Source organism: Leuciscus leuciscus, assembly GCF_965113295.1.
Source record: "Leuciscus leuciscus genome assembly, chromosome: 9".
Taxonomy (NCBI): Eukaryota; Metazoa; Chordata; class Actinopteri; order Cypriniformes; family Leuciscidae; genus Leuciscus; species Leuciscus leuciscus.
Window position 1 is genome coordinate 30,031,021 of NC_138733.1, and position 144,179 is coordinate 30,175,199.

At 37.3% G+C, this 144,179-nt stretch overlaps 6 protein-coding genes and 1 long non-coding RNA gene across 19 annotated transcripts in view; 4 read left to right on the plus strand and 3 right to left on the minus strand.

Annotated features, from left to right (window-relative positions):
• Positions 1-7,366: 7,366 nt before the first annotated feature.
• On the minus strand, positions 7,367-14,733 carry chrna10a (cholinergic receptor, nicotinic, alpha 10a; the record flags this gene model as incomplete). The annotated part of the gene is made up of 4 exons (XM_082180979.1): positions 7,367-8,463; positions 10,309-10,841; positions 13,887-14,041; positions 14,563-14,733. Coding segments are annotated over 4 exons (1,590 nt in total), but the record flags the coding sequence as incomplete, so codon positions are not given.
• A 5,256-nt stretch (positions 14,734-19,989) lies between these two features.
• rhoga (ras homolog family member Ga) lies at positions 19,990-34,047 on the minus strand. 2 transcript variants are annotated; one of them, XM_082179672.1, is made up of 2 exons: positions 30,881-34,047; positions 19,990-21,064 (listed from the first exon to the last, which is right to left on the minus strand). In XM_082179672.1, the coding sequence occupies exon 2, from the start codon at positions 21,035-21,037 to the stop codon at positions 20,462-20,464; it is 576 nt and encodes a 191-aa protein (XP_082035798.1). In that variant the 5' UTR covers positions 21,038-21,064; positions 30,881-34,047; the 3' UTR covers positions 19,990-20,461. The 2 variants fall into 2 exon arrangements, with proteins under 2 accessions (XP_082035798.1, XP_082035797.1); XM_082179671.1 differs by lacking the exon at positions 30,881-34,047 and adding an exon at positions 24,317-24,474.
• On the plus strand, positions 27,535-83,161 carry stim1a (stromal interaction molecule 1a). Of its 4 annotated transcripts, none has more exons than XM_082179667.1 (14): positions 27,535-27,811; positions 29,700-29,830; positions 43,800-43,930; positions 52,039-52,153; positions 56,334-56,445; positions 59,358-59,473; positions 64,753-64,930; positions 74,257-74,434; positions 76,472-76,639; positions 77,033-77,133; positions 77,252-77,481; positions 78,299-78,379; positions 79,339-79,723; positions 80,690-83,161. In XM_082179667.1, the coding sequence occupies exons 2-14, from the start codon at positions 29,710-29,712 to the stop codon at positions 81,204-81,206; spliced, it is 2,433 nt and encodes an 810-aa protein (XP_082035793.1). In that variant the 5' UTR covers positions 27,535-27,811; positions 29,700-29,709; the 3' UTR covers positions 81,207-83,161. The 4 variants fall into 4 exon arrangements, with proteins under 4 accessions (XP_082035793.1, XP_082035795.1, XP_082035794.1 ...); XM_082179669.1 differs by having other exon boundaries at positions 27,536-27,811; positions 79,339-79,402; XM_082179668.1 differs by lacking the exon at positions 78,299-78,379 and having other exon boundaries at positions 27,536-27,811.
• On the plus strand, positions 68,979-73,226 carry LOC309506101. The gene is made up of 2 exons (XR_014208635.1): positions 68,979-70,776; positions 71,051-73,226. It is a non-coding gene; the product is annotated as an uncharacterized lncRNA (long non-coding RNA).
• An 844-nt stretch (positions 83,162-84,005) lies between the features above and the next one.
• On the plus strand, positions 84,006-101,538 carry LOC309506870 (protein sel-1 homolog 3). 2 transcript variants are annotated; one of them, XR_014208955.1, is made up of 24 exons: positions 84,006-84,672; positions 84,769-85,264; positions 85,533-85,659; positions 85,758-85,879; positions 85,964-86,079; positions 86,300-86,364; positions 86,449-86,581; positions 86,787-86,916; positions 87,009-87,152; positions 90,060-90,259; positions 90,412-90,591; positions 92,733-92,852; positions 92,930-93,070; positions 93,273-93,335; positions 94,162-94,335; positions 94,438-94,565; positions 94,889-94,972; positions 95,139-95,229; positions 95,315-95,399; positions 96,305-96,414; positions 97,165-97,292; positions 97,678-97,780; positions 98,377-99,395; positions 101,430-101,538. XR_014208955.1 is itself a non-coding variant. In XM_082180826.1 (23 exons), exons 1-23 carry the CDS (start codon positions 84,622-84,624, stop codon positions 98,509-98,511), a joined length of 3,126 nt encoding a protein of 1,041 aa, XP_082036952.1. In that variant the 5' UTR covers positions 84,006-84,621; the 3' UTR covers positions 98,512-100,959. The 2 variants fall into 2 exon arrangements, 1 of the variants encoding a protein (XP_082036952.1); XM_082180826.1 differs by lacking the exon at positions 101,430-101,538 and having other exon boundaries at positions 98,377-100,959.
• On the minus strand, positions 101,497-112,184 carry trpc2a (transient receptor potential cation channel subfamily C member 2a; the record flags this gene model as incomplete). The annotated part of the gene is made up of 13 exons (XM_082180827.1): positions 101,497-101,855; positions 104,103-104,235; positions 104,325-104,394; positions 104,524-104,651; positions 105,182-105,374; positions 105,461-105,553; positions 105,648-105,810; positions 106,946-107,146; positions 107,302-107,476; positions 107,605-107,769; positions 109,922-110,131; positions 110,625-111,317; positions 112,170-112,184. The coding sequence occupies 13 exons, from the start codon at positions 112,182-112,184 to the stop codon at positions 101,497-101,499; spliced, it is 2,598 nt and encodes an 865-aa protein (XP_082036953.1).
• Positions 112,185-116,731: 4,547 nt separating this feature from the next.
• The window catches only part of robo2 (roundabout, axon guidance receptor, homolog 2), a 436,957-nt gene continuing 409,509 nt past the window's right edge, over positions 116,732-144,179 (plus strand). For all 8 annotated transcript variants that reach the window (XM_082180883.1, XM_082180885.1, XM_082180894.1 and 5 more), the window contains exons 1-2: positions 116,732-116,885; positions 126,471-126,602. In XM_082180883.1, coding sequence (XP_082037009.1) covers positions 126,485-126,602 — 118 coding nt within the window. In that variant the 5' untranslated portion in view covers positions 116,732-116,885; positions 126,471-126,484. The remainder of the gene's footprint in view (positions 116,886-126,470; positions 126,603-144,179) is intronic.

Sequence of the window (144,179 nt, forward strand, 5' to 3'; positions counted from 1 at the left end):
CTCATTTATGTAGGTGAATTTTACAGATACTGATGAATTTCATGTGTTCACCTTGATAATAAAACGTTAAGCATGATGTGTGTGTGTAACTATTTCTTTAGACAAGGACAGAAGATCAGACCAGCTTAAAAAAAGTTGGAAACCATCACAGAAATACTAATGGTTTCTATTAAAATACCAATAGGAACCATTGGCTTTTACCATTTAAACCACTACAGAATTCTTTTTTGTAGTGTGTTTGGGACATATTCCATTAGGATTTAATGCCCCCACCAGTAGAACCCAACACATATCAGTAGAGACACACAGAGACCACTATAATTCCCATTACAACCAATACATTTCTCATGAAAACCATTAAATCCAATAGAATTTCGGTAATGGTTTCTATAGTTTTTTTTTTTTTTTTTAGCAGGGCAGTATCATGTGTGAAAGCTTTATCTTGTTTAGCTGTGGGAAGCAGAACTCTTAACTTGTTAACTGGTGGGACTGATATTTGTGTATGTTGAAAAGGATGTGCTTGTGTAACTGGTTGTACTTGTATAATGTAGCCAGAGGGTTTTTGAAGTTTCTGTCTTTGATGCATATTTTTATGCAACAATGTTCATATGTTCTCTAATTAATAATAAAAAAAATGTGGCAGAGGGTGTGCTTTGGGTACATGCAGAAGGCTTAGACAAAGTGTTCATTAAATGGTATGGTTTTTATTCAGAAATATTATTTTATTTGTCTTTGGTGAAAGGTGATATCTTTTTTTTTTTAAACAATTTCACCAGCTTTAGAGACACCGCGACTACTGCAACCCACAGTGTTGCCATGGTTTGGCTTCACTTTTATAAGAAATACAGCCGCCAGGTTTCAAACCTGTCAACACTGGATTGGGCTGTCAAAGCAGTCAGGTGGTGTGTTTGCTTCAGAAGTCATTTTCACGTGACTAGTGACGTAATGATACAAGCTCCGAAGCAGTGGTTCATTGCAAGGACCGTTCGAGTTTGAAGCAAGCTTCGGAGCGTCGGTGTCAGACGTAACATCACTAGTTGTGGACCTAGAAATCGCAAAGATGTTAAAACAATACAAGGAATATGGTGTGATAAATGATCTGGTAAAACAATATCTAGGTATCAACTATAATAATAGTATTCAAATATTTACAGACGGATCAAAAGACCCAAGTACAGGAAAGACGGGAGCAGCAGTATATATACCACATTTTCAGAAATCAATTTTAAAAAGAACTTCAGATCATTTAGCAGTGTACACTGTGGAACTTTTAGCTATTTTACTAGCAGCATGGATAGAGGAGGTTGGGCCTAATCAATATATTATATGTTCAGACTCAATAGCATCATTAATAAGTATTGCAAACTGCAAATCTGTTTGTAGGCCTGACTTGGTTTATGAAATCTTTCATAGTTTATATAGATTAAAAAATCTTAATATTATAGTGTGTTTTATGTGGGTCCCATCTCACGTTGAAATAGAGGGTAATGAAGAAGCTGATCGTTTGGCTAAAAAGACTCTTAAGTCAGACATACAATGGACAGTTCCATTGAGTAAAATGGAAATTAAATGTATCATTAAAACAAGAATCAATAGGTTATGGCAAGAACAATGGGAAAAGGAGACAAAAGGTAGTTTTTTATATAAAATACAGAAACAAGTGAAAACAAGGAGGCAGGGTGGTTGGAAACGAAGGGGGGAATCTGTTATCACAAGGCTAAGAATTGGACACACAGGTCTTAATCATAATCTCAGTCGTTTAGGGAAACACGCAACAGGATTATGCATTAATTGTGACAGGAGAGAAACGGTAGAGCATATATTAATAGAATGTGAAGCATACAGAACAGAACGAATCATACTGTTAGAACAAGTTAAAGAATTAGGTTACACACATTTATCAGTAGAGGGTTTACTTTCCTTTTCTACATCAAAACCATCAGCATGGCCAGCTATCATGAGATACCTTAAAGAAACAGACCTATTTAATCGAATTTAAGAATAACCAAGAATATATATATATATATATATATATATATATATATATATATATATATAATATATATTTTATTTTTATTTTTATTATTATTATTTATTATTACATGTTAGTAGGAATCCGCATTGAAGCTCCACACCCCAAACAGTTGGTGGCGGTAATGCACCAAATTGGTATGCCAACCGCCAATAAAAGAAAAGAAGAAGAAGAAGAAGAAGGAGGAGAAGGAGGAGACGGGAGAGGGGAGGCACCCTTCTTATACTGTCTATGGGAGGCACCCTATGGGAGGCACCCAGCACGTGAGCGGCCGCGGATGCGGAGGGAGGCCGCGAGAGAGAGAGAGACAGAAAGAGAGAGAGAGACAGAGAAGACTTCGGCTGGATTGCGGGTGTAAGCCTTGGTTGCACCGTGAGTCTGTTGAATTGCAGTTTTATTGTGGAAATGAGCACGAGTGAAACCTTACAGTGTGTGGTGAATATACAAGTGTGGGAATTGTGTTTCTGCCGTTCACTCGCAGTCACAGCTGTCCATTAACCTCTTCTCTGCCTGAGCCCTGTGAGTGTACAGCTGCGCTGGTGAAATACTATTAACCTCTTCTCTGCCTGAGCCCTGTGAGTGTACAGCTGCGCTGGTGAAATACTATTAACCTCTCCTCTGCCTGAGCCCTGTGAGTGTACAGCTGCGCTGGTGAAATACTATTAACCTCTTCTCTGCTCGAGCCCTGTCGAAAGAGAACGCTGAAGAAGAGAACGCGGAAGCAGTGAATTATGTTCATTCCTCTCTCTGTCTGAAGGTGCTGAGATACGCGAAGAGAACGCTGAAGAAGAGAACGCGGAAGCTGTGAATTATGTTCATTCCTATCTCTGTCCGAAGGTGTTGAGATACACGAAGAGAACGCTGAAGAAGAGAACGCGGAAGCTGTGAATTCTGTTCATTCCTCTCTCTATCTGAAAGTGCTGAGATACGCGAAGAGCTCACTGAAGAAGAGAACGCGGAAGCTGTGAATTATGTTCATTCCTCTCTCTGTCTGAAGGTGCTGAGATACGCGAAGAGCTCGCTGAAGAAGAGAACGCGGAAGCTGTGAATTATGTTCATTCCTCTCTCTGTCCGAAGGTGTTGAGATACACGAAGAGAACGCTGAAGAAGAGAACGTGGAAGCTGTGAATTATGTTCATTCCTCTCTCTGTCTGAAGGTGCTGAGATACGCGAAGAGCTCGCTGAAGAAGAGAACGCGGAAGCTGTGAATTATGTTCATTCCTCTCTCTGTCTGAAGGTGTTGAGATACGCGAAGAGAACGCTGAAGAAGAGAATGCGGAAGCTGTGAATTATGTTCATTCCTCTCTCTGTCTGAAGGTGCTGAGATACGCGAAGAGCTCGCTGAAGAAGAGAACGCGGAAGCTGTGAATTATGTTCATTCCTCTCTCTGTCCGAAGGTGTTGAGATACACGAAGAGAACGCTGAAGAAGAGAACGTGGAAGCTGTGAATTATGTTCATTCCTCTCTCTGTCTGAAGGTGCTGAGATACGCGAAGAGCTCGCTGAAGAAGAGAACGCGGAAGCTGTGAATTATGTTCATTCCTCTCTCTGTCTGAAGGTGTTGAGATACGCGAAGAGAACGCTGAAGAAGAGAACGCGGAAGCTGTGAATTATGTTCATTCCTATCTCTGTCCGAAGGTGTTGAGATACACGAAGAGAACGCTGAAGAAGAGAACGCGGAAGCTGTGAATTCTGTTCATTCCTCTCTCTATCTGAAAGTGCTGAGATACGCGAAGAGCTCACTGAAGAAGAGAACGCGGAAGCTGTGAATTATGTTCATTCCTCTCTCTGTCTGAAGGTGCTGAGATACGCGAAGAGCTCGCTGAAGAAGAGAACGCGGAAGCTGTGAATTATGTTCATTCCTCTCTCTGTCCGAAGGTGTTGAGATACACGAAGAGAACGCTGAAGAAGAGAACGTGGAAGCTGTGAATTATGTTCATTCCTCTCTCTGTCTGAAGGTGCTGAGATACGCGAAGAGCTCGCTGAAGAAGAGAACGTGGAAGCTGTGAATTATGTTCATTCCTCTCTCTGTCCGAAGGTGTTGAGATACACGAAGAGAACGCTGAAGAAGAGAACGCGGAAGCTGTGAATTCTGTTCATTCCTCTCTCTATCTGAAAGTGCTGAGATACATGAAGAGAACGCTGAAGAAGAGACTTTTTAAGATTTGTTTTTTATTATTTAATAAAGAGTATATTTATTTTGAATTCTGTGTCCGCCTTTCCCTTCGTGTCCACGGTCAGCTCCTCAGGGGCGGCACGCAAGCGAGGGGTGGGCGGCCCGCTGGCGCTCCACCCCGACCTGTGACACAATTAAGGACAAATTAACTTTATTCAGTTGTGTAGGCACTAAAACAGTCCAATACATTATCAAATTATTTTTTATGATAAAATAATTAAGATTTCTGTGCCACCCCAGACTGGTTGCTGGCCCTTGCCTGGCCACCCCTATGAAAAAATCCTGGCTCCGCCACTGGGCCTTACTCGTAGCCCAGCCTCCCTCATAGTCATACCATAAACTGACTTGCACAAATGGGGGATTGTTGTGCATGACAAGCATAAATATGGAAATAATTAGCATAATTCAGTAAAACAAATAAATTAACCAAATTAATTTGATTCAATTTTTTAATTCAAATGCAATATTAGCCAAAAATGCAAAATTAGTTTTTAGATTTGAAAGCGATAAAGGGGAAAGAATTGGGGAAAAAAATTCACACACGAAAAAATACTTGCATAGTATTTTTTTTTTTTTCTACTATGGAAATCATTGGGGTCCATCAACTGTTTGGTTACCGACATTTTTCAAAAGATCTTCTTTTGTGTTCAGCAGAAAAAAGACATTCATACAGGTTTGAAACAACTTGAGGTTGAGTAAATGATGACAGAATTTTCATTTTTGGGTGAACTATCCTTTAAGGTCTATTGGAAATTTAACAAGTTAAATGTGCATTGGAAATTCTCTGCTTTGCAAAAATGTGTAAATTGTCACATATCTTGTTTTGTTGAGTTCTGTTCAAGGACTCTCACACTGCGTCTGAAATCGAAGACTTCCCTACATAGTATACGAAAAACAGCTTGCCAATAGAGTAGTAGCCTATGTCTGAATTCATTCTATCTTTTTGAAAAATAGTTCGCGAAAAGTACCCAGATTACCTACAAATTCCGGCAAGTGTGCATTTGATGGACACTTTACTATTCCATGAGGCCACAGGAGAGTTTTTGTGAATGGCATGCCAGTAAAGCGACGCAACTAATGCTGGAAGGTCACGTGACAATAGCAACATGGCGGATATAGTACGTCCAAAATGCATTCATACTACCCACATTCATACTATATAGAACATACTTTTTTAATAGTTGCGAAGTAAGTTCAAATTCAAATGTACCTACTCAGTATAAGTTTTCACACGCATCATTATTTTGACTTTCATTTCATTCCATGGTTCATGTGCTTTTAGTTCCTGCTTCCTTGGTTGTCATGGTCTCTAAGTATGTTCTCATTTGTTTCATTGGTTACTGATTATGTTCCTCACCTGTGTCTAGTTTTGTTTATCATTATCCTATGCATTTATACTCCTATGTGTGTTCTGTTCACTGTCAGTTACTGTCCATGTTGCGTTTCTGGTTTCTGGCACCTTTAGAATGATCTTGTTTGTTAAATTAAAACTTCTGCATAAGGATCCTCATCTCTACTCTTCCCTGCTAAAATGTAACATCCCGAGTGCTTAATTCTTAAAACGAAGGACATGCACAGGCCCAAAAATAGATCCACTGCTTGTTCTGTAGTGGTTAAGTTCAAAGTAGTGTTGTGTGCAAAGGATAAAAGGAAGATTAAGTTCTGGGAGATATGTAAAAAAAATAAAAAAAAATACAACAATCAACAAAGCTCCACAACATCTGTCATAATTTTTTAATGCTTTTGTTTCAGGCATGTTGATCAGAAAAGAGGACAGGATTTGCTTAGTTTTTAGTGATGAATAATCCATTGAACTTAAACATGAACTCATCGTTTATGCCTGTAAACATCTAAAAAAAAAATATTTAAAAGAAGAAAAAAACCCGAATAATTGTTAGCCAATCACAAATCATTTAGGCTAATATGCTTTATCATAAATAATGTAAATTAACCCTTGTGCATCAATTTTAAAAAGTTACTCTGAGGTCCTTAGAGGACAAAAATGTCCATGTCAAAAAAACTGTCATAAAGATTTGACTTAAAGGGATAGTTCACCCAAAAATGAAAATTAGCCCATCATTTACTCACCCTCAAGCCATCTTATGTGAATATGACATTCTTCTTTCAGACGAATAAAATATGAGTTATATTAAAACATGTCCTGGCCCTTCCAAGCTTTATAATGGGAGTCAATGGGTATATTTTTTGGAATCCTTGGGGGGTTAATAAAGGCCTAGTTATTTTAGTCGATAACATTTTAAATGTGGATATTTTTCTTACACGAACGCATCGCTTCACTTCAGAGGGCCTTTATTTTTTTATATAACTCTTTTTGTATTCATCTGAAAGAAGAATGTCATTTACACCTAGGATGGCTTCAGGGTGAGTAAATCATGGGCTAATTTTCATGCATTTTTGGGTGAACTATCCCTTTAAGACACTTTTTTGTAGCAATTTTTGTTGAAGTAAAAAACAAAAGTTGAAAATGATTTATGAACATTGTTGTAAATAATAAAACATGTTGAACTCAAAAACTGCTAGAAAACCAAAGCCATAAATCTAACAAGTTGTGTTCCAAATTTGAGGATGATATCTCAATAAATTAGCTTTCACTACGATTTTGCCCATTTTGACCAAATGTTTCCCATTAGATGCCACCAAAGCTCCAGTGGTATACACAGTGATTGGATTTGTGATTTGCAGTTTTTTCTCTCTCAAATATAACACACACACAATTTATTTTATTACATGCATACAAACCACACTCTGACATCCATACCAACACAACCACACATATACAGCATAGCTGCATATTTTATCCAGTTTGGAATATAATACGCATAAGCAGAAAACAGGAAAAAAAGTGAATATTTGCTTTAGGCCAAACCTGAGAAATGGCACCATCTGGTAAACAATAGTAAAAAAAAAAAAAAAAAAAAAATCATTTTGAAGCCTTGCTAACAGAATGAAAGCCTATTAACAAAGATTGCCAAAGTTTAGTTAAATGTAAAATCTAAATGTAAATGTAAAAGTTGGATGCTGTGGTCATGGTCATCGTGGCTATAGTACTTTCCTGTAGAATGTAAGAGAAGGTACAGAAACTTTTAGTGTCAGTTTTCAATATATGAATAAATTAGATTGACAAGTTAAGAAAGACATTTTACCAATTATGTTGAATTATATGTAGGCTCTGTTATATGTAATTAGAGTTTAATTTATTTGTCCTTAAGGTCCTATAAGTGTAATGTTTTGTTCTGATTGGTCAAATGCAGTAGGCCTACCCTCAAGTATTTTCCGTATTGACTTCTACACTGCATAATTTACTGTTGACCCTGGCAACAACTTTCCTACATTGCCGTGCTAGTTTCATGTTTTGTGTCACTCAATGGTCTCTTCTTTCTCACAGAATAAAATAACAAAAAAACCTGATATGAAATATATTCATAATATTTTCATTTTGATCATTCTGTCTGGGTTTGTTTTGCGATAAGTTGTGTCCTCATTTCAGTCACTAACACTTCCATGTCATATGGCTTTCCCCATTATGAGCAGGCTCATGAAGAAAACCATAATGAAAAACAGCCACATGAAGAATCGATCCAGAACCTTGGCAACCTTTTTCCACTCCCCCGTTCTTCTCGCCGTAGCTCTCTGATCGCGGTAACAGTTTGCGACATACTCAATATTCCTCATGAGATGCTGCTGCTCACACTTGCACTGCAGTTTGAGCCCACCATCATGTTCTCTGCATCCATCCCCTCTTTCCCCTCCTTCCCCTCCTTCCCCTCCTCTTCCTGGGGCTTTCCCCACCTCTGCCGCCCCATCGCCGCAATCCATGCTCATGAACATTCCCTCCTTCCACATGCCGTAGCGACAGGTGGGCTGTTTTCCCAGTGAGCACGCAGGGCTCATGATCTGAGACATGTCTTCGGTGTCCTCTGTGAGTTTTGGAAATGTGGCATCTTGACCTTGTTCAAATTTGAAAACAAAGTCATCCTTCCCAGCTTGCCCATTCATGTTGCAGTTGGAGTCAGGCGGTTTCTGCAGTTGAGGCTCTGGTTTCTCTGGTTGCGGCGTCATGCAGTTCTCACCGACTTCGTAGACGAAGCAAATCCTAGCCAGATACTGCAGGATGAATTTCTTGGCCCAGTCTGGGACTGGTTTGGCCTCGGGGCCACAGTGATGTATGTTCATAATAAAGATAGTGAGGGCGGTGGATGCAGTGATCATGGTCATCGTGGCTATGTAGTACTTTCCTGTAGAATGTAAGAGAAGGTACAGAAACTTTTAGTGTTCGTTTTTTTTAATCAATACATGATTAAATTAGATTGACAAGTTAAGATTGACATTTTACCAATTCTGTTGAATTATATGTAGGCTCTGTTATATGTAAGAGTTTAATGAGTCTGGTTCCTTAACTGTTCCATTAATGATTGTTTAGGTAATTTTAGGTACGTTGGCAAAAAAATTATAAAGGTTCAAAAAAGTGGGACGCGAGCAGCGGAATAGCCCATCTTCTTCATTTGTGTCTCACGGCTTTAAGCACATTACAGGGAGAAACCATTCTGTACTAGAGTTTATAAGAAGTGGGAAAGCGAGAAGCGATACTGCCCATTTTCCTTATAGACAGTATTTAAAATGAACGTCATACTCCACCAGCGTTGCTGAGTGGAAATTAGACAAATCCCGTCACCTGCAGAGCCTCATGGCCAGACCTGCTACCACACATGCCTTGCCATAAATTGCTAACTTTTAGCAGTTAGGACACCACATACTGTGGTACAGGGTGAGAAGCGAAAAAACATTCGTCTACGCTGCTCTCAGCCGATTGAAACCCTTGGGGGGTTTCAGCCAACGACCCAGAGTCAGTCTGGACAGGCCTGTTGGAGAATCAACAAATGGCTGAGGATCTGAATGTGTTTTAGTGCAGGTTTGAAAAGCCCAGACTCACACCCCACACCCGCTCTGATCTACTTCACATATTCACCAACACCTCCTGCAATCCCCCTCCTGCCATCCAACCTGTGGAGGACATGAGCTAGGTCTTCAAAAAAAACAGAATACTAGGAAAGCTTCAGGCCCAGATCATGTTTCAACTGCTTGTTTAAAAGTCTGCGCTGACCAACTTGCCCAAATCTTCACACAGATCTTCAACAGATCATTGGAGCAATGTGAAGTTCACTGCTGTTTCAAATGCTCCACTATCATTCCGGTCCCCAAAAAACCCAAATCACTGGACTTAATGACTACATACCTGTCGCTCTCACATCTGTGGTCATAAAGTCACTTGAGAGACTGGTGTTGGCCTACCTGAAGAACATCACTAGACCCCTGCTGGATCCTCCTCAGACCCCTCAGTCAAGCTCCTGAAGTTTGCAGATGACACAACAGTCATCGGCCTTATACAAAAAGGTGATGAGTTTGCTTACAGACTGGAGATTGAACAGCTGGCTGTCTGGTACAGTCATAACAACCTTGAGCTGTACACACTCAAAACAGTGGAGATGATAGTGGACTTCAGGAGAAACACCCCAGCACTCCCTCCCTCATCATAAACAGCACTGTGGAAGCAGTGTAGTCATTTATGTTCCTGGGCACCACCATCTCTCAGGACCTGAAGTGGGACACTCATATATACTCCATAGTGAAAAAGGCCCAGCAGAGGTTGTACTTCCTTTGTCAGATGAGGAAGTTCAACCTCCCACAGGAGCTACTGAAACAGTTCAACTCTGCAGTCATTGAGTCTGTCCTCTGCTCATCTATAACTGGCGGTTTTGGTTCAGCTACCAAATATAGACATCAAGAGACTACAATGTACAGTCAGGACGGCTGAGAGGATTATTGGTTCCCCTTGCACACCCTCCAAGATCTTTACACTTCCAGAGTGAGAAAAAGGGCTAAGAAAATCACTTTTGACCCCACACACCCAAACCCACTCTCTCTTTGAACTGTTGCCCTCTCTCCGGCGCTACAGAACACTGAGCATCAGAACAGCCATACTGTTTTACATTGGCTTTGCCTTTTTATTAATTTCGCATTCAAACGTTGTATTTACACAAACTCTAACCATTTCTATAACTTGTCAAGCAGGTGTGATTCACCTATAAGAGGTACATTCTCCGAGGGAGGCATGATCTCAGCCACCAGCAGCTGAAACACGGTGAGCGCCAGCATCACAGTAACCCCCAATGACACTTTCTCCCCAGAGTCTGCAGGCAGATAGAAGCCCAGCGGAGCCAAGAATGAGATCATCACGCAGGGAATGAGCAAGTTGAAGACGTAAAATGAGGCTCTTCTCTTCAGTTCCAGAGTGTATGTCACGTCCGGATAAGGATCTGCACAGCACCCATACAGAATGACGCTTCTCTTGGCCGGCATTCCCAGCACCTCCCATTCCACATTGTCGACCAGGTCGGCGAGATCCGCGCTCTCCATTGCGTTCAAAATGTCAAGCTGGTTGCCATTGTAAGTCCAAGACCCGTAGGTCAGTCGGCACTGCTGGGCGTCAAAGGGGAAGAACGAGACATCCACTTTACAGGAGCTTTTGGTAATGGCTGGAGCATCCCACATGATCTGGCCGTCATGGCGTATCACCACATTGGTGTCCATAGTGCTGGTGAAGTGATCATCAGCGCTACAAGAAACAGAATATGCTATTAGTGTAAACCAGAGGTCTTCAATCCTGCTCCTGGAGGGCCACTGTCCTGCAAAGTTTAGTTCCAACCCTAATCAAACACACCTGAATCAGCTCATCAAGCTCTTCAGAATCATAGACATGTATAGAAAGGCTAGATGGCTCAAGACGGAGTCAGCTGTGTCGTCACTTGGCGGCCATCTTAGGTCAGGAGACTGCGCTGCTGCTCCCTGCTGCTGTGGACGGAAGGTGAGTGACATACGCCAACTAAAATGCTCGTAACTTGCTGAATTCTTGACGGATTTACAAACGGTTTGGTTTATTACAAACCTTATTAACGTGGCTATGATTTGTGCTGATGCCGTTTGTGGCTATAATTTTTCACAAGTATGCAGTTAAATAGCCGCATCCCTGACGTTTATGACACACCAAGCCGTTTGAAAATCGGTTGAAAATTGAGCAAAATATAGTTATTTCAGCACTACATGCACAATAGACTTTAATGTTATAACTGGACGAGCGGTCCTGTCCTAAGATGGCCGCCGTGTGACGTCGTCGGGTCCCATTGGCTCTCAGCGCCGGTAAGCTATCTAGCCTTTCTATACATGTCTATGTTCAGAATCGCTTGAATATTCAAAGGCAGGTGTGCTGAAGCAGGTTGGAACTAAACTCTGCAGGACAGTGGCCCTCCAGGAGCAGGATTGAAGACCTCTGGTGTAAACAGTCAAGTAATTGGGGTCATTATAAAAAAGGGCTTTTCACACTTGAAATAGTTAACCCTGCCTGGGTCATACTAAACTCTGAGTAATCCTGGGTTATCTTGCTAATTTAGCCAGGGTTAACAATTAATCCTGGGTATTTATAAACTGACGTTTCACACTGCACTTTCCTAAACCCTGGGTTAACGTTCTTATTTGCATATGTGCAGAGTCAGTGTCCCTGGATGAATGCAGCACGTGACCTGTTTACATCTAACATTTCCATCCTCATATTCTACATCTCCGACTATTATCAAGTTTATCCTGAATGAAGGTAAGAATGAAACGGTTTCTTCACACCGGTTATAGCGCTTTCTGTCACCATTTAACATTTTCCCACTCAACCGCTGAAACAACTGTTTAGCCTAAACAACGCGCTGTGTTTGCGTGACGGTCCAATGCACATAAATATGAGGAACAGGATTGGCTGTCTGGCCGTAACATTCTAACAATGTTGTTTTTACGCTAGACATGTTTGGCATTCGCAATGCGGGATTAACACACTGCAAAAGCGAAACATTCAGGGTTAAAAGCGGTGCTGGAATGAGGATAACCCGGGTTTAAGCGCAGTTTGAAAAGCCCTAATGTCCACACACCCCTGTAAAAAATGTCTGATCTTTTTCCACTTTTAATGCAATATTAAAACCAATAAAATTCTAATAACAATCTATAAAACAATAACAAAAACTAATATACATATATATATATATATATATATATATATATATATATATATATGTATGTATATGTATAGCCTGGTTGCACAAGTGCACGAGTACTTGGTTGAAACATATTTTGCTTTTAATACATTCTTTTTTAATAGTATATCAACAACTTCCAATCTTAATTTGTCCATTTTTCCAAGTCCTTTTTTATTATTTGTTTTTGGATTGGATTTAAGACTGGGCCATTTTAAAACCTTCTCCTTTGTTGATTTAGATTTGTGTTTGAGGTTCTTATCATGAAGAAATATTTTTATTAATAATACACTGTAAAAAAAAATTACATCCCCAAGTGAAAAATTTCAAGTGACCGATAACATCTACATTTTTCAATTAGTCTGACGTATTATTTCTCATTGAGCCAATGTTAACAGACTATTGTAACAAGAATTTCACTTGGGCCAATTGAAAAATTTAGATGTTATCGGTCACTTGAAATTTTTCACTTGGGAGGGTTAGAAATTTTTTACAGTGTAATAATAATAAACATCCTACTCATCTTCAGATTTTAATGGTTATTTCCAAAGAACATCTATGAATATACTTTACATCAAAAAAGCTGCCGTCTTAACAGGGGTGTGTGGAGTTTTTATAGCCACTGTAGAGTCGTTAGGTTTCCCTAAAATGGCAAATAAAAGTGGTCAAGAAAGAATCTGAAGGCACAAGAATTGTTTCTGTGTTTTATGTTTTTTTTTTGTGTGTTTTTTTTATATAACACATTAACCTTAAAGAAACTTTCTGTCAATATGTATTCATCCTCATGTTGTTCCAGACCGGTTTGACTTTCTCTCTTCCATGAAAAACAAAATAAACTATTTCATACAATTACTATGAATATAGTTAAGATTTAAAGCTTTACAAAGAATGCAAAAGCATCATAATAGCAGTTCATACAACTCATGCACTACAGGCTAAGTCATCTGGAGCCATGCGTTAGCTTTGTGTGAAGAATTTCCTGAAAATTCATGTGGAAATAAAAAAAGTTGCAGTGTTTATGAACAAATCCGTCTTTCGAGTTAGATATTTTCAATGAATCAGTTGATTTTGTTCACCAAACTGATTTGATTAAAGAATGAATCATTCAGACCAGTTTGGTGACCAGAATTAATTGATTCATCGAAAATGGTCAACTGGTCAATGGTCAAATGGTCAACAATGGTTAAATGTAAGCCTGTTTGTGGGTTAATTCATTTTTGGGTGAACTGTTCTTTTGATGGGTTTCTTTCGGTTTGTTCATGGGTGAGTATCTTTGAAATAGATGCCACAGAAAAGAACAACCATTGGGAAAAAAATGGTGCGGTAGTCTATAGGCTAAGACTATACTGCAATATTGAGAGGTGCTCCAAATTCACAAATTCACTAAATTCACAAATACACTATTTTTTTTAATTGGGAATAAATTGTTTGCCTATCAATATACCATAGAGCCATAAAAAACAGAAACAGACGATTTCCTAAACACTTAACCATAAATGCATTTATTAAGTGTTCAGCTTGTGCCTCCATGTGGAGAAAGAAGAAAGAGTAAATTAAAAAAACTCAAACCCGATACCAATCCGACCTACTTGTTATATAGGACTATATCAGGTCTCCATACATAACTACTAGGTATACGGATGGTATCAAGTCCGTCATAGTTATCTTTATTCCAGGTGAGATACTTGTCAACCCACACCTGCCGTATCCACAAATACGCCGTCAGAATCTGGTTACGCTCGTCCTGGAACAGAAGCGTATCAATCATGTAGTGATTTTAGTCCAGTGAAACATTAAAAATCATTCAAAACGCTATTTATTGCCTTAGAGAAAAATAAAACATCATAATTGAATAATGTGTTTCAAAGTCAATTTATGGGCAAATAAAATTCCCTAAAGCTTTTGTTTGGCCAGTTTACAATCTAAATTCAATGGCATGCATCCTATACAGCATAGATTTTATTTAAAATCTTCACTTCACCAGTTGATTTAATAAACTTGGCATCCCTAACTCAACAAATGAGTTACTAAACTACTAAACTTAAAAAAATTAAATTAAATAAAAAAAAGATTGGAATATATTCATAATTCCAAATATCATATCAAATATACAGTATTTTGGCATTATTTTGGAAATTATAATTCCTTTATTTCCTCGCTGAATAACTTATTGCTCAGCATTCATGATGCTTATTTGTGTTTGGCAACATGTTCTCTACAGTGTCCTCATGTTCTGTCAGGCTGTGGATTTATGGGGCAGATTACCATGTCAATGATTTGAGAGAGGGTGATCTGAAGCGTGACATTAAGGATGTTTTCTGTGTCCTCCACTGGCCTCAGCGCACTTGTGTAGTTGCTGAATAAATCACTGAGCAGTTTCTGGGCGTATATCCCACTGGCACTCCAGCAAACTGGAATGAAAGAAAGACATTCGTTTTACAGATTCAGTGATGACATACAACCAGTCAAAAGTTAGGAATCATTACGATTTTTTTAATGTTTTTTGAAAGAAATCTCTTATGATCGGTAAGGCTGCATTTATTTGACCAAAAATACAGTAAAAGCAGTAATATTGTGAAATATTTTTACAATTTGAAAAACTATTCAAATATATTTTTAAAATGTAATTTATGTGATAGCAAAGCTGAATACATTTGTTCAACAAGGATGCATTAAATTGATCAAACATAACATTTATAATGTGTTACTAAAGATATATATTTTTCAAATAAATGCTGTTCTTTTGAACTCTTTTGATTAATCAAAAAATCATGAATATTAAGCAGTACAACTGTTTTCAACAATGATGATAATAAATGTTTCTTGAGCATCAAATCATCATATTAGAATGATTTCTGAAGGATCATGTGACACTGAAAAAATATATAAAATATATAAAAATAGAAAGCAGTTATTTTAAATTGCAAAAAAAAATATTTTACAATATTACTTATTTTTATAATTTATTTTTACTGTATTTTATGGTAAAATAAATGCAGCCTTAGCAGTGTTGGGAAAAGTTATTTTTAAAAGTAATGCATTACAATATTGCGTTATTCCCTAAAAAAGTATAACTTTTGCATTACTTTTTTCTCATCTGGGCTGGACTTGCTTGTTTTTTTTTTATTAACAAAATATTTATATTTCACGCTTATACAGTAGAGATCGCAGCTCAAACAACTTCAACTCTCTTTAGATTATACATAAAGTATATTTGTGTAATTTAACATATTTAATAATTGCAGGTTGGCGTAATATTCTGAGTTTGCATATGACTGTTTTTCATATGACTGTTTTACTAACACTGAATGTGTTTTTGTGCAAGTGATATATATAAAAGTATACGTGATAACACAATGATAAACAAGTAAAAATAACAATCGCAATAACATGTGGTTTTACTGAATAATTAAGTAAATATAATTTAATATAAAATATAATATAATATAGAGAAACCTCATTGCTTGACTTGCTACTCTCTGCTGACTCAGACGACGACATCTTCCGATCCTACGTCGGCCACCGTAGCTTCTCATTCGAGTTTGCAATTTGAAGGAAAGGCCGCGAGTTATTGACCGGTTGCAATTCGCAAATCTCACCACTAGATGCCGCTAAAAATCACACACTGCACCTTTAACTCAGATATTTTGTTGTAAATTTAAAAGTAATTTTTCACTTTACTAGTTACTTGGAAAAAGTAATCTGAATATGTCACTCATGTTACTTGTAATGTAACTGAAAATGTCAAACTTTTGACCGGTAATGCATAATTCTAAATCAAGTCTAAATGTTATATAGCAAGTTTATTTACACTGCATTTATTCATTTATGCGTTGAATACTTACAAAGGAGAAGACAAAACGATTAATTGTAAGGTAAACCAAATCATAATCAGTTTTATCACATATTTGACATGGTTTTGTTGGACATGAATAAATCAGAGCCACATGACAGCAGTTGTGTGACGGATAACACACGTCCACATGACAGATGGCTTAATCAGAGGAGTGAAGCGAAGAGATCTCCCGCTAGATTACCCATCTGAAACTATACAACATCAGAAGAGATTGAGTAAATCTGCCATTAAGCAGTTGGTCTATATACTATTGAATATTTACGCCGTTATTTGCCAGAAAGAAATAAGTATATAGTTCATGAAACAGACTTTAACCCTCTGTGACAACATGCCCCAGAAGCATATAACATGGTCTCTCACTATATGGATGGGGTAAAGTGCACATAATGCAGTGTTAAATTCCTTAAAGAGTTAGTGAAATCATGAGAACATTAGACACACACAGATATGGACTTTGCCAGATGTTTGCAACTGCTTTGTCATTTCAATAAAGCTCTAAAAGAGATTTACAGAAAGGATTATCATGTTGGACTGACAATGAGTTGACAACACACAGAAATAGATATATAAAAATCATTAGGTGTTGGGAAGCAATACATACAGTAAATGGAAAATGATGCATTTTACTTTTGACCAAACATCAGACACATAGGCCTATTTGATATAAAAAATTAATTTGCTTATAATTTTAAGAAGATTTAAGTCCTAATGGCTAAAAATGCCACAACAGATGTGAACAGAATTCGACAACAGGAAAAAGGACAGATCAATATGTAAGAATGTATTACCTGGTGTGAGCATCAAGCAGAAGACAAACAAGGCAAAACATTGAACATTCTTGACAGTCATCTTCATTGGCTATCGGCCATAAAATGAGAGGTGAAGAGATATCTGATTCATTGAAGATCTAGTCCTGTCAACTTCAGAGGACAGCTGTTGTATGAAAGTCTAAAACACGGACACTAAACCGTTTAATCCTCCAAACAGAGCACATGTGTAATCCAGGCTCTATGCATCTCTGTATTTGATACCGTATTATATACAGTATAGAGTAAATGCCCACTTTTTGCTTAAATTGTTATATATAAATACATACATACTGTATACTGAATATATATATATATATATATATATATATATATATATATATATATATATATATATATATATATATATATATATATATATGCAGAAGACAATAGTGTATAATATAATATATTCAGCTAAAATAACCACATATATTATTCAGCTAAAATAACCATAGCTTCACAACCCTAACTATAGATAAATAAAATATTTCTAACTTTTTTAATGCACAAAATGATGGCCGTCAGATGGTCTCACAACAGCTCACTAATTTCACGGTTTATTTTGATTGTAGATTTGTGAGGGCCAGACTTGAATAAAACCAGCTGTTATATATCAAGCAGTTTAAGCAGATTTAGGCTGCATGAGGTGTTTTTCCAAATATATCCACGGGATGGCAGTATTTGCTCATATTTAAACTGGATCAACCTTGTAACAAACTGAAGCTTTTTAATCATCGTGTCGTGTTTATGTTCGAAGAAAGAAAGCATATTTTACCTGATCACATATATTTGAACAAACGTATTTGTAAATGGTCGAATTGGAAATTGTATCTGTATTACTAAAAAAAAATAAAAATAAAAAAAAAGTCACAGCACAATGTCCAAACAAAGACAGGCGTGTTTTTTGTGTTTGCCGGAGGCAATAACACTGCTTTCACTTTCAAATTCACTGGCTTGTGGTCAGGATTTGAGTGAATGAAGAGCAGTGTTTGCTTGAGAGTAAAACTGTAGCAGTCTCGTACGAGTCTGGTTCATTTTACTTTCAAATCACACTGAGGCAAATGCAATACCATGTAGCTCTGGGAGATGGAGGATCAGAGCTGCTCCTCTCTCTCTCTCATATATATATACAGTACATAATACATATGAAGAGTTCAGATGCAAAAGCTTCTAAGTGCCATCTGAAATTTTTTTCTAGAATGATCATTTTTATAAAGCTTGTATATTTAAGTTAAGTTATTTCACTTAAATGACAATTAATAGGTCATTTGCATTGCCATTTAAGTGAAATGAGCTTGATAAAAATGATCATTCTAGAAGAAAATTTCAGATGGCACTTGGAGGCTTTTGCATCTGAACTCTTCATATAGCCTATAAATATAAATATAAATATATATATATTTATATGTATATATATATATATATACATATATATATATATATATATATATATATATATATAGGCCTATATATATATATATATATATACACACACACACACACACACACACATATATATATATATATATATATATATATATATATATATATAAGTTTTTGTTGTTGTTTCTGATCTGCAAACCTTAGATTTTATTTTATTTTATTTATTGTTTTATTTATTTTACTTTATTTTATTCATTTTTATTCTTTCTTTTTTCTTTAGTTTTCTTTTATTATTGTTTTTTTCAGCTAGAAAGTTTCTGATCTGACCTAAGATTTAATTGTATTTCTTTCATTTTCTTTCATTTCATTTTCTTTATGTTCTTTTATTTTATTATTTTATTTTGCTTTGCTTTATTTTTTAAATGTATTTATTTTATTTTTTTTTTATTTTTTTATTTTTTATTTTTTTTTTTATTTTTTTTTTACAGCTAGAAAGTTTCTGGTCTGCAACCCTGAGATTTCATTTAATTCTATTTTCATTATTTTCGCCGTTTCGTTCTCCTGTTAAGATGTCTCTCCAGTCCAGACATTTAGCCTAACAACATCGAAACTGCTGCAAACTGTGCCTGAAATAGCTGAGGATTTACAGGAGGGAAGTGAACATTTCTCGTTTCTTCTGCTCTCACTAACAAAAGAATCAAAAATCAGCACAAAAGAAAGTATATGGAAAGAATGAAAATCGCTTCATAAGCAGCCACAAACTCATCTCCCAAACGTGCAAAAAGACAAGAAAAGAAAAAAAAGAACCTGAAACTAATGAGTTTCATGTTTTGTAATCGTGAGGTAAGTGTATAAAGCACAGGTTTGCATAAACGGTTCCTCATTTTATTAATGTGTGCCGAAAAGTACCACAGTCAGCATTTTATGGAAAACCTTTAATATTGTGGCAGTGTAGGCCTATGTGAAATTGATCTGAAGTGGCACAGACTGTCTTTCTTGTGTTTAACTTCAACAGTAGGCCTATATGATTTAAACACTAAATTCTGCAGTGCGGTTGCGACTGCAGGCAAGTTAAATATGCAAATTAACATCAAAATAAAAAGCAGGCTTTGTTGGACTGAACAGTCTAAGATATTTATATGTGTCATGCTGTGCTTTCTTGATCCAGAATATTTGGATTGTTTATCATGAATTGACTGATTCACAAACTGATTAATCAATATTGTTTGAATCTTAAATTTGTTTGAATCTTAAATTTGTTGGTTATTTTTACCTTTGAGTAACAAAGAAAAAACAATTAAAGTCCCCTTGTATCAGTCATTTTAACACTTAAAACTCATCTTTGATCACCAACATTACACATTTAAACGTATTCTATGAATATGCAAATTAGCCCCGCCTCCACTCACTCACACAAGCTCAGAGATCCACTCATTGACGATCACGCATTGACGTGATTGGTTATAAGGTAGCTTGTGACGTCAGAAACACCAGCGATTTCAAACCGTGTTTTTGAGACTGTCTTTGGTTCACTGCAGTTTTAAGGAGAAAATACTCAGCAATGGTGTTGGCTTATGAATTTGCACATGGTTAGTCTTAAGCATATTAAAAACACCATATAGACATATAAACAACATTAAAAGCTTGATTTTCACCACAGGGGGACTTTAAATAAGTAAGAACAATTAAAGATAGAGACACAGAAAGCGATTTGAAACTGAAAGCATGTCAACATGACCCATTTTACATTGAACACTGAATCAAATATTTACATTTATTGTAACAAATTTATTTTAAAAAAGGTAATTATGTAGTTATGTAGGCCTAACAAAATATAAAACTAACATGAAAATGAAAAATGAAAATAAAAACAATAATTAAGAAAAAATGCTTGCACTTGTTCCAGTAGGTTTTACACTCAGAATGTGTCCAAATACTGTACTTATTAATCTCATTATTTTTGCATAGTAGTTTTTATTGTTTTATTATTTGAAACCTAACTTTGTTTTCATATGAATATTTTTCAATATTCATTTTGAAAGTGTGAATTTCATTTACAGTACATGTTATAAAGCAAGTACCCCATGAAACAATATATGTTTAGGTCCCATCAGATTTATAGCAGCACGCATGATTTCTTGGAGCCCTGTGGCTTGGGGTGGAGGAAGGCGCGAACCGCTTCTGTAAAAACCTCCTTCACCCCGTCCTGGTTGAGCGCTGAGCACTCCATGTATTTACTGGCCTGGATTTGTTTGGCCAGCGCCGCCCCCTGCTGCTGGGACACCGCGGACAGGTTCTTCTCTTTCAGCTTCATCAGCACCTCTGCATCATCTCTCAGATCTTTCTTAGTCCCCACCAGCAGGATGGGCACATGAGGACAGTGTTCTGACACCTCGGGGTACCACTTTAGCTTGACGTTCTCGTAGGACGAGGGGCTGGTGACGCAAAAGCAGATGACGAAGACGTTGGTCTGTGGGTAAGAGAGGGTCCGGAGACGGTCGTACTCCTCCTGTCCCGCGGTGTCCCACAGGTTCAGACTGATGACTTTAGAGTCTACCGCCAGCTGTGCGCTGTAGTTGTCAAATACAGTGGGAATGTATTCTTTGGGAAAGGCGTTGGTGGTGAAGGATATCAGGAGGCAGGTTTTCCCAACGGCACCGTCTCCCACCACGACACACTTGACGTTCTGCATTGTTGTTCTGCCTTCAGCTTCCAATAACTGAAATGTACACAAGGACTAGTTTTACCATTTGCCACATTGTTCCAAACATTCTCTGATTTGGAAGCTCCCACATAAATCATGCTTTGGTAAATCTTAATTATGACATAAAAAGGAAAAATTATTACATATAAAGTCAAAATCTTACTTAAAAAGTTGTAATTACAACATTAAAAAGTCAAAATTATGACACTCAAAATCATAACATAAAACGAGAAAATTTTGAAGGAAAAGTCAAAATGATGACATACTAAGTGGATATTATTACTTAAAAAGTAAAAAGATTTACATAAACAGTAATAATTATGAGATAAAAAGTCAAAATTAGGAGATAAAGGTGAAATTATGACAAAGTCAAAGTTTAAATAATTACTTCTAAAAGTCATAATTACGACATTTAAAAGTAAAAGGTATGACATAAAAAGTCCTTCTCATGAGATTAAAAGTCTAAATAATGACATATTGGGCCCTATCTTACACCAATCAGCAACAGGGGGCGTGTCCACTCATTATGCGGGAGTAGAGAGAGTGAGCAAGAGGGAGATTTGAAGAAAGACTGTAGAAAGAGAGATGTTTAGGAGATATTACAAAAGAAAAGATGTCAGAGGAATATAATTGGAAAAAGAAGGGTTATGATCAGAAGCTTTAGGACCCGTGTTATAAAAGCTTCCCAGAGCTGGAGAGACCCAAACGGGAAGGCCTGAAAATGGACGCCGGGGTTTCGTTGTTTCTGCTCCATACATGAGTATCATTGGCGACTTACAATGAATTATTGCTAACTATTGGCCTACTCATGTGTACTGTATGTTAATTTTGTATACTTCCTTGTTGTTTGTTCATCATCTTTGCTTTTTTCATGAATATTTTTTCTTACTTCTGCTATGATAAAAGAGACACTCTTGCATTGCGTGTTCATGCATTTTGGGGGTGGAGCAATGAAGGGAGGGGTGTGTGACTTTTATGTCATAATAATGATATTTTAAGTCAGAATGTCTATTTTTAAGTCATAATTTTTATTCCGTTTTTCATAATTTCATCTTTTCATGTCATAACTATGACTTTTTCAGTCTTACTATTGACTTTTCATCTCATAATAATGACTTAGGATGTAAAAATTTCGACTTTTATGTCATAGATATTTAGCAACTCAAGTTGTGATCCATGCGAGATTTGAAACAACATACAAAACTGTGAATATATCAAACTTGAGTTGTCAGTATTAGAAAAAAAGTCACACCCATGCTAGAAGACCATCATGGTTGTGTAAATTATGCTTGAGTCAGATTATCACATGTATTTGAGGTCAAAATGACCTCCCTTAATACCCAGTATACCCACAAAACATTACATTGTTGTCAATGACCTTTATTTATATCTTTCTGAGAAGAACAGTTGCGCAGAGCTGATGGGGAAGTAGTTAATCTCACAAGGGTGTCTGTTAGCCTCTTCAGAAACAGTACAGTAAGGTAATAATCATGCAATATTCATCATAACATAGATGTGCATTCTCATTAGCCCGAAAAAATCTACACTTTATAAAAAATAAAGGTTCCAAAAGGGTGGGTTTGTATAATACCACAGAAGAACCATTTTTGTTTCCCCAAAAGTGGAGTGACGGAGTACTGAGTTTGATGTGTGATTAAACTCGAGGTTCTATGGGGTTCGGACTGGATTGATCCCATTCCTAGAGCTTCCGAACAAGTGGGTTTTTGGGGTGCGGACTGATGAGGCAGTGAACCCGAGGTTACCCCGTGAGTCAGTCCTAGAGCTCCTCCTGTCCGATTTTAGGGGAAAATCGGGTCCAATAGATTTCTTAGGCGCGCCAAAATAACACCACAGACACAGCATGGGAAAATCTCAGAGTAAAACTGGGAGTTGTGAAAAATATGATACACTGATGTTTTGCCAGATAAGAAGTTTATCTATGTATCATCTTTTTACTCTTTTAATTAATTTTATGACTGTTTTAATTGTCCTTGCTTTTATTTTTTGATTATTTTAATTCATTTCTGTAAAGCACTTTGAATTGCCATAGTGTATGAAATGTGCGATATAAATAAACGTACCTTTCCTTGCCAAATAACTTTTCATTGAATAGTTCTTAAAATAATTTGAAGAACATTTTAATGTAATGTTTTATGGGTATCAAGGGAGGTCTTGGAATGTCAGTTTATGGCTTTTTACTGTAAATTATAAGATGATTCTGTAATTTTTTTGTAAGGTTACAGTTTTTATCTGGATATAGTACAGAAACAGGTTTTTACTGTCGCATTGTTACAGTAAAAATTACAGTAATTTTTTAGAGTAGGCCTATATATCATATAGGCTAACAGGTTTAGGGGTCTAAAATAACTTTGCTGCCAAGAAGACAGTTCCTTTTTTTAAAGAAACTAGACGAACTTAAAACTGTACTGCTCACTGTTGTAGGGGTTACGGACCGCCCACAGTCCATTCACCTATCGTTTGATTCAGACTGTACAACTTGAAAGTGTTAGTGTGAAAATCTTAGCTCAAATCAAATCGACTGCAATGCAAATTCCGGGAGTCGGAGTGCATCTGTTTTATAATTAGTCAAATTGGAAGTTTTCCAGATGCATGTTCAATTTTTTGAGATAGTCACTCCATATACTGCTATAGGCCTGAATTCTTTGGGTCAGTGTATGAGGCACTTTATAGCAATCATAATAGCTATTCACAAAGATATTCGCTGAATGCACATAGAAAGAAACTGTGGTCATCGCTTTACAGTCTCTGTCTAAGAATAAACTGCAAAGTGTTTCAATGTGCCACAGTCATCAAATCAGTTTATGTGCATCTCGCCATTATTTCAGCTGATGCTTTTCACCCTCAAGCTGCCTGATCTTATATTGTAATTTATTATCTAAAATTTATACAAATGCTACTACACTGTAGGCTTCACATAATGTAGCTTGCACTACAATTTTACGTAGCACAAGTAAGGTGTGTGATTTCATTAAAGTTTTCTGTTATTATTAATTGCATTTAAGACATTTAAAATGTAAAATACCATTACATAAATATTAATCGGTCAGAAAGCTCTATTTTAAAACCACATTGAGCTCCATTTGAATATAGCAGAACAAAAAAGAGGTAACTGTTTCCAAATGACATCATTGCATTCTTATCACTTATCAAATGTTCAAACCAGAGATTAAATCTGGTCCCTTAAGAATGAAGGTTGACAGTAAGTTTGGGACAGATCATCAAGGGCAAATACGAAATAAAACTCACCGTGCATCATCCAAAAGAGCGTCCAGTAAACTTGTCTATAGTAGTCTGAATGAAACTGTCCCTAAAAACAGTGGCACGGGGACTATAGGAGGAAGTGAGCACAGCCTAGTGCACTGAGAGGAAGTCAGTGACACAAAAAGGCAAAGAGCCAGTGGAGAAGTTCAAAGATGATGTAGGCCATAAATTAATGGGGTGTGTTTAAAAAAAGACACTTGTACACTGTAAAAAAGAAAAAGAAATTACAACTTAAAATGTAGTGTTTTTTTGTTGAGATAACTCAAATATCCAATTTTAAGGCAGCACAAATATTTTAAGTTGAAACAACACATTATTAGTTATTCTAACGTTGAATTTGAAATGTTACAACTAACTGCAATTGCAGCAGTATTTTGTCACAAAAATAAATGTTTTACATATTTACGGTAGGAAATTTACAAAATATCTTCATGGAACATGATCTTTACTTAATATCCTAATGATTTTCGGCATAAAAGAAAAATCGATAATTTTGACCCATACAATGTATTGTTGGCTATTGCCACAAATATACCCGTGCAACATGTGACTGGTTTTGTGGTCCAGGGTCACATATATATACAGATTATATATATATATATATATATATATATATATATAGAGAGAGAGAGAGAGAGAGAGAGAGAGAGAGAGAGAGAGCGCGAGAGAGAGAGAGAGAGAGAGAGCGAGAGAGAGAGAGAGAGAGAGAGAGAGAGAGAGAGAGAGACATGTCAAACTGAAACTGTAAAATGTGAACACCCATTAGAATAACATTTTGCAGTGTCATTAAAAGGCCACTAGGGGACAGTGTAATCTTTTTTACAGACACAAACACACTGCAGTCCCTTTACGCAAAGAGGTGAGTAGAAAAAAGAAAAGTGTCAGGAAAGCACAATCACAGCAGATGTCGATGTTCAACCAAACAGTCAGTGCACTTATTTCTTTGGCAGCAGTCAAAGCACCACTTCCATATGTCCTTCTGTGCACTACTGAAAAATGTATTCAAGCTGTGTAATTATTGACTATTTTGTTGATGATTAGGCAGAGTGATAGTGACTAGGCAGATTGTTATATGGTGATAATTAAAGGCCCACTGAAGTGCCTTGAAAAGCGAATCACCTATATAGTGCACCATGTGCCATTCACCATGTAGTTAATAGTAAATGTGTGAATAAGAGACTAATTTCAGCCGCAGCTTCAGCGTATAATGTAGGGGGCGTGACGCTTCATTTTCTAGAGAGCATTTGATTGGACAGAAAATCTTTTTTATTTATTTTATTTTATTTTATTTTATTGCATAACAGAACAATAACAACATACACATACAGAGGATCACAATGTATTCAACTATTATCTATTACATTCATAATAGCGATTGCACAGAAAATCTAATCAGAAGCTGAAGTGCAGAGTGATGTCATCAATTGCTTATATCATCGAAATGCAAATTTTGTCATTGTCTTGGGGCACACTAGCTAATTTATAAGGCTAACATATTCATACTAAAAGCCACAAAAAAACAAAACAAAAAACTTCCATTTTGATTTCATGTGTACTTTAACGTTAATCAAAGAAGAAAGGACAAAGAGAAAATCACTCATTGCTCTTTAGTAGATTTATTATTAATCTAGGCCTATATTTAATTTATACAGTGAAGGATTTTTGAGGCCGGAATATTCCATTCCCTCTCTTAGAGGTGATTATACAACTTTGAGCTCATAATAAAAAAATATAGTCTTCACTGTATAGAATAAATATAGATTAATTATATTAAATCTACTAAAGAGCAATTAGTGAATTTCTCTTTTTTTTCTTTTCTTGTTTGATTAACAAGAAATCAAAATGGAAGTTTTTTTGGCTTCTAGTTTCTGTGGACTTTTTCTGTACTGAGTTTGTGGAAATCTGCAGATTACAGTTATTGAAACAAACTGAATCAACTCTAAACTGACTTCAGCTGAATGTTGACACTATTGTCTTTTTAGAGCTGCTTTGCATCACTGAATCATTACATCCCTGTTTAACCCTGTAAAGCTACTTTGCAACAATCCGTATTGTATAAAGCGCTAAATAAATAAAGGCGACTTGACTTGACTTTATGCAGAAATCGGTGTAAAAAATGCTCTACAAGCCCCCATAAAAGAAGAAGGTTAGATAATGAGGTTAGTAAATGAGAGGTTAGCAGAGCATGGCACTAAACACCAACACCAAGGTCCTGGTTTGAATCCCAGGGAACGCAGCAACTGATAAAATGCATAATTTGTAAGTTGCTTTGGATGAAATTGTCTCTTAATGCATTAACGATAATTCTTGGAAGAACAATAAATAAAAAGTTAGCACATGCAGTTTTTAAAGAAAAATAATTGATATTAATAAAACAAATATGCCTAATATTAATAAATGTAGCCTATTTTTTTATTTATATATTTTTTTGTTATATAGTCTCATATTAAAACTAAATAAGACCATCAACATGCACCAATGCTATATTTTCTAAATGTCATTATCATTTGTTTACAAACAAGTATTCATTACTTCAATGAGCTCATTATATCTGCATTCAATTATTACATTGTTTAAATTAATACTTTTTTAAATAACTGTGACTTTGTTTATTTACATTTCTGAAATACTTAACTAAGAGAGTTACCTCTGATAACAGATCACTCTAAATTGTAATGTGGACTCACGCACTTTCTGTAAAGCTGCTTTGAAAGTAGCGCTATACAAATAAACGTGAATTGAATATCATAATACTAAAAAATGTATAATGCATGTGCAAATATTTGATAACTTTATACAGACTAGTCTCATATTAAAATGATTAAAATATTATAACTAAATTAGACCATTATATAATTAAAATTATAAAAAAAATTTATATAACAAATATATGTAACAACCTCCACAGTAGATTGTGGTAAATGGCTAAATAAACATACTAAATAATGAAAAATATCTACTTAATGAAAAACTGCAATAAACTTTAATAAACAACAAAGTTTACATTTATGGCCAGGAGATACAAAATATAATGAACTACATTATAATATAACTAGCTACATATAATATAATACATAATATAAAAACAATAGAAGTCAATGTGAAGTCGACACCATTAAATAAGCGTGTGTGTGTGTGTGTGTGTGTGTGTGTGTGATTATGAGAGTGTGGCAGAGTGTGATTAGCAGGGAGTGAGTGAGTGACTGCGCATGCGCCGCGCCGCAGATCGTGAGCCCGGCTTGAAACGAAGAGGAAGCGCAGCTCTTTCGGCCTCTCTCTGCTTCTGTCACTGACAGAGGACGAGCAAACCTCCGTCCACCTGCCGTATTCTCTCACCGGCGGGACAGGGAACCGTGCAGAACCGTGTGGCCGTGTGTTTTTGGAGTGTTTCAATACAAAGCCTCCATGGAGTCTGATGGGAGGAGAGAGCAACTGAAGACGAACCTCAAACACTAGGACGGTCTAGCACGAGGACCCGAGGTAACACAGCTCATTTTAAACGCTTTAACATATGGATTTGCTGTGTTTTACATTACAATTTTTTTTTCAGCAATTGATTTGGGTGTTTATAAAGGGGGAAATGTGGGTGTCAGTGGCCTCGTGCCGCTACGAAGCCAGCTGCGCAATTCCGCCGCATGAAAATAAAGATAATAAATACAGTGCCGTTGGTTATGAATCAGCTATTTATGACTGATTTTGTTAAGCAAATGTGGGTAATGCAACTCATACTAGTTCAGATCTGCTCTTGAGCTATTTAAACTCATACCTGGATATCTACATAGGTTAATGTGTTAATTATTCAGATTATTATAATGTGTTAGGTATGCTAACCTTAATATTGTGCATATGAAGCTATACATTCAGACCTTTTAGATGTACAGTATAGTCAAGGAAGGGTTGGTTTACATAGTTTCAACTTATAAGTGTTAACTAGTTGGCAGGTGAGTTGATGAGTAACTTGATGACATTATTACACGTCATTGTGAAAAAACGTTGCATGCCTTAGCCAATGTCTGGAGTCCCCAGATAAATACATGAATACAATAATCAAAATAAAAAAATAATTGTTTGGTGTTTACACTCTAAAGTTGTCTATTTTGATTTGTGTTTTTGTTTTACTGCAGATCAAATTAACCCCAAAACAAAACAGCAATATATTTTCAGAAACCTTTGAACAGTGCATGTAGCCTTACTTTAAGATCAGTAGGTCAGAAGAACGTGATAATTTGAAGGCAACAAATATCACTTTTCAGGTTACAGAAAGTGATTTATAACAAAGTATCTCAACTAATTGCCTCAAATGACTTGAGTCATTGTTTTAATACTTTGAACACTCTTTCTTACCCGTTTTCACCTTTTATATTGTTCTAATTAGGCCAATGTTACCTGTCAGAAATGTGTTTAAAGCAAAAGTTTAGGTGGGGCCTACATTATTAATATATTACAATATATTAATATACTTTTATTATACATTATAGAGATAAAAGGAATACATTTAAATTTATAGGCACCATAATTTAATACCGAGCAATAAAAAATAGGGACTTTTATCAGTATCTAAAGAACTCTACTGAGCATGTGCAGATGCAGAATAAGTGTCATAACTAGTGATTGAAGAGGAATAAGGTGCATCCCAATTTGCATTCTTATGCACTTTTCTATGCGGCTTTTTAGTATCAATCAAAAGTGCAAGTTCTGTGTTCACACTGAAAAGTCAGAAAAGAAAAAGTGCACTTTAAATGCACTTAATTAAAACTACGTGCGCGCTCAACTGTCACAGCTTTCTTTACATAGCGGAGGAGAAGAGACTTTTAGTCTCTAACTTTGAATGACAAAATAACCTTATAACTAAAAATTCATTCTGTACACTGAGTACACAGTGTACAGGCCTTATTCAGAGCAGCGGTATGACAGGTATGAAAGAGAGGCTGTGAGGGATAGACTTGCTGTGTTTTCAATGGCATCCGCTGTATAAAGCTCTTAGATCACTTATAATTTTCCACTGCTCATGCTCTCTGGGCTTTTTTGTCTACTGAAATTTCTCTGAAAGATATGTTTTGCAGCGTTTCGTCAGCAGAACAATCCAGAAACACGGTAAAAAGCAGTACAACCCACTGAAGAGATGTAGCCTATGTCTGTCCCTCACAGCCTTGATTCCCGTTAAGAATCAAAGGTGGCGCTGCTGTGAATAAGGTCTAAAGTGCGTCATTTGGGACAACACTGTGTAAACCGTGTGTTCCAGTTGCTAGCATTCTCCTCTATATTATCTCAGGGTTAGGTTAATACTTGACTTGACATGCAGGGTTGGATTGTTGATTTGGTGTGTTGTAGTTGACAAGATTTCTCTATCTCGTATATCTAAAACCAGCTCTCCCACTATGGAGCTCAGCAGACTGGTGACGTACTGGACTGTATGTATATGCTTCTTGTTGGAATGTCGAGCGGACAAACCCAGTCAAGTAATCCCAGACCCCTTACCAGCGGACAACGGTGTCTCCGGTGAGTATATCCTGGAATTACGTTCTTATATTGGGGAAAAGTAGCTGTGTCATCATAGATGAGAGCTGACGGCCATTTCTACAAATAATATATACACTTCAAAACGTTCTGTGCTTTTTGCAGCCCCCTTTGCCAATGCCGTATAGACTTATTTAGAAATTGTATGGGGGTCTAAATGTGTCCCGGCTGAGAATAGGATGGGAATGCATTCTCTGTTAAGCGCTGTGCTCACTTGAGCTGTGTCAAATAAAGGTGCCTAGAGCATCATAGCGTGTACAATTTCTTCCGTAATGTGTTTTAGGCCCTAAAAAGGTAGTCCTTACTTATGAGTTCATCTGGGTTTAACTTGAGAGAAGATTGGGATATGTTGCTTCTTGCCCGGATGCCTGATCTATGAAACAAACCTCTGAAGAACTAACAACATTTCTCATAGCTTTCCTGTTATAATTGAACTGTGTTCTGATTTTGGCATGAAGTTTATGTTAAGTCATGGATAACCAGGAAACCAGAGTCTTTTTTTATTTGTGTTTTTTTTTTTTAGGCCTTTACAATCATGAAATAGTGAAAATATTTACACGCAGCCTCTAAAAAGATAGATAGATAGATAGATAGATAGATAGATAGATAGATAGATAGATTATTATACACGTGTGTGTGTGTGTGTGTGTGTGTGTGTATGTATGTATGTATGTATAATATGTATATATGTGTGTGTGTGTGTATGTATGCAGGGCTTGACATTAACGCTTGTCTGGACTAGTGGATTTCTTTTTTAAGGGGCAAGTGAAAGAGAATTTTTCTTGCCCGACCTGACAAGTAGACTGAATAAAAAGTAAAAAACTAGGGAACCACCAAAAATGCGAGAATGATTCTGATTTTATTTCGTTTATTGTAAGTGGCGACTGATAGTAAATAATAATATATAATGTACTGACGGTAACTAAGTTGCGCTGTTGAGGCTTGCACAGCCTCTCAAGGAGAAATCAAACCAAATGAGTACAGCACACAAAGAAACTCAGTTAACATACTGCGGTAAATTAGGTCACTTACGTTTTAGATGCAGTATTGATTGTTTTTGTTCTGTTTCAGCAGTGAAAATAGTTCCAAACAAAGATCACAGCAGAACCATCTCATCTCACAGGATCACTCAACCGTGTTTCATTACTGAATGATTCAACGTTTTGAGCGAATAGGTTGAGTCAAAGATTCAGTGACCCATTCATAAACTACTGCCTCTTGCTTCTTGAATGAATCAGCCGTTTGAACAAATATGACTCGCTCATTTAGACAGTCTAGCAGTTTAGTTTCTTCGTTTAAAAGTATCATTTCCAACATTTCTTATTTTTATATTCAAAAAATATTTCAATCTCATAACCTTATTTAATGCATTTGTATTTTTTCAGTGTAATTGATTTCATTTGATTGATAACAGCCCTATAGTGTCTTATTATTCGAATTGAATTTATTGATCAAATGTAAGAATTTAAAATGAAAGATGAATCGTACATTTAATAAGATTAAGAAAAGAAAAAAATCCATTTATAAAGGTAAAAAAATAAATAAATGCCCATGGGATAAATATCACAAATATGCAGATTTAAATATGTCAACGCTGATAGAACACTGATGAGGATATTGCTTCAGAATAAATGTTCACAACACAAAAATACTATTTTTATTCCAGACAAAAAACAATACATGTATCTCTTATTTGACATATCAATCCACTTATCAAAGAAATGATTTCTGAAGGGTCCCGAAACACCGAAGTTTTTGGGTGTCTTTTTGTGAGGTCCCCTGAGACAGCATGCACATGTTTGGGGCTAACTCAACATTGACAAATATTATTGGTATGCATTAAAAAATGTCAGGGAAGTAGCGAATCACTGGATTGGTTAAAATAATGAGCAGCATAAAATATGATTTGAGTTGAAAGTGGGCTTAATGAGTACACTAACTTACAACAAGTAGCGCTGTCCCACTTTTGGTGCGTTTAAGGTTTCTCATACACAACAGAAATGGCAGCTTATAAGTCATCAAATTATCACACACAGTTTACTGTGCTGTCACCTTGTGTTGACATTGTGAAACTGCATGATTTGTAAAATATTCGTGGCATGACACACATAATATATTTTAATGCCCGCGGGCCCAACTTTGGACACCCCTGTTTCATAGTCACGACTGTTTATAGCAATCTATTTGAGGAGAACAACACAAATGTTAAGTGGACAATTTTCTTAATGCAGTTACTGTTTACATAGCTAGTATTATTACATGTGAACCTGCTGATGTTAGCGTTGGGTTTGTGTATTATCAGTCATGTTCTGGCTGAATTGCTCTTGCGTAATTCAACTTGAAGATGTAAAAGTTGTGCTTTACAATGAATAGCGATGGCCTTCTGGTGGTCTTGCTTTTTCCGTGTTATGTTAACGAATCAAACCATCTGATCTTGATGGCAGCATAATGACATAAGAGCCCTTTTGGAAAACTGCCTAAAGTCCACAGTGTGTTTCAAAGCTTTTGTTGAGCTGGAATAGATCCCAGTCATGAGGTGATACTACACCATTCGGCTACTGGCTGAACGAGTTGTACTGTATGTGCTCACTCTTTTTCACACTAAATTTCGTGCTGAATTGACCTGTAGAGAGTTGCATGCAACTTTGCAAAGTAGTATCTAGGGCTGTCCTTACTAATTATTTTGGTAGTTGAGTAATCGGGCGATTATTTAGGCGATTAATCGAGTAATCAGATTTTTTTTGTGGTAATAAAAACAAACCTAAGCAAACAATAGCCTTTAAAATTACTTAAATACATAAATAAATAATAACAATGAGGCAATAATAAGTGTTTCAAATAAAGTATCAAAATCAAGTAATTATATTATAGTTTTGTAGAAAATGCTGTTAAAATGCATAATATAACATACATAATATAGACAGTCAACTTATGTACATTAGGCTATGTATTATAACAAATGCCTGCAGAAGGGGGCCAACATTCTGGTGTTACACTTTACAGTAGATCAAATCCCGGTTTAATATTGGCCAAACGATATTTAATTCAAATGTTAACTAAAATCTTTAATATTTGGGCAACTTCTTTAAAATAGAAATGCTACAGCCACTGTAATTTTATAAAAAAAAAATTAATAAGAGAATGTGGACATAAAAACATGCAATCTCAGAGCGAGGGTTTAGACTTTTATTTAGAAATCGCAATGAACAGTTTGCATATTTAGTTACATATAATGATGTATTCTCTTGGGTTTTTAAAATGGTTCACCTTACAAATCTGGTGAAATGGCGCACATTGCGTTCCCAGATGAACGTTATAAGCAATCCAAACTCGCAGCATATGCAGAGAGGGAGTTTAAGATGCGTTCCACGCACGTAAATGATGTGAACGGAGCCGGTCTTGAGACGCATGTACATAATTAAACCACTCAATAGCATTATCTATGCTGTAATATGTTTTAAAAATGGTTTTAATACATGTGCAGCAGCCTTAGAAAATGGTCTAATAATGCGGTTCATGGATTCTCGTCAGTGGGATGCGCACCTTCCGGTATTTTGCCGGTTACTCGACACGGGTAAATTGCAATCGAGGATTTTTTAAAAATTGAGTATTCGAATTTAATCGAAGAATCGTGACCTAGTAGTATCACATTAATTCCATGTGGTGTCTTGAGATTGTTATTTTGTATCTTTTAATACATTTTTGTGTTAACATACTTTAGTCATAAAGATATTTAAAATCGCAGTTGGTGTTACTTCCACTTCATTCATCACACTGGGAATGAAAGTTCAAGTTGAGTGCATTGCATTGTGGGATAGAGTTACTTGCACTCACAGTGTGCACTGTTCTATACTGCACAATCTGGTAAAGGTAGTAGATAATCTGGGTATCCCGTGCATTCAGAGAATTTGCATACTTTGCACGCAGCTAGAGTAGCAAGTTTGCATGTTTTTTCAAATTCGAACATAGCCCTGTTCTGTGTCCGATCGGGGTAAATTACTTCACATGAAACTGGTAAATGTAAATATTTCATAAGGGTAAGAAGCTTGCAAAGCAAATTATCATGTACGCAGTGCGTCTCCTTCCTGACGGTTTATAATGTATATTTTGTGGTTATTGCATATTAAAGGTGAACTATGCATAATTTTAGTCACTCTGAGTAAACGTGTGTTGGTTAGATCTGTTCGATTACATTTAAAATAGTTCACAATTCTTAATAGACAACGAAACAAAATAACATGTAACATGTTCTGACTAAATGTTAAAGGAGCCATATGTAAGATTGTGGCCAAAACTGGTACTGCAATCACTTTCAAATTACTGTAGAGCGGTGTATCCCCCCCCCCTGACTCGAGGTTGCCAGATAGGCTGCAGGATCCAGCACGAACGTTTGTAGCTGCAGCTGTGGTAACTAGAGCTGAGATGGCAACCCGGATGCCGAAACACTATTGACTTCGTGATTGGTAGATAGGTGGAGGGTGGCGCTTCAGGCCAAAACACAAGATGACAACGTCAACATCAGTTGAGGGCTGCAACTTCACTTTTTAAATGACAATATCCTGGCCGGACTACTGTTGTCAGTGATATAAGTATTTGAAATGAACATGATTTCTTAATGTCTAGTGACATATCAGGGCCATTTTATGATTAATTGAAATACATTTCTTACATACAGCTCCTTTAATAGCTGCAGTCTATTTAAAAATATTTAAATTGATTTAAAAAAAGAAATTAGTTTGAATGCATGATTCTGTGACTCACTCATAAATAATTACTTCAGTCTGCATTTTTGAATGAATCCTTTGAATGATTGATTCAATGACAAATACATTTAAATCACTTGTCGCCACCTACTGGTGTAACAATGTAATTGACAGTCTTTTGAAGCAAATACAGTTATTTATAGCAAAAGGTGATTTATTCTATTTTGATCTACAGTAGACATCAGTGTTTATATCCGAGCGATAAACTTTTATCCCAGTACTTCTGTGATATTAATTATTGTAAGACAGAATACTGTGGTTTAAAAGACTGTTTGTGAATCTGTTTCATACATATACAGCACACATATACACAGTTAATCAAATGAATGCTGAAATATTATTTGGGGTGATTTTCGACTGACCTCAGAATCATGTATGGGTGTTTTACAATGCTTTAATAGCTGTATTCATTAAGATGTTGTTACTGTTGTTCTTATTCTTTGCATCAGGAACATTTTATTTGTCACTGAGTATTTAAACATTTTCAATCACGCTGAATTTGACAGCATTAAAATACCAGGCCGAGTTGCATGATCATTTTTTTTGAGTGGCTATTATACTAGACAGGATGAAGACACAAGTATTAAGAAGTAACTGAAATTAGCCTTAGATAATAGTGTTGTTCTAGCTTTCTCAGCACTTAATAGGCACATGGGAAATGTGGCAACTTTGCCCTTTTTCAAATTTGTTCACAAGCGATTAAGGAAGTTTGGGGTTGCAAGATTTCCTGTTGTTTTTTTTCCTCTCACCATAATGTGGCTTCAAACTCATGACAAAATTAACATCAATTCATGAACAACCATTTGAAATGTAATCTACTGACACCATCAATTATATCTGGAGGAAGCCATACATTGTGTTTATGAGCAGAATGTTTGGGCAGTAGGTTTTGTTTAAAAATAAATAAATTCTGCAAGTGATCAAAAGTGACAGTAAATACATTTATAATATGCTACACAATATTTCTATTTCAAATAATGTAATGTAAATTGTAAATGTAATTCCATCAAAGAATTCTGAAATGTATCAGTTTGCACAAAAACATTAAGCATTTTCAACATTAATAAGAAATTCTTGAGCATCAGATCAGCATATTAGAATGATTTCTGAAGGATCATGTGACACAGAAGACTGGAGTAATGATGCTGAAAATACAGCTTTGCCATCACAGGAATAAATTGCATTTTAAAATAAATTGAAATAGAAAACAGTTACAATGAATTGTAATAATATTTCACAATATTACTGATTTTACGGTATTTTTGTTCAAATAGATGCAGCCTTGGTGAGCATAAGAGAATTCTTTAAAAAACACATTAGCCTCAACTTTCGTACAGTTGTGTATTTCCTAAAACTGCGGCTCTTATCCAGCCCTTATTAAACATTTCTTGAACACATCATCCTCCCTATGACCAAAAACTCAAGGTTCAGCGGAGAGCACCTGTACCCGCCACGCCTCCACGGGCCTTGATCTTTGGTCTGTGTCAGGTCTGATAGAGCCTCTCCGCTAGAGCTCAGTGTCTCCTGAGGCTGCTGGTCGCGCTCCACAGAGCAAACAACACTGATGCCACTGGCCTGCTTTTGTTTGCAGCCCTGTTGGAGAAGACAATGTACCATGAGCTACATTTGCACTAGTTGTCAGACTCCCCCAAAAGGTCTGTTATATAACAGCAGATTGACAGAAGATAACTTGTGGTTTGCTGTCCTCTCTCTTTCTTTCTTTTAGAGATGCATACGTTTAGGTAATATGTTATATGTAGTTTGTGATGCAGGTTTATAATGACATCTCTTGACTATCCGTTCTGTAATAAAGGGGACTGAAGCATTACATAACACTGTGTTCACTGAACCCTGATTTGATAGAGCGAGCCATGTTTCATACAAAGGCGCTGTCTATGGCTTTGACCAGTGCTTTTGATCTTAACCCTGTTCTGGTGATATGAAACACACTTTATATAGCTAGGACATCAGTGTGTAACTGAAAGCCAGGAATATGCTCTACACAACAGTATGCAAATGCAGTGCAAGTGCTCTATCCCATTGTATGTTCTTGACAAGCATTCTTATGATGCTGTGTGACTTTACTCAGGGAGGCGATAGAGTTTCCTTGCTGTTATTCTGGTAGCTAGCTATAAACATGCTCGCCATGACTGTATTAGACCTAAAATACAGAACTGACAATTTACGCTATTTTCTGTTGTGGCAATTTGGCGAATGCAATGCATACTCCCTATGATTTGCGTTATGTATCATGATGGAATGCAATCAAGCTTTCGATTTCTTTTGCTAGGGCAGAGTATGATTTGGATATTGTGATGATGATAATTTTTATTAGCGGTAAATCTGTCATTTTTTTCAATTTCTGCATCGGCCGATCAGTGTTTCTGTTTGGAAGCGGGGATTTTATTTTGATAGCGCTGAGAACACCAGCACCTGAACACACAGCGCTGTTTAAAAGTTCTGTCGGCCGGTCCCTGCTTATTAACTGCAGAGAGGAGAGTTCTGCTGGCACTGGACAAGCCCTGTTGACAAACTTTAAAGGTGCAGTAAGTGATTTCTGAGAATCATTGTTGAACTAGGGTGACCATATTTTAGTTTTCAGAAAACAGGATGGGGGCGTGGTTTGGGAGGCGTGGTTAAGAGGTGGGGGCGTGGTTGGGGTGAATGCATAAAAAAATACTTGACAAATGCATTCACAACCTTGCAAATATGTTATTGTACTTTATACCATGGGCTGTTTAAATACTCGATTCTGATTGGCTGGAAGGTGTGCAGTAAAACCCTTTAATGCACAGGTAGTTCCAGTCAGTTTGATTACAGTTACAGTTCGAAATGAATCCGCTACTATAAACATTGGTAACCATAGTAACACAGTTACACTTGCAAGCAGAGTGAGAGACTCATATGAAAACGTTTATTTAGGTAGGCTAAATGGATGATTTTTGCATATCGTTTAATTTGTATGGTGAATATGGCAATTTTGAGAAATGGGCCCAGGCACAAGACGAAAAAGAAGACTTGTTGAATGACAAAAAGCGGCACAAAGAATTAACAATAAATAAATGACATTAGTTCAAATAAAGATTGCCTTGTCACTGTCAGTGTTGCCTGTCATTCATAAATAATTTTAATAAATCCATTAAAGAATCATTAAGTTAGCTATATGCTTAAGCAACGAGGGGACTGTAGCTGCTAGACTTTAAAGAGACGCACACAGGTAACGTTAACTCACGCACGCATCTCTCTCTCTCTCTCTCTCTCTCTGTTCCTTCTCTTTCAGTTCTCTGTCTCTCTCTTTTAATAATGAATTTAAATAAATGTGATGATTCATTCAAATAAAAGCAATCCGATGGCTCTACTTTATTTAAAGTGGACGGAGTGCTAGAACTAACGAGCCGTAACTTAAGAAAATAACCGTCATTTTTACACGTCTGTTAAAAAATTACACTGTGAACATCAGTTACAGCTTTAACTTGTTTTTAACTTGGCAAATAACCAAGGTATAAGCGGGATAATCCACAGCTAGCCATGCATTAAAGAATTTTAATGCACTTCGTAGAGGCAACCACCCTCCGCTTCGCGTCGGGCGGTTCTTCGCCTCTACGTCGTGCATTAAAATCCTTTAATGCATGGCTAGCTGTGGATTATCCCTTACTTAATACATTTAATACATCCTTTCCATTCAATGTTTGGCCTGCAAAAATAGAATAGCCTTCTATTAAAAAAAAAGTTTAGCTTTCAACATGACACTATTTCTTTTCATGGCCATAGCAGGTTAAAAATCTTCTACTACTACTACAAAAAAAAAAATCTACTACACTATTTCAGTAAAAAAACAATTTCAATCCTCCTGATGTTCTCTTGTAGCCTATACTTTCTTTATGTGGGCTTCTACTTCGCTAGCACCTTTATTTGACACTGACACGTACGTTCCAGCTTTGCAGTTCATGCATTCTGCTTTACACGGATCCCGACCGAAACGAAAAAGACGGGAATTTTCTCTGTAAATTATCTGTGAATTTACATTTGGGCTTTTTTTTTTTTTTTTTCGCTGTTAGCTACTTACATCTTATCTCGCACTTGACCGTAAACTGAAGCGTCGACCGTCGAGTCCTGGTGTCACTGAAATTCTGTGTCTGTGAACGTAAAGTCCGCCTACTTTGATTTGATTGGTCATTTCAAATATTCTGACATTGACGAGCAGTGTGACAGACCAATGAGGCTGAGATGAACACACACACACCAGAGTTTCCGCTAGAAAAAAATGGTGCCGGTCAAAGTGACCGGCAGAGATTTCGTTTTCCGGACATTTTGATGATATGCCGGTCAAATATTGCCTCTTAATTAGTCAAGTTGAGGAAAACTGGAGGCAGGCTATGTAACTTAAAAAATGACATAATCAGGCCGTATAGAATGCAACATGTTTATTAGCCTAACTTTCAAATAGACGAAAAAAAAACATGAACGTCCGATTGGCGTCAATCAACGCCAATTGTTTTTACTATGGTTTCACATTCATAGTTTAACAAACCAATCCCCCTTCCCCACATAAAATATCTGAATATCTCGCGGTGTAAATAGCCGCATTTCCATTACAGATTTGCGCAAATGTTTTGCGCTATTATCTAAATATCGATAAAAAACTATTGCGAAATGACGGCGTTTCCATTAACCGATGTTATATGCGACTAAACGTCCTTTTTTCTCTCACGATAAGTCACTTCAAAAATCACGGCAACGGACGTTGGTTTATATAATATCACAGCCACCGCATTAGACATTATTATTATTATTAATGGAAGGAGACGTGGCGTGTTATCCAAGCATTAATGGCAGGGAAAGACCCTTGTATACTGCGAACGACACATAAGGAGTTTCTGGGTGTTTCGCCCTCATTTCTGCTCCGAGGTTTTGATTGTGGCATTTATTTGAGATTTAGAATCCAGTATTCCTATATAGGCTAATTATTGTTTCTTTTATAAATTTAATAAAGAACTCTGTCTCGTATTCTGTCCAAACGATCCATGTAGGCTACTTTTGTGTCCATTCGTTTTTCCTTTTTTAACCCGTAATTGAAAAACGAAAAATGAACGGTTGTAAGTTGAACACCAAAATGTTAATTTGAACTGGCTACACCAACTGCTGCGCAAAAAAAGTAAATACCGACGCATTTTCTGATTTTTGTTTATGACTTTTTGCCCCTTTATTAAACATATAAAATATTCACAAATTAATATGGAAAACATGTCGATTTGACTGGTTTTCAAAGGCCAAATTAGAACCTGGAATTGATGTTTTTCCCGCAGTGCTGAATGAGAAGAGCCATTAATATTATGAATAAACTATTGTTTTCTAAGTGTCGGCTAAAATCACATCTCCATCTCCGCTGTTAAGCAGATGCGCTTTTAGAGAGAAATGCACCTTTCATACGGATTAGGTACATAATCAGAAGGTATTAGCTTTCGATTCGAATTTGTTCGTTTTAAAGTGGACATTTCAAGCTTTAGCCTACATAGGCTATATTTTGTTTCAGTTCTCACGCTGCAGTTTATGGAGATTATGAAAGTGCGTCTGATTGTTTTATTTTATTTTATTTTACAAAAGCACAACGTTTTCTTGTTATTGTGAGTTTACACAAATAAAAGTAGTTGAGAATAATGTATTATTATTTTCTGTATGACCAGAAATGATAGAGCATTTTAAGTTGTTTCCACTGTTAATAGGAAAATGCAAGTGTTCGCGCTCGCGCCTCCGTGCCATGCAGTGCGCGCTCCACACTCAGCTTTGTTCCTTTTTTGCATAAAAGCGTCTTCTAAATATAGTTTATTAAATGTTATAATATAATAAAATAATATAAAATTATTATTATTTGCGTAGCTATACACATGGACCTCAAACACACCGCGTCTTCTAAGTCACTGCAAATGCGCAAAAACTGTTTCCATTGCAGCTTTGCGAAATATTCCTTTTTCGAATTGCCTGAAAAACCTCCTCATGCGAGCATAAAAACGTTCTTGCGATAAACGGGAGTTTTTGCGAAATTAACGTGTTTCCATTGTGCTTATTTTTAATTCGCAATTTCAATTTGCGCAATTTGAAGGGTAGCCTAATGGAAACGCGGCTATAGTGTCTCTCCACAACTTGCAATGCGCATAAGCCGCGTAACCTTGTTCTCCGCAAGGCGACTTCGCTGCTTCGTCTTGATCCGATTCTGCTTTTTCTCCGGTGGTGGTGGAGCTGTCTGGACATCTGAGGCTTCAGGCATTCCTGATTCACCATCGTCCGTCGCGTCTGGCCTCTGAAAAAAGCTTTTACGGCTAGTCTGCCTGGGCCTGGTCTCACTCATTCGTTCGTTGTTTAGGTCTATATTACAGCCGTTTTAGGCGTGCGCTTTATTTGAAATGCAGCATGCGATGTTGTTTAATAACTTTCAAACGGTAGAGCCTGTTCCTTTATAACATAGCCAAAGGTCGGTGTATTTTGGTTTTATACATTTTAGGCTTATTCTCAAATTCAGATTGTGTTAGGGGGGCGGGATTATTAGGTAATTTTAATCGGACAATTTGACCGGAGAGATTTAATTTTGTCGGACATTTCATTTTTTTTCCGGCCAATGTCCGGCAATTACCGGACAACGGAAACCCTGACACACACACAGGCCTCTGTATTCTGACGTGCTCTCTGCTTGCCGCTGAGGATTGAGGAACGCGCTGATTATAACAAGACGGGGCGAAGCTGAAGCCGGTTTCATATGTTTTGTGTGCAAAGGCAAGCATGTATTTAAAGTACACGCTTAATGGCCCAATGAAAAATAATGAAAACCAGGACATTTTCATCACTTTATAAAAAACAGACAGGACGGCCAGGACAGGACGTGAAAACAGGACATGTCCTGGGAAAATAGGACGTTTGGTCACCCTAGTTGAACACTATTGATATTTGTAATCAACCCAAACAAACACACCCCTCCCTTCATTGCTCTGCCCCCAAAATGCATGAAATGCAAGAGTGGATGTCTCTTTATAATAGCAGAAGTGAAGCAAATAAAGGAACATATAAGGAACACAAATTTAACGTATAGTACACAATGTTACTCGCGTATGGAGCAGAAACAATGCAACCTCTACGTCCATTTTCTGGCCTTCCATAAGAAAAACATTCTAATATTAATGCAGGTATTAAAGCTCTTGTCTGATCATAACACTTATTTTCCCACTGATATTCCTCTGACATTTTCTCTTTTATAATGTCTCTCAACCATCTCTCTTTCTACAGTATTTCTTCAAAATACTTGCTCACTCTCTCTCCTTCCACATCATGAGTGGACACGCCCCCTGTTGCTGATTGGCTATTAGTGTGTTGTGGTACTCATTCTGATCCACTTTCAACAGCGTTTTTCAGAAATCACTTACTACACCTTTAAACCCTTGATTTCAAACTATGCTGCACTAAATCAAGTTGGCCACTGTCATATTCATGTCATTTTCACAGTGTGCTTTATGTAAAATCAGTGTTACCTGGTCTTCATTTACAAAAAAAATATGATTCCCAGTGTTCACAAACTTACCAGATTACTGGTAACAGAGTGCTCTGTTGGTGACAGTGCTTACATCCTTTTTATTCACTTTTTTTTTTTTACACAAATTTCTTTATATGTGAAAAATACTGTAATAGAATTACAGAATCAAGTTGCCATAATCTATTTATTTCTAGTTTATTAAATATCAAGTAATCAAAATGCCATCATGGGAATAAATTACATTTTAAAATGTATATTTGTATAATATTACTGTTTTTACTGTATTTTTACTCTATTCAAATAAACAAAGCCTTGGTGAACATATGTAAACACAATTGTTAAAAGCAATTGAGAAATGTATAGGTATTGCTCAGTTTCTTATAGTTTGCTAAATTTTTGTTGAGTAAAGCATGTTATAGCCTATATAAGATGATGCATTTAATATCCTCAAAGGATCTAGTTCATTATACTTGATAAGTGATACTTTTCAGAAACCAGATATGATTCTCTTCATATCCCTTTACCATCTACCAAGCCTTCAAGGTGACTTTGATAGACTTATGCCCAATCCCAATTCTCGGTCTTACCCCTTCCCCTTAGTTTTGCACGTTCACGTGGATAGCCCTTACTCTCACGTAAACGTGCAGAACTAAGGGGAAGTGGGAAGGGGAAGGGGTAAGACAGAGAATTGGGATTGAGCCTTAGACTTCTCTGTGTTTTTGGAGCGCTTTAAGAGAAGTCTTCTCTTAGGTTTCGAAATGGCATGCTTGTGTTATGAAAAGACAGACGCCAAGGTTTATTTTTGGAGCTCATGGGTCTCTTGGACAGGTGCCTTTGAGTTATAATCCTCTGATATACACAAACACAACTGGATATATCACAGCCTACATCAGACTCCCTAGTACCACACACTCTGAACTGATGAAGTTCCCACTTATGAATGTTCACACAAACTACTTCAGGTTCTCTCACTGCTTTGTGCAGCACACGCCATAGCTTTCTTAGCCCTCAGAACCTCGAGTGTGGTAACACAACAGCTGTACAGATTTGTATCCTAAAAATAGTTGCTTGCTAGTTTTAGTTAATACCACAGCCAGGTCTATTTTTAGCCCCCCCTCATAGTTTGAGCTGGAAACCTCTGCGGACACAGTGGGATTTTAGGACAGCTGTTTGGAAGCACCTCTGAATTCTAAAATTGGATCTGGTGCTATCATTTTGAACGCAGACAGTCTTCATTAGCACACAATGTTCTCATTAAAGAGTGCTTTGTGACCCCTGGACAGTTAAATTAACTATCACTACAGCAACAGTTCATTTTAGGTCTTTATCTCACCTTTATTTCCAAAGATTGCTTTCTCTGTTTAATGTGATCCTCGATTTGAATGCGCTAGTCCTCAATTTAACGCCAATAAAGCCTCTAGGATTGTGTGATGGCCAACTGATTGTTGGTTTGACCACTAAAAACAATGACTAAATAGCTAGTGGTTATCATCCAATAGCCATGGCCTTGGTTACATCAAAGGAAAGGACGTTGTTTCAAAGAAAGCGTAAATGATTATAGTTTGATTAAAGATCACGAAGATCAGGAACATGCGTTATAAGAATAAATGAGGCGTTTATAGCCTGGTTTGTTTTAGTATCTTGCTAACTGTGACTTTCTTTTCTTCAGAGCTTTGCCGCATCGACGAGCTGCTATGCCTGGACGAGATCGCCATCCTCAGTTTTGAGGCCATCCGCAGCATTCACAAGCAAATGGACGACGATGCCAATGGAAATGTGGATGTTTCTGAGACTGATGGGGTCAGTGAATTAATTTTAAAGCTGATTTTTAACTGGCTAACATTTGGTTAACTAGGCAGTTGATATACCTTTGTTCTCTTTTTAAGTCAAGTGTTTGATTAATTTTTCTCATAGCATTAACATCCAAGTCAGCATGACGGTAAATGAGTAATCTGCAGCAGGTTAATAGAACTCTAATACTTGTCACCGCTTGTGACTTGTGTGTCATTTTTAGGGTTGGGAATCGTAAGACATTTTCCGGTTCCCATTCAATACGAATTATTAAAACAACTAATACAAAATAAAAAATAGTAGTAAGGGGAAAATGCACAATCCTTTTTGTTTATTTCTTATACTTGTCAAATGAGTTTAACAGACTGGTAATGTCAACAAATTCGACATATTTAGCAATTTTTGCAAAAATAATTAATTTTTCTGAAGGAAAATAAATATTTCTGCATTCTCTAGGATAATTTGGGACCTCTCCTATAGCTTATTGTATCTCCAGCAGTAGAGAATACCCTATCAGAAGGGGTAGAATATGCTTGAACACACATGTAAGATCCAGACAGGTGAAACATACTATTTCGATTTTAATGATTGATTCATAAAGACTTCATTACTGGATGAATAAGCGCTCTAGCATAGCCTAGCTAACGTCAGACCTCTTCTCATTGAGACGTGGTCTGGGAACCATATGTTAATTTTCTCGTATTTGAGGCGTGGTTTATGAATGCCCAGAGCCGTTTATTGGGCGCTACGAATGTCTATCAAATGCGCCTGTACGTAGCTCATAGCCAATCGTTTCAATCATACCAGATGACGTATGTAGAGCGGCAGAAATTTGACGAGGAAGAAGACGGCATAAACTTGCGTTCTAAACTACTTAGAACACTATCAAAGGCTGCATCGAAAGGTAACTTCGCGTCTGATGCCATGTTGGATCCATAGATATAAACAAACTGCTTCGGTGTGTCGCATAAACGTCGTCATCGTCTTGCTGCTCCCTCCCCGTTCTGTGATTGGATCCCTTTTTGAGGGGAAAATCTGGTCCATGGTGTCCAGGCTGCCTAGCAGCGTGAATAAAATCGCGCCGCGCTCAAGGCAGCATGGGGAAACCCAGGCTAGCTCTAGCAGTTAAATAAACAGAACTTTGCATGCGTCTTGCGGAAGAACATTGTAGCCGGAGCTACTTCTCTGTTTATTTCTATGACGTGGGTGAGTCACTCAGGCACTGTGCTACTCCGCAGCGGTGCCGGTGTAAGTAGTCCGAGTATAAACCCTTATTACAGGCTTACCGTAGTGATTCAGGATAAGACAAAAAAAAAACGGTTTTAAAAAAGGCGTTCATGATGTACTCGCTCATTATATACATTTAGTAAATTCTGAAGCGAATTTTCGTTATTTGAAGTGACTTTCAAAAGGTCATTAAACTTAGGAATTTCGCACGGTTCCGGTATTTTTCAAAAAACACTACTGGTTCTGGATAAGAACCGGTTTTCGGTTCCAAACCCTTGTCATTTTACATGTTGTCTGTTCATTTACCCTAGGGGCTGTAAGAGTGACTGCCTTGGTTTTGGAAGTATTTTTTAAATACATTTTCTCCATAGGCATTCAAGTCATGAACCAAGACAACTATCACTGAGATTAATCAGAAAATTAGAAAACTTTGTTTTAAAGCATACAAATATATATAATATAGCTTAGTGCTGCACGATTAATCATAGCGCTATCGCGATGTCAAGCCTATGCAATTATATGATGCAAAATGCTGCGATTTTATGAAATGCTTGTGTGGACATGACAACCCATTCTTTCTGAGAGCTGTTTGCCCATTTTCTACCCCACTAATAAAAAGAAGATCAGTCAGTTTCAGTTTAGGCAGTGGCACGTGTGGCGCGTATGGTCACGTCGTGACTTTTTCCGGTGTGCATCGCGGAGAACGGGTGAAGATGATGCCGAGCAGACGGACACTGAACTGGTGGCCAGAAAAAATTCTACCTCTGTTATATGGCGATATTTTGGCTATAAGATAACCGACACTGAGCAGAGAGAGCAGGGCTGGCAACTCTCACTCATTTATGCCTCCATTCATTCATTCATTCATTTAGCGTGAGACTCACGCAATTTACACTTTTCACACACTCTCACACCACAGTGACCACACATTCATTTTCTCATGCAGAGAAAAATCGCGAAGCAAAGAGGACACCGACAGACAAGACCGAGCAGGTTACTTATGATAGGAAACAAATTCTCAGCTCTCAGATTCTGTCAATTTTATTACGAAATTCAAACAATAGCATTTTGGCGCTTGTAAATGTGACGTGACAGATCGTGGTCGTGAACCGAACATCTCTTACTCTTTACTAGTTAATAGTAAATAAACACGAATGAACAATAGGTGTGTTGAAAGATACAGTACAACTTACCGAAATGTTTATGCCTCATACAAAATATCGATCAATCAGTGTTTTTCAACCTTGGAAAGAGGTCAATAAAACAGCTGGAGAACAATGTCACATAACATTACATTTACCTCAGGAAAGCCATTTGATAGCTCGTTAGTTGGCTAGACAAATTATATGGAGAGAGTATTTTGCTAAATATGTGCACTATATTAAATATTTATTCTTTTTTTACTTATTAAAATATTGTAGTTTTGTTGTTATTATAGCCTAGTAAAAACCACATTATATTTAATTTGAGTTGTTATTTTTAACCTTTAATAAAAATACCAGTTGACAGGGCTCTCTGTATGTTTACAGAGATATCTCTGAGAAAAAGAATTTTTTTTTTTTTTTGAAAAATGAACATGCATCTACTGTTAGGCTACCTAATATTTATCCAAATGAATCGAGATTGAATCAAGATCGGAATCAAATCACAAGATTTGAATTGAAACCATGAAATTTGTGTCAAGCAATAATAAACATAGTAGCCAACAAGTCATTGTACCATGTAAACATTGAAACATGTTGTCAATAAACTTAACAAAATTCAAAAAAACATTTTAGTTACCAAATGTTTTTGACAATCAAGACAATACACTTACACCAAAAATGATCCACAGACTGAGTTTAGACAAAGCATATATGTTACATCCTGCTTAAATGTCCCTGCTTGTCTGGACAGAATGTTCAAAATAACTTATTTTCATAAGAATACAAATGTTCTTATTTATTGTTCTATTTATTTTATACTATTGTACTATGTTATTGTCTAATAACAAGTTTGCAGTAATGCAAATAAATATGTCATTATTTAATTTTGTAAAAAATATTATTTTAATTTGAAAACAGTGCATTTAGTTGTTGTTGCTAGTTTGAGTTGAGAAATGCACATTTCAGCATTATCACTAATCTGTGTGTGCATTTTCCTTGAGAACCAAGCAAGTTGACTCATGAAACCATTTGTTTATTATATCGCAATCGCAGTTTGACCTCAGTAATCGCAATGTTTTTTTTCCCCAAATCGTGCAGCCCTAATATAGCTATATAAAAACTATATGAATAAACTGATTTTTTATTTATTATGGAATTAAATACCCCATGATGTATTGCGTAATGTAAAGGAGAGTACAATAATAGTATTTAATTTAATTGTTTATTTTTTGCTCTTATAATGACGATTCTAGATTTATTATCTAAGCTCTCGGCCCGCCCTGCTTCATACCCCTGTAACGTTATAAAACTTTAATACATTAGCTCATCCATGAACACGATTTCTTTAAAAAAATTATTTTACAGACAGAACTTAAATGGGATTTTTAGAGCAAGCAGTCATAGCCTCAAACAATCTCTCTTGCACGACTCTCTTGCACGACTCTCTTGCACGACACTCGCAATCAAACTATGACGAAACAAAGACGACGAGAAACGCAATCAATCAGGATGAAAGGGAAGCACAATGGCATAAAGCACGTAGTCAACGAGGCACGAAGGCAGTGGATGAGTGTTTGGGGTGGTCCTCCTTATATAGCAGATTAGCAGAGGTAACGCCCATCTGGAACACAACACAGCGAGATCGTAAACACATGAGGATAGTTGTATAAACACTAAATATGTCATGGTCTTAGCACAAGAGTATCGTGCTCAAGTCAACTGCATCCTTCCTTCCTCCTCTAAGGATGTCTGTAAATAATAAGATTTGGCTAATTCATCCTGTCTAATGCTCTTTCCAATGGTCTGGGCTTGTTAAAGCATTAGTACACGATGGGTTTTATCAGCCTGTGTGACATAGTTCAGCAATGTGTGTCATGGTTGGTGTTATCTGGCTATTTGGGCTGCAAGATGCAGGAAACCAGAAACTATCTCACTATGGTATTCTGAATCAGGTGGTCTGAAGAGGCCAAAACCGCTAGTGTAGACCCATGTGGAGGTGTCTCGCAGAAATAATGCTCACAGGGTCAGCCTAACCTGTTAGTAAATAAAACCACTGATTATAAGGGATAAAAAGAGAGGAATTTCTAGTCAAAATCTACACTTGTGTGCATGTCTTTTGCACAAGCTTAGAAAATCGTCATGTTTTTGTCCCTCATCTTAAAGAACTTTGCCCTACTGGTTCTGAGGTAATGCAGTTGTAAGCATTCTACCATTCTATTCTAAGGATGTGACGCTCAGAATAGTCTTATGACTGGAAATAATTGTGCTAATTTTCTTTACGGTTATCATTAGTCACATCTAAGATGTCATTGATCCATTCCCAGGAGGCTTTCAGTAACAAATAAATGTGACGCAGTGGTTTCACAACTATTTAGGAGAAATAAGTCAGGATGGTTATGATACTAGTCCAAGAACCAAATTATCGATTAGTTTATCTAGATGTTTTCTTGCAATAGTGTAGATGCATTCATTTAGCTTGCTATGTAATTTCTGTTGGACCATTTGCATCGTATTCACGTTATTTTTAACATAAAAATGGGGGCAGACATCCATTATCAGCTGCTACTTTATTTTAGCTCTGCTGCTTGATGCTGCAAACCTGTATTTATGTTTCAATCCTTTATCATAATCGTAATCACATGGGTTTATAGTTTTACTGTGAACTTCCACTTGTAATTCAGTTATTTACCTAATGAATTGAAAAAACCCAGTCAGCATATTTGTTTTATTTAAATTTCTTTTGAAGCGACATGGTCACAGCCATACACTTTTGAGTTGTTAAATTGCATTGCATCTAGTGATATTTTTGAGCATCCTGCCATTAGCACTTTAAAGCCTACTGTATCATATTTGAGCCATGAAATCAAGGCCTCTAAATTATGATCAAAACTTTGCTCATGACATTTGCTCTGAAATATTTGTTGTACACAATCTTCTACATGCCTTCTGGCCCCTTATTGATATGTCATACTTAGTAAGTAAAAGGCCTTTTAATAAACTAAATTAATAACTTTTATATTTTTAGTACGGCTGTTCTTTTATTTCAAAAATCATAATCATGATTATTTTGGTCAATATTGAAATCAAGATAATTTAACACGATTATTGGTGGGAGATATGATCAAAGTCATGATACGAGTATTTCATGATACGAGTAATTTTAGATATCAGTAAAAATTTCACAATTATCGATAGGCTTTTTCAGCAATAATTAAGTGGCACAATATTCGTTTTGCCTCAATTGTCTAGTTTTCATAATCGTTGGAAGCCAAAATTGAAATCGAAAATCAATTACGATTAATTGCACAGCCCTAATTGTTAGTTATATTTCAAGATTAACATTTACTGGACTGAAGCAATTTAGGTTTACGTGATTATCCATACATTACTTTTTAACAAGATAAAAAAAAATTGTCAAATATGATACAACGAGCTTTTGAGAAGCATTTATTTGTACATCTCGTAATCATTATTGTATTGTATTGCATTGCATTATGTTTTGTGCCCAACCCCATAATTAAAACTACAGAGCTTTGTTAAACTCAGCAACTAAATGTCTCAATAATGATATTTATATATGTATTTTATGTAATTATTCTATGCTCTTTTAAAAAGCTCAAGTTATCAGAATTTAATCTTACTTTTTGGCCATAAAAATCTGCACCAAACTGAATATTTTTATTTTTACTCCATATTTTGCTATCATAGCCTACTATATGAGCTTTAAAAGCCTGATGTATCTAAAGGTTAAATAAACTGTACCATCTCAAATTAGATTATTTCATATGTTAGTCTTTACAGGGTTAAGTTTGTCTGGTAACATTTTGTTATTAGATTTTTTTATTTTTTTATTCTGTTTCACCCACATCGAGTTAGCTTAGCCACTACAAATTTTAATTACCCCACCAGATAATGTTGAGCAATATTAGCCAGCTCAAAACCGCAAAGAAATTCCCAACAGACCAGGCCTGTTTATTCTCGCAGCAATAAACTCACACATTTGCCTTTTGTACCATCTCTCTTTTATGAATGATGTCCAACATGATACTGCTTGTGACTTGTGAACCGGTGGCCGTTTGCCCAAGGAAAGCCAGTCACCGTGTTCGTTGGGTGTCGTTTTGGAAGCATACGCAGCGGAGCAGAGCCTGCCCCTTCCTGGCATCCTTTCAGTCCAGCGATATGTTGTGTGGGCGTTCTGTCCTGCCGCCTCCAACCTTCTCGAAGCAGCATCAAGGCAAATCTGATGGAATGGCAACTGCAGATTTGCAAAGATCCTGGTATTCTTGTGAGAGTCCAAAATTTAAAAACTATGATTTGATGGCATACGATGCAGTTTGCAATCGCAGAATCAAACCGTTAGATTAGGTTGCGCTACTTGCTGTGTTTCCACACCGTATAGACTGAGTGCTCGACACTTGTCTTTGAGTGGGCATGTCGAGGAATATCTTGGCCTGTGTCTGAAAACCATGACTCATTTGCATTTATAAAGGCATGGGAAAGTGACGGCGTTTCCAGTGAAATTATGTCAATAATTATTGCTGCTGTGACATGTTGTGGGGGAAAAAAAGCCAATCGTCTGTACATGTCTTGATGTGTCAGTTGTAACAATGCGGTTGACAAATTTGATGTCTAGAAAGCAGGTGTGATTGGTCTCCATCTAAATATTTACTCATTTATGACAAATCTCTCACAGTGGTTGCAGTTTAACCCCAGTTTGAAGCTCTTTACCATCTTAAATATCCCTTGAACTGCTCTCTAACCTTCTGTTGCGTTATGTTGTGTAATCATTGTTGCCATCTGCTGTGTCTGAGCAAACTGAGCCTTTGCTCCGCTAGATGTTCACAGCACTCGACGGCATTAATACACCCAGAATATCTTAAAACATTACGTCTATAAGATAGACTTTGGTTTGGCTCTTAAATGTTCCCTAGGGTAAACCGTTTATTGTCATTTGAATTAAGTTCTGGTCATTTGCTCATAATGGGCAAACAAACTGTCATTTTCAGTCCAGTGAGTTTTGGGTACGGCTTTCCGCCATGGAAACCAAGTGACCGATAAAGTGCAGAATTGCTTGTTATAGCCGGTTATGATGTTGGTCCATACCTAATGTCTGTTAAGGCTGTAAAGGCTTTCTATTATTCATTAGCAAAAAACTTTATACATTTTTTATTACAAATTGTATATTTTTATTTTAGTATTTATTTTATTTGTGTGTGTGAGTGTGTGGATGGATGGATGGATGGATGGATGGACGGATGGACGGATAGACAGAACGACAGATATACAGAACGATATATATTTTCATTTATTATTTTTTTATTTTAAATTGTATTTTTTTATTTTTGTATTTATTTTATTCACTTTATATGGATGGATGGATGGATGGATGGATGGATGGATGGATGGACAGAACGATGGATGATATTTTATACATTTTATTTTACTTTTTTATTATAATTTTTTTTAATTGCCATCTGATACCATCACTGTACCATGGTACCACTATAGTAATTTAAGGGCTGCGGTAAATGTCTGCTTGAGTTTGTGCAGACCTTGAAAAAGAGTACAAGAATTTGCACAGAGCTCCTGTACAACTTCATAAAAGAGAGAAAAATGAATGTCTGCTTTATCAGCTAGTGGAGAATATAGTGATTGCATTCAAAATCTTCATTTTCTCCTGAATTCTCTGGGATCCTTGAGCTGCTAATTGGAAAAGATTTCCTTTTGTTCCCTGTTATCTGACAGTTTTTAAGAGAGGACCTCAACTACCATGACCCCAAAGCCAAGCACAACAGTTTCCACGGTGACGACCAGCTCATCAGCGTGGAGGACCTGTGGAACGCCTGGAAGAGTTCAGAAGGTGAGCGCGACTGTTTCATAATGAGCCATTAGCGCAAAAAGCCGTGAGTCATGGTTTTCACACATGCACAGTGGAATTTGTTGTAGCTTTTAATGAAAAACGGCTTATTGGTTGACCTTTGCTAATGCGGACTTACATTCTTACAAGGTTTTGCTGACTTTAACATCAGGGACAGATTTTTGTTATGTCTAGTTTTTTTTAGTTGACTGCACAATGTGCCTCAAACTATCCAGCTGGATGAAATACTGCATACAAAATGGGTTAATTATTTAAAATCTATCCCAAATTCATGATGATACCAAACACTTTTACCAGGGCATTTTTGGACATCATAGTAAGAATATGTTTTTCTTTTAGGCTCAGTACCATGATAAACCGAAGGTAAATGCATATAGAAATGAATATATTTTACAAAATTATCATAATATTATTTTTTAAATACTTTTTTCACAGTTGTTTTCCAGTTAATAAATAATAATAATAACGAATCAGTCAGTCAGTCAATCAAAGTCAATAACATGGTATAATCATAATACTAGTACATTGTACTTTTTGTAGGGCATGTGTTGTGTTAAGTGGTATCTTAAATGGGCCTCTTAACAGCGGAAGTGTGTGAACACTTAGGAAGGCGATTTCACGGTTTTCAACACCTCCTCTAAATCCAGATAATGTCCAGATCCGCTCCAGAACACTCAACCTTCTACGTCCTGCTCATGAATGTACAGCTGTGAGTGAGATCTCGATAAAACGATGCCATGTTCAGAAGGGAATATAAGGGTACTGCTTACTGCAATGTATATACTGCTGCACGGTGTATAATGCAGCGATTCTGGTGGATTGTGGGCCAACATGTGTTTCAGGTTTGTTTCTGAACAAACAATGCTGTATGCAATCAATAAGTAACCATATATTAGTGTAATTTTGGACAGCACAATAAATTAAAGTTAAATTATATTTATATAGCACATAACAGCCACTAGGCTGTTAAACAACAAGATTAAAAGAAGAAAAACATGCATAACAAAAAATAAAAGCAACATAGCTAAGAGTAACCATAAAACAGGAGTAGCAACAGTATCAGACTCAAATATAAATTAGTAAAAACCAACCGAGGAAAATAATCAATATACTAAACAAAACGGGTAGGTTTTTAGCCTATCATGTTTCAAAAGGAAGGATAAAACACTTCCCAAATCTTTTGTTGATAAGGTCAGCAACAAATTTGAGCCCTCATCCTCAAATCATGAACAAAAGTATGCAAGGTAAAATAAAATATACTAGTTATTCAACAACTAGTCAGTTTATCGATTTCATCTTTGTCAATACTGGAAGTGGCATATTGTAATGTTTCCTCCCATTATAATCAATGATGCAATGATAATTTAGTGCAATAAAAAAATATTTATTCTACCATTCAAAAGTTCAGGGTCAGAGATAAAAAAAAAACACTCTTAGTCAGCAATGGTACATTGAATTAATCAAAAGTGACAGGAAAGACATTTATAATGTTACAAAATATATTTTTTTTTTTATTTGAAATAAATGCTGTTCTTTTGAACTTTCTATTAATCAAAGAATCCTGAAAAAAAAAAAAAAAATCCCAAACTTTTGAACAGTAGTGCAGGTTATAGTTATTTAGCCTATTTATATGTTAAAGCTGTTAGTTGCACTTTTGAATAATAAAATATATTTTAAAAATGGGTTTGCGTGAACAAGTAGTTTAACACAAATGAATGAGAAGTCAAAGTCACACTTATTACTTGCACTTCATTCATCTGGAAATGAAAGGTCAAGTCAAGCCCATTGCATCACGCATATGCTCTGAGTGTGCACTGTATATTTTGGAAAATATTATATTCTTGGATCTGACCATAATGGTCAGACGACCGAACAATGTCTGTCTTGGGTTTACTCCTGATTTTCTCCTTTCGCTCTTTGGTCAGTTTTATTCTGCATTGCAGCTCTTCCTCAAAGCACAGCTGAAGAGCCAAGGTTATGAAAGCTGATCTATCCCAGCCACACACACACACACACACACACACACACACACACACACACACACACACACAGAGAGAGAGAGAGAGAACAGTTTTGTGCCAGGGTCAGGCGAGAGATAGGCCTATACCCTTACAGTGTTTTCTTTGAGAGCTGGCAGCGTCTGCTTTTTTCAAAGGTGGTGTGACAGTGAATATCTGTTATTTATGCCAGTGTAATATTTATACTCCAGTAAAATTTGATGTCTGTATTGGATTGTTATTATGCCAGCTGTCACTCTGCTTAATATGCTTTATTTTTGGTTGGTTGGTTGGGTTGGGGGGGGTTCATTCAAATATCAATGGCGAATGTATTTAGGCCATGTTTTTGATGTCTGAGACAAATTTTTGTAATCGTTTTAGATTTCTTACATCATGGGCAGTTTTGATCGCTTGGTGTGTCATTCTCAATGACAGCTGATTAATTGTGAGGATCCCAGTATCTGCTATTTACTTGAAGTATCTCCTGAGATTTCACATTAATATTTCAATAATTTAACAACACACTTGGACTTGCTTGTTCACAGTTCTCTTGATATCAGTTAATAGTCACGTGCCTTGCAGGTAAACAAATGAAATATTTAATCTTTTTATTAAGAGTTTTATCTTGCCAAACCCCTACAGTTGCCTCAGAACAAGGTTTCTCAAACTGGTTTTCATAAGTAGGGATGTGCCAATCAAGTTTTTTTGTGCCTCTGATCAGAGTTATTGAATATTGATCCAATACTTGTAGTTTCCTAGTGCTTGGTGCATACTTCAAGTACATTTACAGTTATTCAGATCAATCCAATGTATACAGAGATATGCAGAGTTTCTCAGGGACTCAGCCTATATCACTACAGAGTAATTCCAATATAACAATTACTACAGTAATAATATTTATAGGCGTGTGTGTGTGTAGTTGTAATCGGAAATTATCCAATCCCCATTGCAAATCAGGTTTATTGCAAAAATGACAGACTTTAGTTTCATTTGTTCATTGCAAACAGCTGAAAGTAATTGAAATAGCTCAAATGTTTCAATTGGTTTCCCAAATTCAACTGAAAATGCAACTTTTAATGACTTCTGCAGAGACTTCTGAATATAATCCCTCACAACAGCACAACTCAAACACAACTGCAAATCAGGTGTTGTCAAGCACACCTGATGCAATGAATCAAGGGCTTCATTACTTGCACCAGGGGCCGGTTGCATAAACCTCTAAGACTAGTCTTACAAATTAGACATCAATTTATTTTCTTTAAGACGGTTCATAGCTTTTTTTAAATCAGTTACATAATAACGTAGATAAGCCTACTTTGATACCGAAAACTAAGACTGACTGCCCCTGCCCTGACTAACTGCTAGTAGGTCATACTAGAACTTAAGACACTGTCTTAACATTATGGCTATGTTTATGCAACCGGCCGCAGGTGTGCTTGAGCTAGAACACATGCAATATCTGCTGTTATATACTACTGATATAAACTTGTATTTTATATGTCCAATGAGCAGAATAATTGCAACAAAAAGAAAATGCCATTATGCCAGTCTGTCAGTCAAGGCCGAAGCAAGACGCAACTTATAACAGTGTGTTATGGCACTGACATCTCAGATAGACTGACGGCAGATACAAATAAACAGTAAATAAATTATTTTTGAGTGATTTGTCTCAAACGTATGTGTACTAAACATGGATGCTCAAATGTACGTATTACACTAGAACAGACCTCATTGATTCTGGCGCATCATGCACACACATTTGAGCTTCTTTTCTGGGATTCTTTAATGGCAGTTGGCAAACCACTTAAAGCTGCATACCATCACCTACTGCATGACACCTGCGTGACAGCTGATGTCAAATAAAGGATTGGGCCGATACTGATCAGTTAAAAAAATAAAAAAAAACGTTAAAAAAACAAATACTGACACTTTTAGTCACACTGCCATTTTCCCAGCAGACCTCTGATGATGTAATGATTTGTTTTTTAAAAACAGTCACGATTCTTACTAAATGAAAAACTCCATTAGAATACTCATTTTAAGTCAAAACCACCCACTTTTGGTCACTCATTGTGTTATACAGTGTTTTATTAGCTTGTTTTGAAACATGTATTCTGATTCATGATGATGTTTATGAGGTTGGCCTTTGTGTTTCTGTTCCCCAGTGTACAACTGGACAGTGGATCAGGTTGTGGAGTGGATTATCAACTACGTCGAGTTGCCACAATACGTGGAAGCCTTCCGGAAGATGAATTTCAATGGTACCGCCATGCCCCGGTGAGTAAGTTAATACACACAGACACACACACACCTGTTGAATAGGCAGGGCAACTATTTAACATAGCATATTCAACATCACATAGGGTCTGTTTACACCTGGCCACTTCATGGGTTTTCTCAGATCGGATAGCTATGATTTATCAAAACGATTCCATTTACACCTGGTCACATAAATGTGTTTTCACAAAACGGATATAAATCCGATCTTCAATTCCCGCGCAATATGCAGATTTAATGGAGTTCACGTCACCGAAAGCAACAGATAAGAGCTGCATTTTATGGCGCTTTTCCACTGCATGGTACGGCTCGGTACGGTTCGACTCGGCACGGAACGGTTCGGCTCGCTTCGCTTTCCACTGCGTGGTACGGCACGGTTCGGTTCGCTTTAGCTCGGTTGCTTTTTCACTGCAGTTAGTACCGCTTCAAAGTGGGTGTGACTGATCGTTATAGTTGCCGTCTCTACTGCCATGACATCATCATATTAAATGCGAATTTTTCATTCCGGGTTTCCCCATCCGCTCCTCGGCAACCAACAAGAGGAACGTCTGCACCTCGTCCACTGACCACGATTCAGCCATAAATTTTTTTAAGTTTATACTCTTTTTTTTCTTTTTTTTCTTTTTTTTTTAAGCAAATACTTTTAAAACAGGCGCTACAGCGTTGGCTGTTGTCTACTGGCTATTTAAATCTAGCGGGTTTAGTGTCTCGTGTTGTAAATACAATGACGCTGGTAGTGATGATTCTGTCTGACCAATCAGTGATCTGCAGTGTTTTCACGTCACATTTTAGTATCGGTACGGTACGCTTGGAACCGTGAGCCGTACTGAACCGAGCCGTACCGTACCATGCAGTGGAAAAGCGCCAAAGCGTGCCGTACCGAACTGAACCGTACCGTACCATGCAGTGGAAAAGCGCCATTATTGATCATCAGCTCATTTCAATATCAAAGACCGCAATAAATGAGAGCGATAACAGCCCTGGTAAGATAATTTTTATTTTTTTATTTTAATGAAGCTGATTGTGTGTTAAGCGTCTGCGACTTACTTTCACTGTGCGATAGTTTGCACGGCTTGATGAATAGATGCTCATCTGTGGTGATGTGTGCTGCAGCGCCGTCATATCTGGCTATAAACATGACATATAGCCTATAACACGCTCTCACACATGTGTGCTGAATTTTCAGCGTCATTGTTTTAGTCTTCAGTGGCTGCATTTACACTGCAGGTCTTGATGCCCAATTCCGATTTGCTGACTATATCCGATTTTTTTGACGACCCGCTTGCATGCATCTTTTAAAAGTGACCCGTATCTGATATTTGCATTTATACTATACACTGCCAAAACAACCAAATGTAGACGTTCTGGCCCGGAAAATGAAGTAAAACAGCTCTATATGCAATGGATGCAGAAGCAGACAAAATTATTATAGTGATGCGCGGATCGCGGTTATATCCGCGGGGGCTCTGTGGATAATCCGCGGATCGGGCGGGTCAAGTAGGCTAATAAAAATAACATTCTGATTAATTTCAGGTGGGTCGCGGTTGGATAGATAAATCATTATTAACGAAAATATTAACTACATTCTCTAAAATATGAGCATGTTCCATTCCAGTTTAAGTTTCAAGGGAGTAAAGCCTGTTTATGCTATTAAGAAAATGAAATTCTGTCAAATAAATTTTGTTTTAAAGAAATGTTCATTTAAAAGCAGCGCTCATTCATCATTGTATTAGATGCGCGCATCAACCGTCGCCTCGAGTCCGCTGTTAAAGGTGATGATCATCCATTTATCCTCACGCGTAACCACACATAAGAATAATAATTTTGACCATCGGGTGCGGATACTTAAATCAGAGAAAATGATTGGTGCGGGTGAGTGGCGGGTGGATGATTTGTTTTTGGCTGCGGATTCGGGTGACGTTGGAGCTCATCCGCGCATCTAATTATGCAGTGTTTTGCTTTCCGCACTATATTCAAAGGTCAGCAAAACATTGCTCTCGTAAGGTGAAGAAAAATTACTCCACTGTGTTGAGCCTTCGACCTCCATCGCGCCTATAATAAGTCATGTGTTCTCAGTTGGTGGTGTCCACCTGAGTTGACGTCACTTTTTTTAATGACGTACGACTCGCATTTACTGGGAATATCCGATTTGTCTGCTTACATGGCACACGCAAATGCACGTATCCGATTTATTACCACATATGAATGAGGCCTGAATCCGATCTGAGAAAATTGGAATCCATGCGTTTTTTTCCTGCTTACACGTTCACCGGTCATATCCGATCTGTGCCACATGAGAGGAAAAAATCGGAATTGGGTCACTTGAACCATGCAGTGTAAATGGGGCCAGTGTCACATGATACTTCAGGAATGATGATTTGATGCTCGAGAAACATTTCTAATTATCAATGTTGAAAACAGTCTTCTGCTTAATATTTTATTTTTAAAACAGCATTTATTTGAAATTGAAATGTTTTGTAACTGTATCACTGTAACATTGTATATGATTTTCTGTCACTTTTGAGTTCTTTAAAAAACACTTACAGACATACTCCCAAATGGTGCATGTACCATTTGCTAGCTTGTGTTAAGTACATGTGAGACTGTGTGCTCTTAGCTTCTAACATACAGGTTAAATTAGTTTGGTCTTAGTGTGACCGGAAACACTTGTCTTTTGTCCTAACCAAGCATTTATTCCACTTTTGGTGAGACAAGAATCACTTGACCCTCAAAACTTGACAACTGTGAGCATCATCCATGGATTAAAAACATGTTTATTATGGTAAAATGTTTAGCTCTGAAAATCATTTTTCCATTTGACTAGGTTGATGAAAACCTGGCCTCTTATTGAGTGCCCATCTGCTGCACTTGTGCTTTTATTTATTTATTTATTTATTTATTTTTCCTTCTAGATTGGCAATGAAGAATGTCACTCTGACACAAACAGTTCTGAAGATTCTGGACCGGAGTCACGTTCAGAAACTACAGCTTAAAGCTCTGGATACGGTTCTGTTCGGAGCCCCTATGAGTGAGTGTGCTCTTGCATCATGCCTAGAACAAATGTCATAAATCTAAAACATTGTACTTAAATCTTTCATATTTGGATGTTCAAATATTTTCTAGATATGTTTTTAGAGATCTGTTCCACCTTATGCCTGCTTAGGTGGAGTTATGTTTCACCTCTTCTCAACACATTCGTAGTGTGTTGTCAGATTACATCAGATGATTGATAGTCCAACAATGCAAATAAGCTCAGAAGAACCTGCTTAACCTTTTGGTCTTCAGATGTCATGTAGTGAACCATGAGCAGTTGTTGCTTCATATGGGAGGAGCAGTAAAAAGAAAACATGGTGTTTCCTCGGATTTGGGTTTGCCATCTGAGAAACAGCCAGCTGTTAGTTTTTGACTTCTGTGGAAACCTCTCTATCATCCATTGCCATGGAGGATGTATCACTGTTAAAAGCCTTTGTATGTGAGAAGGTCAAAGAAGGTCAAAAAGGTGTGGTTTTCACTAGGTAGAGACTGGGTAGCTGCAGTACCATTCAAAAGTATGTGGTCGGTAAGATTCTTGAATTTATTTTTATTTTTTATTTTTTTAAGTCCCTTATGCTCACTAAGGCTGAATTTATTTGATAAGAAATGGATTAAAAACAGTAATATTTTGAACTTATTATTACAATTGTATTATACAATACAATTCAAATAACAATTTTTCTATTTGACTATATTTTAAAATGTAATTTATTATTATTTATCCTGTGATCAAAGCTGAATTTTTAGCATCATTACTCCAGTTTTCAGTGTCACATGATCCTTCAGAATGCCTATGATGCTCTAGAAACGTTTCTTCTTATTATCAATGTTGAAAAGCTGCATAATAATTTTTTTGGAAACCTCTAAAAAATTTTTTCAGGATTCTTTGATTAATAGAAAGTTAAAAGGAACAGCGTTTATTTGAAATAGAAATCTGTTGAAACATTATAAATGTCTTTTCTGACACTTTTGATCAATAAAATGCATCCTTGCTGAATAAATGTATTAAAGGGGCCCTTATTATGCTTTTTCGAATATTACCTTTTAATGCAATATAAAGTGTAATATAGCTGTTTGTGAATGTAAAAGGTCTGCAAAGTGTTAAAGATCAAAGTGCAAATAAAGTTATTGTTTAACAAAAAGAACGAAACGATTCTGAAATGCCGAAACGTGTCATCAGTTATTCTACTGTTACTTCCTGCTCAAACCTATGTAGGTTTTAGGTATGGTAATGGACATTTCTTTTCCGATGCGCATTGTAAGCAAGTAGACCAATTACAACAGACTGGACCGTCTGACCAATCAGAGTAGACTCGGAAAGGAGGGGTTTAGAGACACCGAATCCTCGAAGGAACCGTTTTCAGAATCTTTGAGAATTTAGGTGATGTGCAATGTATCTTATGAGAGAATACTTTTTTGACCTTGGATGCATGTAAACCTATTGTAAGTGACAAAATTAGGAAGCTTTAAAGTTCCCCTATTACGCTATTACACATTTGAATGGTAGGATGGAGACCAATTTATTTTTTATTAATTTGGTCCAGCTGGTCCTAGACCAAAAATACCTCAAGACATATTAATTAATGCAATTTTTTCCATTTTCTTCTTTTTACCGTGGTCCGTCTCCTCCTTTTTAGATGGTCTCTGAAACCAATTAGCCAATATCCACAGGTCTTGAGGCTCGTAGTCATCTGCTGTAGGCCGAGGGGAAAGCTCCAGGGGTTGGACAGGGAGGGTGTAGACGGTTACTCTGTATTCTAAGCACACGTCTTTGGCGCACTGAAACGGATGCAGCCAGTGTCTACCCCTCCAATATGCTGGCGAACAGGTTCAGCATGTTTAGAGATATTTGTCAAATGCGCAGGCTTTAAAGAGAGTCTCTCTTTTTCTTTTTTTCTTTTTCTCATTGGCTTCCTTTTGTTTCATCAGTGCCTTTTTGTATTTACCCAAACACATTTTCCCAAGAACACATTCTCAGACAATCTCATGCATTCCTGGCGGCGTTATCTGAAGAATCTGCCTTGACCTGGAAACGGGTTCAGTCTGTGATCCATCAACCTGTGTTGCATGCCTCAGCTCGTACAGTAACGCTGTGATTTGATTTACGCCCACATCCCAGAATACACCGGGGCTGACATAACCATGTGCTTCACATGCCTTTTGTTATGAGAGAGAGAAAGGTCCTAGAAGTTGTTTTTGCACTAGAATGAGGGTGTTTGACATTATGGACGTGATATAGCGCAGCACTAAATGCCTTGTTCAGAATGCTGTTCCAAATCTGTCCAAAGAGCTTGTTTTTATTAGCTATGTGACATGTCTTTCCTTCTTTTATTGGCATTGTTTATATTTATTATGAATTGGACGAAAAAAGCTGGGTCGACCTGTCAGAGATGTTGTTTTATTTTATGTATACGTTTCTTATGAAAAAGCTTGCTCTTTTGAACTTCTAGTTTTTTGTATACTATGTAGACAACTCTTAACTCTCGCAATGTGAACCTAAGAAGTTTAAAATGTGTTGCATCCCTAGCAAAAATGTCTCAGAAACTCTCATGGCGGTTAATGTGCAGTTTTTTAATGAAAAAAAATTATATTTGTATTCTGCAAGAATGCATTAAATTGATCATTAGTGACAGTAAAGTATCATGTGACTCTGAAGTAATGGAGTAATGATGCTGAAAATTCAGCTTTGTCATCACAGGAATAAATATTAAAGAAAAAAAAAAAATATATTAAAACAGTTATTAGTTATTTTAAATCGTAAAAATTGAAATTATCAAATAAATGCAGCCTTGGTGAGCATAAGAGATCTTATCAAATAAATGCAGCCTTGGTGAGCATAAGAGATCTCTTTAAAAAACACAACTTTTGAATTGTAGTGTGTTTTCATTAGATTTCTTTTTTCTTTTTTTTTACGCCAAGGTTTTTTATTTCATTTTATTATTTTAATCTATGTATGCAAGACATCTGTCTCTCGATTTGACTGATGGAAAACGATCAAGTTTTCAGTGCAAGAGCCTGCACTAAAATGCTACAAAATTACTTTAAACCCAGCAACCTTAATGTTTGTTGGCATTTGCATTTGACGTTCCCTACTCTGGCTCCTATTAGAGAATGTTCTGCTGTCAGCCATTATTGAGACCATCTTCTCAGAGGTCCTAACGGGGAGTCAGGGACCGACTCGATACTGAACAGTGTCTGTATGTGGCAGGTCTCAGTGTGTGAGTTGACTCTGAAGAGGTCTAGCTCCAGGAAACCAGGGAGAGGCTGCATGCTGCATGTGACAGCCCAACACCTCCCTGCCGAACTACTGACACCGATTCCAGCTGCCCTGATGCCTCGGGACAATACCTCCATCAGAAACACGACTCTGTTTTTTGTTAAACCGCTGACACGGTTGACAGGTTATAAAAGCCTACGCTTCAGTGGTTAACAACAACATTTGAATAATCTGTCTCCCGAGTGTTCCATCAAAGCCTTCTGCTTTTGAGATTTGTTTTTAATGTTAAAGCCATGGTGCAGCTGTTAGTGCACGTTCTAGATATTTAGCTTGTGGTTCGCATATTGGTGTTGCAGGTTTAGTCAAGATTTAACTTTGCAAAAAGTGTTTTAGGATGTGGCTTTTGGTTCTCAAAGTTTTCGATCTGATGCAGACCAACTTTTTGTCGTGCTCCCTAGAGGGTGAGGAGTTAAGAGTGTTATTTTCCATCTCTCAACGAAGACTTAATTATATTTAATCATGGATATGTACAGATGGAGTAAGAAGTTGAGTCAGCTAGGGTCTGGACTGCGTGGTGTCCCCGGGGCGGTTGTTAGGTTAACTGTCTTACCCAATGGCACAGCAGTGGTAAGTATTGCAGGACTGTGACCGCAGAAGCCAATGCAACCCTACAGTTAGGGTTGTGAAACGACTGATTTCTGCAGTACCAGTAGTACTGAGTACCGGTTATATTTGGTACCCGCTGATAGACGCTGCTTTCAAAACGCTCTCGTTCATGTTTGTTTGAGCGTCAAAGGTTCTGTTTACAGCATGTTTTCATAAGTTTTATAAATGTTGTATAATCATATCTGCTGAAATTTTGGTACCGTGACAACTGTGCATGATCTTTAAAAAAAACTGAAATAAGCTGTTCTACCTCATTATGGGCTTTCGCACCGGGTAGTTCTAGGAACTAGCCACCAGGGTGGTTCCCAGAGAAATAATGGTTCCCCTAGGAAAGTTTTCCTGGTTGCATTTGCACCACCAGTAGGAACTCTGAAATGACATAAGCCGTGCTTGTTGTGACTTTTATTTTGATAGCGCGGCGAACACCAGAGCCTGAGCACATAGTGCTCGCATTCTCTGTGTTCATTAGTTTGCGATCTGTCTAACAGTCCTGTTTAATACGTTATTAGATAGAACTGTTATACATAGAAAGTAGACAGTATATGAAAAGGTATTAGCGTATGCCGTGTGGTTGATGTCCAGTGTTGCTAGCTGAGCAGAATTACATTATCATGTTTCTCTTGGTCCCCTCAATGTTGCTCTGGATTTTCTCCTCAACGTAAAGGTTAAGAGGCCCATCTATCACTGTTTTCCATGTTCGTAGAGTTAGTTTCTGGAGTAAATGTATGGACTATAATCTCTGTTTATACATCTTTTTTTTTTCTTTTTTTTTTATGGCGGTTGCTGGTGTTTTACGTGCTTTCGGCCAATCAGCGTACACTAACATCACTGGTAGTTCCTAAACTAAACTAAAATCGTTCCTAGTTCCTGCGGTGCGAACACGCCAAAAACACACTACTTCCACCAATAGTTACAGGAACTATGAAAAGGTTCCTCCGGTGCGAAAGCCCCTATTGTGCAGAATGCAGATTAACATCTAGTTCTACAATCGACAGCTCAAATTCACACTCTTAAACAGTAAATGGGCTTTGTTCCGAAAGATGTTGAACTGCCTACATACATAGGTAGCATTTTAAAGCATCATAGACACACTCTTGATGTGAAGGCTTTTGCTGAAGGTATCCTTTGTAAATATCATTCAATCCTGAGAAGTATCAATTCCAAAAATATTGTCTAGTTTTCAAAGGCTATTGTACCAATTATTTGTGTGCTGTATTTTCATACTTTTTAGAGTTGTGTATCACTAACTTGGCAACATGCTATAACAGCTGACTCTTTGCATGTACATCTGCCTAAGAGGACAGCTTACTAGGTTTTGGAATAGAGGCATTGTGCACTGATTCATTTGCTAAATGAGTACTGAAGTATGTACTGGTTTCTGTCTCTCACAGTGAACAGACATAACCATCTGAAGGACTTCATGCTGGTGGTGTCTATAGTCATCGGAATGGGAGGTGTCTGGTTCGCTTTCATCCAGAACCGGCACTCTAAAGACCACATGAAGAAGATGATGATAGACCTTGAGAGCCTCCATCGGGCAGAGCAGAGCCTTCACGACCTACAGCAGAAGTGAGAACCTGTTCTGCACTTTCTTTATTTTTAGATGCTTGAACAAGTGTGAGAAACTCTGTGGTGGCTTTAAAGCACTTGGCTCAGGTGTAAGTCGACTTGGTCGATGCAATGTGTCTAATGCCATAACCACCACAGTTTTAACTTGCATGATGTTAAACAAATGTTTTGAACTTTTGGAAACTTGTGCAGCTTGCTTTGATATTTAAAATAACCAGTACATGAAGTAACCTAGACCTCCAGCTGAGCCTTGTACTCCTGTTTATGGTGGACAAAAATACTGAAATATGTATTATGCACAGGAGCTCATAAAGTGAGGATGGCATTGCGTATGATTTGTAGTCACTGTCTAAACTTAAGTGCCTATGAGCTTTGATGTCAGATAGATTTGTCACAGTTTTTACAGTGTTTAGTGAACCAGGCCTTCCCTTCTGAGGGAACAGGATATGGAGCCGCATGGGAATAATCTGCAGGAGAGAACATCTGTTTGAGAAAGAGGAATGGCTAGAAGAGGAGGAACTTTATAATTACAACACTTTCTTTCTGTTTAAGTTACATTTAAGATGCCAGTTTCTTGAAGCCTCTGATATATTTGTATACTTCTACCAAATGGATTTTGTTCCTGTCCTTCCTTTAAAAAAAAAAGAAGGTTTTGTTCATTTGTGCATTTTCTCAATGCATTAAACATAGCCGAATGTCACTTTTTCCTTTACTTTTATCATGAGAGTGCCTTTTTTGGCCGACCCTCACCCATTTTGTTTCTAGGGCCCTGTTTCCACCTGGTATTAAGATGCGTTTTGGTCGATCGGATCACAAGTAGACGAGGGAGACTCATACTCATGTACACCTGGGGCCCTATCTTGCCAAGCGCGATGCAAGTGTTTTTTGCTAGTTTCAGTCCGACGCAGTTATCATTTTCACATCCTGCGCCACGTTGTTTAAATAACAAATGCATTTGCGCCCATTTGTGCACCCATGGGCATGCTGGTCTGAAACCGAGGTGTGTTCTGGCGCATTGTTGGTGATTTGCTATTTTAAGGCAACAGAAATAGACTGTGCCATTGACCAACTGACACCTGTCTAAAGTCAATGGCTCAATCTTTTTTTTTGTTATTTAAAGAGCGTGTTAGTAATGTGCGCCTATAGGTGGGTCCACAACGCGCGTACGCTCTGCTTATTAAACACACAGGGACGCACAGCAGCACACAAACATGACAAATATTAAAATTAAAATGATTACAATGTAAAAGATTATTATTGTGTACATAAAGATATGGTGAATCCGGCTTGTCCTGTAGATGGTCTGCTTGCGCACTTTTACATCGTGCACGAGCAGTTCCGTTTGCTCTCTGGAGACGCGTTCGGTCTTTCCACTTTCAAATTCCGTCATGTAAATAGCGAATCTGCCATGGCGTGAGCGCAACTGACATTTAAAGGGAATGGGAGATGAGACTCTGATTGGTTTAACGCACGTAAATCCCAAAACGCACCCATTACTCATTAAGGGAATTGGGACAACCCTTTTAGACCATGCGCCGGGTGTGCAGACCATTTTTCCCGTCAGTAAACTAGCAAAAGTGGATTCGGACAATCCCTAAGTGAACTTGCGCCCTGCGCTTTAGACCATGCGCTTAGATCATTAAAATAGGGCCCCTGGTGTTTTAATTGGTCTCTTTTGTCCACTTTGGACCACTTCTGTCATGATTTCTTCAAGGGGAGGCTCACGGCATTTACATATGAACGCAAAGGAGACGTCGGAAAAACATGCGCAAAACTTTTGTTTACTTTGATAGTCGCCAGACCACAGCGAATGCTGTGAGTGCATGTTAGAAACAGGAAATCTTGGTACTTCAAACCAAACTTAGATCTTCATCCAACCAAGTTTAAATCCCGTCTGGCCAGCGTGCTTCCCATAATGTTTACGCATTAGGTCAGTAGGCCGAGAGGCGGTCATTTGAGGCTGTTCGAATGCATTCGACCACATGAGCGTTTCCACTGCGAAAGCAATCCAGTCAAATGAGTTTTCAACTACCTCTGGAAGTGGTCAAAAGTGGACAACCTCAACCTTTAGACACCATTTACATGTGGTTAAACGTCTTTCTCTTAGTGGCGAAAATGCTTCTTTACACCAGGCTATAAACAGGTCAAAGTTTCTTGCTATATTAACAAATTAACTTTTTTTATTAAAATAAAATTGCTTATTTTAATTGATTGTGTTCTGAAAGACTTGAAGTTATGTTACCAAGCTCTGATGATTTTATAGTTTTGTATGGTAAACTGACATGAAAAGTGCATATTTGTTGAAATTAGGGGTGGCTCGATACCACTTTTTCATGTCCGATACCGATACCGATAACACACAATTGAGTATCTGTCGATACCGATACAATACCATATATTTTTTTCTTAATTAAGCTGTTAATAACACATTTGTCAGGAGGATGCACTGCTTAACCTAGCCATCTAAAAAACCATCATGCTCAAACAGTGCAATAAATGTTCTATATAAGTAGCCCACAACATGACTCAGTTGTGCAATACTGCTGCTTAATTTTTATTAAAACAATTTTTAAACAGAACTTGTAGCAGCATTTTTAATTATTCAGCACCATTCAATTAATGAAATTTAAAGTGCAACTGTGCAAATAAAACAAAAATTATAATTCCAGTGCCAAAAACTGGATGTAACACAAAACTCGTATGTAGTCATAGGGCTGTACCCGACTATTCGAATATTCGTTCGGTGGGTTGGTATTCGATTTGAGAATTTGACAATCGAATATTCGTTTTTTTTTTTGTTTTTGTTTTTTACACCTGGCATCCCCCTCGAAATGGTTCTCATTCGCGCTTGAATATGTTCAACACTATAAAATCTGACGAAATATAGATAGACACACGAGACGAGACACGTTCAGAATGAATAAACTTTGAATAAACTACAGAACAGCGCGAGTGGGAAGCGGCGCGCCTCACGCGGGCAGGGCTTATATGCTCCGAGAACTCTTTTTTACAACTATCTTATAAAGCCTAGCCATTTTTAATAGGATGGACAGTTGAAGGAACCCAACCTCGTTATTTGATGCTTCTTGAGTTGGCCTACTAAAGTGTTCCTGCAACGGTAGTATTCTCTGGCTAGAGCGCAGAACAGCGGAGTTTGTAAGGACAGAAGTGCATGCCTGCGAGCTTGTATTTTGGGTTAAGCTGCGTTGCTTTGACATTGTGGAAAATAGAACAATAGAAACAAAATGTATTAAGCTTTTTACCCCTTATTATCAATCTAAATTAATCTCATTTTTAATTTAACTTAATTTCGTTTTTCTTTATTTAAATTCGTTTTTTTCTTTAATTAAATTTCGTTTTTCTTTATTTAAATTTCGTTTTTATTTATTTAAATCTACCCTTTACTGTGTCAGTAATTTGTTAGTCAGAAAAATATTAGACTACCTTATTAAAAGTATTGCTTAAGTTAACAGACCTGTGTGTGTGTGTGTGTGTGTGTTACGTGCGAGTGTATTTACTTTGTGTTGTTCATGGGGAAGATGCGTTTTATATCACTAGTGCAGTAATCCGTTCTCGGAGCATAAGCCGTGCCCGCGTGAGGCGCGCCGCTTCCTGCTCGCGCTGTTCTGTAGTTTATTAATTATGAACGTATCGCGTCTTATTTTAAATAACTCCACACAGCTGACATGATAACTTAATTGCTGAGAGGGCTTACCTCACTCACCTCTAGCTACCGTTCACGTGATGCCAGTGTTGCCAAGTCCGCGGTCTCTCCCACCCCGAAACGCGATTGGCTATTTTTAAGAAGCAATTGGACGGGATTTGTATGTGAAAATCTGGCAACGCTGCGTGACGCGTGTTGCTCATCTCTCTTTACGGCATGTCTCTCAGGTGTTGTTAAGCATTTGTATGACAATTTAGGACTAAGGGACGTGATCGTATCGGATCGGGTTATACTCCCGCGATTCATGCAATATCCGATCCAGTGATTTTGGCCAGTATCGGACTAATACCGATACCGAATATCGGATCGGCGCACCCCTAGTTGAAATATTATATTTTGCACATTTGTAAACATTAAAGTAGTACCTGTGGTACTTACATAATTATATCCCAACATATATACAAATATTTATTTTGATATGGCATTATGCAATTTATTAACACTAGTTGTTTGAAAGACGTCTTCCATTCCATAGAATGATAATTTGCTCTCTGTGAATATTTACCAGCAAATGTTGAGTACGTCAGATGGCAACCGTTACGCATACACTGAGGAATCTTTAGGAATGTGGGAACGCGGATCAAGCTCTGATCTCTCAATACCAACCGTCTTCCGCTAGCTTCCTGTTGAAGTCCTCATGCAGACTCATAGTCTGTCACCTTTAAGAGAATGACACAGGAGCCTGTGTGTCCAGAGGGGTCTGTGTATCCCTTAAACATGTGAATGAAGTGTGAGCGCGTGTGTGAAGGGGACAGGGCAGTGGAAACTATGCAGAGTGTGTTTGTTACAATGGAGGACATCCAGCATGTTGTGTTTTGACAAAACCAGGCGAGTCACCGGGTCACGTCTCTGGTGATTGGTGGGTGAGAGGCCTACAGTGCTCCGGTCGCCCCTGAGGGAGGTGATTAACCCCTGGATACTTCGAATCATCTCAGCTTAAACTCAAGGATAAAAATAAAATAAATGGCGGTTATGTCACACATGAACGCAGGACCTTGTGGGCTGTCGTTTCATAAGTTCATTTTATTTGATGTAGGCTTGTTTTGGGAACATTTTGAGATGAAACGAAATGTCAGTTCGCCTTTTAAGGGAGCCTAGCCGTTTGTATAGGCATTTTTATTTTCTCCATTTGAGACGTATTGTAAATGCTTATCAAGGCTGTGGCAGTTGAGTCAGGCTTTCCAACAGTTGAATGTGTAGGTGTGCTGATGCATTTCGCCAACAGACAAACCTCTTCTCGAACTCTGCCAAATTATCACATGCGCAATCCCGGTCCATTCACTCTGAGTCATAAATGAGGAGTAATGTAATCTGCCCTTTCTACATGGCAGTTAACAATTCAATTTGATTAGAATCGCATGTTATAAAGCAGAAGTTTACATTTGCGGAAGAAAATCTGTGATGCTTGCCCAAAACGCACTACCTTGTGTGTGAGTGGCATTGCTTTCCAGCCGCTTTAGTGCGTCACTGTTTAGTGAGGTTGTCAGGTCATTCTGGGTAGTTGCTGGCTTAGATCATTATATTAATTATGGCCCAAGCCAAAAGTCCCGGGTGTTTATACACCACAGTTTTCAACTCAAAATGGAAAAAAAAATTATATGTTTTGGATGTTCATTTAGATGAAAACAGTGTTTTGGAGGACTGAAAATGCAAACTTTTGAAAACTGTTTCAAAGTGCAAGTTTTTGAAAACAATACTGTTATCATCTCTGTTTAAAATACAAAGTGCCAACTAGGGATGCATGATTTATCGGCCGATATATGTTAATTTTTTATGTTATCATTATGGACCCGATAAGAGAATTTTCAGTTGTGCATTCATGTCACTTTTTGCAGATATAAGATGTCACATGATCTGATTAATCTCATAGGTTTCTTTGAGTTAATTAACCGGTTAACAAAGATGCCTGGCTGAATGAGCCGAGTTCATTCAACTAATTAATTTTAGATGTTTCTTTTTCCAAAACATTGATGCATTATTAATAATAACTAGCACTTTTATTCTCATATTATTTTAATTAACACTATGGTTTTATTAAAATCATTTCATTATTGTCTGTGCGGAGGCTATTCCATTTGATCAATGCCACATGCATTTTGATTCTTTTTACACAAGTAATGTTGTCCAATGACTTGTTTGCATTCTAAAGCAATAGATTTTTATTTATTTATTTATTTGATAAAGAAAGTTGGCCATAGGAGCGTAAAATTAATTTTAAAAGTTAAGGAATCTTACACTGGCTCAAACTAGGCTACTGTACTGTATGTTTGATATATGTTGAAGTGCTTGGGACATGGCTTTTAGTGGTGAGACTTTGTTTTTGTATTAAGGCTCTCAAAAAATGTAAATTTAGATTTATTGGTCAATATCTCGGTTATCGGCTTTCAAATATAAAGGTTTATTGGTATCGGCCAAAATCCCTATAACTAACTACTGGCTTGGCATGCATAAAAAAAAAACTTTATCTGTTTTAGTACGTTGTTGTGTAAACGCCCTCAGATTATGCACATTCTATTTTTACTTAATTGAGTAAATGGTATTTATGATTTTTGGTTTTTATTTTTATTTATTTTTATTTTTTATTTTACTTTTTACTTTTACTAAAGACTATTGTAAACAAAGAGCTGAATAGAAAAGTGCTGTCTTCATTTCTGTCTTTACTGCGACTGGTACTCTCTTGACAAATTACTAACTGACGTTTATTACTTAGTTGTAGGGCTTTTTTTTTTTTTTTATTGTATTGAGAATGTAAGACAAGCGCACATGACTCTCATTCTTAGAGACCATCTCGTGTTCTCTGCCACATCTTGTTTTACCCTCGTAAAATCAAACGTGAGAGAAAATGTTCTTCTCATGCACCCGACAGTTACGGTAACCGTGCTAATCTGAGGCTGCAGGTGCACGTTTGTAGGAGAGGAAGAAAAGTTTAATTAATCATTGCATGCGTAGTCTAGTCTAGTGTTTGTATTGTCTTTTGTTTTCATACTTTCACCAGCACAAAGGAATGTGTTTTTTGAATGCGCAAGTTAAACAAATAAATGGTGAGTCAGACGAAATGTTTTGAATACGTAAAAGCTGGTGAATTGAAAAACAATTAAAACTTTAGATCCCCGACTATACAATCATAAAGAGCCTTGCTAGATATTTGTTGTTGGCTTGTAGGGCTGAGGTTTCATTCCTTATTTTGGAGGATGGTGAATGGCAGAGGTCAGGTTTAGGGGTATTAGATTTCCCATCTTAGCTGTAACTTCAGATCACCTTACACTAGTACTTCACTCAATGAAAAACTTCTCCCCCAATCCACCTGTTTCTCTTTCCGTCAGGCCTCCGAATCCTTCTATCTGCCATCTTCTGGATGCCAACAAAACTGCAGGAGCCATTCAACAAGCGTATCTATTCTTCTCTAGTCCGTAGGGTTCAAAGAAGTAAAAAAATCCATTCATTTTCTCCATAGACAAATTGATTTTTTAACAATAACATACGATTTTCAAAACAGAGCTGCCATGAGTTCAAACAGCAGGTGTGATGTATGCTTCTGTAAGTCATCTGAGTCAAGTATGCCTTTGTAAGTCATGTAAGTCAATTTGATTTAAACTTGGTACCCATAATCCTGGAGGGATAAATATAACGTCTTCTGAGTCAGGCCAGTGTCCCCTAAACCGTTGTCATTTGATACGCTTCAAGCGAAGCCCCCAGACCGATAAAGCCTCTTCCTTTAAGTGAAGATTGATCGGGGGGTTATATAGACATGACTGATTGAATCGGGGCCCCGTGTTTCCCCTCTCTTTCGCCAGGAAAAATCGTTAATCCTGTCGTAGCTCAGGAAAGCCTAGAGTAGACTTTGGTTGCAGTTATTTTTCCGCTCCCCCTTCCTGCTTGTTACATCATCATTATCTTTTTGATGACGCCTCTGTTTTGCAGTCAGACTTTCCTGTGAATGTAGTTTCTGCCTGAAGGTGCTAAAAATGCGCACGCACCAGGTGAACATAAAGGATTATCTTTAGTTCTTTTATCCTGCTAATGGGCTGTTTATAATGGATTGTTATGTTGTGTAATTACTCTTGTTCTTGAGTGTAATTACCAAAATGGGTAATTGCAGTTATTTGATAGGCCAATATACTGTACAAGCCAGGCCTATTAATCGGTCAATAGTTGAGCTTTTTAAGATGATAAATAATAAACTTGCACTGGCTCCAGATTTATGCACATTTTATTTTCATATACATATTTTTTTTTCTTCTTTTTTTTTATGTATCATTTAGTGTTTTTTCCCCCCAGTTTCCAGATGTTGTATTATTCAAGTTATTCTGAATTGAGTAAATGTTTATTATTATTATTATCATCATCATCATCCCTTTTTTCAACTTTTCAAAATCACTAACTTTAACTGTATTTAAAACAAAACAAAAACAGATTCTGGACCCCATTGTATATGTAGCCTGTTCTCTATATATCGGCCATTAATAACCCATATTGGTATGATATGGTTCAGTCCTTAATCAAATAAAGCTCTGTCCAGTTGACAGACTGCATCAGTGATTACTTTTTTTCCTCTCTCTTTTTTTTAAAATATATATTTACATTTTTACATTTGGCAGACGCTTTTATCCAAAGCAACTTACATTGCATTATCCTATACATAGGCATGTGCAATCCCCTGGGATCGAACCCACAACCTTGCGTTGTTAACGCAATGCTCTTACCACTGAGCTACAGGAAAGCTGTATATACTTATATAAAACAGTCATATTTGTCTTTATTGTGTTTAAAACCTGCTTTTGAGTTTTGAACCTCTTTGAACCCTCAGTCATGACCCTGAAGCTAAAGAGAGCACAGCTGGGTTTAAAGTGTCCGCCGTGATTTAGTGTCATTTGTCTGACAGGAATTTTATCAAGCATGTCTTAGTTTCCCGTCATCAGTTATGTTTTATTTTAGCATCTTAATCCTCGCATCTCTGTTACTCGACTATCTGTTTGCTGAACTGTAGAGACAATTTAATTGGCACAAAAGGAGTGAGACATCATGTGATTTGCTAAGAGCTTAAATCTGCTCCAATTACTGATGCTGAAATGCTGAAAAATGTTGGTTCTTAGTCACGTAGTTTAAAACTGAACTTTCTGTGTATGCGTGCTCTGGTGTATGTGTGAGTGTGTGTGAGAGGGAGAGAAAAGGGGAAATTCGAGGCCCAAATTCAAACTCGCAATAAACAAGTTTTGTGTTGTTGTTTATTTACAACAGTGTATTTACTAACGTTCCCGACGGGATCAGTAAAATCAAGGTCGTAAGAACATCCAAAACAGGGCTTTAAATAGTAACGGATACACTGAAATAGATTTTTTTTTTTAACGGTCAGAAATCACTCTAGAAGTCACGTTAGCTATTTGGTCATAAGTTTAATGATTAAGCCTTTGTTGTGTACATTTACATTTGGCAGACGCTTTTATCCAAAGCAACTTACAGTGCATCCAAGCTACACATTTTGTTAGTTAATGCATTCCCTGGGAATTCGAACCCATTACCGTGGTGTAGCTGACATCATGCTCTACTGTGACTATTCTGTGACTCATTTCATGTGTTTTTTCTTTAATTTGTCTCCTCACAGGCTACAGATTGCTCAGGAGGAGCACCGTTCAGTGGAGGTGGAGAAGGTAAACCTGGAGCAGAAGCTGAGGGACGAGATCAACGCTGCCAAACAGGAGGCGCAGAGACTGAAGGAGCTCCGGGAGGGAACTGTGAACGAGCTGAGCCGACAGAAATACGCAGAGGAGGAGCTGGATCAGGTCAAATTCAATTCTCATTTATTTTATATAATGCTTTTTCACAATACATATCGTTTCAAATCAGCTTTACAGAAAATGCATGCGTCTACATTACAATTTAGAGTGATCTGTTATCAGAGGTGATTGTGTCCAAGCAAGGGATTTCAGAAATGTACATAAACAAATCATGCAGTTAGCTAACAATGTATTCATTTGAGCAATGTATTAATTTAAGGCCGAAACAATGAGCTCATTGAAGTAATGAATACATGTTGTTAACAAAATGACTAGTGTGTGTATATATATATATATATATATATATATATATATATATATATATAGAACATTTTGCATAGGTGTGAATTTTAGCGTAGGTGAAAAGTCCCCTAATAAAAATGCAAGATGTTGAAGTGTGGTTAGATGTCACTGGTGTTAGTTGTCTAGATCTCTCATTATGCTGCCATATGTTGATTCTAATTGAGTGGGCATTCTTCACGAAATAACGGAAATGTGGGTGGGTGGAAAATGGTTGTAAGATGATCTCAAACTTTGAAGTGATGTGACGTGAAGGCCAATACTCAGAATTTGTCCTCTGCATTTAACCCATCCAAGTTGGTGCACACACATTAAGAGCAGTGAGTAGAGAACACACACACACACACACACACACACACTGCGGCGCCTGGGGAACAATTAGGGTTAGGTGCCTTGCTCAAGGGCACTTCAGATGTTTCCTACCAGTATTGAGAATCAAATTGTTGCTTCAGGTTACAATTTGGGTTACAAGTCTGACTCTCTAACCGTTAGGCCACGACTGCCTCCTCGGACTTCTACTGATAAAACTTTATCAAACTTCATCAGTACAGGAAAATCATGTTGTTGATGCCTTTGGGTATATTCCCAGCGCAGTGTCCAGAGCTGTGTACCGCAGTGCTGTTGCATAAGGGACAGATTTAACACTTCAGATTTGAAAGGAGAAAAATCTTTGCAGAACCTGATCAGAGAATTGTAACAAGCTCTCATGTGTCAACGACAGCAAAGTGGGTTCCTTTTATGACCATATTTGTTTTCATTTTTTTTATATAATGTGTACGGAATCCACAAGTGGCATCTCTGGAGAAAAATAGACCTGAATTGGATTAATTGTTTTTTGTTTTTTTGCATGGGCCTATGTTGGCCTATTAAACCCAGGCGCTAAGTGGGTATTCTGGGTCAGAGGGCGGCACAAATCTCTGTGGGTTTGTAGCTCATTAGCGCTGTTCCACAAGAAAAGGGGTCTTTCGGCTCTCCGACCCATCAGCCCACTCCCCAAGACCCTTGCTGGATGAGATCTGTGTATTTACCACAAATGGAGCTGTTGATTAATTGTGTTTATCTTAGTCAGGTTAGGTTGTTAAGCTTATTTGTGGCTAAATAATTAGCATATTGTCGCAAAACAAAATGTTTCAGACAGTGTAATTTATGCTGTTTATTCTCATTAGCTTGCCAAATTAGTCATTCATGAGTCATGTAAATTAGCTAATTGTCATAATCACACATGCAAATTAGAGGATAAATAGAAGAGGTTTAAAGGTTAAATGCTATCTTGCAATTTCAGTCCCCTAGCATTTGGGTTGTTGTTATTTTCTAGTGTTTACATAATGTCATGGGGTTATATGTGAACTAAAATAAAATATAAATAAATAATTTTATTTCAGCTAGGTGCCAATGAAAACATTTCTCATTTGTGTTTAGTTTAACTCGAAGTACTAAAATAACCAATTAAAACAATTGAAATAAATTAATAAAAACTATTTAGACATAAAAACTAATACAAATGACAAAAATGTACAACAAAATTACACAAAAAATAAGTGAAATAATGAAAACACAAAATATAACAAAAACATTCAAAATATTCATAAAAACTATAATAGTATATCAAGATCCTAAAATAACATTATATATATAAAAATGTATCAACATAGCACTTTCTTTTAATTGTCTGATTAAAAAGTGCTTCCATCCTTTTGAGATTTGAGATCTTGCTCTCTGACCTGTCTCTGGCGCCCCCTGCAGGTGCGAATGGCCCTGAAGAAAGCTGAGAAGGAGCTGGAGTCTCGCAGCAGCTGGTCTCCTCCTGGAGCCCTGCAGAAATGGCTGCAGCTCACTCATGAGGTGGAGGTGCAGTACTACAACATCAAGAAACAGAACGCAGAGAGACAGCTGCAGGTGGCCAAAGACGGGGTGAGCAGCATTTTGCAGTCGTTCGTTTAGCTAAGATGGAACAATGGTAAAAACATGACAGTACAACAACTTTGTTATACGTAGTACAACCTCAGAATGTGGTAACCAAGACTGTAAGATAGTTTTAGAAAGTTTTTAAAGAATAATGAAATTCTACTAATAGACAATTAAGTATATATTTTAATGTAAAAATATATATATATATATATATTTAAATATATTGTAAGGTTTGAAAAAAATTCCTTGACAAATCCTGTGTTAGATTTGTGATAGATCAGTTGGTGGATTTAAAATATAACATGCATTATAATTATACATTACATTATTATAAAGTATACAATAATAGTAATATAAAATTATAGTTTTCTTTAAAAATGTGACATGGTTTCTTAGGCAGAAAAGATTAAGAAGAAGAGAAATACTTTATTCGGGACGTTCCATGTTGCACACAGTTCTTCACTGGATGATGTCGATCACAAAATACTTGCAGCCAAGTACGTCACAAACATTTCTCCTGGCGAATGCCTAATTAAAAATTAATAAATAATAATAATAATTGGAATAATAACCCTAACACTTATGTCTTTTAATTTTGTATCTCTTTCTCTCCAGGCAAGCTCTGGGTGAGGTAACCGCAGCTCTGAGAGAGAGACTTCATCGCTGGCAGCAGATTGAGATTTTAACAGGCTTCACGCTGGTAAATAACCCAGGCCTGCCCTCTCTGGCCTCCGCCCTCAACTTGGACCCCAGCTTCATGGGCGGCCGCAGCACACCCCAGCACTTCTTGTCCGACGACATGGATGACATGGACGAGGACATAGTGGCACCTGGAACACTACAATGTAAGGGCTTGCCGGACATCGATAGGGATAAGCCACGGTCAGCTAAAGGCCAGCAAAGACCTTGTGACCTTTTGAGCAAATCCAAAAATCCCTCGTTTTGAGCTATTTAGTTTGTCTATAAGCACTATCTGTCAGAAACGGTTGTATGCACTGAGTGTGTTTGCGCAATTCTTATTTACTCTTTTAGTTGGAGTGTCCCCCCCCCCCCCCCCTCATCTACTGGTCTGTATTACACAGAGGGGAGTAAAGATCTTCACTACACATTGGTGTCATATGTTTCTGAAATTGCAGTTATGCACTCTTTGTACAGATCCTTTTTTTGTTTGTTTTTTTGTTTATTGTATTAAATTTGATGGAGGGTTATGGAGTTGGCCAGAAGAAATGTGTGAGTTAATATTATCGGTCCAGTGGAAGTCTGAGGTTGATTGCTGTAATTGTAATGCTCCATCTGAATGTATGAAATAATGTTAAGGAAGCTCAAAGAAGCCCACAAATAGTTGTCTTCCCAGGTGCAAAGCATGAAATAAAATGGTGTTTATTGGGTAAGGTGTATTCAATTTGATATTTGCATTGCTGATCACTCTTTCAACAATGTCTGAATTGTTGTTGAAAAATTATTTTCGTAGCTATCAAGAACTCGTTTTAAAGACTATTTGATCAAGGATTTACATCCTTCTAAATCCTCAGTGGTTTTTTTTTTTTTCATTGAGCAAAAGTTTTGCCAGAAAAAAAAATTGTGGACGTCTGTTCTGTAGCTCTATGTTGGTAGTAAAATGATTAACAGTCGCACCCTACCCTTGCCCCTTACCCCCTCCAGATGCAGCGTGGCAAATGGGCCGTCGAGCAAGTGATCTCTGGTCTGTCAATTCGGATTGCCAGTCGTTTTGGAAGTACTCTGGTGGGCTAAACTACCATGCCCTTTACCCCAACTACTCTTCTCACTTCCTCTTGTTTTCCTGAACCCCTCTCTTAAAGCGGTATTCTTCCCATTACCCCCGGGGATAGGGAAACTGGACAGAAAGAACCATTCCCTGTCTACACCTCTCAATCTTGTTCTTGTCCACAGCTGTGAAATGGCTTACTTTGAAATAGTTTAGAGAACAAAACAGGCACACAAAAAATCAGCTATCGCATCACAAAGAAAAATTTGTAGATTCTTACATGATACTGCTTTGATTTATGCAACTTTAATGGAGTCAATATGTAATAAAAAAAAAAACCCTTTTTTACTTCCTTAATACATATATTCCTGTTCTTATCATGAACAATTCATTAGTTAGCATTTATTTAGAAGTTTAAAACTATCATGAAAATGTAGTATCCGCCTCTGATATGACTTCAAGTCCTTTAATTTTTCACAATCCAATCAAATCCCGTTGAATAAAACAATCTTCTATGATACATTTTCTCACGGAAGATTCTGTTTTGCTCTGAAATGTGTTATGGAAGTAAAATGGGTCATGGACAGCATTTCATGTTGACATACATTGTTATTGGACTTTCTTTTTTTTTTTTTTGCTAAGTTTAATAAATGCCTCAGCTTAGCTAATACAGAAGCATTTGGATCTTACAGTAACATTAGGCATTCATCACCTTAAGCAATTTCAACAGAAACAGGAAATGCAACATGAAGAAATTAATGAATGGTTGGTTAGTGTCCAAGCTTGTCCGCAACTTCCCTTGTGTCTCTATTTCTGAGAAAAGCCATTGAACCTGTACACACCTGTACATTTTTCCTTCTTAGCACAAAGTTTCTTGCTTCACCTTCTCCAGCCTGCCACCCATCACGCGTTATTTCAATGTCTGCATGCTCTGAATCGTTTCTCTGAGTGACCTTATTGTTGTGTGCCCCTACAGCTCCCAGTATGATGTCACTCCGGCAACGCCACATTGACCCGCAGCTGGCCCTGGGTTCGCAGAGGTTGGTAGAGAGTTGTCTTGCACTTTGTGGGCAGGAAGGGGAGGGTAGCTCATACTTGTCCAGACCTAGGACATCGCTACGCCAGGCGCACAGCCAACCTTTCGGGCAGTTTGACTCTCTGGGACTGCCTCCGCTTTCCTCAGCCATGTCTCATCCCTCTATCTACTCTGCCGCCTCATCCCACGGTCCCCACTCCTCTTCCGTCGCCAATGCCCCTCATGCATCCCACTATCACTCTTCATATTTCCAGCCCATGGACACCATCCCTGATCTCCCATATGATGCCAGCCCAGAGCGCCCACACCGTTGTGCCAGCTATGGGTATTGCTTCATTCTGTTGTGCTTGTTTTGTACTTTTCACCTGGCATGATCCTGGGACTTCTTCCATATTACTTAACAGAAATCTTTTACCTCACACTTTACATTTTGTGGTGAATCACTACTCGTGGGGTTTGTTGCTGTAATGGGCTATACTCCCTACAGTTCGTGACACTGCAGCTTAGAACTTGGCTGTGTTACTTGCTGTGACATTCTACCTGGTTGCTTAATCTGTTCTTACACTATTTGCACCTTATTTTTAACCATTCTCACACACGCATGCCCTGGTCTCTTTAACTCCAGTCTTGGAAGGCCGGTGTCCTGCAGACTTTAGTTCCAACCCTAATTAAACACAATTGTCTGTAAATTGCGAGTAAATCTGAACATTGACTGCAATGAGTTTGTGTTGGGTTAGGGTTGGAACTTAAGTCTGCTGGACACCAGTCCTCTAGGACTGGAGTTGGTTTAGTTCCAACGTGCCACAACACACCTGCCTGGATGTTTCTGCTGATCCTAAAAACCTTGATTATCTGTTTCAGGTGTGCTGATTTGGGGTTGGTGCTAAACTCTTCAGTACCCTGGCCCTCCAGGAGCAGAATTGGACACCCTTGATGTTGGGTGTCTCTATGTCCAATCTTGTTCTTGGAGGACCACCTTCCTGCAGAGTTTAGCTCCAGCCTGCACCAACACATCTTGCTGGAAGTTTCTAGTTATCTGGAAGACCATAATTGGCTGGTTAAGGTGTGTCTACTTAGAGTTGCAGCTGAACTCTGGACACCCCTGCTCTCTGTGTGTGTGTGTAGCTTGCACTTCTTTAGCTCTGGGTAGTTGAGTCTTGGCATGTTGTGCTTCAGTTTGGACAACTTTTGAGCTTGATAATGTTGACTTGTTTGCCTGCTTAACTCTCAGATTTTGGACTGGTCTGATATCTCACTTTTCCCAATGCTAATTTCATCGTTTCCTTCACAGGGACTTGAATCGCTCCGACTCTGATTCCTCTTTGTGTATATCCCAGACCGGCGAACAGCTACGCTTGTCCTACAGTTCCAAAAACTTCCCCGTGAAGCCCACTTCACTCCACTATGGCCCCCACTCGCGCTCTGAAGAGGGAGCCCACTCTCACAGCCACAATGGAGGCAACAGAGTTCACGATGGGGGCGTATCTCTCGACGGAGGCTCTGATAGTCCCATATTAATGAAGAAGGTGTATGGCATTGAGAAATCTGCCAGTATGAGTGAGATCCTTAGCTCTCAGGCGGTGATGTCTATGTCAGAATCCTCACGCTCCTTAAGCCCAAACTCCACTGAACCCGACACGCCGTCCCCCACTGGACTGATGGAGGTGAAGGCTGGAAACCGCATACCCCAGATCTCCTCAAAAAAGAGCCCCCCAGAAGAGGACAGCGGCTCTACAGGTGAAGACACTGACTCTGCTGCCAGTCGCAAGAAACACACCTTCAAGATCTTCAAAAAACAGAAGAAATAATACAACTGGATAACCGTTTCATTTTTCCATTACATTTATTTTTGTCATATTGTTGATTATAAATGTTTTGATTTATTTTCCCCCCTTCCGGTCTGAAGTTACGGCACAACCAAACACCTTTCCAAGGTCTTTATTGTAATGTTTGCTTTTTCAGAGGAACACTTAGGAACAAGCATGATTTTGGGGGTGGGTGTGAAACACCAGTGGAAACGGGGTGGACTTTTTTTGGGGGGAATGTAACTTATTTATTCAGCAGGAGAAAGTGCCAGACTTTCAAAGGAATCTTCACTCTAATGGAATTCTTTCCTTGTATAATCCATATCAGTTTGCATGTATTCGCCTTTGTTTGATTGAACTTTGAATGCTCCTAGATGTTTGCTTGGTTCTTGTTCTCCTTTGCTTAAAAACGCAAAATAGCCTGATTATTTCGTTTCAATAAGCACACTCATTTGTCTTTTGAAGTTAAAGTGAATTGTCAGCTGAATGTTTAACGGTACTTCTTTGGTCAGTGTTTGTCGACGGTCAGAGAAACTGTAAAAGGGCTGAACTATCAGTGTGAAACTCCCCTCAAATATTTTGCACTATTTCTAAATGTTGATTTGTCGGTTTTGTAAAGATAATTAAGAAAATGCTGGAAAACGCACTAAAACGTTTACACAAATCAAGACACTGAACGTATCTCCAAGGCTTCAGGGATTTCTGGAATGTACAATAATTAAGCGATTAGATTATTTGATCTTTGTGGATCATTCCAAATCATTTGGCAAATACAAGGTGGCTTATGAATAAAGGTGGCACATTAATGCTTTTTGAGCTTTTACAAGTAACCTTGCCCTTGTCTGCTGACTGTTTCTGGTGGCATCCTCCAAGATCCCAAGAGATCACAAGGTGAATGCACACCTCACTTAGTTCAAATGACATCAAGTCAAGAGATCTCGTCGTCTTATATTCAAAGTGCCAAACTAAAGCCGCTGTCCAGGAAATGTATACACTTCCCGAAGGTCAAATTTCACTTTTGCAATAACTGTTTTTGGACAGTCTTGCAATAAGGTCCATATTATCCACATTGTGGTGGGATATGGTGGGAGTTACTACTTCTGACATGTTTGAGAGAAAGCTTGGATATGTTATGTTCCTTTTATTAGGTCATAAAACTCCCCTGAAACGTTTTGAAGCAGGCTGGACCACAAGCAGTTGCTGTTATAATGGAGTGACTTGCCTATAAACAGAGAGATGTTCAGGCAGACTGATTTTACCACTGTGCATTTTCAGAGGAAGTGGAGACCACTCTCTGTTCTTCTTGTGGTTTACATGATGTTCACTTTAAGATAAACGTTGTTTTTATCCCAGAGCACTGAAAATTACAAGCACACTTTCTGAAAAGAGAGGGGGTTAAGAATAAAAAGACTTGGTGAGGGATGTCACTATGCATTTTATTAGTTTTTACCCACAGGCTTCGAAGGTCCAATGTATCCACTAACCTGGAGGCAAACCAAAGCAGTGCTGCACAAAACTTCTTCGGCATTTCTTTTGTGAAAGATGGTACAAGACCACATTCTAATGTATATCAACCAGTCAGTCCTTAACAGGTATTAAAACCATGCAGATGTATGTTTCATCTGTGCCTCTTTTGCACGAAGAAGCTCTTTTGTCAGTGTGTATGTCAGTGCGCACGCGTCAGTCCGGTCCAGTAAACTGCACTTCACTGTGTTGATGCATGTTCTCAACATCAGTTCTCAAACACGGAGAGGGAGGAGACAGGAGCTGTTTTAGACTTTGTTCCTATTTAGATATCCCTGTTCACTTCTCCGTTTGAGCTATTTATGCCTATACTGTACAGAGAGAGGTGAAACAAAGTAAAAAGGATAATTTTGCATCTTCTGTAATGTTCAAAACTGTAGTCTTCAAATTTTATGGCACTCCTGCATGTAAGCAATAAAAAGTTTTTAAAATTAGTGAGATCTCCATTCATTTTATGGTATTCTATCTGTCTGTGTCTGTCTGTTGAAACTTTGAATAATTTTCTTAAAGGGATAGTTCACCCAAAAATGAAAATTGTCATCATTCACTCACCCTCATGTTGTTCCAAACCTGTAGTTTATTTGTCCTGTTGAACACAAAAGGTATTTTAAAGAATGTTGGTAACCAGACAGTTGACAGAAGCCATTGACTTCCATAGTATTTTTATTTTTTTTTCTACTATGAAAGTAAATGAGTGCTGTCAATTGTCTGGGTAATAGCATTCTTAAAATACCTTTGTGTTCAACAGAAAGAAAGAAACTCATACAGGTTTGGAACCACTTGAGGGTAAGTAATGACAGAATTGGGTGAACTATCCCGTTAATACAGCCTTATCTGAAAATGTACATGCAAAATTATCTATCGTCACATGAAAATAATACTTTATTTAGACGCTTGTATAAACAGATGGACAAGGGTGGGAAAACACTTCATTTCCCAGAATGCCATTATCATCTGAATTTCTCTGAATTTGTTTTTAATCTCACAATAGATGTTCACAAAAAAAAAAAAAAAAAGATGCCCCATCAGTCCTTCTTTTATACACAACATGGTAAACTATATTATAAAAATGCATACACATTGTTCACATTCAGATGGATTTTAAGTCTTTGCCGTTGCTGGAAGTAGAAATAATAGCCAAATAATATTTCAAATCTTTGCAAAAAAGCTAGAAAAGTAATTTATTAGAAAATACTTTTTTTTTAAATGTGTCAAAATTATAAATGCCAAATAAAACATCCTTATACAACAGATAAAAACTAAGAGATGTGCACAAACAAAACATTTTTTCTCCAAAAAGTAGCTACATGGCCACAATCCCCAAAAAGAAAGGTGGGAGACGGAATCATCTATCACTCTGAATTGTACTTCAGTAAATTCCACTTTCTTCTTTTTCTTTTTCAACTTCCGGTAGGGTGTGGTCAAATTTAATTAAAATAACAACTCTTTAATTAAACGGTGCTAATTCTGAAATTTGCAACATTCATGAGCATGTCTGCACAGGTCACAGTCATAGCATCGTTTTAAGATTGCATTGAGAGTTTATTCTCGGTTTACACTACACATACACATACATTCTAATTCGAATTACCAGCAGGTCAGAATCACAGCGCTTAATCACGAGAATTATTCATGAGTAGCCTACGCTAGATTTGCATTAGAGGGTGGAACTGTCCCTTCTGTTTGCTTAAATTCTTCCACCTGCAGCTCAAACAGGATGTTATCCCGGGATCGAGTACCTGCTTTGGCATTTGATCACGTGAAATCCTGCACTTCAACGGTTATGGAAGCGGATATGGAAACCAGCCGTCTGTGTTCATTTTAATTAAATTATTTCGTTTAATCCAAATCTTCTGATAGCTGCTGTTTTTTTTTTGTTTTTTTTTGAAGACGAATGATGGGAGATTTGAGTTTTTATTGGTTGTGTTTACATGTCATTGTTTCTGTAAGTAGCCTACAGTTACTACATTTCAAATGCAAATTAGAGGTAGACCAATAGTTTACATCCATAATTAAATGTGTTTTATTTGTTTATAACCAGGTGCCTTTAACTGTCTGTGTGAGCCGATCCAGCACAGGTGTTGTGGCTTTCCTCGACGCACCTGACGCGCCAGTCTCCAGTTGTCCTTTACGCGTTCAGTACACCTGTTATGAGTCGTCCGAAGTACACGTTCAGGTTCTGGTTTCTTTCGATTCTGGATCTACCTCAGTTGTTTTTCACAAATACTGGACCTGCGAGCCCGGTCGTGGCAGAACCCGAGTGGTGGTCGTGAGTTTTCCTGACTGGCTTGTGTACCGGCCCGATTGGATAACGCGCAGTTCTGACTGGGTTCTCAGCTGTTTATTGCGAGGTTGGATCGGCCCTGATGAATCCACCGGACCGGGGAGGCTTTTTAGAGCCAGTGTCACGGTTCCCCTCGATGTTCACTCACCACTGAGTCGACCCTTCAAACAACACCTGCTTTGTGCCAACTGGGACACAGATCTGCTCTGGAGAGTCAGGGGAGATGGCATGCCACAGTGCGCGGAACAAAATGGTATTATAGCATGGTACTACCGTTGGACATGCAAATTGTAGTAATAGCATTGTTGTGGTCCTATTTTAAGTACATTGGGGTTTCATGTACATTATATATTAATCATTCACTGTGCACAGTTGACCCCAACAGTATTTGGACACTCAAGCAACAATGCATCAATGGCACAATACTATCCTTTTTTTAGTGTTTTTATTTGCAAGCTTAATCATTAAAAGTTTTGTGTTAATTTATCTTATGTTTTCAAACTCTTTTATTTTCCTTTAAGAGGTGACGTCTCTTCTTTCCACATTGTATGCCTCTACTGGTGAGCGTTATGGCATCACCAAAACCCTCCAGCCATTCAGAAATGAAGTTTTGGAAGGCCTGAGAATCAAATCTATCTATTACCCCTGGTGAGAGCTTGTGCATTTCTACTTATTTGCCAACCAGGCTTAAGTTTAGTAATTTAATCCACAGAATAACTGAGTTATTGTTGATTCTGACTCTTTAGGTGTGCCATATCTCTCTGGGTTTTGCTGACAAATCCTTGCCGTGACCGTTTATGTGGACTTCTGCACCACATTGACGTGAAAAATAATTATGCCACCCCTACCTTGTTCCTCACTGACACTGGTAAGGCTGTGATGGTCTCGGACCACTCTCACTCATTTCTGGTTTTGATCAATTACAGAATTTACCTTTGTCCGATTCGTTCAGGTAAGATTCACGTCCAGGTGCATGGAGATGTGGGGCGCTCATCAGCGTTCCTTTCATCGTTTAAGGTTCCTCTTCATCAGTGGTGTCGTATCAACCTGGAGATTCTGGGACGAATGGTGAGCTTGTGTTTGGATGTGTGTGTGTGTGTGTAAAAAAATGTGTGATAAGCACACAGTACTGAATGATCTCAGTTGGTGGCACAAAAGGAGCCAGTTATATAATGGTCAATTACAATAACATTTGTACACCTCTCTACTGTGGGTTTGGCTCACGGTTCTAGTGCAAAATGCTCCTGTTCTTTCATATTTGAAACTCATCATGTTTCTTCTCCTGTAGGCAAAAATTTCTATTGCATGTACCAACGGACAGCAAAAAACTGATATGAAAGCTGATGAGCACATGTAAGATTCTTCATTTAAAGCAGTAAAATTGAAGCTTCACAGTTATAAGCTATTGCTATAAGAAGGATCTGGTGTTTTGTGCAGATTTGGCATGAACATCATGTTGGATGACACGCATGGCTATTTTGTGATTGGTGGAGGTAAATTCATACAGGGGATTGAAGGATATTACGGACCGACTACATTCTATCGTATACAGGGGCTCCCTGCTGACCAGGTAGAATTTTTTTTTTGTAATGTTTTTATATTATATAAAGATTATTTTATCCAAAGTGATTGACATTGCATTCACAGTATACAATTTTAACAGTTGATGCGTTCCCTGAAAATTGAACCCAGGATTTTTGCATTGCTCTAGCAACATTTTGAGTATACTGTATTCTATTCCCCTGGACTAAGCATGATATTTTACATCTTCACAGGCTGAGATTCACCTTCCTCATATAATATCAAAGGTTAATATCACTGGATGGTTCCAGTCTTGTCAAAATTTCAAATCAGAGCTTTTCCTCTCTGTGCCAAGTCACTCGCTCACTTTAAAGAGACTGTCAGGTAAGTACCACAGATGTCCACTAGTCTGCGCTAGAGATCAAAATATGTATTTTTGTCATTGTCTACAATTATGTATGTATGTTCACATCCAGACAGCTGTTTGGACACATACACAGAACTGCTGCTGAATCACAGTACAGGAAATTCAACAGAGCAATGCATGTTCTTTGAATCTCAGACAAATCCTTACAGACGCCAAGTTGCACAGTTGACCAAACTACTGTCACAGAAATATGGTAAGATTATATTTAAACAGTTTATTGATGGAAGATCAAGTGTTCATATTATGTACACTACCATTCAAAAGTTTTTTTTTTCTTCTCGAAATTACTAATTTTATTCAGCAAGAATGCATTTAATTGATCAAAACTGAAGATTTATAATGCTACAAAATATTTATGTTTCAAATAAATGTTTTGAACTTTCTTTTCATCAAAGAATCCTGAAAAAAAAAGTTTCCTCAAATATTCAACAGCATGTTTTCAACATTGATAATTATAATAAGAAATGTTTCTTTCTTATTCACATATTAGAGTGATTTCTGAAGGATCATGTGACACTGAAGACTGGAGTAATGATGCTGAAAATTCAGCTTTGCCATCACAGGAATAAATTACATTTTAAAATGTATATTATGATAGAAAACAGTTGTTTTAAAGCGTAATAATGCTTTACAATTACTGTTTTTACTGTATTTTTGATCAAAGAAAATCATGAGCATAAAATACTTTTTTTCTAAAACATTTTACTGACCTCAAATATTTTATAGGTAGCCCACTATATCATGAGTGTTGATAAATTTACAATGGAGGAACCCAAGCAATATCTAGAAATTAGAATATCATCCCTGGTAAAAAAAACCCAAAAAAAAAAAAAAAAACCTTGAAGGTCTAGTTTGAAATGGATTTAGTTGTTTTTTTCCTAGCCCAAATCTCCTCTAAAACCAGTCTACAGACCAGCTGGGACTGGGGGACCAGCAAACCACCTTAGACTGATCTAAGATGTTTTTTTTTTTTAGCAGGCACAGACTCAGATCCCCTTAGAAACTGCACTGATACATACACAGAACACCTTAGCAATCTTATAGCAATATTCTGGCAACCACCAGAGCATAGACTGCACTGATTGGAGTGTTTTGAAGATGGAGCCACTGATTTCAGATGAGCTTACTGATACTGTGAAATCAGTTTCTGTGAGGACATGTGCATTCCCACAGGACTAACTCAACATATGACAACGATAAACCATGGTTCACTGCAAAAATCAAACTGCTTCACCAATTCAAAGAAGATGACTATAGAATTGGGGGCAGAGTCTTGTATAAACGGGCCAAAAACACTGACAAAGGACATAGTAGCCAAGAGAAGCTACTCTGAGAAGTTGAAAACAGGTTCCAGCAAACGATCTCTGGCCTTTTCTCCGCACAACCATCAACACCTGCTAACCCCCGTCTCTGCGCTCCTACTACTCAACCTGCACTTAGAATCTGTGTAGAGAATGTATCTTGGCTCTTCCGGAAACAGAAGATCAGGAGAGCACCAGGCCCAGACAGTGTCTCACCCACCTGCCTAAAAGTCTTTGCAGACCAGCTGTCATCCATCTTCACCCAGATTTCTGGAGCGATGCAAAGTTCCTTCACGCTTCAAATGTTCCACTGAAAGAAAGAAAGGGTCTCCATCCCAAAGAAACCCAAGATCACTGGAATGAATGACTACAGACTTTAATGCTTTAATGTCTGTGGTCATGAAGTAATTTGAGAGACTGGTGTTGGACCACCTGAAGGACATCACTAGACATTTGCTAGACCCCCTTCTGTTTGCTTATCGGGCAAACAGGTCATCGGATGATACTGTCAGCATGGGACTGCACTACATCCTGCAAAATCTAGACAAACCAGGGACTTTGGACAGGAGGAGGTTTGGGATGATAGTGTTGAAGGCCAAGATCATTGCATTATTAACTCACAAAAAATCACATCCAACACCCGCACACTGTGTGTTTTCTCTCCCCACTGCTCTTCTCCCTCTACACAAATGAGTGCACTGCCAAAGACCCCTCTGTTAACCTCCTAAAGTGCACCGATGACGCCACAGTCATCGGCCTCATCCGAGATTGTGATGAGTCTGTATAGAAGAGCGGATGAACAGCTGGCTGTCTGGTGTGGGTCACAACAACCTGGAGCAGAACATGCTCAAAACTGGCCCAAATGGAACCCTAAGCCCTCACAATCTTCTTACTAGTCCACACTTTTGTGATATATTTCCACTTTGACGGTTGGGTAGAAGTCTGCTGCGGAGCTCGTGGGCTTGCGGGATCGAAAGTGCGCATCAAGGGCGCATATCGGCCGCAACGGGGGCACGCGTGAGCACCCTTCTGAAACCTAAAATGACAAATGGGACACCTTACAGTCTTGTGGACTTAACAGACATGCGCAACCAGCGGCCATTGTAAGACCACATACTGCAAGTGCACATGAAGTGTGCCATTTGGGACAGGGCCAGTGATGATAGTGGACTTCAGGAGGACGACTCCAGCACTCCTCCCCTTTCCATCATGAACACTCCTGGGCTCTACCATCTCTCAGGACTTAAAGTGGGACACTCATATTTGTGAAAAAGGCCCAGCAGAGGTTGTAATTCTTTCGCCAACTGAGGAAGTTCAACCTCCCACAGAAGCTGCTGACACATTTCTACTCGGCTGTCACGGCAGTCCTCTGCATTTCAACTGTCTGGTTCAGCTCAGCTACCAAATCAGACCTCGGAAGACTACAACGGACAGTCTGGACTGCTGAGGGAATAATCAGTACTCCCCTTCCCACTCTACAAGAACTGTACTCATCCAGAGTGAGGAAAAGGTCCTCTTTTGAACTGTTGCCATCTGGTCGGCGCTATAGAGCACTAGAACAGCCAGACACAAGAAACGTTTCTTTACCCAGGTTTTTTTTTTTTTTTTTTTTTTTACTTGTCATTCTGTCATTCTCTCTTTGCACTGGAGCTTCTGTCACCAAGACAAATTCCTCGCGTTTAAGCATACTTGGCAATAAATCTTAGTCTGATTCTGATCTTCGAAAAGTGCCTGTCTGTGCAAAAGCCGCTGCCACAATGATATGTACTTTTGTGCTTTTATTGTTTCCTCTATTGTAGGCAGGGTGAATGCGACAGCAGTGGGAAGGGTGCTGTATGCTCTAGTCCTCCGTAAAATCAGTGCAGCTCACAGTGTGGAGGTTATAACCAGGATGATGCCTTTCCTGCTGCAGTCTGGCTGCTTAGGAGACTATAGAGCTCTGCATCTGTCCTCTGTGCTCTACAGCAGTGGAATCGGAGTCAAGAGACAGCCATACAAGGTGTGTATTTTGGGGTAATGTGGTGATCAGGTCACTCCGGCATTAATCTTGCGTGTGTAATTGTAATATGATCTCAAGCATGGCTGTCTAATACAACAAAAAGTGAATGAGAATTAGCCGATTAAGATGTAACCTGATCTGTGGCACTGCAGGCTTGGCTGTTGTCCCTGTTGGCAGCTCAGAAGGACTGGAGATTGGCACTTCTGCGTTTAGGGCACATGCACCATGTTGGTGACCTGGAGACGACCCCTGACCGTGACCTTTCCTATGCTTATTACATTAATATTGCGAGACAAACCAGCATTGATCAGAAGAAACCCACCCCACAGCAAGTAAGAGGCTTTTTTTTTTTTTTGCTTTTGCTTTGTAAAGCCCAATTACAAACTTTTATCTATAACAAGTCCCACATTTCTATGGAGCCGCTAGGGACTTGATGGTAAAAATACATTTTAAAAAAGATGGGATTGAAATATATTTTAATGCGTTTGCATTCTTTTGCAAAACATTTGCATTCCCTGAGAGATTCTGTTGTATTGTAAAACTTGAGAGAACAGAAAGTTTCTTGGGGGAACGCAGTTGTTTTGCTGAAATGAAATACTTTTTCCAGAGAATGCAATGTTTCTCGGTGGAACGGAAATTGTTTTGTGAGAAAACTCAAATGATTTGCGAGAGAACGCAATGTCTCTCAGTGGAATGCAATACTTTTGTGAGAGAACATCATGTCTCTAGGTGGAACGCAATACTTTTGTGCGAGAACTTCATGTCTCTAGGTGGAACGCAATACTTTTGCGAGAGAACTTCATGTCTCTAGGCGAGACATGAAGTTCTCTCACTTTTGCGAGAGAACTTCATGTCTCTAGGTGGAACGCAATACTTTTGCGAGAGAACTTCATGTCTCTAGGCGAGACATGAAGTTCTCTCACTTTTGCGAGAGAACTTCATGTCTCTAGGTGGAACGCAATACTTTTGTGCGAGAACTTCATGTCTCTAGGTGGAACGCAATACTTTTGCGAGAGAACTTCATGTCTCTAGGCGAGACATGAAGTTCTCTCACTTTTGCGAGAGAACTTCATGTCTCTAGGTGGAACGCAATACTTTTGCGAGAGAACTTCATGTCTCTAGGTGGAACGCAATACTTTTGCGAGAGAACTTCATGTCTCTAGGTGGAACGCAATACTTTTGCGAGAGAACTTCATGTCTCTAGGTGGAACGCAATACTTTTGCGAGAGAACTTCATGTCTCTAGGTGGAACGCAATACTTTTGCGAGAGAACTTCATGTCTCTAGGTGGAACGCAATACTTTTGCGAGAGAACTTCATGTCTCTAGGTGGAACGCAATACTTTTGCGAGAGAACTTCATGTCTCTAGGTGGAACGCAATACTTTTGCGAGAGAACTTCATGTCTCTAGGTGGAACGCAATACTTTTGCGAGAGAACTTCATGTCTCTAGGTGGAACGCAATACTTTTGCGAGAGAACTTCATGTCTCTAGGTGGAACGCAATACTTTTGCGAGAGAACTTCATGCCTCTAGGTGGAACGTAATACTTTTGCGAGAGAATGCAGTGTTTCTTGTGGAATGGAAATTGTTTTGCGAGAGAACGCAATGTTTCTTGGTGGAACGCTGTTGTTTTGCGAAAGAACAAAATACTTTTGCGAGAGAACACAATAGTTGTCCCAAATGACGCACTATACACTCTGTACTTATTTTGTTATTCAGCATCGAAGTTTGTTAGCCCCTTCCCCTCCGCTACGTAAATAAAACTCCGTCAGTTGAGTGCTTGCATGCCCAATATTCCACACTTTTGTTTTTTAGGCTAATTATGTCTATCATCTGGGTATTTATTATGGCCTTTTTCTTTTTGGAATTTTCAATGTGAACGTACTCGCACCATTCATACTACAAAACGGCATAGAATAGTGCATAAGTACGCAAATTGGGACAAATCTAATGTTTTTCAGTGGAATGCAATACTTTTCCGAGAAAATGCAATGTTTCTTGGAGAAGTCCAATACCTTTGCGAGAGAACCATAACATAGTTTTCTTTTTTTTTTCAAACACCATGTTCCTTAAATTTCTCCATAAATTTTCATCCAGTTTTATGAGTGGATAAATTAAGTTGTCTCCCATATTAAAATTGAATTTAACAGACAAAAATTAGGCTGTGAGGCACAACAAAACATTGAAAATGTCTTATCCAGTAGAAATTTGTATAAAGACTTTAGACTGATTGGATGTGCTTAATTTCATTGATGCATTTTTTGCCATTGCATTTTAAAATAACATCTTCTGTAATACCTTTTTGTCTTTGGGTGAACTAACCCTTTACAAAGTCTGTCATTAATTCATTCATAAAATTGAGGTTAATCCACTGGAGTCACATGGATTACTTTTATGATGTTTTTACTGCCTTTCTGGTAGTTGTGCAAGGCAGTTTCAATGGCTTTCTAAATAACATTTCAACTTCTCTGTAGACTTTTGTTGAGTTGATCCGTTTAAATGATGAAGAGACCCTGAAGGCCCAAACCAATGAAAACGACGATCTATTTCACTGGCTAAAGCTGCAGGCACGAAGTGGAGTGGCTGAGGCTGAGGTACTACAATTCACATCCAACAACAAATCAAATGCACAGAATCTTAGCTGAAAAGGTTTGTTTGTTTTCTTCTTCAGCAAGCAATGGGTCGTATGTTATTCTGGGGTCAGCAAGGTGTGTCTCCAGACATTCAGACAGCAGTGAAGCACTATGAAAGGGGAGCCATCAAACTCAATGACCCCGTGTCCATGTACGATTACGCCATTGTGCTCCTTACGGTCAGTGACCTTTATATCTTTGTTATATCTTATGTGCAATCCTGAATCATATATGTTCAGAATATATTTCAGGATATGATGGTTCATAAAGAATATCTGATTTGGCCAGCAGAGGGCAGTCTTGCAAAACATTTAAGGTGAATACTGCTGAGGAGAAAGCTAAACCAGGCGTACTAAATATCATATTTTCTTGTACTAACAGGGTCAAGGAGTTCCAAAAGATGTTCAGAAAGGTGTTAAATTCCTGAAGAAAGCAATAGAACAGGTATGTCTTGCCGGTGTCATACATCTAAATTTGTTCAGACTGGGGCTTGGTGCATAAACTTAGTTACTATTTTAAGACTGCGTCTTAAGATCTACCCTAGTGAAAAAAAACATACTAAAATGTATTTTAAATGCATCATACTAAGTATACTACAAATCCATTTACATATTTACTGACATATCACTTGACACTCACTGATCTATAATTAAACTTTATTGCACAATGCACATTTCTTAATATAAAGCCTAAATGTGTAAACTATTAGTAAGGACAGTGTGATCTCTGTATAATATCAGTGTTTAAATGCAAGATATTTAAAGTGTACATAAAGTATACTTGCAATAGTTCCACTTTAGCACAATCAAATATACTTAAAGTGTACATAAAGTATACTTGCATTAGTTCCACTTTAGCGCAATCAAATATACTTAAGTATATCTTTAGTTGGACCCAGGCACTATTTCTGCACACTTTAGTACAAAATTAGTTTTTTCAATTAAGCAGATTTTAAGTATATCAGTTTAAAATTCCAAAAGTACATTTGCAGGGTATTTATATTAAGTACATAAATATGTAAATGTTTTTGTTGTATACTTAGCATTATTTTTGGTATATTTATTTTTCCCTAGGGTAGTTTGACCAACTAGCAGTTAGTTAAGAGATAACTTTCCTTACTTTTCCATTTCAAATTTAGTTTTGATTAGTTTATGCACACTATTTATGTTACTGAATGTAATAGATGCTCATGCATTTCTTTAGTTTTTTATTGACATATTGACTGTATGTCACTCAATAGACACCCTTTAAGTGATGTGCCATCCCGCAGGGGTCTGTTCCCGCTCTCACAGCTCTGGGCTGGTACTTTGAGCAGTACGAGAAGGATTACGAGAAGGCGGTGCATCTGTGGGAACAGGCTGATGCCAAAGGTCACCCCGATGCTGCCATGAACCTGGGAGTTTTCTACTCTCAGGGCCTTTATCCCGGAGAACCTGCCGACCAGGTAAATCCTCACACGGCGAAGTGCTTTTAAACCGATTATATTAGACTTATATTAGACTTGTGATATTGTTTTTCTTTAACTATGATTTTGCCTTTTCATCAGTTTAAGGCATATAAGTACTTCTTGAAGTCAGCCCAGAGAGGACTCTTAAGCGGTGGCATTGAATTGGCTGACATTTGGATTCATGGGATCCCCGGCCAAGTTGTTCGGCGCCCAGCAGACGCTATTCTGTATGTAACTCAAAATAATATTATAGAACATTTTTATTGTAGATCTAGACCCAAGCTTTATCAACCCTTCATGCAACTTAACATAATTGGCTGAGCGTGCACGTGTGAATGGGCATGATGCCTCTGCTACCCATAATCCTCTAGTGGCATTCTTTCTTAGTACTAGTTGACATTTTGTCTTTGCGTTTGAATTGAACTCTGTTTGCGTCATTGAATCATTTTTTCCCTGTTGATCACTGCTTTGAAACAATCTGTATTGTATAAAGCGCTATAAGGATTTATTTACATAATTTTTTTTCTCTCTCTCTCTCTTTGGACTTTAGTTGGGTTAAATGGGCATCTGAACAGAATGGATATCTGGGAACAGTCTTGAGGAACGGGCTGAATGCCTATTTCAAAGGAGACTGGTAAACCTTTTTGTTTGAGTGCAGATATTAATGTATAATTATCATAATATTAAATTACAATAAGAGAATCCTTTTAGATTTCATTTACATTAGAAAAGGAAGTTGCAAAGGCCACTTTCTATTGTTTACCCCCCTCTCTCTCTCTCTCTCTCTCGTATTGTTGCAGGATCATGTCTTTGATTTATTACCTCAGTGCGGCAGAGAGTGGATTTGAAGCTGCTCAGTTTAATGTGGCGTACCTTTGTGAACTCAACTCAGTGAGTCCGTTCTAAACACTTGCTTTAGATTCAGATGAACATATTCACTCGATTGGCTTTGATAGATGTTTTATATCTTTTATAGGGCTCTTTGGATCCAGCACTGGTGACTCACTGCATGTTAAGATATTACAACATGTCGATACAGAATCAAGTTCCAGCTCCTTATGGTAATTTAAACAAATTTATGATTAATATACTAATACATTTTTTCATTTTGTGTGTGTGTGTGTGTGTAATCAAAGGAATAAAAAAAACGTAATAAGGACAGTAATGTGAGTTCTAGGTCTAATTGTAGCCTAGCTGTAAAGTAATCTATTTAAACTTTTTGCAAATTCAGTTTTTATTTGAGAAAATATACACAAATCCACTCTTATTTGTATGTCTTATGTCAAAAACACAAAACGAATGAATGACATGGATCATGTAAATGTATGTCTTATGTCAAAAACACAAAACAAATGAATGACATGGATCATGTAAATGTATTTTCAATGCAAAATTCCATAAAAGTTGAGCAGTTTGCACTGTATATAACTGTCCGTCGTTGAACATGGCTATCGTAAAACATTTGTCAAATATTCAATGTGTAGTTACTTGCATCTTATGCACTCTTTCACTGTAAAAACTAAAGTGTCTCGCGTTGGAATTCTCGCTCGTCGTCAGTGAACAATAAGCCCCGCCTTCTTTAATCTGATTGGCCGTCTCTATAATTTTGACATTGACGAGCACTGTAAGACTGCTGAGGTTGACCAGCCTTAAATGTACATTTTTAAACCGTTTTTGTCATCCTAACAAACAGAGTGGTGTGTAATGGAGTGCAGCAGAGCAGCATCAAGAATATCAAATATTGGGAGGGGAAATTTAGCCATTTTTAATTATTATTAATACGAATACATACCTGCAGTATAATATAAAAAGACGAATCAGGGCGGCAGTCATGTGTCTTCACAGTGAACTGAAGTGCTCCTCTTGAAGGGCAGCTGAGGTTGGATGGCGTGTGCTCTTTCTCATGCTCCCTGTGGCTTAAGCTTCAGTGACTGCATGTGGTGATGAGTGTCTGTTTTCCTCTCAGCTTTGATCAGAATGGGAGATCTGTTCTACGGTGAACAGGCTTTGGGCAGAAAAGAGGTTTCTGATGCCGCAGAGATGTACAAGCAAGCAGCTCTCAAAAACGAACCACAGGTACCAGTGTCAGCTAGTGCTCTAACCTTTTATTTGTTTTATTCATTTTTTGTATTTATTATTTTGATATATATATATTTCTAACAAGCTTTATCCTAACAAAAGTATTTGTTTTTATTCTAACAAGCTTTATTTATATTACAAAAAAAGTTTTAACAAGCTATTTTTCTCCTAACATGAATGTTTATCGTTTTATTCTACCAAGCTATATCTGTTTGTTCTAAAAAAAATGTATTTACTCTAACATAAATATTTATTTTATGTATTCTAACAGCTCTATTTGTTTTGTTTTTAACAAGCTATATTGTTTTATTCAAAAAAAGTATTTGTTTTAAATGAACTGAAATATTTTGTTTATTCTAACAAGCTATATTTGTTCTAACAGGCTAGATTTATTTTTGTTTTTTTTATTAGTTGTTTTTTAAGCTATATATGTTTGGTTTAACAAGCTATATTTAATTATTATAACAAATATAGATTTTTTTTTATTCTAACAATCTGAGTTTATTTGTATTTATTATTTTAATAAGCCATATTTGTTTGTTTGTTTGTTCTAACAAGCTATATTTATTTCTTCTATCAAGCTATATTATTTTTAGGATTTAGTTATTTTCAGTTTACCTAAAAATAAATAAATAAATAAATAAAACCTTTGTTTAGGGTTGTTTTCTCTTTGCCCATACCCCCCCGCAAACCCCCATTTCAATTCATTAATTTCATATTTTAATATTCACATTTCTGTCTCCTCAGGGTTGGTATAATCTTGGCCTGCTCGTCCAAAACGGAGAGTCTCTGCCGTTCAGTGTTCTCTCTGAGCTTAATTTGCTCCACCTTCACTTAACAGACAGACAGAAGCTTCTCAGCACCCTGTACCAAAGGCAAGACGACATCTCAATCACCCTAAAACATTCAGACTGCCATTATACACTTCAGACGACTCCATTATACTCTTCTCACTAGCTATAGAGCGGTGCAGGTACAGTATGACGTCAGAACCTGGAAGTCTAATTGGCCGTTGGTTCCTTCGAGATTTTCCAATGGTCTTTTATAATGGGGGTTTTCGATTTATGGGTAAAATAAATGAGTATCATCACGTTATGTTTACAGGCTTTATTTTACTCATAAATCAAAAAAACCCATTATAAAACCCCATAGGAAAATCTCGAAGGAACCAGCGGCGAATTAGTCTTCCTGGTTCTGACGTCATACCTGCTCATACCACTCTATTACAGTGTGTCTTATTCTCCATGTTTTTTTCTGTAGGTGTAGAGAGACCAATAGCACCGATGCATACCTGCCATGCACACTGGCACTGATCAGCGCACACCTACGATCTTTCCAAGTTCATCAAGATACTGCTATAAAGGTCTGTGTATTTTTTTTGTCGTTAAAGGGATAGTTCACCCAAAAATGAAAATGGTCTTACTCACCCTCATGTTGTTGCAAACCTGTATGAGTCTTTGTCCTGTTGAACACAAAAGAAGATATTTTGAAGAATGTTGGTAACCAGACAGTTGATGGACCCCATTGACTTCCATAGTTGGAAAAAACAAATGTTCTTCAAAATATCATCTTTTGTGTTCAACAGAAAAAGAGAAACTCATACAGGTTTGCAACCACAATGAGGGCGATTAAGTAATGACAAAATGTTCATTTTTGGGTGAACTATCCTTTTAAAGTACAAATGTTGATTTAATGTGTGACTGGTCCAAAAGCTTACTGTATCATGGATAATTTAGTGCAATTATAACATGAGTCAGTCAGTCAACAACAGAAAAGAAAAGAAAGAAATAGCCTGGATGAGCTCCTTGTGGTTTAATTTGTTTAATAGTGTATAATTGCATGATCGCCTCATTGGGACGATACCGTGTTAACATCATGATGATTCATCTCTTCATGTCTAATGATGAGGGACTCATTTCCACAAGTAGATGTTTACTCTAGCCGTCTCTGTTCCTGTAGCTCATTGCCACAGTTTCAGCAGCAGCAATAGGAACCCTGTCTTTTGCAATCGGACTCTTTAAATGGAGGACAACACCACTCCACCAATCATCTGCTTCCAGCCAATCCCAGGAGGAGGAAGAGGAGGAATCCTGACGGAAACTACTAAATCACTTTTAATCACTTCTATTATACTCTGTGTGGAAGAAAACCACTAAGCACTTGTTAACCTTTGCTTTTTAATAGGAATAATTAGTAACACTTTACTTTAAGCCTTTATATATAATGCATTAAAAGTATTTTAAAACATGCATTAAAACGCATGAAAACCAATTTTAGATGTGACAAGGAATCTGTAAATAAAATGCATTTTAATTTTAGTTACAATTATTTATGAAAAGATACCTTTATAATGCATCATAAAGGCTTCAAGTAAAGTTGTTACCAATTAGTTTTTTTTAAATCCTCGTTTTTGTCATTGAGAGATAACAAAATGAATGCTGTCAAATCAATTATATATTTACAAACTTATGTTAGATGTGATTAATCGATTTGACAGCACTAAAAAAAAAGCAGGATAATTTGACATTTCTTTATAAAAGAAGCACATTTAACTGCGAAATGCTGTTTAAAATGCAGCGATCTCTATTCGGGTAGACTTAACTTTTAGAGCAAACAACGTAGTCTTATTTATAAACTAGTGGATATAATCAGATTTTTTGTTGGACAAGTGCTTTTTTGAAAAAAGTAAAATTTTCTGCCTCATTCTTGTCACTTAAATCATCAGTAAAAAAAAAAAACCAAAAAAACCTTGACAAGTAAAATAATTATTCTCAATAAAGTAATATTTTTTTAAGTTTAATTCCCATTGAACTTGTTGGCTTCTTGTTTCTGACACATAATTTAATCTGACTGCACCACTTTGGTGTCTCAAACTCTCAAGGCAAACTCCTTGTACCCCCTCTTGGAGGTACGGTGTCCCAGCGGGGGCCACTCTGCCTGAGAGCGAGGACTCCCCAGGCTTCTGATGCAAACAGCAGGTGTGTAGCAAGCTGCGATGTGATGTGCCCACGGCCACACACACACACACACACCGAAGCTCACGGTTAATTAAAAACAACACCAAAAGCTGACTGATCCCCAGTGACGGGGAGTGTCGAGTGCTGAATCATCAGGGGACCGGAATCTCACTGCGTTCACCTGAAAATAATCTCACGCTTTCTGTGGGAGACCCTCATTCTGGAAGCATGGGTCTCCTCGTAATGTATGCATTTCGTGGGCTGATTCACAGTATACATAATGTGAAGATATTTTATTAAATGGGCTTTTATAAACTGCTCAGGGAATATGTTTGACTCTGCACACGATTCAATCAATGTAATAGCTAAAGAAACAAGTTTTAAAGCCCTCAATCATTGTGAAAAATTGCCTCTGCGCTCTTTGTCCCTTGCTGGCTTTTATATATAATTGCTGAACTTTAGATGATGTTTTTGACTTTGACTTTAAAAGGCACTAAAAGCGCAAGTAATATTTGGCACTTTCCACAAATGGGGTACAAAATGGTGCTTGGAACTCTAAATATTAGCTTTTTTGGAAACACTTTACAATAAATTAACTACTTTAGTTAATATGAACTAAAGAATCCTTCTACAGCTTTTATTAATCTTAGTTAATGGTAATATCACCATTTACTAATACATTATTAAAATCAAAAGTTGTATTTGGTAACATAAGTTAATGCATTGTGAACCAACATGAACAAACAATGAACAGCTGTAATTTGTAACTAACATTAACAAAGATTAACAAACAGGCTATAGTAACAAATGTATTGCTCATGGTTAGTTAATATATTTACAGTATTAATATTAACAAATGAGATCTTATTGTAAAGTGTTACTGCTTTTTATTATATTTTGTATTGCTTTGCACACTGTAAAGTTATATTTTCCCAAAAGAAAAAGGAAAAAAAAAGTAACGCTTTACAGTAAGGTTTCATTTGTTACCTACACTAGTAAACCTGAACTAACAATGGCCAATATTTCTACAGCATTTGTTAATCTTAGTAAATGTTAATTTCAGCATTTAAAATCAAAAGTTGTTTCTGGTAACATTAGTTTATGCACCGTAAACTTGAACAATATAACTTAAACTAGTTGTCATAAACAATGGAGAATTGCATTTTTTTCTTTTAAAAGCTAACATTATCAAAGGTTAATAAATGCTGCAAGAATATTGCTCACTGTTAGTTAATGCATTAACATTTACGAATGGGACCTTATTGTAAAATATTCGCAACATTTTTCATCACTTATTTTTTAACCATTAACTTTGAATTGGAACAAAATAACAAATGCTTCAAAATATTTTAATTTCAAATAAATATTGTTCTTTTAAACTTTCTATTCATCAAAGAATCATCTTCTTTCTTTTTTTTTTCATGGTTTCCACAAAAATATGAACTGTTTTCAACATTAATAATCAGAAATGTTTCTTGAGCATCAAATCATCATTATTTGAATGATTTCTGAAGGATCATGTGACACTGAAGAGTGAAGACTGGAGTAATGATGCTGAAAATTCAGCTTTGATCACAGGAATAAATTAAACTTTACATACATATTTCACAATATTACTGTATTTTTGATCAAATAAATGCAGCATTGGTTAGCAGAGGAGACTTCTTTCAAAAACATTTAAAATAAATATTATTAAAAAAATACTAAATTTGTATCTTTTTTGTGGAAAGTGCTTTTTTGTCATTGATAATCGTAATATAACAGTGCGGTCGTCTATCAACATGAAAATAATGTGCTTTTATTTTTGGAAAATAAGTTAAATATTTTTTTTTTGGTGATTTTCATTTTAAGGTAATCAATTCTTATGGACTTCAGTAAACAGAGCACTCAGCAAATGTATTTATCATATATTGTTGGCATCATTAATCTTATAAAAAAGATTGATCTGTCTAGGCGTTTTAATTCAAATATCAGTTACGATATAAATTACATATTAAACCTGACTACAGTATGTCAAATTTGATCAGTAATGTGAAGTGTTTTGAATGTATCTAGAAACTTCTTACTAGATATTTTGCCAGGGAACGGCAGTGCACTGCGACCCCCCCCCAGTGTTTGTTTCTCACACATCAGGAGTGCTAGCAGTCTCAAAAGCAGTTTCTTCTCCTGGGACGGTCTCCACGGGGCCCTCGGACTCGGGCTCCTCCCTCTCCTCTGAGACGATCTCTCCTTTCTTCTCCTCCTCGTCCTCTTCCTCTGTGAGCTGCGTACTGATGTGCAGACTTGTATTCTCACACCCCATGGCCTCATTCCTATCAAAGTCACGGAAATTGTTTCTCGCCCCCATGATGTATTTGCCCAGAATGTTGGCCTGGTCTGGCTCGCTTTTGCGCCGCCACTGCAGCTTCTGGTGGAAGTCCTTCATCTCGGTGTGCAGCCGGCCCACAACTTTATTCAGCTCGGTGATTCTGTTCCCCACATCTGAGCGTCACAACAACACAAAGACAATGGCAAGGTTCATTATAGCGTTCTACTTGCTGTATGAACAACACGCATTTTACATGCATGAAATTCCTGGATGAAAAACTACAAAGTGTTTTTCCTCTACGCTTTCATGCCTCATTTCATTAGACTGGAAGTTTTGGGGAAAAAAATGTACACAAAAATGGATTAAAAATCTGAAATTGTACACTAGCATTTATTTATTTATTTTTATTTTTTTACAAATCTCCTATGCATGGCTGCATTTACTTGACCAAAAATACAGTAAAATAGTAATGTTGTAAAATATTTTTACGAATTAAAATAACTTGTTTCTGCCACTGAGTACAATTAAAAAAGGAACCATTGCACAATTCAATTTTTTTTCAAAAAAAATAAAAAAAGTATCCCGCCATTCAGACTTTTATTCTCTGAATTGTAAGATATAAACTCGTAATTGCGAGAAAAAAAAGAATGTTGCAATAACCGTTTTTGTTTTGTTTTATTCCATAGTGGAAACAAGCTTCCATAATTTTAATTTAAGCCTATATTTAAAATGTAATTAATACTTATAATGGAAAAGCAACCATTTTTTTTCAGGATTCTTTGAAGAATAGAATTTTCAAAAGAACAGTTTATTTGAAATATAAATGTTTGAAATATATAAATAATTACAAATGTCTTTTTACGGTCACTTATTGTGTGTTAACTTATGTGAATAAAAGCCTAAATTCAGTCCTTTCATCATAAAAAGCGAATTTTGGACACATTTTTGACAAAACCGCTCAATATGGATTAATTTTACGATCTCTTTATGAACTTTTTGATGCGCCAAAGTGGTAGTTGATTAGACGGTCAATGGAGGGACAGAAATCTCTCAGATTTCATCAAAAAGATCTTCATTTGTGTTCTGAAGATTAACAAAAGTCTTACGGGTTTAGAACGACATGAGTAATGAACTAACTAGTTAACTAGTTACTAATGACAGATTTTTTTGGGTGAACTATCCCTTTAACTCTTAATCATGCAGCTCAAACTCTTGTGCCTACCTTATAGACCCACCATTAAATCATTCATTCAGATCAATTTGTTCAGAAACGTTGATTCATTCAAGAACTAAACGTTGCTCACAGACGTGAAACATTTCTGATGTGGCTTTGTTTGGAACTATTTTCTTTGAAGGAGCAAAAACAGATAGGTTTGACAAAAACGCATTTTTGCATGTATTTACTGTACGTTACTTAATTATAACTTGTTTGATATGTTCTATAAAATCAATTTCACATTTTCAATATGTTGTTCGAGGGGAAAACTGCACAATAAAAAAAAGTTGCTGCCTTACATTTTTAAGTAAACTCACCTTGGTTAAGTCATTTCAACTTAAATTACATTAAACTGACCTAAAAAAATTTGTTGAATTCGTATAACTTATTTGATGTGTTAAAACATGTTGTCATAACTTATTGATTATATAATTTTTTACAGTGCACTCTTGTTTGTGTGATATTGCTTAGATACAGTTATATAATTTTTTTTTTTAAAAACTCATTGAGGCTTGTTTTTGCCCACATTCATAACTTGGTTTTGGAGGCATTTTTGTACTTTTGTTGGCATTTTTGCCACTAGCCCCCGTTAATTTCAGATCCTGGTGTGCGTCAATCAAAAGAATAATAGACTATTCCAGTTTCAAGAAAGTAAACCGTGTAAAATTAAAATCTACTTACAACACTTGTAGCCCACTTACACTTTATAATTAAATTCCTTACCGAAGGTTTACTGATTTAAAATGTATTATTTTTCTTAATAAAACAAATGCGTTTATACACCTGTGAAATCAGCGCCCCTACTTCCTGCGGCCTGGCTCTAGTATGCACTACAGAGTGTTTACTGAATTATGATACTGTATGCATTCCAAGTGTTGATCCCAGATGATCAGAAGTAGCCTAACTGTCTTAAACAAGTATTAAATAATCAGACACTTTTATCCATTTTGTATTCTAGTCCACTTATTCCATTCTTTAATTACAGAGACGGCTACTTGTGGTGAAGTCTTTCTGAAGGATCCCCTTCTGGGGTTTGAACCCACAACCTTGTGGTTACTAGAACATATCTTTGACCACTAGGCCACAGCCCCCTGAACAGGTCATTTTTAGGTAGCCTAATGCTGTATGTGTCACTCTTGTGGCTTTTCCTGAAATACTGCATGCTTTTGGATTATTACCCAGAGATGCCGAAAATATGACCTACCTTTACGCTTGCTCTCTTCAAACTCTCTGCGTGCGGCTTCAATATAGCGGTGCACTAGAGCCTTGGTGACCTGCAGGCGGTATGGCACTCTGCCCTCACCTTGACCTCCGCTGTTATTCAGGGTATTGCTAGACTACAAAAAAAGTATGAAAAACACCTCATCAGCCAAATTTAACCAAGAATTAAAGAGGATCTATTGATAAAACCCCCTCGGATACTCACCACAGATGTGATGGGAGGATATTCTGGGGCTTTCTTCTTACAGCAACAGCAAATCTTTTGGAAGATCCTTCTACACAAAACAGCGAGGAACATGAAGGTTACATCTGGTCCTGAAGGTGAAGAACCTTATAAACGTGCACATACTCTGGGATATCATGTAGTCACTATACAAGGTTTGACATTGCTTAAGTTTTCCTACCTTAAGACATAGAAGAGAGCCTTTGGAGATGGGATGATATTAAAGGGAACTGGCATTGTTAGACCCTCCCTAAAGTAACTGAGGTAGAGTTTAGAGCGAGCAAACTTCCACTCGACATCTGCATCATCCTGTGAGGAAGAGACGTTTTAAACAAGAGATACGTAAATCTATATTTGGAGCAAATGAGCTGTTCCTCTGGGTCCTAAAGTCATTTCTCTTCAGTATGCATTCAGATACACACGTAGACATAAAATAAAAAAAATTGGTAAAATTTTAGGCTTTTTTTGTTCGAATTGTGAGAATTTTTTGGTTTTTCTATGTGTACTGAAGCATTCCTTGCATTCCAATCATTCCTATGGGGGTCAATTTGAACCACGAGGGAAGGATTTGTTACTTTTTTTTAAATTCGAATCCATAATTTTTATTTATTTTTTAGTGTATTCCTGGTTCAAGTGCAACAAAAGTCATGATGAAAACTCAATTAAAAAATAAATTCCGGGGAAGGATAGTTAAAATGGTCGTCTTTTTTTTTTCCGCTGGAATGCAGGTTTGAAATGACATGAACTGTAAATAAAAGCAATTTTCATTTTTGAGTGCTAAAACTACAGTGTTTCCTACCAAATCATTTAAAATCATTCTTCATACTATACATGCTCACCTCAATCCTCTGAAATGAGTTTGAGATCATGGCAATAAGCATGTTCAGGAGCACTATAACGATGAGCAGTGTGAATATCCCGTAGAAGATCCTTCCCACAAACTCAGCCAGAGCGTAATCATGCATGTCTACATATTCTTGGTTTGCCATTCCAAACATGGTCCAGAAGAGGAAGTTAAATGTGTCATTAAATCTAAAAAGGAATACAAGAGAAAAACACATTTATAATTCATCTCCAACCAAACACGTGAAATTACATGCAAACAAGTTATTAATCACCTGCCAAGATGTGCAGACTCAACATATGGGACGTATATGTTATTTATTCCGCACAAAAATGCTGTTCCTATAATCATGAGGATGAACATGAACCTGTAGAGGAAGAAAAAAGATTTGATGAAAGCCACTCTTCCTCTTGTAAGCATATCGGACGTGCGATTGCGAAGATCAAACCCCGAGATCTGACCTCATCATGTCATCGATCATTCTTCCCATGGATATCTGCAGGGTTCCCAGGGATTCATGGGCCGGCAGAATGTAGGCGAGACGTGTGAAACTCAACATGCTGGTCACGGCAAAGAGAGTCTCTGCAATCAGCTGAGGATCCTCCTGTTTCCAGTCCTCTCGGACTGTTCAGAAACATGATCAAAATGTATGCTTTAATAATAATAATCGTAGTAGTTTTAAATAAACTTTTTTGGATTATTATTATTATTTTCATTTTAAATGTATTTTTAAATGCATAAATATTATTATTATTATTATTTTAAATTGATTTTTAAATATATAATAATGTTTTTAAATACAAATAAATAATAATACTAAAATTATGACAATTATACTACTACTATAACTACTACTAATAAGAATGCTTGTTATTGTAATAATAATAACAATAATTATTATTTTATTATTTAAATTAGATTACAATAATTATTATTATGACAGTTATTATTACGATAATTATACTACTACTAATAAGAATACTTGTTATTGTAATAATAATTAACAATAATACTATTATTTAAATTAAATTACGATAATTATTAATTTAATATAATTTAACATTATTAGTAGTAGTATTATCTCTTTTAAATATAATAATAATAGTTCACTGTAAAAAAATTCTAACCCTCCCAAATCAAAAATTTCAAGTGACCGATAACATCTAAATTTTTCTATTGGCCCAAGTGAAATTCTTGTTGCAATAGTCTGTTAACATTGGCTCAATGAGAAATAATACGTCAGACTAATTGAAAAATAAATGTAGATGTTATCGGTCACTTGAAATTTTTGATTTGGGAGGGTTAGAATTTTTTTACAGTGAACTATTATTATTATATTTAAAAGAGATAATACTACTACTAATAATGTTAAATGATATTAAATTAATAATGATCGTAATTTAATTTAAATAATAGTATTATTGTTAATTATTATTACAATAACAAGTATTCTTATTAGTAGTAGTATAATTATCGTAATAATAACTGTCATAATAATAATTATTGTAATCTAATTTAAATAATAAAATAATAATTATTGTAATTTTTTTTTACAGTATTTGTAAGATTATTTAAAATGTAAAAATAATAATAATCATTTAAAATGTAATTGTGTATGTGTGTATATATGTATATATATATATATATACACACATTACTTTTAGTAATATACATTATTATATATTAATTCAGTAGCAGCAAGGATATATGGTTTGTTAAAGACAATTGATTATTATAAAAAATTTTTGTGAGATGTCACCTGTGTTGGTGAAATAGTCACACAGATCTTGTGTGCTGGAGTCCTGACAGAGGAAATGTCCCTTTAGCACGATGAGAATGCGCAGTGTGAAGGATGCCAGATACATGCTCAGCACCATCATATCCAGAATGTTCCATAAATCCAAGAAGTAACTCTTCAAACCCTCGAGCCAAACTTCCTTACACTCAAACCAGAAGAAACCTACCGATATAGAAAAATGAAAACGTCCATTTTAGATAATAATCATTCTCTCTCTCTCTCTCTCTCTCTCTCTCTCTCAATAATTGATTAGACTCAGAGATTTAAGTGACTTTAAATGATTTTTCTATGGATTTTTATTTGTCAACATGACCTACCTGCAACCCATATCATGTGAAGAGAGTTATGGAGAATGTTCTGCTTCCGGGAGGCGAAATCGCTACGGTAGATCTCCATGAAAATCGACTCCGTCAAAAGAGTGATGAGGAACCACATGTATGATGCAGAGTGTAACAGGAACTTAATCACGGGAACCTTCAGCAATTTACCCAACTAGTAGAACAAAAAAAATAAAATAATTGAAACCTGTATGAATGCTGTTTACATCAGCCGTGGCATTTGATTTCTTGATTATTATGATGTTATTGAACTAATATCATTCACCACGGACTCAAATTTACCTTGGACTTTGGGGCGATCCAGTAGACAAGGCACAGAACCGGCATGGTAATGAAAATGCACAAAGACACCAGCAGTTTCCAAGCAGTTCGACTTCCCCTCCAACCTGACAGGCTCCCGCACCAAATGGAGGAGAGCACTTGCTGGCAGATGGGATGAGTCACAAACTAGACAAGGAAAACAAACAGTCAGGCCTCCCAGCCAACTGTCAATCAATCAGGCATCCCATACGGCATCAACGCAGGGGTCAAACGACTGTGAGCTTTTGAAAGATGAGATTCACATGCCCTGTGTTTCTCCTCAAATACACCAGTCTGTGTGGGCAGTGTGTTACCTGAACCAGGGTTATTATAGTTTACTAAAACTAAAAACCATAAAAAAATATATATATATAAAAAAATATTGTCATGAAATGAAAAAGAAAAACATATATATATATATATATATGTATATATATATGTGTGTGTGTGTGTGTGTGTGTGTGTGTGTATACATATACAGTATATATATATATATATACACATACCATATATATATATATATATATATGAAGAGTTCAGATGCAAAAGCCTTTAAGTGCCATCTGAAAGTTTCTTCTAGAACGATCATTTTTATAAAGCTTGTATATTTAAGTTAAGTCATTTCACTTAAATGACAATTAACAGGTTATTTTCATTGCCATTTAAGTGAAATTATTGAACTTAAATATACGAGCTTGATAAAAATGATCATTCTAGAAGAACATTTCAGATGGCACTTAGAGGCTTTTGCATCTGAACTCTTCATATATATATATATATATATATATATATATATATATAAAGCGTATTATAAATTATTTATCCGTGCACGTTGTTTTTTTGTTTGTTCATATGTATTTGTAATCTTTAATCAAAATAACTTCCCCTCCCTCTTTCTTGTTCAAAAAGCCGTTTCACTCTGATATACGTCACAATAGGGACTTCCATAGGGATCTCAACTTCCATTTTATGCCAACTTTAACTTTAAAACTAAAAAAAAAAAGAAAAGAAAAAAGAAAAGAAAAAAGATTATTTTTAAACATATTTAAATGTGTAAAACATTGTTTTTGTTTCTCAGAACCAAGATATGCTGTTGTAATGTTAGCTAGTAACAGGACAGTCAGCTACTATTGTCTGGATGCTATACTGGATGCTATACTTTTGTGGGCGGAGTAATGAAGGGAGGGGTGTGCTTCTTCGGGTTGAATTTAAATATCAACAGTGTTTCTCAGAAATATCTTACTGCACCTTTAATGTAGGTTTTTAGATTTGTGTCTTTTAAAGGGGTCATATAATGCCATTTTTGTACAAGTTATTATGATTCTTTAGGGTCTAAATGAAAAGTTTGTAATACACAATATTAGTATTGTAAGAAAACACAAATTTTACCTGGTCAAAAACAGCTCTGTTTTCAGCACGCCGTTTAAGTGCATGTGTCTTTAAATGATAATGAGCTTTGCTCACTCCGCCCCTCTGTTCTGTGCGTACACCGTTTGTAACACAATAACCATAACGCGTTGTTCATTATACACTTGGGATTATGAATTATATTGAGAACGTTGTACATAGAAAACATGCCGTAATGTACACTGAGTGTAAACCTTAGCCGCATCGTGAAGCGTGCAACCGATCTGCAAAGATTAATATAAATATTAATATAAAGGTTAATAAAACGTTACACTCACTTCAGTTCTTCTGGAGGTGCAGCAGGAACACGAATAGTTGGTACCGATCCTTTTTTCAGGAGCAGCTTCTTAGCAAATAGCCAGCTTTTTACTGACCCTCGTTTGTAAAGCAGTCTGGTGAGAAATGATTCGCGCAAACATGAAAGCATTGCTGTTGATCGTGGGGAATATTCCCTTCGAAAACAAACTCAGCCACTGCGTCTTCAGCGGTTCGGATTTAGGAACATCAAAATGACTGCTGTGTTCCTTATTGCACCCAAGAACAGAACACCACAATCGCTTAGACGCCATTCTGCTCCAGCGTATCAACAATGTCCGCGCGGACTATGATGACAGCTCGCTCACGGCGGGTCTGTGTTGAAACTCTGCTGTCAATTAACAATCGTGGGAGGGGTGTCCGCTCGATTTGAGACGGGGGAAAACATATAAGGAGATTTAAAAAAGACCACTGGATGGATTTTTATAATTTTATGATGGTTGTGTACAGGCACTGCCAACACACATTTCAGTACAATCAACTTGTAAAAGTGCATGTACCATTATATGACCCCTTTAAATTGTTGTTTATATCACTTTTTTCAGTTATCTGCTGCAATTAAACCAAGATGATTTACCTGTTTTTGATTGTAGTTGACCGCCTGGCGAAGACGAGCGAGGTTGGGGATGCCTTCCTCAAATGTCTGTTCATCTAGGCCTAGTTCTTCATCCTCGCTGTCCCCCTCAGCACTGTTGAGGATGGTGGAGACCTCGCTCTGGTTCCGGCACATTCCCAGAAGCTCCACAGCAAACTCCTGACAGAGCAGTTCCAAAGCCAGGTACTGAGGCTAAACATCAATAAAGAGATTTAAGAAAGAAATGCTAACAATCAATTAAAGTGTGCAAGAGATTTGAAATGGAGTTTTCTCTGGCATGATTTCAAAGCACAAACAGACATGCTCACAAAGGTTTATCTGGCGGTAATGACAAAAATCAACAGATTTCTTTGCTTAAAATGTTTTTACCTGATGAAATAACACCATTGAATCATTTACATTACTTTATAGTGTATGTTAACAAATTATGAAGCATAATCTGCGAAAGGACATGCATGTAAAAACAAGAAGTCAGTTACTGGTAGCAGATTGGTTCATGAAAAACAGCCCAGACAGCAACATAGTGTTGGCCCAGATTGTGGAATCCACGTGTACCAGATGTGGGCCGGATCTGGGCCGACACTATGTTGCTGTCTGGGAAGCACTTTGACTCTGACAATTTGTCTTTTGAATTTGTTATTTGTGATGTTTTCAGAAAATGAATGATCCTTTTTTCTGAGCTCACCTTAAATTCTGGTTCTTTCTTAGACAGTTTGCGCAGTTCTCGGCTGTGGTGGAAAGCGCTGAGCATGGCGTCTTCCGAGGTGATCGACAAATATGCGCGGCTGGCAATGCCTCTGTACGTATTTATACGGGACAGCGAGAACTTGAGCAAGTCGTATTGCCGTCCGTTACGGCACTCCAAGCACGCGCACGAGATTGAGTGAGGCATGGGAATATCATGGCCTCTCTGGGTCAGCATAGTTACGATCTCATACAGGTCCTTCTGGCAGGCCAGCGTTAGTGGCGTCACTCCCGGAGCGAACTGAGAATCGTCGATGGAGTGGTCAAAGATGGCCATGCTAAAGGAGCGAACGTCCATCTTATTGCCTTTTTCCTGATCCAGGCGGTCCAGGAGGTGTTTGACGTATCGTGGCTGGTTGGTGTCGACAGCCACCAGCAGAGCTTCATGGATCTGACGGAAGTCAAACTTGACGCCCAAAAGAAGGGAAGTCATGATGTCTTCGGCGCCCAGTCGGATGGAGAGGTTCAACGCTTCCCTCCATAACCGATCCTCAGACTCTTCCAGTTGACGGATGATCCCATCACCAAGGGAGAGGAGACTGTCCACCCAGGCCATGTTGCCCTCTTGGATAGCAGGGATCAGCTCTGGTGGAAAGTGAAGCTTTTTGTTCACAATCTCCCTCCAATTGTCCGACTGCTCAAAGAGACGGGACACAGGAGATGTTAAAAACACCCACCAAACCATCATTAGAGGGTGAAACCTCAAGAAACAAACCAAAAAACTTAATATCTGATATTTAGATGTATTATTCTCATGTTAATGATACTGGTGACTTTTTTTGGTGTATTTTCACCATTATAACTTACAATGCCATTAATTCTGAAAAAAAATTCTCAGCTTCCACAATATTAAGCAATCTGTCATCATTTACTCACCCTCAAGCTCTTCTAAATCTGTATGAGTTTATTTTTTTCTGTTGAACACAAAAGAAGACATTTTGAAGAATGTTGGTAACAAAACAGTTTCTAGTCCAGATTGACTTCCATAGTATTTATATATACTATGGAAGTCAATGGGGTCCATCAATTGTTTGCTTAACCATATTCTTCAAAATATCTGCTTTTGTGTTCAACAGAAGGTTTGGAACAACTTGAGGGTGAGCAAATTATGACAGAACTTTCATTTTTGGGTAAACTATCCCTTTAATGTGTCAAGTTTCTATGCGGCTTGGAAACCATAAATGGCCTACAGTTCTTCTAATAAACTACTCAGCAGAGTTGTTTATAAACTACTTTCAGAATGATTTCAAAATATAACTGTTATTAAACATTGCTATATTTTACCATATTGCCAAAGTTAAAACCAATAAGCCACTCAAATCCATCACAGTTACAGTGATTTTATGACTTTTAGGCCCTCCACTTTGCGATGTGCCTACAAACACCCTTTATTTGTGATAAAAAAGTTTCCCTTTTGGGGCTTATTGCATTTAATTTAATTGCATTTAATAATTGATTCATTCAAATCTAACCATCTGAAACTCACCGTAAGGTTTTCCATATTCTTTATAGGAGGACCTCAAATCAGTCAACTTCTCTTGACAAAGACGTCAGACCAAAATAGCGAGCAGCTCTCTCATGTCAGCTTGAAAGGTGAATCCAGAAAGGAACAATGTGGTTGTGTAAGACCCGTTTAGTGATTTTGTGCCTCTGTACAAGCCTTGTTTTCGTTTACTGATGTATCATCTTGTTCTGGGAATAAGCCTGTACCACCCACTCAGCACCAATAACAGAAATGCTCCCCAAGGAGAACACTCATTAGCACACAGTACTGTTGCATTTCATTTGGTTAATTACAGTTCAAGTTCTGCCTTTACAGTGTGACTCTAATAATGTTTAATGATTCAAGCTATACCTTGAAATCTTGGGGGAAAATGGGGAACATTACTTTGAAAAGTGATGTTACAATTAGTGCTGTCATACTGATTAATCAAGATGAATCGCATCTAACATAAATGATTGTGTTTATATGTATATATACACCATATAATTTTTTATATTTTGATATTAGGACACTATAGTTAATTTATGTAAGTGAGGATAGAGTGAGGTAAACTGTGACATATTACACCCAAAAATTACCAGTAAAATTACCAGTAAAATTTATACAAATTTGGGACCAAAAATTATTCAGACACTTTGACCAGACCATGTTTTGCTTAAGTGTTTTTTCTTTAATTGCTAATGCGATCTTTTTATACCACATACTGAACAAAATTAAGCATTGCTTGATTGGTTGACCTATATTGGTATTATCTAATTGTGTACTTAAATTTAACAGCTGACAGAGATATATATATATATATATATATATATATATATATATATATACGTGTGCGCGCGCACACACACACACACACACACACACACACACACACACACACACACACACACACACACACACACACACACACACACACACACACATATATATTATATAAACACAAACTTTTATATCAGATGTGATTAATCGCGATTAATCGATTTGACAGCACTAGTTAACTCCCTAAAAAAGAAACTAATTACATTACGTTACTTTTAATAGAAAGTAATGTTTTTTTTTGTTTTTTTTACTGATAAGTTCTTTTTTGCAAGTGTTCAACACAATCATGCATTCAACAACAGTCTATAACATACACTGTCATTTTCTTTTAAAAACACATTCAGAATATTATCATATTCTGAACACATTTCATGACCCTAGAGCTATGAATGCCATACAAATTTTTTTTTTTACCTCCTGTACAAAACTTCTATTCTATTGAAAGTGGAAAGTATTGTGTTTTGCACAATTTGCTCGAATGAGTACTACATTAGGACTACAAGTGTCTACATTATGGAGAAGAGAGAGTATTTTCAAAATGTTTAACCAAATTAATAAAACTGTAAAGTAATGTGCACTACTTTTTTTTCTTTTCTTTTTTTAAAGTAACTAAAATTGAAATGTGTAAATGTATAAAGTAATGAGTTAATTTACTTGTAACATCAAAAAAGTAATCGGACTACATGCAATGCATTACCCCAACACTGACCATCGATACTACAAGACAGCATATTAGGTTCTCTGCTACCACAATACATGTGCTGGCATTGCTTTGCAGCTTGTCAAACTAGGTTTAAGCTAAACTTATCTGGACTTGATTAGCATTGGAAGGGTTTCTCTGAAAGCTCACAAACAAAAGCATTAATCATTAAAGAGCCATGTTGCCTCCATCTCAGTCGTCATGATAATCAATTGATTATGACCCTTTGCCACTTCTCTTACCGGCCTAATTTCGAGAAGTACACCCTACGTCCTTTAGAATGTGGCAAATTAATTACCCCGATGGAGTCTGGTGGCCCTGTCAAACCCCGTCTGGAACCATGCTCCGCTGCGGCAGCTGACAGCCTTTGCAATTCTAATGAGTGGTCATTCATCAGCCTCTGACGGCTGGACAATCCACTAGATGTTTAAATCTGCTGATAATATCAAAAACATGCACTTGCCGTAATCCGCAAATTATTACTTAACTGTCGATCACATTAGTTTGAACGTAAACAAGATTTATAGGGCTACTCTGCACAGTTTTCATGCATTTATAAAAAAATATATAATCTTCCACAGAGATTTTACAGAGATTCTTCAAGTAGTTAACGGTTCATTTTAGAGCAATTCTAGTGGTTTTCGCTTTAGGACACAATGGTTTAATGCAATTTCTGCTGTTATTAATTGGTTTACATTTACTTGCATTGCACTACCATCAGTCTCGCTCGGAAGGTAATGATGACAAATGCATCGGCTTGTACAATATGAGACGTGTAAACCATGACTTCGTTTTTTCATAGTCGTGTTTCAGTCTCTCATGTTGGAGAGATTGATTAAGGAGTTGTGTTGCTGTTGATGAATTGGGGATAATTGCTTTGTTTCTGATTAACATTGCAACTCAAGGAAGGCAAAGTGGAGAATGGAATAACATGGTGCACTTATTATGCCGTTTTAAAGGCTCATAATGTCGTTTTGGAGTCTCCTATAACAGGTTTACGTGCATCAAAAGTAAAAAAAAAAAAAAAAACGGTTTAATTTTCTCATAAAATACATTGCACATCACCACATTTTTCAATGATTCTCAAATGACTCGATGGATGAATCAGTCTCTCTAAATCCCTCCTTTCCGAGAACCTGCTCTGCTCTGATTGGCCAGATGGCCCAGTCTGTTGTAATTGGTCTACCGCGTAGAAGCTACATGCCCATTACCATAACTGAACATCAGCTCTGTCCAGAGGCAATTGTACACACTTTAAAGACAGTAACTATGACGTCGATTTTACCATATCAAACTGAGCGCGAGTCCGATGATGAAACATTGGAAGAACTAGTTATTCAACCTGAACCTCCATCGCAAGGACGACTCGAGCAGGACGTTTCTCGGTGATACGCTACTCAGTTTGATGTACCATTATGAGATGTTGCAACTGTAATTCCTCACCATCAGCATTAACAAGTGTATGTCCATCAACAAACCGATGTGTATTGTTCTAATTTATTGCGGTGAACATGCGGGAACTGTACCCATAACTGTATCAATAACGGTGCATATGTTTGCCCAGAACTAATGTGAATGACTGATGTAACAAACGTTTGCAAAACAAATCTTGCTCCATGCTTAATCTTTACTCATAGTAAGAACAACAGACAATCTGCGTTAATAGACACAGTTTTAGGTAATAGTGGCCCACAGCTGATTAGCAGAAGTATTTCAGTAAGACAGTAATAACGTGAGTTAGCAGGTTAGCCGGAAACTTACACAATATAAAACACTAAAGTATTTTGAACACCCGGTAGAAAATATATACATCAATAATTATTCATACTTACAGGCTATGATTCTGAGGAGCAAGCTGGTCCAAATAAACTGGGTACTGACCCCTCTTTCAAGAGCAAGCGGTTTGCGAATCTCACGTTGAACTTTGAGAAGCAGTCGTCAATAAAATTACATTTGAGGGCTGGTCAAGTTGTTCGCGAGTGGACAACAACATAGGCGGGCGTTATGCAAATTAATCTTCTAGTGACGTATAACCGTAAATCAGTTGGATTCGAATGAAAAACGACTTGTATTGGTGGTTCAGATGGTGTGTTCAAGTCATCTCGTAATTTCTATTTCTATTCACAATTTCTCGATCGTATTTACGAGTTGAACGCACATGAACACCACTACAATGTCGTAGCTCTTTATTTTATAGGCTCATTTATATAATATTAACTTGTTTTTGTAATGTAAATGTGGGCTTATTAAAAGTTCCAGATATTAGTGATGAAAGCATTTTTATGTTATGTAGGCTTATTTACATAATAATAACAACTTATTTTAATGCATCTCTTTTTAAATATGGCCTTATAATTGTGGTACTGTACACTTTTTTTGGCCAGGTATAAAATGTAACAGTTTTTATTTTGAAAACAATATGTGCCAGGTCTCTGCTCCATCTCTTTATCCATCAATAGTTCATTTGCCTGAAAAATGTTGAATACCTCCCGTTTTAAGATCTTACAAGGTTACTGATGTCATATTTTCTGTCAACATTAGGCAAAGCTACATAGGTAAACATTTCCCCCAGAGAATCAAACCCATGACCTTGATGTTACGAGCCCCATTCTGTAACAGTTGAGCTTCACTTCACTCAAAGAATAGCAGTTTCAATTGAATGGCTCCCCTCCACCGAACCGTTCCAAGCAGGAATCGTGTAAGTATTCAAGCCAAACATTAAATACATTTAAAGGCAAGTTAATTTGAGAGTGAGACAGGCCGGCACAAATCCGAAACAATGAGTCTGAAGGAAGCTGTGCAGATGCAGGGCCACCTAATCAAATTGCTTTCATTAAGTCTGTTGAAATGACAGAAGCTTTTACTTCACTTCTATTGGATTACCAGGAATGCAGCTCTCTTATGACAATCTGCATTATCGAAACGATGTCTCTCCTCCTCCTTTACTCTCCTTTGCCTCATCCCCTCTCTCTCTCTCTCTCTCTCTCTCTCTCTCGTGAGCTCCATCTCTCCCTCGCTTTGCAGATGGGATGAGCCTGGGAGGAAGGCAGAGTGCTTTGCCAGTTGTGTGTGAGAGAGGGCAGGAATTCCAACCGTGCGCAAACTATTCCGAGAGCACGGGGAATAATACATCGCAAATGCGTTTGCAAGCTATGCTTTGAAGACACCTGCTGATAGAGGTAAGCTAGGCGAGAGGAACTTCATCTGTGTCTGTGCATGTGGGTTAGTGTGTTTGTCACATGGCGTGTTGATGGAAGTCAGTCACAGTGCTCTCACATTAGTCTTACATTACTGTTGAGTGCACTTTAGAGTGTATATTATGTGTTATTCAATATCATTTATACAGTACGTAATCTGGGATTTTTTTGCTTTGGTCTATATCAACTTTCACTGTTGGACTTTATGCAAATCCATTGTCAGTCTCTGTAGGGGGAATTCAGGTTGAATGGGACACAACCTGAATTCCTATGAAGACAAAGCATCTTGACGGATCTGGTGTGTTAAAGAACCAACTGTTTTCTTGAATTTCAGAGTCTTGGCCAGATTCTTCCCACCTCTGTGGTTATTCTAAGACATTTGCTAGTTTTTTTCTTTTTTTCTTTTCTTTATAAAACTCTCACATAGGGCCAAGAATTGCAAAGGTTCCAGAATCAGTTTATACTTTTATACTGATTCTATGAATCACACAGTCACACAGTCGTGTCCTTTTCACTAGAGTTTAACAGCCAAAGGAACACAATCATTTTTACAGTGGTTGTATCTAAACCTTCGGGTACAAAAACGTCGACCAGATGGAAGTGGTTTGAGTTCTGGATTGAGCACATGAGAAGGGTCCAGAGTCATTTTCTTTGCCTGTTTAAAAGTAATTTTGTTGAATATAGACTGTAAACCCCCAGACCAACCACCTTCATTGCCGTACGCACCAAACGGTTCAGATGAGATTTAAGGGTTAATGTCAGATTACCAAACCAGGCCGCTATACACGGTGAGATGGATTCAATACAGGCATGATAAAACAGCAACATGACCCTCTGAGCAACTCCCAAAAGTCTGAGCCTCTGTAAAAAGTTTTTTTTTAAATTGTTGCACCTTTCAACACAGATTAAAGTTAATAATCAATAAGTAAACCTAAGTATGTGTATGATGCAACCTGTCTAATGGGCTCATTGTTGATCATTATAGGTGGTTTTCTCCGATCATTTTCTTTGTTTTTCTAACGTTAATTACAAGACTGTGAATGTAACAAAGTCTGCAATCTGCAGTATAATTTTGAATGTCCTTATCCTTATACAGAAGACCAAGAATGGCAGTATCATATGAAAATTTGACAACATTATTCAAAGGATGGTGACTCCTATACGTATTGGTGTACAGTGTAAATAAGAGTAAATAAGAGTAGACCTACAGAAAGAGTCTGCTTGACTCTAACTTGTTGAGTCCTACCAGTAAAAAATGCATGGAGCCATTTGATGCCATATGGATTGACAGCAAAACAATTTAGTTTGGAGAGCATAAGGTGTGGCGGCGCGGTATTAAAAGCAGAGCTCAGATCAAGAAAAATATGCATGGTTACAGAACAGTTTGTTGCTTGGATACACGTAAGCCTTGTCTATTTAGCTTCTTTTGGAACTATTTTCATTGGTGGAGGGAGAAAAAAAGGTTGCTGATACTCACTCTCACTGATACTGTTTAACATGGCTTGTCTGGCTTCTGATCTGGCTTCAATATAGTTATGACACAAAACATCTGTTCACCATATGCAGTGATTCATATTGTGTGTATAGTGTATTTTTTGCATGGTCATTTTCTCATGTCAGAGACTCTTCCAGTGGAAGATTAATTTGCTTAAAGTAACATTTGAAATAATTTTAATTCTGTAAGGTTTAAAGGCCATATTTTTTTGGCTCATTTATATAATATTGGCTTATTTTTAAAATATATCTATTTTTAATGTGGGCTGTTTAAGATATTAGAGATTAATGCATTTTATTGTATTATGTAGGTGTATTTATATATATTAACCTATTTTTTAAATGTATATTTTTCCATCACAAATATCCCAGATATTAATGATAAATGCGTTTTATTTTATTATATTGATATAATATTAGCTCATTTCTTTTAATGTATCTCTTTTTAAATGTGGACATGTTTAACATCCCAGATATTAGCGATTAATAAACTGTATTATTTAGGTTTATTTATATAATATTATCTTATTTTTTATGCATCTCTTTTTAAATGTGGGCTTTTTCAACATCCCGTATATTAGTAATGAATGCAGTTTGCATGAATGCATTTTGGTCTTGTTCTGTTTTGTTTTGTAAGTTTATGACATTTGCTCATTTTTACATGTATCTCTTTTTAAATGTGGGCTCATTTAACGTCCCAGTGATGAATGCATTTATTTTATTTTATTTTTTTGTAGGTTTATTTCATATAATATAGCTTCTTTTTTGAATGCATCTCTTTTCAACGTTATATTCAACGTCCCAGAGATGAATGCATACTGATACCTTTTATAGTTTACTGCCTTTAATACAACTTTTTAGATGCTTTTAATGCCTGACTCACCAATGCAAGAAAAAAATAATAAAAAAATTAAAAAAGTTTGGGGTCAGTAATATTCTTTCTTTCTTTTTTTTTCTGGCTATTTTTATTCAGCAAGGATGTGCTAAATTGATCAAAAGTTACAGTAAAGACTTAATTAAATACTGTTCTTTTTAACTTTTTATTCATCAATGAATCCTGAAAAAGTATCACGGGTAAAAAAAAAATGTTTCTAACATTGATAATAAATCAGCATATTAGAATGATTTCTGAAAAATCATGTGACACTGTTGAAAATCCAGCTTTGCATCACAGCAATTATTATTATTATTATTTAAGTAGCCTATATTAAAAAAGAAAAACATTATTTTAAATTGTAATAATATTTTTCTGTATTTTTTATCAAATAAATGCAGGCTTGATGCGCATAAAAACGTATAAAAAAAAAATATATATAAAAAAAAAAAAACATAAACATGTGTCCAAATATTTGACCAGTGGTAGGCTACTGTACTACTATTATACTATTGCTGCATAATTAACAAAAATGTTAAAGTCTTTTCACGTCACCATTTCGCGTGTTGTTGTCCGCCTACACTTCACATAATAGGCCTGTAGGTGGCGCCTGTAGGTTTTCTCACACAAACCGCTCGTTTCGTGTCTTAGGCCATCAATGTGTACTTACGATGGGGAATTGTTTAATTTGGACTCTGTGCTTGTGTTTTGAGATAATGACCATAGACCTGCATTATATGACTGACAGACAAGAACGGTTTGACCTAAAAAATATCAAAATTGAAACTACTGCGGAAAAAAAGACACCTACATCTTGGATGCCCTTGAGGTAAGCTAAAACATACCAAAAATTAATTTCAAAGTGAACTATCCCTTTAACTTTTGCTACGGTTACGCCTGCCGTCCACACACACTACAAGACACACGCAACTTGACGCAAGTCGCGCAACCTAGCAACGCGTTGTGACACGACACCGACCTCAGATTGACAGAAACGTAAAAATAAACGTGAATTTAGGCTACTTTAGTTTTGTACACATTGTCATGTTAATTATAATCAAATGCATTTTGTTTTATTGACCACAATTATCATTGATATTTGTTTGGGCACTTTTGAATAATTTTGAAAAAGGGCAGGGGCTCGAGCACCCAAAGCCGATCACAGCATGTCAAGCTTACAGCAGAGGAGAATTTAATTGGTTTGTGTCAACATCACCATTGAAGATCTCCTCTCTGCTGAGCGAGGCGCCTAACGGTTTTGTGATTTGGCAGAGGCCTGCCGAGCTCAGGGGAGTTTGCTGAAATGTTTGCCGAAATCCACGGTGGCACACTTGCCCTCCAAGACCTCGACTGTGTTTTTTTCTTTTCTTTTTTTTTCTTTCTGTCTTGGCACTCCGAGGCTCCCACATAATTACATTCTGACAGGCCGATGGACAGCACGTCTTCTGCGTCCACACCTCCACAGCGTGAACCGATCCAACAGCATTCAGAACCACGGACAGCTCCTTAAACATATCCTGACGTGACAAGATAAAAGCCATGTAATTGTGGATGCCTGTAAGGATGTCGTTATGCAGAGCAGCCCATCCGATGGCTAATCTCAAACAGGTTGTTGTGTTTGAGAGCCGTGGCGCATGTTGATCTTGCAGACAGAAGGAGGAGGAGGGGGGAGAGGATGACAGGAATCCAGGCGCCTGGCTGTAGCCATCCCACTCTTCACCAATCTGTCTCTCCTGGGCCTGTGTCCAGCATTGCCCCGGACCTCTGAGCAAGAGTCATTGACCACTGCCATCCACGCTGAACTCCAGCCCAACGTGGAAGTAGATATTGATCAGGGGAATTAGTCTTCTCTGTGGCGCCTACTTTTGTCAGTGTAGATGCAGGTTTGAAACTGAATGGTTATGATGTCGACTATTCTAGGGTAGAGTTTTAAAGGGTCAGTTCACTGAAAAATTGAAGTTCTTCAAATTCTTCAAAATCAAGCTGTTTGTGTAAGTTAGCACTTTTCACAATACCCGTTTCAAAGCAGCTTTACAGGGAAATCATAATGTTAATGTTTGTTATATCTTAATATCTTATAGTTATTTAGCAGATAAGAGCTGGGCAATAATATTGTTTACATTAAAACAATAGCCTACATGTAATCAGGCAGTTGAGATATGTTAAATAGTATATATTTACATTTACATTTTACATTTACATTTACATTTATGCATATCGATATATTATATATATCGCTCTATGCAAGTATACTGTCAGGGTTTTGCCCAGACAGTCTTGTCAGTCTTGTCTCCGTTCAATGTTTCTTTGTTTGTCTTGTGCCTGAGCACATGGCTTTGTCTTTCTTTGTGTTGGCCATTTGCTCCTCTTGTCCCGCCTCCTTGTTTACCTTCACCACGCCCCCTTGTTTAGTCCTTGGGTGCTTTTCAATATCCCTCCTCGTCTCCTCTCTCCTCCGTCCTCCATCCTATGACCCGGAAACCGATCGAGCTCAGCCATCTTGAAGGACATCTCAATTCTCTAATTGCACCGCGAGGAGTCGAGGATCGAGGAGTTAGGAGGCTTCCTGAGGAGTCATGAGCGAGGATACACCGGTGTATCCTATGCGGAAGAGTTTTATCGACTTAAACGTGACGCACGTCTAAATTCTCCTCCCCCTTCACATCGGTCACAATCATTTTAATTTATACTTTACCTTTGCAGTTTATATAAACCACACATCTCACATATTTCAACAGGGTATCTTGCTTTATTATTATTTATTATGAATTTCTTTAATAAACAAACTTCAACAACATAAGGGCAGATCCTTTGAGTGCTGCTGATGACGCGATGAAGTGACGCTTGAGTGATCAAGTATTCCAATGTTTAAAAAAAAGTTACATTCGATTCCTCCGTCCTCGCGTCTTTTCCTTGCAGCCTTCCCTCGCATCCTACAGGGGGCGGAGCTGAGACGCGAGGAAAGGAAACGAGGATGCACAAATAAGAAATGAGAAGCACCCCTTGTCTGGTCCTTGTTTCACTAATTATGCTCACCTGATCCTCATGTGCTCTGGTCCCTTTATATTGTGCTCCTTTCCCTCGTGTCTCTGCTGGTTTGTTGCATGTGCATGTAGTGGATGAGATTCTTGCTTGTCTCCTGAGTGTGTCCTGCCAGTTCTAGTGTTTGCACCCTATTCTTTTGAGTTTGCTTTAGGCTAGTTCCAGTCTTTTGCTCTAGGTTTCAAGCCTTATTTTTTGGTTTCTATTTTGATTTGGCCTTTCTCCGTTTGTAGCTTCAGTTATTTATTTCTAGTATTTGTTTAATTCTTATTATTTTCTATTTTCAGTTAAATTAGTTTAATTCTTTTCTGTAGTCGCTTTTTGTTGTCTTGTTGTGTTTGTTCCTGGTCTTCATCCTGGCTGCTGCTTTCAAGACCAGGCAGTGTGACTGATACAGCTTTGGTTGCAGCTCAAAGTTTTCAGCCTCTGGTTCCTCAAGCTACTGCCTGATCTCCAGACATTATCTGGTGCTTCTCCATCTCCTTGATTCTCCAGCATAGCCTTGCCCGGGTTGGATCTCGTCTGGCTTCCCTTTCTCCTGTTGACTGCCCTGTCCTACTGTTTGGATCATCCTCACTCTTAACCATCCCTCGCTGGATGATAGGCTAATGTGCTTAAATATTTGAAAATCAGGCATGTTGAGATTTGCTATCTAGTATGTTGCTTTATTTGAGTATACTGTATGTATGCAAGTCAAAATGAGGCCAACTCTATATTATCCAACTTTACATATATATATATATATATATATATATATATATATATATATATATATATATATATTTTTTTTTTTAGCATTTAAGATAGATATGAATGGATATACTTGTTGTATAGGCATATTTTTTTATTCATTTTATGAACTCGAGTTATTAATTTATTGTGTCTGTACTGGGAATTATGACATGTGTGTGGTTTTGTTATTTTTGTATAAATTTGGTGTAGTCGGGACAAGCTTATTACTATTTGGTGATCTGTGTTAGAAATGTGCTGGTCTTTATTTTTCATGCAGTTACAATGAAAGAGATAATAAAGCACATCATTAATCAGTGCTGGTCAACTTTTTTTATAGGCCTACTGAATACTCCGTACTACGCTGATTGCCTGCAGGGAGTGAAATAAAACCGGTAGTTCCAAGTCAGTTCTATCACCGTTCTGTATTAATGCGCTGCTTTAATAGCGCACGCGCGCGTACGTACATCACTGACTGCACACAGAGTTCGGACTTCGAAGACAACAGAAACTTCTTGTCAACGCTGCCCCGCGACTTTTATTAAGAAATTAAGTTCACTACTGAATCGCTACATTATATTACTCAGTAAGGGGGTTGTAACATCGCCTTTTAAAAATAATTAAACACTCAGCTTCAGCGGGGGACACACGTCATTGCTAGTAGAAAGACGCTGCACTGTGCACAGACACAGGTAATTCTCTCTCTGCAAACATCAAAGACAGCTTTTACTTGTCAATGATGGCGAATGACCATAATGGTATAGGATAATCCACGGCTAGCTGTGCATCAAACGCTTTGAAAGCACTCATCTGGTGGTTCTTTGCCTCGATCGTTGCCTAGATTACTTTTAAATACAGTTTAAGAGCAGAAACTTGCCCTAAAAGTATCACAATATCACTTTGTTCTGTTTATTTCAGTATCCCGACCAGCCCAATATTGAATTAGACAATGGTCAATCGAACCCGTTACCTGGTTCTGTTAAATATTTTCCCAACAGTCTCTGACAAATGTGCAAAAAAAATTATATCTTTTTCCTTTATTTATTTTTCCCTGTCCCATTTTACCACAGTGGTAAAACACACCTAGCAGTGTGAATCTGATCTATAAAAGCCATAGCCTAATTGCCGGTTATGATGTCACACAGTCATGCGCAATTTGCAGTCAGCCATGAAAGATTAATTCTGTGACTGCAACTGTCCAGTTAATTAGAGGTTATAGAGATAAACTATACAGTATTATGCTGGTCACGTGATCTCAACATAGAGGCAAACTGCTTTATATAAAATGCAGAAACTTTTATTAAAGTACTAAAAGACATACTGTATTTAGACAGTCTTTTTAGACATATTTTTTACAAGTACCATTATTATTATTTATAATATTAATGGTGTTACGATATGTTCAATGCGCATTCTGTCAATGGCGGCTACGTTCTAACTGTAAAAATAGTCTCTTTCATTTCTTCATTCTCAGTAATGCTCAGTCTTGACTTGTGTATATGCAAATGCCTGTGCTTTTAATTCCAGCCAAGGAGCTATTGATGGAGAAATAAATTAAATAGCTGTGATGTGAAATGGAGGCTTATTGATTTTATTTACCCTTTGCTACAAGGCAAGCATGTCGAGAAGTGTAAGGCTGAGTGATGGCAAAGTGAACCAAGTCAGGCATTATACATCACTGGTCTGACTGACCCAGACTGAGTATCTGTGAAAGAGAGAATATCTGAATATGACTGACAGGCATACCAGACAGCCAGTGGAGAGAAATCAATAAAATCCATAAATGGATTTGTGTTGCATTACAGTATGCTATTCTTTCATTTGCATTTCATTAATTGCAATCATTTGAGCATGTTAGGGACTTTAAGAATTGTGTGTCACTGCCACAGCCGACAATGAGGAATGTCTCATACATAACATGTAGTAACCTCCATTTCATATTGTACTGAGTTATAACTGTGAGCTGCAACTTCTGCCAGTTTTTCACTTAAACCGCATTCCATGTCAGCTGGGCATGTTTTAGTTATTGGCATCATAAAGACATGATACTTCATTAAGTGTAATGGTAACTTCATAAATTTAGGCCTGAATGCGCCTCTACAAACATATCGTTAAAATTTGATGAATTGTTGGTTCATAAAAGCTTTGTGTTTAATGAGTGGGACATTCCAGACCGCAAGTTATATTTCATAGCAGTCGTCTTACTCTCAGTGAATTAAAAAAGAAAGCTTGGCTACGTCTTGCATGGCGGGAATGTCGCCTCTGATAAATTGTGCGCGGCTTTCTTTCAGAATTAGTCCTTGGATATTGAAGTAATCACATACTGTATGTGTCTTACTAAATAAATGTTTTGTAATATCAGAACATGTCTTGACTTTCAGATATCCTTTGAGATATTAAGAAAAATGGGGAATTTATCTTGTAACGAGTCTCGGTTACATTCATAAACTTGTGGTTTTTAAATTTTTAACCACTGACTCAATGTTCCCACAACACAAAAAAAGAACTGTACTCCGTTTTATTTAGTACTTGAAATGTGAACTTCATGAATGTCAGGGCAGGGTAGTGCTGAGGGTACCAGGTTTGGGGAAAGTAACTTTTAAAAGTAATGCATTACAATATTGCGTTACTCTCTAAAAAGTAACTAATTGCATTACTTAGTTACTTTTGTGTTACTTTTTCTCATCTGAACTGGACTGGGCTTGTTTATTTTTTAACAACAAAAAAGTTATATTTTTGACAAATGTAAAGGCCCTTTCACACTTAAAGTTGTAAGTGTGTGTGCTGTGTGTGAAGTGAACATGATGATTATTGTAGACCTAGACTAAATGTGAACATACATTTACTCATTTACTCACTCGCACTAAAACAGATTTCAGTATTCATCTAAATTAATAAAAAATGCAAATTCAGAATATTATGCAAACTTCCAGTGATTAAATGTTAAATAACAGAAATACACTATGTATTTTTTTTTATCTCACTTGATTAACCTGTCTTTGCTGATAAGCCTTTGATGATCAAATTCAACCATACGAATAAGCAAAAATCACTTTAGGTACACATGTGTGTTACTTACGATTTCTTTCAACATGAGGACAGGAGAGCTGTCAGTCAATACATGAGAAAACAAAGTAACATGCGTTACTTATTGTAAAAGTAACACATGTTTTGTTTCTAAATTTTAAAGTAATGTATTACTTTACTAGTTAAGTAATCTGATGAATTACTTAATTACATTACATTACATTACTCTTTAGTTACTTGTGATGCATTGACCCTAACACTGCTGCTGACAGTAGAATACTGTTTGTTTATTTTGCGTTTTTATTAATTAATTAATTGAATAAAAGACTGAATTAATTATTTTCTAATTACGGTACAAATATGCACTTGACAAAAATCTTTCAATCTTTCCTATCTGGCAGTAACCAATGGTGTCATGGCCGCCAACCCAGACCGAGCGAGGTGTGCTGGTGTCCTAGCTGGACCTCCACTCCTCCTCATTACCTGTGTCCTGTGGATCCTGTTCACAGACTCAGTGGATGCTCAAGGGCAAGGTAAGAATGAATATTTCTTTATCATTCACGGATGCTTGTTCCTCGAATGTTACAAGCACAAATGCCAATGTGAATGCGGCAAGAGTATGCTACTGCTTTTGTGAAAGTTTGGCCAGGTTGACTAAAATGACTGGTGTTGTGTAGTGATGATACTCGACTCGAGTGTCTTTAAGGATGATTTTATTCATTATTCTTAAGCTGAAGGTTGAAGGTCATGTAAAAGACTTCTGTTGTGTGTGAATAGATACAAAAATGCAAAACCTAGATTTTTGCTTCCTTAGCTATAAAAGAAAATGTGAATTAAACATACATAAAATCTTTCATTTGTTTTCACACCAGATTTCTTTTTATATTGTCATCAGATTTTGGTTGTATGTCATACAGTACTGTATGTCAATTTGTTTCTTATGATACAGCAGCAGGAACAAAGTATATGAACACTTTTTACCGTACTTTTGAATGTCCTGGCAATCATTTATGGTGAACTAAAACATACCTGAATGCCATTTCTATTGAAACTTGTATTTAAATATATTATAATATTAGGAAAATATTAGTAATTTACTAATATATTTGTAATATTAGGACAATATTAGTTTGTATTATTAAAATATATTATCTTTAAATGCAATATCAGATTGTAATCACATATTTTACATGTGCTTTAGAATGTTAGCCAACACATCGAAATAAGTGTACTTTAAAACATGACAAAATAATAAGTCAATTATTTCAAATGCACTTTAAAGTAAAACTTTTAATTTGACATTAAAGTGTGTTAAAAAAACATAGCCATGAAAGTGTACTCTATTTAAGTACACTAACGTGGCCGTTTATTATTACTTTAAGATTTGAAGTACGCAAGTGCACATTCAATACATTTAAACGCATTAAATATTCTTTTAATACCATTTTAATACCTTAGAGCAGTAATATGTACCCTACTATAAACTATTATGGGTGAATAGTAGCTCAAACAGTAGAGCATTGGCGCTTGCAACGCCAAGGTCATGGGTTCGAGTCCAAGGAAAAGCAAGAACTGATAAGAATGTGTAACTTGAAATGCAATGGAAGTCGCTTTGGATAAAAGCGTCTGCCAAATGCATAAATGAAAATGTAAATAGGGTACAAAGACGTCCCTTTAAGGTCATCCTTTATAGGGAAAACTGATAGAATAGCAGTTTCTTTCAGATTTTTCTGCTCTGTTTGGCCTAAAACACTGTGTTTCTAGTCATCCAGTTTGAAATGCTGACTAGAAACACATATGTTTTTCAGATTTTACGTCGTGGCTTTCGCTCCATATTTACGATTCTGCCTACAACGCACTGGATCTTTCACTGGAAACCGAAAGTAACTTACTCCCGCTAAACATTTACTCTTTGAATTCTTGCACCCGGGAACAATACAAATCAACTAAACCATTATGACTAAAAGTTTGCAAAGAAGTATTTCCAACTACAACAAGGCAGTTTGACTCTGGTCAAGCATATCCATAGCAATCTGATGGGAATGGCCTTGGACGGCAACATGCCCAGTGCATTATGGGTGTTGAAGTTTTCCTACCTATTTGGGAAAAGGGAAAACAACAGCCTTTTTTCAATATTTTCTCTAGCCAGGAAGCAGTGATTTCAACAGTTATTTTGCTTTTCTACTGTATTGGCAGCCGAGTTTTATTGAAAGCCCATTTTGCCAGCGGTGAGGTTGAATTACTTCTCATGTCATTGAATGATATACTATATAGACTTTAGAACAACTCTATACAACTCTTTATAAAACAATACTGGATTTAACATCAACATGTAACATCTCATGTTAAAATATATGTTTTTAATGTAACCTTCTAAATTTACCTTTAAATACTTTGGCCAGTTCAAGAATCATTTATGCAGTTTTATATGATTTATTTAAAAGAATAAAAGAGCAGTTTCATGTCTATATCCTTTTATTGTTCAACTGGTCGAGGTTGATATGGGATTTAGAAAGTAATTAGTAATAAGTAATGCAATACTTTTTAGAGAGAGTAACATAATAATCTTATCACACTGTTGCAAATGTAATTAGTAGCTAGAAATGGACTTTTTTTAGAGTAACTTACCCCACATTTGGAGCAAGTTATTCTTTATTCTTCAGCAGTGCGTCGCTTTTCCTTGTTAGCACATCAGATAGCCTGTATTAGCAAATACTCAGTGTCATTTGTAGCTTATCATCAGCAATGGGATGTCTGCCATGCCAGAAGATTTTAACTCTGTTGTTTGACGCCACACAAGCTGCGTGTTAGCGATTTTTCAAAGTGAAACTCCTTAAATGACTGGCTGACATCTTGCAGCGCCGTTACTTCGAATCTGCTCCATGCCAAAACTCATTTCTCATTCTTTCAAGTAGTTTGCACACTTTGGGTTTGGGTCCAGTTTTAATTGGCGTCTCCCAGTGAGACAAGGCCGTGTTGCCCTCTACTGTCAGTTCCTCTGCAGACTTCCACCTCTCCAGCAGCCAGGCTTATTTATAGCGAAGCCGGGAACCGACACACACACACACACACACACACACACACACACACACACACACACACACACACACACACACACACACACACACACACACACACACACACACACACACACACACACACACACACACACACAGACCCGTTCACTCATGCAGCTCAGGGCTGGAAACAATTTGAGAAGTTCTCCTTTTCCCTTCATTGCCAAGTACCGTGGATGCGCGAACCGTCTCCATCTACAAGGTTAATGCCGGGCCTGTTTTTTTTGTAGCTTGGATGGTTTAACATTCAGCTCTCATACGAGCAGGGACTGATTAATGGAACTCAACTGTGGCATATGCCAAAGTAAAATATGCAGGAGGGCGATAGAGACAGGCTTGAATGAATGAGTGAGTGAGAGCGAAAAGAAGAACAAGTCGAACATAACGCATAACAAATCCACTGGGATGTGGTGAAGCTTCACTGGGCAGAATTATTTGACAAAGCCGACATCAGGATGCGCTGGTAGTTTGTGATGCGTGGCTGAGGGTTTATTTTTAGTGTGAGGCGACTCGTAGAAGAACTCATCTGCCATGTAATAATTTTTCTTTTCTGCTTCCCCCATGAGCTCGAATATCTTGCCTGTGCAACTTTGATATCATTGAACGGAGATGTTCAATTCAATGGCTTGGGAAATCCATAATTATTCAAAAGCAAAACATTTTTCCCTGAATTTTGTCATTCATGCTCTTCAGCTGTGACGGGTGTTGATTTTTTTTCACCCCATTTTCATATTTTTCGTTTTGAAAATGTTTACAATTATATAGTAATCCACAATATAGTAATTCGGTCTTTAAAGCTGCCTTGCAATGATTTAGAATTTTGAAATGAGCTATAAAAAAATAAACCTTGATTTTGCCACTTTTCACATTATTTTTATGTTTAGACTTTCTTCCTTTTTATACCTGTAAAATATGAAAATAAATAATAGCCATGCATTTTTTAACAACCACTAAATAAAGAATGAAATAAACATACAATTGAAATATTTCATGTGTAAAAAATAATGTACACTACCATTCAAAATTTGTGAGATATTTATACTTTTATTCAGCAAGGACAACTTACATTGATCTAAAGTGACAGTAAAGACTTTTAAAATGTTTCAAAATGCTAATAATGTTATTTTAACCTCAATTCATCATAGAATCCTGGGGGGGAAAAATGAGAAGAACAATTCTTTTCAACATTGATAATAACAAGTCATTTTTCTTGAACGTCAAATCATCATATTAAAAGGATTTCTGAAGAATCATGTGACACTGAAGACTGGAGTAATGATGCTGAAAATTCATTGCCATTACATGAATAAATTGCATTTTACAAAATATGAAAACAGAAAAAAGTTATTTTAAATTGGAATCATATTTCACAATTGTACAGTTTTTTTTTATCATACAGTACATATGGTGCTTGGTGAGCATTAGAAACTTCTTTGAACGGTATTGTATATCACATTGGTCTCCTGTAGACTAAGTGAGAAAAGTGTTTTTTTCATTTCTAAAAGTCTACAGGCCAGAAGTTCTCATTTAAACACCACAAGAAACACAGACTGATGACTGTCAGTACAGTTCAGGGTTACGAGGGACAAACAGTGCTTTGCTGTAGTGCCACTGAAGTTTACCTTTCCCAAAGAAACTCAATTATAGGTGGAGGGAGAGTAAATCACATTTTTGGCTTTTTGGAAATGACTTCCTAAATCGAATTATTGCTCCATTATCCCAGAAAACAATGTTTCCAGCTTTGTTGATACCCTTTGAGGACGTCGGCAATCAGTTTGAGGCAAATCTCCTATTTGTAGTTGCTGGGGAGTTTTATGTTGGGATGTTCAGCTATGAGCGGATTCCTTTCTCCGCAGCAGCCGCAGGATAACTGCATTACAGGACATCCATCTTCGTTACCTGGGCTCTCTGGCTCCACTGTGGCTCTGTGTCAGGTTGCAGCTCTTTACCGGAGGAGAGAATGTAACGCCCCTCATGTTTGATCTTGGGTCAGTGGAGATGTTTTCCGCTTGTGATCGTCAGCGTGGATAACGTGCTGAGGGTTTTGAGCGTGTGTATTCCTATACTGGAGATGACGATTGGATGCATTGCATGTGTAGCAAGGCGTTTAGTTTGCTCTAGCATAATTAAAGCTGCCAAAGAGCATCCAAACCTTTTTTACTATAGTGGATTATACAGAATGTATGTATTTTGTCTTTTATTTAAATATGCATCCCTATGAACACTGTTTCATGAAGACATGCACTTACCACTGCACCAAAACTTAGATATTTTATAATGAATAACAATTTGATTTGTACACAAAATAAACAGCCACTTAAGCGTGACTAAGGTTTGCATGCTTAGTTTTGAAAAAGCACATTGCAAACATGATAATTTACCAATTTTCCCCACTGATTAAGCCGTCTTTGAAGTTTAAATTGGATTGAGACCTTTAAAACTCATACTAATCCTCAGAGCTAATCATACGCTAAGATTTTAATCCTTACTAAAAAACAGTTTCTCAGCCAAGGCAACTAGATTTACAGAGAAGAAATCATTTAATACAATTATTTAAGATTTCGTTCATGTCTGTAGCACAAATAATGAGGCTTTAGGTGTTTGTTTAAATCTCTCGACCACTCTTAGAAGAATAGGTTCTACATAGAATCTTAAATGGTTCTGTCAGGAACTTCATATATAGATGGGATCATTTTATGGATTTAAGTTTAATTGATTAATTTTGTTTAAATTTCCTGTTTTGAAAAATTTAAATAACCTGTTAAACATGAAAGTGTTATGCAATCATTGACGATATTTCCCCTTATATTGAACCTTTTTGGCGTTCTTTAAAATTGAGCCAAGAACCCTAGAGTTCTTTATGGAACCCCATTGAACTTAGTATAGGCAATAGTAATGATAGTTCTGATCTAGAAATATTACGCGTGAATTCCTAAACGATTCAATTTCGTAATTCAACTGTTTAAATGTATTAATTTAGAGACAAATTTGTTTCACGCAGTTGTCACCGTCAGGTCGGACACATTTAGACAGTTGTAGCTGTGTTGTTTGGATAGGGTCATTGATTATTCAGCACTCAGTGACAGTGCGTGAGCACCTGCACTCACAGGTATGTTGGTGCGCTTTCTGCAATGCTGCAAAGTCTGTGATTTATCATTCTTCACCGCCGTCAGTATACTCTTGTACGCAGCTAACAGCTGTCCTACCAGATGTGTTCTCTCCCCAGGGACTCTCTCTCTCTCTCACACACACACACACATACACACACCCATAGCCACACCTAAGCGCATGTACACAATTTTCCCCGTTCTTTCTCTCTATTTTATCATATCTCTCTTTCTTTTCGTTCCACTTTGTGCTCAGGTAGCCAGCTGCTCCTGGCATTTCCAACACCTTGATAAGCCAGTTGTTGTTCATATATGTATACAAGACCATCTGTATCCCTGTCAGCCTTCTTTTACTGCCTGGATGAGCTAGTGGTCCAGAGAGAGGGACCTCCAACAGAATCAGGGCACTGCTGTGTGCCAGCTTTCTTAGCAGTAACTAATGCTATATCAAGGTTTTCAGAACAGAGACACCTTTGCAAAGGAGCTGTGTTATTTTAGTATTATTTGTATACTACAATTTTTAAAGGTTCAATTCGCATTTAATTTTAAGCCAAAGACACACCAAGCCGACGCGACGGTCGGCCGTTGGGCAACGTCGTGCCAACTTTGAGCGTCGGCCGGCTTCGTTTTTTTTCCGCCACAAAATACAAAAATAAAAAGAACTGTTCTCAGAATTGCATGTTTATATCTCGCAATTCTGACTTTATAACACGCAATTGCCAGTTTATGTATTGCAATTCTGTCTTTATAACTCGCAATTCTGGGAAATCAAGTCAAAATTGTGAGATGTCAACAAACATTAAAAAGTCGCAATTATCTTTTAAAATGTTTTGTTCTGTGGCGGAAACAAGCTTCCATAGTTGGCTCTAATCAGACGTTTTTTTCCCCGTCAATTCAACATGTAGAATCGCCGTTGGGCCGTCGGTGAGAGAGAGAACTCTGATTGGCTGTTCATTTTACCGAACGAGAATGAGAGCAAAAGTGATGAAAGGGGGCACAGAAGTCGTGATCGCACAGACAGAAGACTATTCTAATTTTACGTCATCTTAACTGAGCGCTCCACTGCGCAAATATTTTCATAATAACATGAGTGGAGTGGAATAAAGAACATGATCAGCATGATTGATATTTAAAACAGTAAGCAAGCGCTGCTTTGGTTATGGTTTGTATACCCGCAGTCTTTGTTTCGCTTTCCCTTTTTAAATGACGAATATAGACAAATATATCTTCAGAAAATAGATAGACATCTCCTTTACACGCAGGCGCAGAAAACTCGTGCTAGTTGACAGTCGCTGGTTGACAGTCGGTGTGCTCAAGCACAGATTTTTTTCCCACGAGGCAACAACACAGTCGGCTTGCATCAATGCTAGTTCTTTGGCGTCGTTTTGTTGTCCCTCCCTACCTTTATGTTTTCAGTTTAATTTTAGTTATATTACTTTATATATAGTTAGATATAGTTTAGTTAATGACATTTAGTAATGTTAGTACTTAAACTTCACCAGAAAGCTATCAAATGGCTTCGGAAGACTTAGGCCATATAACACACAAGCTGAATTTTTACAATGCTTTTATGATGCCTTTTTGGGCTTTTGGAGCTTGACAGCCCATGGTCACCATCCACTTTCATTTAATGGACGAGAGCAGCATGAACGTTCTTCAAAATCCACTGGTGGTTTTGGAACAATATAAGGGTGAGTAAATGATGACAGAATTCATTTTTTTGTGTGAACTTTCCCTTTGTCATATGTGTTTTCCTCAGTTGAGCTTCGACAATAACTAAATTCCACCATGCATGAGACTGCAAATGACTTTACTCTTGTTAAACATTACATCTGGGCTTTATTTACGCTTAATTTGCTGAATACAATTTTATAGATTTCCATGTGGGCCACACCGTCTTTATCTTCAGTGTAAGCAGACGTGTAAAAGGAGCCAGTGAACTGTAATACGCCTGAATGCAGAGGAGCAGTAGAGGTGACAGCACCTCTGTGCACATGACACTGTTCCATCTGTTTATCAGCCCCTGTGGTTTAGTCCAGACACTCACTTCTGCGATACAACTGCCCGTCAAGGTTGAGCTATCTGCTAATTTTAGCCTGACACAATAACCTTTAGCACAAGACAACTCCTTCAGAAGCTGTCTCATAATCCCAAACTTAAAATTATGACATGCCATCTCTTTAAGATTTGGCATTTGGGTCAGCTTGTTGGATTTTATGTCCCAATGAAACAATACTGAATATTTGACATAAGATGTTAATCAACTTTCATGCCGCATGGTTTCCCATGCATTGATTTACCCCCGTTAACACACATTCATAATGATTAGTACCTGAGAGGAATAAGAATAGTCTACCCTGTTACATTGGTGCTATTTTCCCTAGGAAATCTTGTTCATTTGCATTGAAGCAATAGCGAAGATTAAAAAGCATTTGGTAATCAGAAAAGACATTGCTATTTTCCAACATTAAAAAATTTTTTTTGCTGGTCTTTGTACTGTATTGATCTGTCCATCTAAAACACATTTTTGGTGAAAAGGATGAGGATGAAAGAGGAAGGGAGCAGATGGCTGGATGACAGGATTTTGTTTGAATAAGAAATGAATGTATGAAATCCAAATGTGTATATATACATGTATATATAAGTTGTGACGTATTTAATCTGGTTTCTTCTTCTTCTTGTTTTTTTTTGGGCTAGTAGAAGTTCTGAATGGGCGGTAACTTAATTTAGTAGCCAAATTGGTCGGTGAGTGAAAAAGTTCATTTCAAACCCTGCTTAGAAGGCTTATCTGGCATAAAACATAACATGTCTCCGCTGTTGTGTCACTTTATACTGCACATGAAAGTGTTTATTTTTCTTCCTAAATGTTAATCTTTTGCTAGCATGTTGTTCTGGCTTTATTAGCTTAAAACATCCAACCCGTTACACATTGCATTGTAGACATGTCATGTAACAGACAAATTTCCTATAATGTTAATGTGAAATATTTTGGTCTGGATTATTAGGTAAGACTAGCCTGAGCTTGACCAGGATAGACAGACATTTTCTCCCTCTGACAAAAGAAAAAAAATTATTGAATTTTAAAAATGTTTTCAACAAACCGACTCAGTCCAAAATCCACTAAACTGTTTGACTCATTTGACCCTTTTAAAAACACACTATGCAAGATTTGTACCTTAATATAACAGCTTGGAAATAATTTCGATGGTAAACAAACTCGTAGTAGGGCGAATCATCCCGATAGCAAAGCTGGGGGGGACGCCGCTGGGAAAACCAGCAATGCAGGTTTGAGAGGTGGCGCCCCGCTAAATCTCGCGAGAATCACGACTTGCTTTACGGCACGACGTCACATACATCAACAACATATGAAGCAGCCTCTATGGAAGACACTAGCACGCATTTCAGACGTGAATCATGGCAGAGTCGACGAAGAAAACGAAGAAAACGCGGTCGAAGAGTGCAGAGACGGCTCTGCGTGAGTGGTATTTACGACAGTAACGTTAAATACAAGTACTCCACAGTGACTCTAGGGGTCGCTCTTTGAGAAAAACGGAAACTGCATAGTGCGCCTTTTAATGAGCAAAATGCCTTTTTGAATTTGAGAAAAAAAAAAAAAAAAAAAAAAAAAACGCTATAATATAACATAATTACCCAAATATATAATTGTGAGAGAACGCAAAAACAATGAAATATAATTTTTCCTCCTATCCCATATTTTTTTCCATCACCATGTCCCTGTAGAGGCTCTGTTGAATGCATAATTTCCTTTCCGAACAGTAGTATTTGGCTTCAGGCACATCCCTACTGACAGGTATTCTTGATTTCCTGATCCTAACTTGGAGTTCACGTGGTTAAAAATAGTTCTTTAAGAATTGACTTTGTCTGCTATAGCAGGAAAAAAAAGACTTTTTTTTTGGTATGGATGTCCTAATTTCCAGCACTTTTTGACAGATCTGGGATCAGCGTGACATAAAGTGTTGCTGCTCGAAGCTGTGGAAAGTGGGATAAGAATGTGAATGAAGCTATCATTCAGAAATAATGCATTGATGTTTTGAAAAATACAGAACATTTTGTACTCATGTTTTAAACTCTCAAAATAGAATGAGAGCCTTATACAATGGTTGCTACATAAAATATTAAAGGGATAGTTATATACAGTAGATAGAATATTATGCCATCATTACTCACCCTCATGTCATCTTGAATGACCTTTTTTATTCTGCAAAACAGATACTATACAGATAGTATAAACAGATTGTTTTTTCCCAATACACTGAAAGTCTAATGGGGTCCAATGTAACATGGCTGGAAAAGTAGGGTTCTATATAGAATCCTAGGGTTCTTGACTCCATTTTAGAATCAAAAAGGCTCTAAAGAGAAATATCTTTAATGATTGCATTATACTTTCATGTTTTACAGGTAAAAAAAAAATAAAAAAATTCTACTGATAAAGTATGTTTACAAGCTGCTTAAATCATAAAATTAAAATGAAAAATCAATTAAAACTAAATGGGAACCCCTAAAAGCAGAGCTTATTTTGTAAATCGGAAGGTGCCGGAACGCAAAGGGAACACCATTTTACAATGTCCTTGGTACATGTTACATGTAGTTGCTATAGTAATTACTATAAATTATGAATAATTACATGCAACTAACCCTAAACCACACCTGATCCTAACCTTATAGTAAGTACATGTAGTTAATTATTATTACTCAGTAGTTAAATGTATAATTACACTGTAACATGGACACCTTAAAATAAAGTGTAACCGAAAAACATTTAAATGATTATTCAAAATTGGTTTTTGATTGCATTTGTGGGCAGTTATCATAATAAGTGCCTTCCCTAAACTGCACTTGACTGCAATCAAAAAACACAAACCCTTGCAAATTCTCCTCAAGGAAAGTAATTGGAGTACTTCGTATTCATTACGTTTCTCCACCATACAGCATATTGTTCTATATTGGCATGAGGTATGTGTCAAAAATTGCTGTTGCTGCCACAAAGCAAAACCTCTAAGTAGACTTTTACTCATCTTTGGATGATTTTGAGAATTCATCACTGAAATGGCTCACAGTCAGCCATTAGACGGTGGCCCGTGCCATTTTTCCGAGATAAATGGAAGGGTGATGGATTTCAGAGCGAGGAACTGCTGAGCAATAGCAATTCAAAACAATCCGGAGTGAAAAACTCCGGACCGACGTTTGTCGTTCTGCACGGGTCAATTTGTAAAGTGTAGTGCTCTAGAGATATTAATGCCAGACAGAGACATGCCTCCGTGTGTCTGCTATACTGATGGCTTTGCAATGCCAATACGTCTCAACTTAAAAATCTTTCTCTCACAATAGAAGGATAAAGGGTGGAAGAATGTCTGTTTATCATCACAAATGGCTATTTGTTTTTCTCCGAGCTTAGATCCGTTTTGTTCCCCGTGGGCCGCGAGTCATATTAACTCAACGCATGAGAAATCTCTTGGAGATTTTCAGATAACTGGCCATCTGTAGTATGAATATGAGCCACTGAATTCAGCTCGATCCCAAACATAACCCAACAATAAGCAGACAGTCATTGAGTCTCAAGCAAGCAACACACAACAAGGAAGAGGATACTTTGGTGTAGGAAGGAAGAGGTGTAGTTTAATGTGTTATTTTGCTGTGTGAATATTCAAAATAGCTCTTTTCAACAGTAAAAAACAGAAGACTGCACATTTTAATAAACAAGTTTAATTGTTTACATTTTTAAAATGCCATCCATCCATAATATAGGCTATTGTTATTAGAAATAGATATAGATATATAGATAGAACAGATAGATAGATAGATAGATAGATCGATAGATAGATAGATAGATAGATAGATAGATAGAACGGACAGACAGACAGACAGACAGACAGACAGACAGACAGATAGATAGATAGATAGATAGATAGATAGATAGAACAGATAGATAGATATATAGATGGATAGATGGATAGATAGAGACTGTAGACAGAGACAGTAGACAGATAGAACAAAAGATAGATACTATAGATAGATGGATGGATAGATAGATAGATAGATAGATAGAACAGACAGACAGACAGACAGACAGACAGATAGATAGATAGATAGAACAACAGATAGATAGATACTGTAGATAGAGACAGTAGATAGATAGAACAAAAGATAGATATTGTATTGATTGATTGATTGAAAACTTTATTGAACAACAACAATCAACACGAAGTGTTCAAAAGGATAAAAACACAAAAAAGCCCATAGGCTTGTTTCCATTGTGGTCCTTAAGATGGAAGATGAGTAACAGTACATGTACTAACAACATTGATGACAATGAAGATGTAGATAGAGACAGTAGATAGATAGAACAAAAGATAGATACTATAGATAGATGGATAGATAGAACAATAGATAGATAGATAGATAGATAGATAATACAATGCTTTTGATTGAAGTGAGATCATAACATTTAAGGAAACGTCATGTGCGGACTATTATGATGCTTTTATTTGGACTTTTTAATATTCTTATTATAAACAACAAAAAAAAATTGTTCTGCATAAAAAAGAACAGCACATGGGTTTGGAACAACATGAGTGAATAATTAATAATAGTAAATTATGTAAATTATGGCAGAAGTTTTAAATATAGTTCATTCCTGATTTCAGTGTGTGTTTATCCACTCTGGAAGTTTCCTCAAGCATGTAGCTCTCACTGCCCAGCGGTTACGAGCCACTGCCTGCTACCTCACTAATAGTGTTTGTGTTTTGGTAATTGCTGAGAATAAATGGATGGAAAGGCCTGGAGAACAAGTAGTCTACATCTTGGCAAAGGGCAGGCAATGTTTTTAAGCTCCTGCGTCAGAGAGTGCGGGTTGTCGTCTAGATTGATTCTAATAGCTGCTGTGTTTTTCATACTCTCGGTGGGCAGGTGTCAAGACACGACCGGAAGAGACAATGAAGAGGAATCGTTCCACCGGCATTGGAGTGTCATTCAGTATTCACCTCATGTTGTTTTTGCCTTCCAGCCAGGTTATGTTCTCTTGCACCTATAGGCTATTCTATGAATGAATTTAAAGCATGCATTTAAGATGATCTTAAAATCTTAAAAATATCAAATGCATGGTTGCAAGAAATTCAATGCATTGTGCTTAGTTCTGTTTATACAATGGTGCAACAAAAAGTAGATTGAAAAGGATTTTTGTCATTTTAAAGGCAACTATGCATATACAAATGTATTCTGTTTTGTTGAATTTCTTTTTGAATAGACAGTCATTTCCAGGTATACTATGAAACTCTTGAAGCGCGAGTGAAGGAAGTCTAAGTAACTGAGGCCCTCTAGTGGCAATTAATGGAAACAAACGGGCTTCTGGCATATGTATATAATGGACTAATTCATTCCATCATCATTCTTATCATTGTGATATAGTGAGTCTTACACATGAATGAGCAGATTTGCTCATTCTGTGGCATTATTGGAGAGCAAAGTTTCCACTAGATGCACACTTGAGAAGTGGATGCAGTATAGAATTGTAAATTGTATACTCTGATTTGTCCAATCTCCATACCTCTTACTTGTTTAACATACTACTTTTGTATCTGCATTTGTAAGGGACACAGGGTGGTACTGTAGTTATTCTCACTTCTGTAAAGCCATAATAAATGAATAATTCTTGTATTTTAAACAATACAAGAAACTTTCAGAAACCTTCTGTTATTTTAACTGCGCTATTGTTTAGCTATTTGATGACATTGGCACCTAATAAGTTACCACTGATTTATTTAATCAACAATAACTGTACAAACTCATTTTGTTGCAGAAAATGTGATTATAATGCATGTTATTTTTTTTGTGCGTGAGGACAGTTTGTATACATAATTTGTGAAGCTCCGCCTATTAAAATGAAGTTACCTCAGAACAACACGACATCGATTATAGCGGGAACGCGCGGTAAGAACGATATTGGTGGCTACTATAATTACTGTAGCGATTACAGTATATTCATGAAGTAAACGCAATATTTCGAGTTTTGGTTCTGCGTAGGCTAGACCTGACAAGATTACCTCAGAGAGAATAGCCTAAGGCACGATAAACAGTTTAAAACGGTATGGATGTTATTTCGAGCAGGTAGGTCAGGCCCTACAAACGTTTAGTTTTCATCCAAAAAAAGTTACAACAATTATATTTACTTCAGTAATACAGTAGTAAATGTTTGATGTGGAAGTTAAAATCAATCAAACTAGTAGAACTATTCTGAAAGCTTTTTGAAAGAGATATTGCTAATGTTTTTACGGTAGTAACAATTGTATTTGGGAGGGAAACTATGATTACCTGACTAATTGTATAGACACCATGCAATTAAAAGTTTATTTTAATCCATATGTTTTATAAAAGTGGCAACAGAAACACACTGCACAATAAGCAGTGTGTTTCTCCTCTTTAACACTAAGTGGCGCTATTGACATCTTTCTTGCTCGAAACACACAGCAGCTCCCGAGACAAAGCACTGACAGCTGAAAGAAACACAACCATAAAACTCACTAAAAAAGTGCTTTGCTTTACTTGTCACTTTTGGTTTTCTTGTTCTTTATGTTTGCAAACTAATACCTTCTATGATAAATGCATAAAAATAAATCAGTGTCAGTGTCCCTTTTTTTTTTTTTAACTGTATTGGAGGGATCAGGCCTATATATATATTTATTTATTTTTATTTATTTTTTTCAATTCTTTTTTTCCACCTCTCACTTGAAATTTGGCTCCTTCTGAAATTGCTTCTGCACTCAAGCTACCATATGATGTATGGTTCAGTGCGTAACGGGTCTTGTCTGTCATTGCCAGACTTCATAAAGCAGACATACTGCGAGAAACATAACCCAGAGCAGCCACAAATGACTTTACGGCCACGTTTACGAGGTACTGTTTGGGCCAGTCGTTGAAGATGTCCGCCTTCATTCCTCCACAGGGACGACCTTGTCGTTGTACGGTGTCATGCTTGTCACTTCCTGGGCTCATGAAACATTATTGAAGCTTGCATCTTTTCATAGCCCTGTGCAGAGCAACCAAGCAGAATTTTGCATCATGCTGCAAGCCCCATTGACTCCTTCCCTTTCGTGTCTAATGCCAGGCTTGTCTTCAATTGGAATGCTGATGATCTCCATTTCCATATAAATGAAGAGAATTGAGTGTATGCTCACTTAAAAGGAATATCTGTTGGTCGGAAAATACTTATTTTTGATGACCTTGAGAAAAACAAGATGTCTGATAGTTAATGTGCACCTTTCACTTCAACACAGACAATTCAGCATTGCATTGTATTATTTTTGTAATTTCGCTCTTGAGGATCTTGCTTTGCACCCCTGTGGCCATGCAATTTTCCCACTTTCTTGTAATTTGATGGCTCATTCGTTGGAGATGCAATTGCTTTTTGAAACCGAAATGGGGCGAGTTCCAAATGGAATTTTACTCCTGATGAAAGAGTGGCTTCCCTCTTGACCCAAAACGTGCTGGTTAAATCTAATAGGGGTTCTTCGATTAGAGCTCACGTCCTTTCCTGCAAATAAACACACAAAAGTATGATGGAGCAGGCCGTTGTTGATGGGACTCGCCCTCTGGGAGATGTTACAATTATACAAGAAAAGCGCCCATGTGACCTTTGGCCTTTGGAGTGTGCCTCTGAATGCTGCCCTGTCCTTCCCTGGAGATGCCTGAACTCCATGGGGACCATGTGCGAAACGTCTCCCGCCTCGCCATTCAGCGCTTCTGGAGCACCCTACAGGCTAATGACTCTCTTCCTCAAGATTACAGGCGATGTAGCTGCTATTATCGTGAAATATCTGACCTTTCACTTTGATTCATGATCATAAATGAGCATTTTGTCAGGTCAGGCGGCAAGACGGATGAAAGCGGTGACAATCAAGCAAACGGAATTTGTTTCACACTGTAATGTACCGTAAAAGATTGCATGGATCAACTCAGCGCACACAAGTAAGAAAGTGGACCTGTATTCTATTCTGTTACACAAAGCCTAAATCAACTATTAATACTAATATCTTGAAATGCTGATTTGCCACTTAACTCACTGATTCTGCTTCTGATTCATACAGCACAGATCCTCTCAGGAAGCCACGACTCGTTCAGGGTGACATTGGAACGGAACTGTTTTCCCCATGCATCACTCTCTCATCAAGAGTAGCGGTGGCTGTAGATTAATGAGCCTGAGAACTGATTATGCCGGGCTGTACATCATGTCTGTCTTCCTGCTGCTCAGCCTGTCAATACCCCACCCTCCCGTGTCTGCCTTTAGCCTTGTGCTAGACCAAAACCACTGGACCTCAACTGCTGGTGTGCCTCATTCACGGAGGTTTGTGTACTGAAGAGCGCCAGGACTGTCATAGATGCAGCTGAACACGAGTAACATGACGGTGATGTAATATATATATATATATATATATATATGTATATATGTATTAGAAGAATGAGTCTCTAAACAAACATTTATGACCTTTTACAATTTAAAATAGCCATTAAAGTTCTTGTTACAATCTCTCTGAATGATAATAATCAGATCCTCTGACTTTTAATAGTGCCTTACGAAGGAAAGAACTTTTACAGCATCATTTAATCCTGTGAATCATTAATCTTTTATAGGACATAAACTGGGAAAACAAATGTACATTGATGCATTTGGAATATGCTTTTATCCGAAAACAAGTATAGAGCAGCAGCTCAAGTTCAATTTGTATATTTACGGAACATCTGAAACAAGTATAGCTTAAATAATCACTTTTAGTCAATAATTCATTGCCTGGTTTTGCACTTTGTGTTCATTGTACTACTTTTTTTTCTTGTTGCAGAAAAGACCCTCTCTACATGTCTCACAGCCAGCCAGTTATAAATGGAGTGAGAAACAGGTGAAAAATGAAGAAAAGCGTCGAGCTATTAGACACTTCCTACACACCTGGATGTTTGGCGCTTAAAAAAACACCCAAGGAAAAAAGCCTTTTTTTTTTTGTGTGAAGATTCTAGTGTTTCTGTTGTTGTCACACTTTGGTGTTTTGCTACGGTGCTGCCCTAAAGCTTGCATTTTTATCTCATTTATCAGTACCTACACAGGTCTCATAAATCTGCCAGCTTGTTTGCCATTCTGCCCAGCCGTAAGCCCCGGGGTGATCCAAGCCTCTCGTAGGCGTCAGTGAGAACAACCGATCAGTGTCTGCCTGTAGCTTTAGGAGGCGCAGGGAATGCACAGCAGAATTTATGACATGTTATTAATGCTGTTTAGTCCGGACTCTGGGTTGTTCTGCTTGAAAAGGCTGAGCACGTCACCAGTCACCAGGGCACTGTTTCTGCCCGGTTTTGGAAAATTTGATACTCACATACACTGTTTATACCTACATATTGCCATATATATGTAAATATATTGCTTATTACTTTGCAACCCAATTACAAGGCGCAGTGCACTGTTTAGCAATGCGGTCCTGCTAAATAACCTGAGCAAATAAAAACTAATAGCCTCAGACCGACGCATTCTATTGGCTACTTTGGAATGGGGGCAGTTGTATCGTGCGGTTGATCAGATTAAAATGCAATTGTATTGGGTGCATCTGCTCCAGCGCTCAGTCCAGCTATGCTCATGGGAGCAATGTGTCCCGAAAGTTAGAGATTAAGTTAAGTTCAATTTACCGCTCTCCTAGTTCAGTGGCCAGCTGTGGCCCCCAGAACAGAACATTTGCAGATTTTTTTTACACAGACCTTGAGCAGCACTGCCATGTATAAGCCACAGCCGTTGATGTACAATGGTGAGCTTTCATTTTGAAAAGCTTAAGCACTAATTAAATGAATTGAAACAACTAAAATGGGTCTTTTTACAGCCTGAACTGCCGTGTTGTGCTAGCTGCGTGCATTAATTGCCTCACTCTTAAATAGAGTG

Excerpts from the sequence above, each read along its gene's own strand:
- stim1a (XM_082179667.1), top strand. The coding sequence starts at position 29,710 with ATGGAGCTCAGCAGACTGGTGACGTACTGGACTGTATGTATATGCTTC. Across the intron at positions 77,134-77,251 it reads CACAAAATACTTGCAGCCAA|GCAAGCTCTGGGTGAGGTAA; the intron begins GTACGTCACAAA and ends CTTTCTCTCCAG. Across the intron at positions 77,482-78,298 it reads GGCACCTGGAACACTACAAT|ATGCAGCGTGGCAAATGGGC; the intron begins GTAAGGGCTTGC and ends TACCCCCTCCAG.
- rhoga (XM_082179672.1), bottom strand. The coding sequence starts at position 21,037 with ATGCAGAACGTCAAGTGTGTCGTGGTGGGAGACGGTGCCGTTGGGAAA.
- LOC309506870 (XM_082180826.1), top strand. The coding sequence starts at position 84,622 with ATGATGGGAGATTTGAGTTTTTATTGGTTGTGTTTACATGTCATTGTT. Across the intron at positions 90,260-90,411 it reads TCAAGAGACAGCCATACAAG|GCTTGGCTGTTGTCCCTGTT; the intron begins GTGTGTATTTTG and ends GTGGCACTGCAG. Across the intron at positions 94,336-94,437 it reads CCGGAGAACCTGCCGACCAG|TTTAAGGCATATAAGTACTT; the intron begins GTAAATCCTCAC and ends CCTTTTCATCAG.